This window comes from Neophocaena asiaeorientalis, unplaced genomic scaffold (genome assembly GCF_003031525.2).
Source record: "Neophocaena asiaeorientalis asiaeorientalis breed wild unplaced genomic scaffold, Neophocaena_asiaeorientalis_V1.1 scaffold134, whole genome shotgun sequence".
Lineage (NCBI taxonomy): Eukaryota > Metazoa > Chordata > Mammalia > Artiodactyla > Phocoenidae > Neophocaena > Neophocaena asiaeorientalis.
Window position 1 is genome coordinate 16007032 of NW_020185339.1, and position 125631 is coordinate 16132662.

At 40.2% G+C, this 125631-nt stretch overlaps 3 protein-coding genes and 1 pseudogene across 4 annotated transcripts; 2 read left to right on the plus strand and 2 right to left on the minus strand.

Moving 5' to 3' along the window:
* Positions 1-19421: 19421 nt before the first annotated feature.
* Positions 19422-81946, minus strand: IRAK3 (interleukin 1 receptor associated kinase 3). Its single transcript, XM_024736547.1, has 12 exons — positions 81897-81946; positions 52103-52285; positions 46790-46854; positions 45931-45985; positions 44532-44683; positions 40520-40584; positions 36783-36897; positions 35986-36104; positions 22935-23133; positions 22538-22600; positions 22279-22443; positions 19422-20379 (listed from the first exon to the last, which is right to left on the minus strand). The coding sequence occupies exons 2-12, from the start codon at positions 52140-52142 to the stop codon at positions 19858-19860; spliced, it is 1560 nt and encodes a 519-aa protein (XP_024592315.1). The 5' UTR covers positions 52143-52285; positions 81897-81946; the 3' UTR covers positions 19422-19857.
* A 155-nt stretch (positions 81947-82101) lies between these two features.
* On the plus strand, positions 82102-101855 carry TMBIM4 (transmembrane BAX inhibitor motif containing 4). Of its 2 annotated transcripts, XM_024736987.1 has the most exons (7): positions 82103-82277; positions 90188-90296; positions 91673-91778; positions 93030-93063; positions 95374-95491; positions 99523-99568; positions 100099-101855. In XM_024736987.1, exons 1-7 carry the CDS (start codon positions 82181-82183, stop codon positions 100303-100305), a joined length of 717 nt encoding a protein of 238 aa, XP_024592755.1. In that variant the 5' UTR covers positions 82103-82180; the 3' UTR covers positions 100306-101855. The 2 variants fall into 2 exon arrangements, with proteins under 2 accessions (XP_024592756.1, XP_024592755.1); XM_024736988.1 differs by lacking the exon at positions 99523-99568 and having other exon boundaries at positions 82102-82277; positions 100121-100311.
* A 3058-nt stretch (positions 101856-104913) lies between these two features.
* Positions 104914-110332, plus strand: LLPH (LLP homolog, long-term synaptic facilitation factor). The gene is made up of 3 exons (XM_024736384.1): positions 104914-104985; positions 106579-106798; positions 109704-110332. The coding sequence occupies exons 2-3, from the start codon at positions 106594-106596 to the stop codon at positions 109880-109882; spliced, it is 384 nt and encodes a 127-aa protein (XP_024592152.1). The 5' UTR covers positions 104914-104985; positions 106579-106593; the 3' UTR covers positions 109883-110332.
* A 10740-nt stretch (positions 110333-121072) lies between these two features.
* LOC112394232 (60S ribosomal protein L9-like) lies at positions 121073-121847 on the minus strand (annotated as a pseudogene).
* Between the last annotated feature and the right edge of the window lie 3784 nt (positions 121848-125631).

Sequence of the window (125631 nt, forward strand, 5' to 3'; positions counted from 1 at the left end):
CACTCACCGCATGGTATTTAATCATTTGTTGATGTTTCTGTGTCCTAGAAGGTTGACAGCCAGTATAAACTCATTGTTTGACCACTAGCTGTGCTACTACATTTGCAGTGTTGCTAAGAACAATATTTTCCCTTAAGAACAGAATCCTGATACCACGGCTCTTCTGGAGGCCGGTCAAGTCTATTATACTTGAGAGAGTAACCAAAATAGTAAAGCATTATATCTATGGTAAGTGTATTTGCACTGTTTTTAAGTGGCTATTAATTGCTAGTAAAGTCAGTTTCTCCCCCTTTCACTCCCCTTATTAAAAATCTCTGTGGTATGAGGCAGATCAAGATCATCAGTAGGAATATACCATTAATTTTGCAACTGAGGTCAAATGAGAATAAGTGTGGTAAAGAAATAAAGGGTTAGAAGAACAGGCCTTTGGGATAATCTATAAATAAACATATTTGAAATTAACTAAATATTAACCTTATCCAAGGATATTAACCTAAAAATATGGAAGAAACTTTCATATAAATTCAGTGATCTGAATTCTTAAAATGCAAAATTAAACGCTATGTTCAATTTTGTTTTTTACACAAACATGAGTATTGACATTATCCATACAACCAGAAAGAGCTGGCCATCGTACCGTGCTTCAAGGCTTGTACGACATGACAGCATTTCAGTTTCCATTAAATAAACAACAGATGACTTTAAAAATTTAAACACAAGCTGAATTTTTCATAAAGAATTGATTTACTACGTGCCTGCACTATTTCTTCCTAAAACGTACAGAAAGTGACCCCTAGTGGAATTTTGAGGAAGCATTTCTCCAGTATTTTTCATTGATCCCTTTAATCCCTGTATAGATGCTAAAGGTCTGTGGTGAGCCAGGCATCACGTTAGGCTCTGGAGACAAAACATGACTGAAAGTGAAGTTCAGTGTGGCTGAGAGGCAAACATTTATAGAAAAGACTGATCAGAGCTGTAGCACAGATACAGTGGAAATAGCTAATTTGGCAAGGGGCTGGGGAGAGGCACAGAGGAGGGGAGAAGTGGAGACAGGCCTTTATCCTGTTGGATAGTGTCTCCCACACTCTGTTCGAAGGCTATAAACAGAGTTGTAACAAATACTGCACAAAAACACGCTGAGAATGTCAGTATTAACTAGGCTTTACATAGTATGGGAGACTGTTCAAAAATGGGCTTAAGTTCGCAGCCCTCAGAAAGACTGAGTCAGATAGAAGATTATTTCAGTCAGGAAGTCAAGATAGAGCATCCCCCCGCTCTATGTGGGTTACACAGGAGAGTGGGTTAGACATGAGAGGAAGCAGAGAACATGCAAGAGCTCCAGATGTTGTGATTATGGATAGAAAGAGGTGCCAGTGGGTCAGAAGAGTGTCCACAGTTACAACTACTAACCGATGGGAGGGAGCATGTATGGGTGAGTCTTCCAAATACCCAGCAAGGGTTGAAGAGCATCTACCCGTAAACAGCACCAGCATCAGCAGCAGCAGCAGTGGCAGCACCACCACCATTTATTGGATCATTTATATGTGCCAGGAACTGTGCTGTTTCTGCATTATTTGAATCCTCACAATAAGCCCTTAAGATATATATATATATTACTCGTCTCACTGTACAAATGAGGAAGCTGACACTTACACGGTTTAACCGATTTGCTCCCAATCCGTTCAGCTGGCCGCGGAGTGGCTAATCAATGCTGAATCCACTGTGCCACTCTGGTCCAGTGGGCCTGGAGCCCGGCACTGTGGGCTCCTCAGAAAATCGAGGGCGGTTAAAGCCAGGAGACTAAATGAATTCATCAAGAGAGGCTGTGAGAGGGAGAAAAGAAGAGGGGTGGAGGTGGAAGCTCAGAGAATGGCAACACCTGAGGGAAAGGAGGGGGGAGGGGGAGAAACAGGAGAAGAAAGAAGAGAGGGAGGAATCAAAATGGTAGTAAAATAACCGAAAGAGAGTCATTTCTTGGAAGGGGAGAGAGAGACAGAGACAGGAGAGCGAGAGAGCGAGCCCTTCCAGAAGGAAGTAGAATTCAACAATGTCTGATGCTGCAGAGGAATCAGGGGTGGTGAAGTCTGAATGTTGATTACCAGAATTGGCCCTTAGGAGGCCACTGATAGTCTCAGAAAGACAAATCTTTCTGACATGGAGGGCAAAGCCTTCCTTCAAAGAACTGAGGAACAAACAGGAAGTAAAGGAAGGGAGCGAGCCAGTGCCATCTGCTCTATCAAAGAGTCTGGCTGAGGGGCTTCCCTGGTGGCGCAGTGGTTGGGGGTCCTCCTGCCGATGCGGGGAACGCGGGTTCGTGCCCCGGTCCGGGAAGATCCCACATGCCGCGGAGCGGCTGGGCCGGTGAGCCATGGCCGCTGGGCCTGCGCGTCCGGAGCCTGTGCTCCACAACGGGAGAGGCCACGACAGAGAGAGGCCCGCGTACCGCAAAAAAAAAAAAGAGTCTGGCTGAGAATAAGAAGTTAGATAAGATGTGATCAAAGAAGGGGTTTCCCCCTAAACATTGAAAAAATATATATAATCACGTATCTATGTTGAGGAGAAGCAGACATGGAAAATAAGAGGTTGACGGTAAAGTACAAAGGCTAAGTGACCGAATACAGGAGAGAAAGGAGGTCTAGAGCATAGAAGGAAAAGGCCAAGAAGACCGATGGAGAAAGACAGGGAAGGAGAGAAGAGCGCAGGATAGGCAGATCTGTCCACCAGCAGAAGCGGGGGGCGGGCAGAGGCAAGCCCGCTGCCGGTTTTTTCCCTCTGAAGCAGGGGAGGATGGCTCAGAGCCTGAGGAGAGAAAGGAAAGGAGGCTTGGAAGGAAGCCTTCTAACAAGGGCTGTTGGGTCTGGAGGTGACGGACCACCTGAGACCAGCTGAGGCCGGCGGTGCCGCGTGTGTGCAGGCCCGCGGCTGCGGGGTGCTGCAGTGGACTCCCCCCCGCTCACCTGGTACAGACGCAGAGAATGCACATCACAGGGAACTGGAGAGGCACTGGGAGTACGCCGGGGAGAGCCGGAGGGATAGGAAGGTGTGACCCGTGGGGAAAACGCTAGCCATTTCGCCAGAACACCTATGCCCCAGGCGCCATGCTAAGCGCAGCTTGTATATCATTTTATTTAACCTTACGGCAAACCTGTGAAGTTAATAATTACTCTCCTCATTTTACAGGTGAGGCCACGGAGTCTCAGAGTCAGCAGCTGACTTGTTCAATGTCACACAGCTGGTTGACCTTCCCCAGGGTTGATGGATTAAATTGGACCCTGAGGTTGAGAGGTGGAGCAGTTACATAATGCAAAGCAGGAGGACGGGCTCCAGGAGCGAATTCCTCTCCTAGACTGGATTTGAAGGCCAGTGAAGTAGAGAGCTAGGTGTAGATGGGTCCGTCACATTAGTAACGGATTACCACACCGTAATAGCTAGGAGTGTGGATAAAGATGCTAGCCAAGGAAGCAAATTGTATGTATAGAAGCAAGAGTATTGAGGAGAGAGGGTGAAAAAGCCAGATTGTATGAGCCCTGAAAGTGCTGACCTTTTTGCATGGGGCTCAGCAGGGCTAGCTATGTAATTTGTAGGGCCCAGTACAAAATGAAAATGTGCAGGCCTTTGTTCAAATATAGTGCTGTTAAAGGTACCGAAATATTAAAACTCTCTTTTTTCTGCAGTCACTCTCTCTTGACCTTGGACAAGGGGAATCCCTGTAGAGTGAGTGCGGACCCTCACAGGTGCCCAGTGGTGGCTCTGTCCCATGACTCAGGGCATGGTCCACCGGCTTAGCAGTTCTACCTTCCCTGAGATGCTGCACCCCAGCTGAAGGCAAAGAAATCAGTCTCCCCTTCCCTCAACCCACCACGCCACCCCAGAGCAGAAGGACAACCCCATGCCTGGTGCCTGGATTTGGTCAGGCAAGAGATTCAAGCACACACACTGTGACCCTGCCAGCCTGGAGAGGAGATGGTGCTTCCATGCTCTCCCTGAAGATGGCACAGGGCAGTGTTGCCCCAACTTCAAGCCCTGCCTGTGTCTGCATCCAGTCCCTCACCAGGGGCGGAGGGCAACAGGAGGAGCAAGCACCAGTAGGCTTGTTCTACTGACATGACCCAACCACTGTCCTGGGGAGGGTGCGGAAAGGGGAAGGCTGGATGGGACCCAGGGTGCTGGGGGTCAGGGAAAGGGAGAGTGAGACGCAAGAAGCTGACCAGGGAAGGTGGGGAGGCAGTGGAAGGTGGAGCCCCGTGTGAGCCAAGGCTCCAGGCCCCTGGTGCAGGCTCCATTGTTCCATCAGATTTCAGTTACAAAGTACAAATTAAAAGGTGAAACTGTTATGTTAGTTTGCTAAGGCTGCTGTAACAAAGAACTACAACTGAATGGCTTCAACAGCAGACATTTATATCACCATATTTCTGGAGGCTAGAAGTTTGAGATCAAGATAATGGCAGGTTTAGTTTATCTTGTGGCCTCTTTGCTTGGCTTGGAGATGGCCATTTTCTCCCTGTGTCTTTATGTAGTCTTTCCTGTCTGTGTCCTTATCTCCTCTTCTTATAATGAATCTTATAAGATTAGGAATCTCCTTTTCTTCCCAGTCATATTGGATTAGGGCCATCCCAATGACCTCAGTTAACCTTAAATAAAGGGTCTTTAAAGGACCCTATTTTCAAATACAGTCACATTGTGAGGTACTGAGGGTTAGGACTTCAAAATATGAATTTGGGGGGGACAAAACAATTCAGCCCATAACAATTGTTAAGAGTTTCAAGATGACCACTGCAAAGCATTAACCTCCAAGCCTGGGACAATTCTGTGCACGGGGGCCCGTGTGACTGCACTGGACACATGACCGTGAAGCCTCCCTGGACTGGGAGGTGAATGGCATAGGAGCAGCGGTGTGCAGCTGGAAGGATTGGACCTCCTCCTCCCTGCCCTAGAGGTGTCAGGTTCAAGGAAGAAGGAGCACCCTTCCCAGGACCGAATTGTAAAGGAAGCAAAGCAGCGTTCTTGGTGAGAGCCAGGCTTTGTTAAGATAATGGGAAGACATGGTCTTTGTTAACACAATATCTTGAGCAGGTTGAGAATGAAGAGACATTTCTGTGCAAGCAAGTGACCATTCCACCGGACTGAGCAGAGCTGTCTGGGAGGGAGGTGGGCAGTGAGCAAAGAAACCCTGGAGGGAAGACGAGTGTATGAGGATGAGAGAATACAATCAGAGGACTTTACATTTTATGACGTTCAATTATGCTGGTTTTAAATCCTCTGAATTCAGAAACGGAACTAAATTTCAATTGAGTTATAATGAAATATTAACATTCCTTGATCCAACTGCTGCTGCACTTCACCTACAGACATGGTATGACTGACCAGTGGAAGGATATTTCATGCTGGTCTACCGGTGTTCTCCTGCAGTCTCCATTCCAATGGAGCAACATTTGCAGGGGATAGACTATGAAGAAGTGCATTCTGCAGCTTTCATATACACTTTACTCTCCCACACTGCAAACAGAAGCGTAATTGGTATCACATCACTGTAGTATTCTAACAAATTCAGCTGCATCCCTTGAATATTTGCTTGGGGGTCATTACCCTCACTATCTTTTAACAGTCTCTCCCAGAGAACAACAATGAAAAAGACTTGTCTGCATTTATGTGGATAGAAATACAGGCGATTAATAAGTTTAAAGAGCTCCTCTAGTGGAATATCACTACAGGAAATTAATAACATGTGAAGTAGAAAGATAAAAGCAGCTTTCTTACACAGAAAGCTACATAATGAAAATACCGATATACTGTTGCATATGGTTTTTATTTTCTATTCAAATCCCATCAAATAAGATTATTAATTTTCAACTATTCTAATAATGGCAATCATTTTTAAAATTGAAGTAATACATGTTCATTGTAGAAAATTTTAAAAAAACAAATAAGCCAAAAGAAAAACATCATTATAATCCTAACCACTTTATTTTCTTCTAGTTCTTTTTCTATAATTATGTATCCATATACTTTCTTTTTGCAAAAAGTAGGACCCTATCTTACATAGTGTTTAGTAATCTGCCTTTTCCAACTTAACAATGTAAGGTGAACATTCTTTATAACATTATGTTAATAACTATAGCTATAATTTCACAAATTTCCTGTTGTTGAACATTTAGGTTCTTTTCAGCTATTTACTATTGTAAACCATGTAGCAATGAACATCCTTCTAGCTATAATTTTTATACCTCCATAGGATATGATTTCCATAGGACAGATTCATACATGTGCCAACAATGTGTCAAAGTTTTTAAGCCTTTTGAAAAAACATATGTTTAATCAGGTAAAAAAGGCTAAGAACTAGTCCTTCTTGAATAATTATTAGGGATTTCCACATGAAAATAATAATAGAAAGCATACCAGATTAGAGCAACAAGACCAGGGATGAATTTCTGCCTCTTCCACTGACAAGTTCTAAGACCTTGATTAGCCACTCAACCCTTTTAGGTCCTGTTGTCATCAAACAGGGTTGGCAATGAGGTGGAAATATAGTTGTCCTTGGAGTTAAGTTAGTTAAATCTATACACAGTAAATATGAACAGGAACAAACCAGGAGAGCGTCCATGATTATATAAATGGGAAGAATGGGAACTCAGATACAAACATAACTTTGTCACCAGACATTTAGTGAAATTTCTTTAAGTCCTGTCTGGGCCAAGAGATGTTGGTTGACCAAAGCTGCACAGGAAATGGAGAGTTAGCAGACATGTTGAAGGTGATCACCCAGGCCCTGCCCAGGCGTGGCAGTCTTGGTTAAGCACCAAGTTTCCTTGGAGAGACTACTTCTCTAGTGCATGAGACAGTCTCAAGCTTCCTTCACTGAGGAATACTTAAGATCAACGAATTCCCCTGGGCCATATCATATTGCTTCAAATATAACTTGCCTCCAGGGGGACAATGCACTAATAGGTTGACTTGAGGATTTCAGTTCTCTGGACAGTTGTATTTTTTCATTAGAAAGTAGAGAATTAGTACGCTGATTTTTATAAACCTCCATGAACCTGATCGATGCAGCTCTGCCACTGAGAGTTAAGTCCATTCCAAACAGACTGAGGAATTCAGGTCTCTGAGATGGCAAGGCTAAGATGGATCCCAAAAAACTCACCAATGTCAATGCCATCCTTGATGGAAGCCAGTCCTACTGGGCACGACCTGCTTTTTTAAAGCTGTAACAAGAAATGAACTAAATATTTCATTATGTTTTTCATTTATTCAGTAGATATCCATCAGTATCTAACTTCATACCTGGAGGAGGTCAGCATCTTAACACTGAAAAGAGACATAAATAATATGGTAAAGATTACAAACAATAAGCAAAATGCAAAAGTGGATAAACATCTAAATTACTGAGGGAGAACAGAGGAGTGGGTGATTAATCACCCAGGGAAGTTTGGGAAGGATTCATGGAGAAAGTGATATTTATGCTAGGTCGTGGATGGCGTATAAGGATGCACCTAGCTGAAGGTGGGGATGGGAGAAGAGGGTATTCCAGATAGCTGGAACCGCATGTGCTAAGGCATGGAGATGAGAAGGGACGTGGTATGCTTCAGGAATCATAACAAGTTTAGTGGGACTAGAATGAAAGATACAAAGTCTATGGAAAGGAGGCAGGAAGCAGGTAGAGATGGGATATAAATGACAGAAAAATTGTTTAGGACCAGCTTGTGAAGTCCCTCTTGCACTACTTAAAGAACTTGGATCATATCTTGCATTCAAGATAGAGAAGTATTTGGAAAATGAGATGAAACCAGAGTTCGTTGAATTTATTCCTAATTTTTAAAAATTATTGGAAAGACATTAACCTCAAAGAAAGTACTCTGTGGAGTGCCACATGGTTCTGAAACTGGCCTTATCCTGTAGAGCACTTTTTATCAACAATTTTGTGGATAGAGAAAGCAATCTCATCAAACCGGCCAATGATACAAGTCTGAGCAGAACTTAAAGGTTGGATAATAAAATTAAAAATTTTAAGAAAATATTATGATATCACTTATATGTGGAATCTAAAAAATAATACAAATGAATTTATTTACACAACAAAAACAGACTCACAGACATAGAAAACAAACTTATGATTACCAAAGGGGAAAGGGGAGAGGGATAACCCCATTAGGGGTATGGGGTTAGCAGATATAGACTACTGTATATAGAATAAACAACAAGGTCCTACTGTATAGCACAGTGAACTATATTCAATATCTTGTAATAACCTATAATGGAAAAGAACCTGAAAAAAATATATATATAACCGAATCACTTTGCTGTACACCTGAAACTAACACAACATTGTAAATCAACCATACTTCAATTAAAAATTTCTTTAAAGACTAGCTAGTTCATGTATTCAAAAAATGTTTATGGAGCATCTGTTATGTTTCAGGAAATTTTCTAAGTGTGGCAGGGATCCATCGGTGAACAAGTGAAAGTCCTTGACCTCATGGATTTGATATTCTAGAGAAGATTGATGATAAACAAATAAATATATAATGTCATGCACTGACAAATAAATTGAAGGATACAGTGTAAAAGGTGATAGAGAGTAATAGCAGAGGGAGAAATTATTGGGGAAGAGAGTTCCAGGCAGAGGAACAGTGAGTGTGAAAGTCCTGCATGGGAATGAGCTTGGCGTGCAAGAAGGCTAGCGAGGCTGGAGCTGACTGCTGAAAGGCAGCAAGATAAGCTCAAAAGGTGGGATCAATAAATCAAAACAAACAAGATGGCACTGAAGCACGAGGCATATTAAGTCATTTAAAAATGGTTGGATAGTGTTATAAAAACGCAAATGTAATATACTCTGGGTTTTATTTCATAAAAATCAATTACACAAGGAAAGGATGAAGGAGAGGTGTGCTATCAGCAGGTTATGTGAAAAAGACCTCAAGACCTTGGTAGATCCACAAGGTCAGTAAGAGCTAGTATAAAGTGATGAATTCGAGAGACACACACACATACACCACAGACAAGCACAAACACACATGCATATGTGCATGCATGTATCTCCACCCAGCACAACCTTAGACTAAATTAACAGTAACATACCCAAATTAAATGACAGAATAAGTAATATTCTTTTTACCTACCATATTGAAAGTATTACATTTGATTTGACTATATATTTTAAGAGAGTTATTGATGATTTAAATTTTTCCCCAGTTTTCAATGACCAGGATGCTGTGAAAAATAAAAATACCTGCTCACATATGTTGTTTTTTTTTGCTTCCCATCTCTTCTTCCCAGACTCAGAACTCTGCTAACTTAAAGGTCCTGGATCTCAAGTAAGAAATGATCCCTGTGGACACAGCCATAGTTTCACTGAACTGGAAGTTGAGGGACTGTCTTTCGGGGCTCTTTGTGCCACTGAACCAAGAAGAAAGAAGTAGGTTATTATACTGGCTCTGGGGATTGATTGCAGTTTTCAAGGGGAGACCAGATTGGTGAGCACAGCGAGGGCAGGAAGGACTAGGTTGGGAATCCAGGGAATTCTGCTTTGCTAATAGTTCCATACCCAGGGGTAAAAGTTAATGTGCAGTGATTACACACTAATAAAGGCAGGGTCACTGAGGAATAAGCCTTCAGGAATGAAGGTTCGGTGCACGCCATCAGGGAAGGAAACATAGACAACCAGGGTGCTGGCTGAGGGCAAAGGGAACATGGAAGGAGACTAAAAAAAAGCACATTGTAAATACAAATTAAAGCCTCGTGACAAATTATAGAAACAAAGACCACAGCAGCCATGCATATTTCCTTTGTTTTGTATTTGCGTATATTAACCAGTTTTTATGTTTCCCTCTCATTTCTTCTGTACAAGAAATGTTGGTGATGATTACCTTTATTCTTAGAAAATCCAGGTGGAAGATAAATTAAGATCACCTAGAGACGGAAATGATGACTGATGAGACCTTGTGTCTCTTCTTTTGGGAGAGTGACAGCATCTTGAATTATTTTAGGGTTATTTGTATGATACTATTATTGTTACTGCAAGGTTAAATATAGGGTACAAGGGTGAGGATAAATGCTGAAGAGCTGAAGAGTAGGATTTGGCTTTTGGCTTTTAGCTCCATGCTTGCCTGTCTGTGCTTTCCACTATAGTTCAGACAAAACTGTATTTCCAGGACTTCCCTGGTGGCGCAGTGACTAAGAATCCTCCTGCCGACTCAAGGGGCACGGGTTCGATCCCTGGTCCGGGAAGATCCCACATGCCGTGGAGCAACTAAGCCCATGCATCACAACCACTGAACCTGCGCTCTAGAGCTCATGAGCCACAACTACTGAGCCCACGTGCTGCAACTACTGAAGCCTGCACACTCTAGGGCCTGTGCTCTGCAACAAGAGAAGCCACCGCAATGAGAAGCCCGCGTAACTCAACGAAGAGTAGCCCCCGCTCGCCGCAACAAGAGAAAGCCCGCGCGCAGCAACGAAGACCCAAGGCAGCCGAAAGAAAGAAAAAAAAAAAACAACCCTGTATTTCCTAGATGCCCTTGGCAGCTAACTTCTCATAATGGGATGTGGAAGAAATAGAGGTTTTTCTTTCCCTGCTTCTTACTGGGCCCCTGGCAGTGACAGTGGCAGCAGCACAGGTGGTGGTTCCGTCCACATTCCGGCTTTTCTCCTTGGCAACACTATTCCGGAAGCATCGGCAGCAAGTTGTCAGCAGCCTCAGCAGTACAGTGGTCGTGGGCTCTTAGTTATACATTTTCCCTTTTTTCTCTTTCATCCGTAAGAGTGAGAATGGCTTCCTGTAGTTATTCATCTCTGGATAACTTCACATTTTCCTCTTTTCGCTCTTCTAGGCTTTCCAACCCTTTGATAGCCGATTCCCAATATTAAATTTCATCTGTTTGAAACACCTAGTAGGGGTTCTATTTCTCCATAAGCACAATCATTGATACAGATGAACGCATGGCCCAGCTTATGCAAAGGAAAAAACATGGAGCAGATGGGAGAGGATCACTGATAGGCCCGGACAAAATGGAGAGATCAGGGGCTTCCCTGGTGGCGCAGTGGTTGAGAGTCGGCCTGCCGATGCAGGGGACGCGGGTTAGTGCCCCGGTCCGGGAGGATCCCACATGCCGCGGAGCAGCTGGGCCCGTGAGCCGTGGCCGCTGGGCCTGCGCGTCCGGAGCCTGTGCTCCGCAACGGGAGAGGCCGCGACAGTGAGTGGCCCCCGCTCGCCACAACTAGAGGAAGCCCTCGCACAGAAAGGAAGACCCAACACAGCAAAAATAAATAAATAAATAAACTCCTACCCCCAACATCTTCTTTAAAAAAAAAAAAAAAATGGAGAGATCAGATAATGGGAGGTCTTTATAAAGTCAAGGACAACATACTGTGATTTCTGATGTGTAGCAGCTTCAGGTGGAGATAGGGTCCAGTGTGGCCATGGGAACAGTGGCTGAAGGGAAGTTTTAAGTGTGGCTTCACTGCAATCAATGAGATCTTTTAACTGTGATGCAGTAATGCTACTTGGTTCACTCACATGACTATTGAAATCAGGGGCGATGATGCCAGGATATGAGATGGGGAGAAAGAAGAAGACATGTCAGACTATGCCTTATAAAACTGGTGATAATTTTTTTATTAGGGAAATACATTTTAATGGCCAAGACAGATACTAGCAATCACATGAATTATTTCTCCTGCTTCAAACTGCCAGACAAACGCATAATGAAAATGTCAGAGATCGCTCTGCCTCCCATCACAAAGCAAATGGCCTTAGAGCTGCAGGCAGCGAGTTAACATAAACGTGCATATTTGGCTTTGTATGCATACTGGAAGGTAAGCACACCCTTTCCTCCAGGTATATAAAATAAAAACAATAAAAGGTCATTGATTAATATTTGCCCTTGGCTGAAGTCACTGCAGCCCTTTTTAAAAATCCTGTTACAAACATTTAAAAACATCACAAGATCCAGTGTTTAATGGTCCTGCAAGTACACCATAATTTGCCTGTACACTTTCAGAAGGACGTGAAATTATCATTAGTGAATAATGGGACTTGGAAGACCACCAGAAGTTATTTCTACCTCACTCCAACGTGCTGTTCAGAATGATTCCATTTTACACTGTATTTATGTATTTGATTCCTTAACTTCCCTTTTGTTGAAATCTTTGTAATGATGGTACCATTGGGATTACCTGGCATTTCCCTTCTAGGAAACACAAGAATAGCACCAACACATTAATTTAGTATAAAAGAACAAAATGTGTGGCTATGTTATGCTCTTAAGAAGCCAACATTCATTTATCTTTTAGCTGGATTTGCCTAGGAAGTGTTTTTATATTTACACACTCCATAACTTCGTTATGTCCACAACAGTCCCAGATAGAGCTCATCAGAATTGGTATTTTACCCTAGCGTATACTTTGCTTTTTCCCTTTATAATTCATGTGTTATTGTGGATCCCGTTAGCATTGTTATATAGCCTCCATCTCTACCTGCTGGAGAAAAGCACGGTAGTCAGCCATTCTTTCTCTGCACTGTTGCAAGTTTTATTTTCAGTCGATAATGATAACCAGAGTCTACTAAATTCAGCAAGTTAAAATTTTTGTGTAGGCTAGAAACGGATAGTGGGGCACAAGTCTGGGGTATGGATACTTAAGGGTGAAAAATGTATCTCCCCAAAGATCTTTAATTTAACTGTAGGTTGCTTCTTTTTTTGTTATTTTTTTTTTGTTTTTGGGTTTTTTTTTTTTCACGGTACGCAGGCCTCCTGGACTGGGGCACGAACCCGTGTCCCCTGCATCGGCAGGCGGACTGTCAACCACTGCGCCACCAGGGGAACCCTAATTTAACTGTAGGTTGCTTCTTGAAGTACTTGAAGCAAGTATAGATCTTAAGGGTAACTTTTAAAGATTTTACCAAAATCAACTAATATTTAATTACAGATATTCTCAGTTGTGTACTGTGATCTCTTCTCCATTCTTCTGTATTTCAGCTTGTCTGGTTTTTGCCTCTTGGACTTTTCTTTTATAAGCCCTCTCAAAACTTGTTACTCAGGGGATACCAGACAAATCTATGTGGGAGCGTCAGTCACTAGGGTTGGAAGACAGAAATAATAAAGGGCATTGCAATAAAAGCATTATTACCAGTTGCCAGTTGTTACCGAGGGCACAGCTGAGCAAAGAGTCAGGCAAATGTAGAAATCTAGAGAACATTTTTTTCCAAAATAAAAATAGCTTTATTGTTTTCTGATAATAAAAGTGATACATGCTTATTATAAAAACTTCAAATACATAAAAGTCTAAAGAAAGTAAAGAGCACCCAAACGCCACAGCCCAGAAAGAAACCATCATTAACTTTTTAGCGAAGATTTCTCTATGAAACACATATTACTTTAAAATATCTAATGTTATAAATGGGCCCATATTAAACATACTATTCGGTAGCCTGCTTTCTCATTCAATAATATTTCAGGGACAAATTCTCTATAGCAATAAACCCAGATCTAAACAATTTTTAATTAGTTGCATACAACTCAATTGTATATTTGTGCTGTAATTTATTTAACTCATCTTCTATGGAAGAATATTTAGGCTGTTTCCAATATTTCAATATGCAAACATTAAAAAGTACATCTTTGCCCTCATGTTTACCCACTTGTGAAATTTTTATTCATTACGATAAATTCCTAAGCAAACTGCTGGGTAAAAGTGTCTCACCATTTAAAATTTTGACATACTACCTTCTAGAAAGGCTGTACTAATCTCCACTCCTGACAATAGTGAATAAGAATACCCATTTGCCCATACTCCTGTCAAATGTTTTAATCTTTGCCCATCTGTGAGGACAAAATTAATAATAATTAAAAATAATAAAAACATATTAGCTGTTTTCATTTTCAAATAGGGGATACTTTTAATTTTTTAATTTACTCCTTTTCAGAGCAGATATTTCCTGGGCTTAAATAAAGAATTTTCGTTTTGTATCCCCATCAGTGTGACTCAGAATGAGAGTCAACTTCTTTGAACCTCATTTTCCTTGATCTTATAGTAACAGAACCCAGCTCAATAGCTTAGATGATGTGTGAATGCAGCTAGCATAGTACTAAACACACCAATATTAACTGCGTCTGAATCTCCTGCAAGTACACTCTTCCTACCTTCTTACCCTCTATCCCAATTAACATTCGTCTATAAGAAAGTTTTAAAACTAAGGAGCCACTGAAAAACATTGGAAATACTCTCTTGCTACTTATACAGATGACCATAAAAATTTGCAATTAGGCAGATGACATCAGTAAGAAGGCTCTTAGGTGAAAGTTTGGTGGGTAATGCAGGTTTGGTAGGCATCTTTGGAATAAAAATGCCTCCCAAGGAAATACCTGCAATAAAATCTAATGGACCATCAAATACACATAAATAATTTGGGACAGAAAGATGGAAGCAAAATACAACAAACATCAGTTTATTCCCTGTCAAAATGTTGGCTTATCATTGCGTAGACACGGTTTGCTTCACCGTGAAGCAAATTTATAAGCAACATATACAATTTCTAATTCCTCTTTTCAAAGATATCACAGATATTAATATTTGAAATTAATAACTTTCATCCAAGAATGGTGAAATGGAACCATTTAAGCCAATGATTGGTGACAGTCTGGATATTAGAAAGACAGACTTTGGGTGCAATCTAGATGACCGTGTTGAGACACTAGATACCAATGATTCTGAAGAGGTTTTGAAGGATTATTCAATTCATTCATTTTACAAATATTCGTTGGGCCGTAGTATGTGCAGGTACTGTGCTAGCTGTTAGGGGTACCAAAAGGAGCAAGATATAGCCTCTGCCCTCACGGAAGTTTCAGTTTTATGGAGGAGAGAGAAGTCAACAGGCAGTTCCAGCTTGGGGTGATGGTGCAGTGAGGCATGTGTAGATGCTTCAAATTTCTTAGCAGAAACCTGCTGAAGATGGCATCAGTAGCCCAATGAATGCCCTGAAGAAGTCATAGGTCAGTGGAAGAAGTGCTGTCATGACTGTCACAAAGTATGCCATAGACACTAACAGCGAAGCCACAGGCTAGCGTGGAGACATGAGCTACACCACAGGACAAGGAGAAAACCTGACAAAAGAGCTGGCAGGGAATAGAAGCCAGACATAGACCCTGGCTTCTCTGAACCCTGACAAAAGAGCTGGCAGAGAAGCCAGGGTCTATGTCTGGAGAATACTCTTTTTTGAGACGACTCCGTTTGGCTGGTCCCACAGAGATCTGCTGGTTAGTGATAGAACTGAGATTACAAACTCTCCCACAGTATTTCCTGTTCATCCACTCACTCACTTTTCACTCAAATGTAAGTTCCATGAAGGCAGGGGTTTTTGTTGGTTTTGATCTTCACTGTATCCCCAGCTCTTAGAACAGTGTCTGACACAAAGGAGGCCATCGGTAAATACTTATTCAATGAATGAATGAATTCACTGAACTCATATCAAATGACTGCAGAGGTGGGTGCCTGAAGCAGAGGAACAGAATAATGAAAAAGGCAGGAAACATGGTGAGGCTTCTGTCCCTACTGAAAAGTTTTAGAATCGACAAATGACCTTTGCATAGGGGCTTGAATCTGCAGTGGCTTCTTTGTGTCATGTCGAGTACAAGAAAGACCATGGGCTTTGAAGTCTGACAGATGTGGGTTCAAATCCTGGCTCCTCCAGAACTGGGATGACCTTAGGCAAGTTACATACCCACCCTGACTCAGTTTCCTCATCTATAAAATGGGATTCATACCTTCACGGTGGCTGTAAAGGTTAAATGGAAAAAAACAGCCACAGCTCTGGACCCGGTTCCCTTTGCCCCTCACCCCATCCTTCCAGCCCCAGAGATGGGGCTGTGCAGAGGTCCGGTAGAGCTGTGGACCCCTGGTTCCCTGGGTATCCATCCTGGAGTGCTTCTTGGGTGTTCTTTTCTATTTCTCTTAACCCCTTCTCTCTTTCCAGGAAGCTTCTCCAAGACGCCTTCCTCGCCCTCTCGAAAGTGCACAGTAAAAAGGGTAAGCCCTCTTCCTCACCCTTTCAGCCCTTACTTTCGGTTCCAATAGTTTATGGTTCAAATAACAGATGTCACTGAACAGTTAACTTGGGTAGATGCCTTTTCGTCCTTTCTAAAATGTTTGCTCCTTACTTGGTACATTAGTAGCTAACACAGTGCCTTGATTCTTCATAAATGCTACTCACGTAACCCTCACTTCCTAGACTCATCACACCTCAGGTCATAAAAGCTGTTTTACACAAGAGGATGTACCACCTTATGAAACTTCACAATTATGCAGTGGGTCACAGATCGTTATAACAATTCTCCGGAAGCCAATAAAATTGACTATGTCAGAAATCCCATACCTAATTTCAAAAACAACAAAATACTTTCTTCATGTTTTGGGGATTGTAAAATGGCACAAAAACCTATCAAGTAAATAGGATCTGCCTGGAGGATTGCCCATGGTGCGTTATAAGGATGAAGATGAGTGAAATTCTTTACTAATTCACATTTGCTGATCAGAGGAAACACTTGGGGGCTCATTATCGGTTTCTTCATGTGTCTTAGTCTCTACATCATGAAGCCACAAAGGTATCCTCTTATTGCCTGGAGCAGGATGCAAGATTTAATTCCTATCGGTTAACATTTATTAACGCACCCACTAGAAGGCAAATCTAGTAAGGACTGCATCACTCAATAGAAAATTCTGGTAATTTCTAGCCACAGTGGTACCTGCTTACCATATCATTAATTAGGTTATTGCCAGCTAATCTGACTTGGTCTTTAAGATGTCCAAAATAGTCACACCCTAGCAAGATGATCTAGTTAAAAAGATCATTGACTAATAGTATTTCTAGAGCTTCTACTCAGTGCTAAGCAAAATCCCATGTAATAGGTTGGGAGCTAGCAATCTGTGTTTTTAACAAGCCTTCCGTGTCATTTTGCTGCACGTTAAAGTTTGAGAAACTGGGTTTTTTTTTTTTGAGAAACACTGCTTTAAGTCAACTAAGCAAGTTCAAATCAACATCATACCAACGGATTACACATGTGATGAATAATGGTGTGGGCCTGCTGTCAATCAGAGCTTCCTTAATGATCTCTCTTTGAAGGTAGTGGGGGATTCAGATTCAAAGTGAAGAGCAGTTTAACAGAGTCAGTTCTTGATTATCTTGATTACCTCATTTGAATTATTAGTGGCAACTTCACACAATTCTAGGCTTATTTGCCCGATTCAGCCAAAATACTTTCAGACTACCTAAGACAAGCTGAATCGGCCTCAGAATGGTTGGCGATATATAAGGCCAAATGTTGAAGACTTTTACTGATTCCTTGATTAACGTGTATAATCAAGAGTTTTCAAACTGGACACAGGTCACAAGAGGTAAAATCACACGAGTCTAGTGCAACCCTTTCCCCTGAGAGTCTTGGCATATGGGCAGTTTGGGAGCACTGTGAACACATCCTACATGCTCAGATGGGGAAGACATCACCGGGCAGCCAGGTCCCCCCAGACCAGCCCTCAGGGATGGCCTCTCCCAACTGCTTGCCTGGGGCTTTTATTTGGCTTGTCAATCAGGCTAAGGCTTATTGTGTTTTGAACCTCACTTCCTGCCATGAGATCCTTTTTCCCAGAATTGTAGCTCCATGTTTCTGACCTTGGTCTGTTAACCTGACCCTGATTTCTGACGACTTCCTTCTTTGATTAATTGTTCTTGAATCTGGACTCCAATCTGACTATGATTAACTCAACCGTACTGACTTATCAAAAAAAAAAAAAACCTACAAAAAACAATCATAGGCCTATTCCTTTGATGCAGAGAAAACTAGAGGTCTGCCCTTTTATTATAAACATCCTGGAGAGGGAGATTCTGTAAATCCTCTGGAAATGGTTTTCGTGGAGTGTTTCTGTCCATCATCATAAAGACAGTCATTATCCCCACTTTGTTCATTTACTCCGGAATGTTTATTATAGCTGAATTTTTGATTATGTGGGTTCACAGAGATAATGTAACTCAATTTAACTTATAAGGAAACACCTGCTCTGTATAGGATAACATGCTAGGCCCTGAAGAGATGGATCCTACACAGTCAGGGAATGTGACAGACAGAGTAATGGCCCCAAAGATGTCCATGTCCTAATTCCAGAAACCTGTGAATATATGACTTTAGAGGAGAAAAGGGACATTGCAGGTGTGATTAAATTAAGGATCTTAAGATGGAGAGGTTTTCCTGTATTATCTGAGTGAGCCCCATGCAATCACAAGGATCCTTTGGAGGGCCAAAGAAAGAGGAAGTGGTGATGAAAAAGAGTTCAGAGAGAGATCTAGATTTAAAGATGTCCTGTTGCTGGCTTTGAGGATAGAGGAAGAAGCCATGAACCAAAGAACGCATACAGTGTCTAGAAGCTAGAAAAGGCAAGGGAACGAATTCTCCCCTAGAGCCTTCAGGAGGAATGCCAAGGACTTCTGACCTCTAGAACTGTAAAATAATTAATTTATGTTGTTTTAAGCCACTAAGCTTGTGATAATTTGTTACAGCGACAGTAGGAAACTAATACAGGGGTTTACCATCTAGGAAGAGAGAGATGATAGCACAGGCAACTTGGATATAATTCAGAAAGTGACAAATATAAAACAGAAATACAGAGACATTGCTACAGATGATACAAATGAACTTATTTACAAAACATAAACAGATCCACAGACACAGAAAACAAACTTATTGTTATCAAAGGGGAAAGGGGGGGTCAATTAGGAGTTTGGGATTAGCCGATACGAACTACTATATATAAAATAAACAACAAGGTCCTACTGAATAGCACAGGGAACTATATTCAATTTTCTGTAATAAACCATAATGGAAAAGAATATGAAAAAGAATATGTATATATGCGTCTAACTGAATCATTTTGCTGTACACCAGAAACTAACACAACACTGTAAATCAACTGTACTTCAATTAAAAATCTTTAAAAATGGAAAAAAAAAAGAAATTGCTATGGAAATGCTGATAAAGTGAGTACTATTGGCTGGAAAGATTAGGAAAGCTTCCTGGAGGATGGCAGTTATGGTGGGCCCTGAAAGATTGGGTAGGATTTCAAAAGGGGGAGATCTAGTAAACACCAGCAGTAAAGGCACAGAGTTGGAATCAAAGAAAAAACTGACCTAGGCCTTTATGACCAGCCATTTTCTTGGAACAAAAATGACTTGATTAAAATTTCATACATTCTATTCAGGATATAATAGTCTCTATGTAAAAGAAATTGTAATAATAGTCAATATTATATGAGATAAACTATCTTAAGAGTTTAAATACAGAAATACAGATCTTGGGCACGTCATGGCTCATGTTCAGATAGGCAGACTTGACAGAGATGAACAGAAATATACTAAGAGTTGATTGAAATAAGCAAAAAGGCAATTCTTTAAAAAGGTATGGTATCTATTAACATTTACAAGTTAGACATTTCTGACGACCTTCGCAAGCAAGCTAAACCAAAACAATGGAATCCAACTGAACTGAATGTACTTGGCAGACTGGAGGCTCTGAGGAGTCACGTGGATGCTGAGGGAGAAGACACTGGAATCCACTTCCATTTTGGTAGGTTTTGATTGTTTCGTTTGTCTGAAGTCAGAGTCTACAATCTTAAGTAATTCTGAATGGTTCTAATTTAGTCCAGGTTTGATCATGAGGCAATGATCGTGCTAAAACAAAACTTTAAGCCACTCTGTTCTACAAGTTGGAAGGAATGGAATAGAATTGTTCCGATCATTGATCTGCATTACCCAAATTCACCATCAATCGTCCTCTTGGCGCTACCGATAAAGACAATGTCTTCCCAAGATGAGACCTGTACTCAGGTGCCACAGCAATACTTGCTTTCTTTATCTTCTGGTGAAACTGAAGCCTTTTTGGACTGTTCACATTCATTCCAGGAAAATTCAGAGGAACAGCTAGCCTCCACTGGCATGCTCCTGTAGGAATGCCCTGGAACTTCCGCAGAAGGGTCCATATTCACACCAGAGGCCCCCAAATCCTGGGATGGAGCTGCATGCTTTGGAGACAAACTTTCTTCACAAGCGGAACTGGGCACATTGCTAGGGCCCTCAATCCTCCCGCTCCCTGTCTTTCTGTCAAAGCCCAGGAATGTAACCTCAGACTGGCTGCATTCAAAGGGAGTTTTCTGAGTCACTCTCCCTTTTCTCCAACCTTTATCAGGAGGCAGCGATGGATTATTCTGGTTTTCATCATCTTCCACTGGAATACTTGGTACATTATCGAAGAACAGAGGAGAAGGACTCCTGAAGGACTTCAAGGATGTGGGAGGATCTTCCGCAAAATACAAGCTGGCTTGAGTACTTTCAAGAACAGTTAGGACCTGATTAACCAAGAAGCCAACACACATTGGGTGAAGTCTGAATAACCTCTCCTTTTACCTTTTTTTTCTGTCTACCTATTAAGGAATATTCTCTTATTTTCATGAAATAAATTCAACTATAGAATTTGAAATGCAAAGAAATTAAAGATTAGCTAAACTCCTTCATGTTAATAAATTAAGTGACTTGAAGCAAAGTAGAAAAGAAATTGATTATCAAGAGACCTGACTTTATGCCTAGATTTGCCACCAACTACTTTGTGACCTTAGATGAATCTCTTATCATTTTTTACTTCAGCCTTAATATGTGGAGGATTGGAAGGGGTCAGGGGATGGTGAACCCAATCTATAGTTCTCAAATGCCAGACTACCTAGGGAAGCTTTCTTAAAAAACAGATCCCCTAGCCCCAACCTAAAGATGGTCATTCAAAAAATATGGACATGGGGGCCCAGGGATCTGTATTTTACAAGCTTTGCATATGCAGCTGAATTGAGAACCATTAACCTGATATAAAATAACATACATTTACACACACACGTAATTTAAAAAATACATATAGAGAGCTTTATAATTTACAAAGTGTTTTCACACACTTCACCTCATTTAACCTGCACAAACATTAATATCCTCACTTTATAGATGAAAAGGCTGAGGCTCAGAAAACGGAATCACTATCGCTAGCCAGTAAGGAGCAGACCTGTTGCCTGACCCCACGTCTTCTGGCTCCCAATTTCACGTTCCCTCCACTATGTATCTCAAAGCTCCTTTCCGGGCCCAAGATTGCAGGTCGCACAGCTCTTACTTGTGGTGTCAGGCCTAGAACACAGCTCTCCTGACTCCCAGGCCAATGGTCTTTATATTCTGATTATGTCAACTCCTTGTTTAAAATCCTTCCATGGCTCTACAATAGACTTAGGATGGAATCCAAATTCCTAAAATGGAATTCATGTCCCTCGATCACCTGGAACCTCCTATTATTTTAAACACGTCCAGCTTTTGCTCTCCACCATCCCACTTCCATGGTGCTAGACAATCTGCAGTCTTGGTGCCAAGGAATCCACTGTACCTCTGAGCCTTTGCAGGTGTAGATTCTCTCCCTGGAATGTCCTTCCATCTTTAATACCTAAATCCAACCTGTTCTTCAGATCATAGCTCAGCTATCGCCTCCATCAAGAAGCTTCCTTGACTTCATAGGCTGGGACGTATTCTGACTCTACGCTCCCATCTATCATTGCGCTTATCTTCTGGTACCGAAACTTCATGTTTATAGATCTGACTCTCCCTTTGAACTGTGAGCTGAAGGGCAGCAATTCAGTATCTTGATCACTGTTGTATCACCAGCACCTAGTCCAAAGTCTGGTACGTGCAAAGCAGGTACTAAATATTTGTTTATTGTAAACAAATAAATGTCTAGATGATTAAATTGATGGACAGATGAGTAAATTTAAAAATCAATAAGGGAAATACATGATGCATTTTTTAAAAAATTTGGCCACACCACGCAGCATGTGGAATCTTAGTTCCCCAACCAGGGTTTGAACCCAGGCCCTGGCAGTGAAAGCGCTGAGTCCTAACCACTGGACCACCAGGGAATTCCCGTATGCTTCATTCTTAATGGACCAGATCTCTTCACGAACGTTGAATAAAATATTCTCTCCAAATTAGTCACATGTCTTTTCATTAAATTTTTTGTGGTTGCCCTGGTCCCACCCAGTAATTCCCTCTTTCAGAGTACCAAACGATATGACTTTCTGATCTGGAAAAGCTATCTATTAGGTGAGAATTCTCTGTTGAGAGCTGCATTTGTCTCATTGATATTCACATAGATACACAATTTATCTAATTTAGATTTTCCATGGTTCCATGGACTCAGTTTTTAATAAAACCACGGGTATACGTACTTCATCCATCGAGGGTCTTAATTTTGCCCGTGTTGCCGCACACTGGCCTGCCAAAGAGAACAGCTTGGCAGAAAAATTCCGAGGACAGGGATGTACTTTCTTATCTAGAAATGAGATACATGAATCGAGGCCTCTCTTCTCCAGCAATTCTATAAGGAGATCCCTCTAGGAAGAAAAGGAGACAAACTCATCACTGAGAGCTCAGAATCTATCCGGAAAGTGACCAAGAAATGGGCACAGAGATGAAGACAATTCTTACCAGCTGGATATGCTTTGGCTCATCTAACACCACTTTACAACCTGTCAGAACTTCCATTATTACCTACAAGGAACATATAGAAAGTCAGCTACATAACATTAATATTATACACATAGTAATAATTACTAAATTATTATAAATATTATTAAAATATTACAAATATTAAATATATACACATAATTAGTTGTGACTATTAACCTCAATGCTGAATACAGTTCATTCTAATTAATGAATTTACATTTCATTACTTGATTGATTACACAAAATTAATGTATAAGACAATGAGTAACAGAAAATCAATAGGTCTAAAAGCTAAAGCCTTTAAAATAATTCTTGGAATTTAGTGTATTCTTGGCAACAAACTCTTCTACTTTGTTAACTGGTAGTTGGTACTTACAATTCCAAAGCTGTAGACGTCTGTTTTAACAGAAAGCTTGCCCTGTCTGATGTACTCTTCTGGCATGTACCACAAATGCTTACTGCTGCTGCTGGTCATGCTTAGGACAGAGCTCTGAGGTTCTAGGTGGGGTCGGATGTGTGCCATGGCAAAATCAGTTAGTTTGGGTTGAAACTGATCATCCAGAAGTATGTTCGCACTGAAATTGTGATCAAGGGCAAACAAGACAAACACATCATAAAGGTATTTCGAAAACAGGACACGCTCACCATTATATCTGATCAATTCCAAGTAAAGCCGTATGTTATTTTCCATGAACTTTTTAAAGGACATTTTCTCATTTTTCTTAAAGTATAAATCCAAGTGTTGTATAAAACCTAAACCAAAATCCTGACCTAGGAACAGCAGGCATTTCAAATTTACAGGCACGTATATGGAGTTGGTGGATAAGGCTGATGCTTTGTCAACAGGAGAAACTAAAGTTAACCAAAGCAGCTTTCCTTGTGTTCTTCTTACATGCATGTAATGAGACCATTAACTGAGTTTTAATCAGATTATAATTAAGTGTCTGATGTGCACAGGGCTGTGTTGTGGAATGCTCGGCTTAGAGCTGCTGCTTTGCAGTAATTTGAGGAATCTTTGGTAGCCCCTGCCTTCCTAATAACACTATTCCGTTGTTCCACCTCTATGGATTTTTTGTCTTTGAGTCTTTTTTAAAATATAAATATCTGCAGAGGCAAAGGCAAAGTGCTCAGAGTCAGTTTTAGCTGCTTGGCACATAAACACCTCAAAAGTCACTTAACATCTTAGCTGAGAATAAGCAGCAGATTCTTTTATCTCTGAAGGGTGGTCTTAGCAGGGGTGGGAAATGATAAGCTTTTCACAGGGCACACACCTGGGAGCAAGTCCCAGCTCTGCCTCTTCCTGGCTCTGTGACTGCCGGTGGGTTACATCACCCTGTAAGCCTCAATGTCATCTTTCCTCACATGTGAAATGAGGAAAAAAATAGAACTCACAGAACTGATATGAGGCAGATAAATAGCCTGGCGTACAGTAATGCTCAATACCGGTAGCTGAGATGAAGATTAGCAACCCCTCATAAGACAGCAGATGGATACTGATAAAAGAAGCGGGTGGATCGTGAGAAAGCCATCTACTTTTCCACTTTACTTAGGGCTTTCTAGAGCTTGCTTTTCATCCCCTGAAACCAAAGCTTCCACCAGTAGGCCTGCCCATCCAAAATGCCACATGGGATATTTGTAGTAAAAGTGATAATAGCTATAGGATACGAAGAAGAAATTCTTAGTCTAGAACAAATATTGGATCTTATGAAAGTTCTAGAAATTCTTGCTGTCCCTATACAAGTAGGCCCACAGGCAGACCCTAGTTCTAAGGTCTGAACTACAGGTCTTATTATGATTCAGAGTATTGAGTCCTAGTTCTATTTAGAGGACTTGATGCTAATGTCTTGAGAATTCTAGTCCAGACTTTGTCTAGGACTGAGTTGACAACAGACAAAATGATGGGACTCCCCAAGGCCCTTTAAGGATAGAGAAAGGTGTGCTCTAAACTTTATTTCACTCTCCCTCCTCTAAAGGTGGCAGGAGAGTTTCAAGGTCCAAAGAGCCCACCTTGTCCATAAGCTGAGGGCCTTTACCTGTTGCGTGATCCTTGTACCTACAAGGAGAAAGTCAGAGAAGGCCTGGCTCTCTAGACTTGTGTCAGTAAGCACAGTCCTCATTATTCTCCTTGCCTGGTCTTTTCTCCCCCAGATATTTCAAACCTGGCAGCTTCTGAGGTCAGATGGGGTCTCACACAGCACCATCTATGTTACTCCTTACCTGGTCTTCCACTTTCTCAGCTGGAGAACAGCGGTAGCTATCCTGAACCTCTGAATATGAGGAATACATTAGAGCCAGATCCTACCTTCAACCCAGCTCTAGATAAGAACAGACATTTAGCTCTTAATGACTTCTTCCATAGGTGTACACTTCACTTGTTCAGATCAAGGCAGGGGCTTCCAGAGATGCCCTGATCATTTCAGAGTCCCGGGGTATTTAATGCAGGAGTTTGCCAGGTGTGCCAGGAGGTGAGGTGGGCAGAGAGTTTCATTAACTCTCATTACCAGGACCCAAGCTTCTGCCCCCCTGCCCTACCACTGCCCCCCACCCCGCTTTATTTCAGCATAAGAGGAGGACAGCAAAGATCTGAATGCCAGATCTTCAAGGTCAAACATCTCACCCTCTTCTTCCTTCACCCTAGCCTTGAAGATGGTATAAAACCATAACTTAAAAGAGAATGCAAAAAGCTGAACTGGTGAAACAGAATCCCTGAAGAATAGGTCTTTTCTAAGTACAAAAGGAAGAAAAGAAACACCACCACTCATAATCTAATCCATTTATTTGATCCTCAGAAAAACTGGGGAAGTTTTCAGCAACTGGTGACTCATGCTTCTGTAAGAGTTAGGCAGAGGTGAGCTGGGTAACCACAGCATTACACAGCGTTACACAATAAAGGACTTTGGGTTACACAGAGGACTTTGGGTCAGTGAGAAGCCATCAATAAGAATGTGAAATTGTTCTAGGGCACTGCATTTACACTTTGAATAATGAAAGTGTAAAGACAAATCGTTTACCAGCAGACTTTAGTGTACAACATAAATTTTGAGTCCAGTGATTTACTCTGTTCTAAATAAAGGTTAATGGTAGCTGAGGAAGAAGGATGTTCTCTTTTAGGAAAGTGGGAACTGCAAAAGGCCCTTCAACAATCAATTGTACCTGAATTCTTTCCCCTCCTTCAACCTCAAATAGAATGTTCAAACATAAGGTGCCTTCAGCTACCTTGCAGGTCAACTGAATGCATTCACCCTACAGGAGTAAAAACAGACTAACAAAACAAAGACAACATAAAATAACTAAAATCATGTAACAACAGAATGCAACAAACAGATGAGAAACATCCAATGGCCCACGCCTTCAATTTAGTGCTTCTACCACCTATTTCTTCTCTTCTCTCCCACAAGGCTACTTACTGTAGCAGAGAGACCACCACCTCTCTAGATAACTCTTCTAGCAGAAGGACTAGTAGTGGTACATTAAGGTGATGGGGAAAATCCCACACAAAGTGGTGAATTTGTATTCTGATTCTGGGGATGTTACTTCATCTCTCTATTGCTAGGGGTCTCTAGGACAACTCTTTTTGGGTACCTTCGGCTCACGTTGTCTCCTAATTTAAAGCTGAAGCCCTTGGGCCTTAAATATAAAGCAAGATGATACACCTAGATTGTAACGCAGGATCTGAATTTAAGTGCAAATATGTTTGACATGTAAGCGCATGACTGGTTTTTAAAAATCTGTATCTATATTTTGATTTTAGGGGGAGTTGTTTGTGCTCTGTAGCCCAGTCCCTGGATACCTGGCAACTCTCAGGAAAAGTCTAGACTTCACTTAATTGGCCCCAGAGATAGAGAGCACCCAACTGGCTCTCCATGACAGCCTGAGGCAACAGGACAGCTTGCTGTCTGTGTCACTGCTGTTGCAACACTAAGACACCCCTCACCAGATGAGGGAAGACCCAGTTTCTCCGACAACCTGCAGATTACTGGAAAAAGGCATACACACCCTCTCCCACTTCAGCATGCAGTGTATCTGGCCTCAAATGATGCGAAGCTGAAACCCTTAATGCCCCTCTTGGATTATACAGCTTTCCCTTTCTTTCCCATTGACCTAGGCAGCACTCAGAGACAGTATTATGGCTTGTTCTTGCTTTATTGGTGTCTTGTGAGTCCTAGGCCCAGACGATAAGGGGTCTTCCTCCTTTAAATGTGAAATTTCGTCTCTGACCAAACTAGCACAACTTCCCTGAGCCTCAACTTCCTTGTAGGTAAAAAGATCTGATGATGCTTACCTCACAGGATTGTTACAAGGACTAAATGAGAAAACATAAGCAGAGTGCCTGATGCACAGGGAGAGCCTCGAAACATGCTTTCAAGGATGTAGTCTGGCCACTGTCCAGCCTATACCCACCACCTTACCTTAAAATCCTACAGAACTTGGTTAGGTGTCTCTAAAAGTTCAAGGACACCAATTTGATGTAACAAAGGTACAGAGGGTTGCAGGATAGCCCTGGAGATCTGAACACCCTTGGGTTAATCAGTTTCCAGGCATCAGTTGTGTTTCAAAATAGTTCCAGAGAACTTCTGGAAGAACCTGACTAAACTAATATTCCCAGATATTTTAAGACCATGGAGAGAAAAATATACATACTGTTTGGTATGTATGTGCACATGCATGTATGTATTCCTTATAAATAAATGAACACTGGGGTTTAGAGACAATATTGGTAAATAAAATAGGGAAAATTTTAATTTACGTAATATTTGTTTTGGCATTCCTTAGAAAAAACAAACATATTTGGATATTTTAGAAGAAGGCAGGCACCGGGGGGGAAATAGGAAAAATCTGAAGAAAATTGCTATATCTAAAATGTCTCTGAAAAACAAAAGTAGGTTTTTTTTTGGCGGGGGAGGGGGGGTGTCATCAGACTGGGAGGAGACTGGTTAATTAAACCATCAATCAAACAAACATTTGCATTCCCTGCATTTTCGGTCCCTGCGGAACGCTGAGCTGGAGTCCAGTGGCCTCGCCACACACATCAGGTCTTGCGGTAAAGGCAGGAGGAGCTTGGGCCCATGGGCAAGGGTGACACAGTCACAATGAAGGAGCCCATGTGTGGCTGCCCACCCTCCTTCCCAACTACTCAGTCTTTCTAGTCCCTCACAAAGGAAATTCCCTACGTACTTACTAGGCCATATATATTTGATCAATGTCCATTTTTTAAAAATTCATTTTTAAGCAGATGGCTTCTTCCTTCCTTTCTTTCCTAGACCACCTCCCTTGTATGAAAGACTGTTTCACTTGGCAGGAGACACACGGCCATACCATAAGAGAACATGATCTTGTAGGAAACATTAGAAATGTTCCCCAAGATTATCTCCTCACTTTGGCAACATTAACAAGAATGAATGTCTGGGATGAAAAATGCCAGGGGTAAAATGCATTTCAATTTAAAATCATTCATAAATGTGAAAACAGTTAAGCTCGCTAAGGAATAAGATGGAAATAACAAGAAGGTTTACTGCCTTCAGATGCTTTTATGTGATCCCGTAATTCAAACACTTCTTCGTTTTCCCCAATAAAAATGTGAGGGTCTTTCGCCAAGAACAGAGACTTCAACTCTTTAGGATTCTTTTCTTTCAATCCTTTTCCTCCTCAAATTCCACCATCTGGAAATGGATTTTGTTTTTATAACATTCTCTTTGCAGAGTTCAAATTACTAAGACATTTTGAGGGTAACTAAACCAGCAGACTTCTTGAAAATACCTTTGAAATGTGGTCTCGGCTTCATCCTTGGTATTCTGCAGCTGTGTCCTTGACAGTGTCTTCCTTCAAAGACCATTTCATTTACTCTCCCTCTCTGCTTGCACAAGGCAAAGATTCCGAATGCAGACCACCAGGCCTAATCTCCCCCCACAAAGTCGGCCGCCTGCTGCCGTTTTCACTAGGAGTCCAAGGTCAACATTTCCAAATTTGCACGTACTAATTATGTTCTCCTCTCCTGTCCCATCTCCCTGCCTCTGCTGATGAACCCGACATGCTCCCAGGAGTCCCAGCTAGAAAGGCTTAATTACCTAATAAGAGCATGACTGTTGGACCCACACAAGCGTGGAACCCACCTCCTCAACCCATCTACAGATATGTGACTGAGGCAGGTTACTAACCTCTGGAAGTCTCAGCTTTCTCCTCTGTCAAACCAACGAACTTGATAAGACCAAACGATGCGTAAACTCAGTCCCCTGGCTTTCACTGAGCTCCCTAATACGTCTGCAGCCTATCAGCCACGCTGAAGGTACTGACACTTAGCAGTGCAGTCAGGATAGACTGGGCTTACTGCTGTCTGGGGGCCTTCTTTATGCTGCTCCCCTTACCTGCAAAGTACTCCCTCCCACTTATTGTCATCCAAATCCACTATGCGGCTTGATTCACCTCCTCCATGGAGTTTCCACTCGACTGCTCTGAACTCCAGCGGCCCTCCTTTCTCCAAGTTCCTACTGTACACCCTGCCCTCTTCGATTTGGCACTCCCTCCGAGACCAGCGTCTGCTGTTTACAGAAGCATAATGCTGAATCTATAGAAGATACCAAGTAAACATCTGATCATCTAATCAGTTTGTAAATTAAGAGAATTTGAAACCGTAAGCAGCCTTAGACCACTGGGCATAGGGCAGGTATGTGGCCCAAATGTGGCCAAAACATCCTCCCACGTTCTTGGCAGACATCACTAACTGAGTTCAGAGCCACCCACCCCAGATTCCCTTTCGACAAGGCACACGGGAAGTCATTACCAACCAATCAAAGATGGAATGTGAGACGAAACAGATTTGTCAGCGCTGCTAAAAGTATAACCACTTGTTTTCAGATGAGGTAAATGAGGCCCAGCTGGTTGAAATGACTCATTCTATGCAAAACAGCTTACACTAAAGCCTAGCCCTCCTACTTCCCTGTCCGGTGTCCTCTCGATTCACTATAGTTAACTGAAAGAAACATCTCTTGATTCAGCTATTCGTAAAAGATCAAGAAACTGTTGATTACAAGGCAGAAAGGAAATTAATTTTATCCCTTCTTCTCTTTAGTTGTATATAGATCATTCCGGTGCCAAAATAACGGCTAATGGGCGAGTCACATTTTGGTGCAGCGCAGAGGAAGTTCTAATAATTAGAGCTGCACCCAAATAGAGGTCTAACAATGTGCTGTGCAGGGGTCCAAGGACAGGTCAGATGAGATACCTGAGTCTCCATTAGGTGGGAGGAACTAAACTCACTGCCAAACCCTGGGCTGTGCTTCACAGAGATAATCTTATTTCATCCTCACAACCCTGGGAAGAAGTACAGTGGCTCTAGTTCCACATAAGGAGACTGAGCCTCAAGGAATTGAGTCATTTACCCACGGTCCCACCGCTGGAAAGTAGTAAAGCTGGCGTTTGTACTGAGACCTGGGAGACCCCAAAGGCCACACCCTTAGGCAGTGACAAGAGACAGGGGCAGCAATGAGATCACTGGGGTGGGTGCTGGAAAGGGGGAGGGACAGGGAAAAGACTGGGGAGGGGCGTTTCTGGAAAACAGGCAAGTCAGAACTCTCCCTAACCTGCTCTAGGGTGAGCAGGTGTCTGGAGGTGCCTCCTGAAACATATCTGAGCTCACCCTCACTCGGAAACTGATCAGGGGAAAGCTTGGCCAAGATCTAAGAAAATGTGGTGTCATGTCATTCTCCAGCCACAACCCCTAGATTTGTAAGTACAGAGCACAGTACAAAAACAAGCAGGTGAAATGGCACAGAATTTGAAAGCAAGAAGAGGTCCAACTCGAGATTATCCCACTTGGCTCTGATGTACAAGTGAGAAAACTGTGGCCTGAGAGTGGGGGGCAGGGCCTGGACTCGAACCCAGACTTCCTGTGCTCTTTCCACGTCACCCCCGTGACAGCGTTTCATGTTTCCCAGACAGAAGGTGCTGCTCGTACTTTGGGCACCAGGCTGCTGAAGGATAACCTTACAATCTTCATTTTTTAAACTATTTTTAAAACAACGAAGGTGTGAGATGATCAAGCTTCTTTGCAGACAGAATTAATTACAGAGAATGAAAAGAAATTTTGGGATATCATTCAGCAACTAGAGACTCCTTCTTGAAATTTCTGATTCCCTGGTTTGAGATAGAACGGTCTGATGCTGAGTTATTATGTTTCTAATAAATTTTATTTTTATTATAAGAGTAGACATAATCCTTAAATAAGAATTTAATGTCCAGTAGAAGTAAAAAATAAGCCATTAAATGAAAAGCCATAGTCTCTCCATCTAATTAAAGCCTTATTGATATTTTGGTATGCTCCACTTTTAATCTTTTTTTTTAATTCCTGAAGTTGTAGTTCTACAAGGTTATAATTGTGTACTGCTTACTATTTCAATTTGGCTTTTTGCACTGTCTCTTTATGTACACTGTATGTTATCGCATACTATTAAAAACAATATTTAATAATGTCAAATGATGTACGATAAACCTTCGGTGAGTCATCAGTCTGAGGCCCAAGTGCAGAAAAGAAAAGAAAGGTTTTCCATTTCTCACTTCAACAAAAACAGAGCCCTGACTTACTCACAGAAAAGGTCACTGTTTTAACACATACTGAGATGTCCTTTTTTGAGCCAATTATCAGGGCTGTGCCATAAAATGACATCTCTTCAAGAAGCTGCCTTTCCTCGCAAAGAATAAGAAAATTAATATGACAAAGGCCGAATAGTAGGGATTTCAGACGTCCCTGAAAGCACAAGGCTGTACACAGTGGGACCAAGAATCGGGGAGGCCCAAGTTTAAAACGGAGTAAAGGATTCATTTAAAAGAGATTCAGCAAGCGGGAAGAGATACGGGAACATATGTATAAGTATAACTGATTCACTTTGTTATAAAGCAGAAACTAACACACCATTGTAAAGCAATTATATAACCCAATAAAGATGTTAAAAAAAATAAAAATAAAAGAGATTCAGGAGGGTGATCTAGGTCAGCCAATTCACGTTTGGTCAAGACTGCAGGGGACTGAATGTCATTACCATCTGACAGATGTTCAGTGCCCTGAATGAAATGAGCTGGTCTCATTCCAGTTCCTAGAGAACAGGTGTGCACATCACCAAAGGAACGGGGGAAAGTCTACTGTTATAGTTGGCACTAATTAACACCTTTGCCGGCAGCCTCAGCAGAAAGGCCAAGAGTTCCGTGGCCGTGGAGGGGGCTGAATTGCTCTGAACAGACGGGGACACACTGATGAACCCTTGTGAAACCACAATTCTCAAATCAATGCCCAGAGCCCCAGAATTCCACACCTTGACACATGACTGGGTGGGTGTAATCTATAGACGGTTATGGTTGAGCCCTTGAACCCTCTGGAAAACCCAGAAAGGCAACAATCTGCAGCAGCCCCTTCACCAACAAAAAATAAAATAAAATACGCTGCTAGCTTCACTTCCAGCTCAATCCTGCCTCTTCCATGAAATTCTACCTTTCTCCGATCAGATCTCTTTTGCTACTCGTATCAATATTACCTGCTGAGCACTCTGTGTTATTTAAGTGATTTTATAGCTCAGCACATCCAGACAAACACCTGGGATACTGGTCTGAAAGATATAGCCTCCTTTTAAATTGTGAGACCACCTAAGAGACTTCAGAACCTTTCTGTTCCCACCTATACCCCAGAGAGAAGAAGCCTCAGAGTCCCTTGTAAGAGCCTAGCTTATCAAACCCAGGTCCTCAGCCTAGGAAGTGTTCAAAGCTCCATCCAGCCCTCTCCCCACAGTTTTCCTTATTTTTCTCCAGTCTTAGCTTTCATTATTCTCCAATCTCATCCTTTCCTCTCCAATCAACCAACTTGTCTTTTTTTTTTTTAAGTGTTTATTTATTTATTTGGCTGTGCCGGTGTTAGTTGCGGCATGCGAGATCTTTAGTTGTGGCACGTGGGATCTAGTTCCCTGACCAGGGATCAAACCCAGGTCCCCTGCATTGGGAGTGCGGAGTCTTGGCCAATGGACCACCAGGGAAGTCCCTCAACTAACTTGTCTTGATTTCATTATACACCCAGCATTTCTTTACTCTGTTCCCTTGAATAAATTATGCCTCCACCAGGAATATTCTCTTCCCTTCTTTCAACCAATCCACTGACAATGACCATTTCCTCAAAGATTTGGCTTGGAACTACCTAATTAGAATTAGCCTTCTCAGACCAACCACACATTAGGCATATATAGTGTCACACCATATATTTTCTGTGTTTTCACTATCGATCTGATCACCAGGTTGAAGCTTCCAGGTCAAGACTACGATGGTCAATGTCTTCCCCCAACTGTGGTCTAAGACAATGCTCTGCACACAGCAGATGTTCCATAAATATTTGTGAACTAAAATGAATGTGATTTGCAAAATGTTCAATAAACATGTGCTAACACAGAAAAGATTTTTATTAAAAGAGAACTTAGTTTGTAGGTCCACTTTTCAAACGCAATAAATTGATGATAGAGGTAAGGGCTATGGACTGAATATTTGTGTCCCCCCTTAATTCCTATGTTGAAATCCTAACCCTCAATGTGACGGTATTAGGAGGTGGGGCCTTTGGGAGGTGATTAGGTCATAACGGCTCCCCTCATGAATGGGATTAGTGCCCTCATAAAAGAGACCCCAGAGAGACCCCTCACACCTTCCACCAGAGAAAAGACGGCCATCTGTGAGCTCTCACGGGACACAGAATCGGCCAGGGCCATGATCTTGGATTTCCCAGCCTCCAGAACTATGAGAAATAAATGTGTACTGTGTATAAGCCACTCAATTTACAGTATTTCTGTTACAGCAGCCCAAACGGACCAAGACAATAAGTAAAAGGGTGATAAGTAAAAAGGCTGACCGGCCAGAATATCTCTTAGCCTCTGCCTCTGCTACTCCTACCGCTTCTTGACCATTATAACAGGAGCCACCATTTAGTGAGTGCATCCTCTTTGCCAAGCACCGGAAAGACTTTCTGCCATTTAACCCTAAGGGGTAGAAGCTATTATTCTCTTATTAGCACTTCGCAGGAAAAAACCTGAGGCGTAGAGGAGTCAAGCAGTTGGCTCAGAATCGCATTTTAAAGCCAGCTTCTTAAACCAGAGCTCTCTGATTTAAACAATTGTGGATAATGAACTAAGAGGACAGGATGGCAAGAAGGTGGGGAGGAAAGTACAAGAAAAAGAAAATCATTTGGTCACATTTTGCAGAGTGCCATGCAGCCGACTTCCTCCCTAACTGTGGCGGCTGCAGTGGTGTGGCCCCATCCTTCCTTCCCGATCCAGGGAGGCACTCGGTCCCCAACAGGCAGGCGTGGCTGCTGAGGGCTCCCAGCTGAGCCCCAACCTGGGAATTGCTAGTGGGAGAAGGGAGCTGCCTCACCCCAATACAGCCCCACTCAGGGCTGGCTGGATGCAGGGATGACAAAACCCAAGCACCTTGCCTCATTTGGGGATAGTTTCTAAGGGCCACCCCAACTTCAGCAGTGCCCGTGGCATCTGCCGAGGCCTCTACTTCCATATCCCAGCGCAGCTTCTCCAACCGCCCAATTCTGTCTTCCTCCTCCTTCCCTTACTTTTGTTATTCCCGAGAGCATTCTCAAAAAATCCCCCTGCAGGCAAATCTCTGCCTCTGAGCCTACTTCCTGGGAACTTGCCTGAAGACACTTGCCAATCACGAGAAAGCAGAAATGAGGGTCACAGCCTGTGCTCCGACCTAAAAGCAGGAGAGGCGTGCTGGAGGGGCACATGCAAATCTCCCTGCCCAGTGTCAGCTGTGGGAAAGCCTTGTGACTCAGGCAGAGCCGGGATCCTGATGTTCCCTTTGCTCTGGTCGGTGGCCTTCCTTGTCCCCCTCTCCCATCAAGTACCAGGACCTCCACACTGTCTCCCTTCTCATCCCTCTTTCCTATCAAGCTCCGCTTTCAGGAAAGGAGGTAATGAATCAGTCACACAAAAGGAAAATGTTTAAAATTAATGGATTACTTCATGGGATTAAAAATAAGTTCAGGGCTTCCCTAGTGGCGCAGTGGTTGACAGTCCGCCTGCCGATGCACGGACACAGGTTCGTGCCCCGGTCCGGGAAGATCCCACATGCTGCGGAGCGGCTGGGCCCGTGAGCCATGGCCGCTGAGCCTGCGCGTCCGGAGCCTGTGCTCCGCAACGGGAGAGGCCGCAACAGTGAGAGGCTCGCCGCACACAAAAAAAAAAAAAAAAAAAAGTTCAAGCCACTTTAAACCAAAGAAAGAATATGTATAGCAAAATTCCAGGTATTTATTTATCTATCTACCCAGTTAGAACATATATTTAAGCACCTACAGTGCTGAGCTGGCTGAGAGCTGAGTGGAAGAGGGAGGTTCCACTAGGTGGAACCTAGTGGTTGGTTCCACCGACCGCTGAGACTTTCACTGTCCATCTCTGTCCCGGGCCCCATGAGGGCGCACAAATTTTACACTGATTCCACGGGCAGTTGATGAACTGCCACACTGAGACAGGAGCAGACGCCTACGGGTTGTGTCCCCTCCACCCCACCCCCACCACTCCCGCAGGACAAAACAAAATCTAGAGTCTTTTTATACGAAATTCACTGCACCAGAAAAACAAAGTAAGCAATCAGTTCCTCTTTGGTTCAACTTGAAGGCGCACTTAAAGCTTTTCCCAAGATACTAGGTGATGGTTCACAAGAGGCAGAGGCTTTTAAATTCAGTCTCCTCTGCTATTCAGCAAAGGTGTATTTACCTACTTTGAGACAGGTTCATGATGAAGGGCACACAGGAAAAATGCACAGCGGGGTGCGGTGGGGGGGTTTGCTACAGGGCATACTCTGTCTGAATCATCCTTTACGTCTGCTGAAGAAGAAAAAAGACGGAAGATGTTGCTTCTAATCTTCTCACGTGTCTCAAAAATGAACACTGGGATTGTCGCTCAGCTTGTCACAGGTGAGTACCTACAGCTAGGAGGCAGCGGGCTCAGCGGCATGGCAGGAGGCTGGAGACTCAAGGAGGAAGGATTTAAATTGCCCATCACTACTGTCATCTTGTGAGGAGTCCCTGTATAAGCTACTTAACCTTTCCTGAGACCTCAGTTTCTTTTTTTAAAGAAGTGAGATGAATACAGGTTCATTTCACAGTTTGCTGTGCGGTATAATTAATAAAATACACAAAACTGTCTATCCTACACTGTTCATTAATAATTCCCAAAGATAATACAAACTCTCCGATTGGCAATATAAGTGCAGCCTTTAAAATTAGGTAGACATGTTTTCGTTAAAAGGTAAGATTTTTAAATACTTCAGTGAGATTTCTTAACACGTTACACACACACCAGGGAAACTACAGACAGAAGATAGGGTGAAGTCCGACTCATCCATGATGATGAAAGGGGCCTTCAGCTGTAACCTACAGCTCTGGGATAATTTACCTTGATATACTGCCACAGATGACGGAGCACGGTTCCGTGTTGTGCAAGTACTGAACGGCTTTGGTTGTTCCTATTAATATACTGATTCGAATGTGCCAAGAGAGTGGGGCTGTGTCACCCTGAAAAGACAACAGTAGTTGGTTTGGTTGTATTTTCTGAGTAAAAACCAATGAACGCTAATGAGGAGGTGGCGAGAGGGGGTAAATGAACATTGTAGTTTACCGTAACTTATTTTTAATTCAAAATAGGTTTCCCTCTACTACCAACGCTGGTTCTAGGCCCCTTTATAGGCAATGGAAATACCCAATAATTTTAATATTATCTTAATTGAAATATGGCTAATAAGATGTTGAAGAGTTCACTAAACAAGATTTTAAAATTACTGCGGCACAACAGACAACAGTGTGGGTAACTGAAAATAATCCGTTTTTATTCTCATCTTAATTGAAATTTAATCAATTTGGAATCAGTTTTTAAAACGTATCTTTCAGAAACATCACAAAAGAGAAACCATGGCATTTATTCAACCTCGTTCCTTCTCTTTGAGGTGTCTATCACTTTTATGTCTATCCTTTGTACTGAATGGTACTTTGCGTAAAGTTATGCAAATAAAAATTATCTGAGAAATAAGGGTAGTTGATGTAAACTCATTTGAGACATGGTATCAATGAGGAGTAAGGACCCAGCAACTCTTCTGGCCACCATGTTGCACAACACACAATAGCTCAAGTATTTCAGCAGCTGCCTCAGGGCTTTAGAGGGTCAGAGTATCAGGCAGAGTAATAGATATAACTTACTACACACTGTAATCTGTCAAAAAGTGATCCATTTCTCATATACGGATAAACCAGGCAAAACTTCTCACTCTCTGTAAAATATGCAGCCAACTCCAATATGTTTGGATGTTGGAACCTTGAAACAAAAGATTTTTTAAATCCATCAAACTGTTTATTCAAATAGGAAATGAATAACACTGTTTTGGGGATGGTAGGGTGGGCTGGGGAATAGGTATAAAGCAGAATATAAATTTGGCCAAGAGAGAAGGAATTTCAATGGACACATGATACAGATTTGCCTTCCAAATTGGTCTAAAGCGTTCTGACAGATATTAGCCAATATCCAAATATAAGACAGACATCTTAAGAAAGTAAAGAGCTCTTAAGATTTGGGGTTTGGGGAACTTTACAACAAATAGAAAACAATATTTGATATTAACTTATTTTTATCAACATGAAACCCAATATAACTTATTTATTAAAGATAATACAACTGAAATTATCCATTTCATTGCTTCAGGTATACATGTGTAACTAAAATCTCCAAAATAGAAGAGTTCGGAAGACTGTTTTCATTCATCCATTTACTGAATGCTACCATGTCAAGTGCTGTACTAGGCCCCAGTCACACAGTTAAGAGACATCCAGTGCCTTCAGAAAGCTTGTATGGTTACCTGAAATCCATGTGACTAGTAAAGTTTGATGCTGAAAAACATATCACTGATTTTTAAATCCCAGAATTCTGTGTCAGTATCGTATATATTTTTCAGGTTCTTTTTTTAAAAAACTCTTATTTCTTGAGGGCATGTGTCATCACTGTGAAAACCAATGGAACCCAGTAACAGCTATGAAATATAAAACATGTGAAATTCACCACACATACCGTGAACTCAGCTCAATTCAACAATTATTTATGGCACACCTCCTATGTCTTAGGCATGCCCGGTGATATTAAAATAAATAAAGCTATTTTTCCATAAATGGTGTTATATATAAAACCCTATTATAGGGCTGCCCTGGTGGCGCAGTGGTTGAGAGTCCGCCTGCCGATGCAGGGGACACGGGTTCCTGCCCCGGTCCGGGAGGATCCCACATGCCGCGGAGCGGCTGGGCGCCCGTGAGCCATGGCCGCTGAGCCTGCGCGTCCGGAGCCTGTGCTCCGCAACGGGAGAGGCCACAGCAGTACACATTTCTTCAGTAGCAAAACTTACCTATAAAACACACGTGTGTGTGTGCATGTGTGTGTGTGTGTGTATATATATATATATATATATATATATATATATATATATATATACCTTCTGCCTCCCTCTATTCCTTCTTCCTCAAGAAAGGCAATGTGTGTGTGTGCGTAAGTATACATACATAAACACATAATACAATCCCTTAAGTAGTTCCCTTAATATTAAACAAAAAAAACTCATCCTCAGGTCTCAGCTTAGACGTTACTTTTTCCAAGACACCTACTCTGCCGCCCACCCGCCTCCCCAAATTAGCATTTCCTCCTCCCTCAGTGCTCTGTACTTGCTTGTCTTATTATTTAACTTACTGAAATGGCCTGTTTGCCTGTGCACTTCTCCCCTAAACCCACTCCAGACAGTATGTTCTATGAGGAGAAGCCTGCCTCTGACCTATTTACTAGCAAATGTCTGAGAAGAGGGAGATTGAGTATGATTCAGGAAATAAACTGGATCTTGTTAAAAAAAAAAAAAAGTATGCTCTGCCTCAGTTTCCTCATCTACAAAATGGGGATAATAGCAGGACTCACCTCACAGGATTGTTGTGAGGATTACAGAATTAATACATGTGAAGTACCTGGTATAGGGCCTAAAACTAAAGAAATATTAGCAATATAAATGATAATGATGGCACACCAGGAATATTCAATGTCATAGAGTTGTTAATTCTCTCTAAAGTAATACATAAATGCGTCAGCAGAATAAATCCAAATGGATCAGATATACAAATGTAAAAAATGAAAATATAAAAGCACTTGGAAAAAATTGCATAATTATTTTAAAACCTCTCAGTGGGGAAGGCCTTTTAAACGATAATATAAAACCCAGAATCCATAAGAGAAAGTATAGATTAAATTCAACTACATGAAAACTGTTTTCACATGGCCAAAACTAGAATAAGCAAAGACAAATGAAAATGTGGTAAAAAATTATTTGTATCTTGTAACATAAAAATAGGGCTAATTTTCTCTAATATATAAAATGCTCTTACAAACCATTAAGAAAAAACCCAACAGCCTAATAAAAAAATGGGCAAAAAACATTAACAGATATTTCATGGAAAAGGAAATACATCTCAATATATGAAAAGATTCATTCATCATAGAAAAAGAAATTTAAACTACACTGAGAAACCATTTCCACTTAGCACATCAGAAAAAACTAAAAGAATAAACGCTATGTTATCAAGAATATGGGGAACCAGGCACTCTAACATATGACTGGTATAAGTGTAAATCCATACAGCTTCTACTGGAGGGCAATGTGGTAACATGTAACACATACAACCATTTGACCCTATAATTTTATTTATGTGAAGCTTTCTTAGTTTTCTAAGCGATATTAAAACTTAGATAAGTTTTCCAACAGGTCTGAAATAACATATATAAAAGGTTTCTTGTTGCAGCATTTTTTTCTTAAGTAAAAGATTAGGAGAAATCTAAACATCCATCAGTAGGAAACCGGTTGATTACATTACAGCACGGCACACAGTGGAATACTAAAATGAGCAAAGTGAACAATGTATGCATGCTACCTCTTGTGTGAGAAGAGGAAAGTAAGAAAATAAAATACATATATGCTTGCACATAAAATATCTCTGAAAAGATATACAGGAAACTGATAATTCTGTTGCCTTTGGGAAAATCAGCTGGGTGGCTGGATGAGAACAGTGGAAGAAAATCTCTTGGCTTACCCTTTTGCCCTTTTGGAATTTTGAAGTGTCTGAACTTATTATTTATTCATAAGCAAAGAAATAAAGTTTAAATATAAAAACCTTATTACAATTTTGGTTTTAGTTTTTTGTTGACTAAATGATATATTAAGTGTTTATACTTAGCCTCTAACATTTTGATTTCTGGTCCTGGGTATAAACGGAGAAGGATTTAGGAGAATACCTCTCTCCCCCCAATTCATGTATTGGTTTAGAAAACATCTGAGAAGAACATTTTCTGTTTGTAAAGGGTGATGACTGAACTCTATAGGGTTAGGGGCCTTCAGTGAGACAGGTTGCACAGCTGCAGATATGAATATATATGAAAACGAAGTCATTTTAGTTTGTCTCCAAGGACTTTCAAGTTCATGAATGAATTCCCAGAAAATAATGTGCACATCGAAAGCACTTGATTTCTTTGCCTAAAACTCTCTTCCAGAAGAGGTTTATATTGATGAAACAGTTTCTTGACTGGAATGTCTCTAAGAAAGGGGGGAAATGGTAAAATATATACAATTCTAAAGTTCTAAGAATTAGTTTACATTCAGTCATGTTAGTCACACATGATTTAACCCATTTCCTTGTGACAGTTTCTTGTTAAAATATGTTCAAGTGAATTATGTAAATGGTCTACTTTAAAATGTATTCCAAGGAATATACTAAAGCAGATGTCAAAATTCTACCCGATGTTCTAACATCCAACCCACATTTATTACATGCCAACCATGCCAAGCTCTGTGCTGTAGAATCAAAGATGAACAGAGATGAAAACCAGGCACAAGTGGAGAAATCCAAAGCAATATACTCACAGCAGTAAAACTTCAAGCTCAGATAAAAAGCTCTTCCATTGTTTCTTCCATTGCATTTTTTTCTCCTAAATATCATACAGAAACACAAGAAAACAAATAATGAAAGGATCTCTCTATTTCTGGGATTCTTACCTAGGGTCTATAGTCTCCCTGAAATTAGACACTTTATGGCATAAATGCATATGAACATTTTTCTGGGGAGAGGATCCTTAGCTTGCATCAGACTTTCAAAAATCCATTAACCCCAAAACAGATTTCGAACCACTGCTTTTGAATTAGCAGTTTTTCATGAAATGTATCATACTGCTCTATTTTATATTCAAACCCTTTCACCATATTTTGTACACATTTACATGAATTCAAAAATATGTATTCAAAGAAAATCCCATGACAGAAACTCCCCACTTGATCTCAAAGAAACCTGGTTGTGATAGCTGTATTCTGATTAGAATTGATTTCAATAATTTGGCATTTATGACTTGGGTCATTTGGCTGTTGGTTCAAGTTTACCTTTGTACTAATTTTGAAAAAATGGGCCCACTAGGAAAATGAAACATATAACTCCTTACTTCAGAGAAGATTCAGAAGCTAGCAGAGCGCCTGACATATGAATAAATTAATGAATTCAGTAATATTGTATGGAGCACCTCCACTGTTCTTGATGACTTCATACACCTGACATCGTTGCATGTCTCTGAATCTCAAATTCCTAACTTCTACCATGAAAGGGTTAAAGTAAGTGTGCTCCAGTTATCGTTTGCAAATTGCTAGACAGGGCAGAGTTCTTTTTTGTTTTTGTTTTCTTTTTAAATATTTATTTATTTATTTAATTTATTTTTTGGCTGCACTGGGTCTTCGTTGCTGTGCGCGCGCTTTCTCTAGTTGCTGCGAGCAGGGGCTACTCTCCGTTGTGGTGCGCGGCCTTCTCATTGCAGTGGCTTCTCTTGTTGCGGAGCACGGGCTCTAGAGCGCAGGCTCAGTAGTTGTAGTGCACGGGCTTAGTTGCTCCGCGGCGTGTGGGATCTTCCTGGACCAGCGGTCGAACCCGTGTCCCCTGCATTGGCAGGCGGATTCTTAACCACTGCGCCACCAGGGAGTCCCATGGCAGAGTTTTTAGAGCTCTCTGTCCTCAGGAACAAAAGGAGAGAAATCCAACAGGAATCCTGGAAACTATTTTCCAAGTTAACCGAAGAAGTCAGAAACAATAAACTAGTCTAACAAATCATTTGCCAGGACCACATTATGAGAATTTACATTTTAAAAAACCACTGCCCTGGGAGCGAGTGGACTGGGTGTCAGGCCCACCTCTAACACTCATTATTTGTGACTTATTGTCACCAAACCTCCCTGGGATCCTCGTTTTCTTAATCTGAAAAAAGTGAAGGGGTTAGTTTTTGTGTTCATGCTACCCTAGCACTCTTGCTGCTCAAAGTGTGTCCTGTGCTTCTCTGGGAGCTGGTGGTAAATGCTGAGTCTCAGGTCCCTACCCAAATGTGCTGAATCAGAATCTGCACTGTTAAGATCCCCAGGTGAGCTGGATACACTAATCTAACACACCTAAGTACAGTTCCCAGCCTCAGTCCCTCTGAGAAAGGTTACCGAAATGAAGGTCTCAATGTTACAAAACTACATTTCTAGTAAAAAATGTTCTGTGGTTAAGGCTTCATTAAATTATCTCATTTTTCCTGATGTGTATGTGTATGTGTGTGTAGGAGTTTGTACAATCTCTAGGTCTTGGGTAACTTTGTTACCTCCTGCCTTTTTACTAATACTGAATAGCAACTAAATTCATGAGAACAGCCTATGTGCTTCATTCAATTCACCTAACAAACATTTATTGAGCAACTACTATAGGCCAGGCTCTGTAATACAGCATTGGGATACAAAGATAAATAAAAGCTCCTTAAAGAAAACCATCCAGTCCACTGGGAGAGGCAGATGAAGAAATCAATACTATGAGACAGTGGTATTTTCCTGCGACTGTACAGAGGAGGGTCACCAAAACCATCCTGGAGGGGTCGGAGGCAATCAAGGAAATGATCATTGTCTTTGGGACAGAAAGGGCAAAGACATCCCATTCTGAAGCCAAACCCCTGGAAAGAACACTCCCAAGAGAGAGTGTGAGTTGGTGGCAGCTGCAGAGAGAAGAGGAAAGTAGACGCATGGAGTCTTTGGGGAGGTGGTCCTGGGGCTCAACCAGAAGAGAATGTACAAATGGGGCCAGGGACACACCGGCCCTAAGAAGCAGCCTTCAGTTAGGACACCTCTAGAGTAACCACATTCTTCCTGTTGAATGGTTATAACAATAGATTGTTTCATTTCTTCATTAGACATTCATCTTCTCAGGAATCTTGAGATGTCTATACAGAATTAGTGGGGCAAATGCAGTTTGAGGAAATGGACAAATTGGGTTAATAATTTTTTTAAAGAGGCCCCGTAATCTAAGCTGCAAAACTGGAACCACCTCAGATCCCTCCTTCTCCCCTATTTCCCCAGCCCTGTCTAACAGATCACCAGATTTGCTCCATTTCACCTCATCTTTCAGACATAGTACCCTCCCTTGCCATCCCCACTGCCTCTGCCCTGGCTTAGAGCGGTTACCAACACTGGTCACACATCTGAACCACCTGGGGACGCCTACCACCACCACTACTCTGACCCAACCAGATGCTGCAGAGCTCAGTTTTTAAAACGCTTCCTGGGTGATTCTAATATTAAACTGGAGAATACAGGTTTCAGCCCTATCCACTTCAGTTTACACATCTGAAATATCCCTCTGCCAGGTCTTTCTACCTCTACTCTAATTCCTGCCGTCTTTCCTCCAGTGCCCCTGCCAACTTCCAGTCCATCATCTGACCGGTAATCAAAGTGATACTTCAAAACACAAATCTCGTCCTTTCACTCTCCTACTTAGAAACCATCCATGGACTTCACCTATCTTTCCAGTATCATCTGATGCCACTACGTTCCCACCCTCTCACGCTAAACTCTACTCCACCAAACGAACTGGTCTTCGTGAGTGAGACACAGGCGTTCATGCATGTGCCTCTAGGCCTGGGCACCTGCTATCTCTTCCATCTAGAAAGTACTTCCCTCGCTGCCTGAGAAATTCTCCTTATCCTTCAAAATCCACTTGAAAGGTCACCGCCTTTCATCCACTTTTCCATTTGTTTACTGAGGAAATGTTTACTGCGTGGTTACTCTGTGCCAGCCCCTCCTCTGCCTATCTTCTATGTGCTCCCATCACCTTTGGGGCAAATCTCTGCTAAAGTGCTTATCACACTGCAATTTAACCGTTTCTTTACCTGGTTTCCCCATAAGACTGGGAACTCTTGCAGAATGTAACTATGCTTTATTCATCTCCACCCAACACGCAGCCCGTAAAAGAAGTTTAGTAAATGTTTATTGGCTGTTGACCAACAATGAAGAACAGCTCTTTGGGTATGCGTGTGCAGACCTATCTCCTCCTGACTCCTGCGTCGGACCCCCAGTAGCCTTTCTGCTTCCCTGGCTGTACTCAGCTGTATTCTAACCTCCTGCACCGATCACTGTCATGCTGCTCCTACCAAAGCCTCCTCTTTCCCCCTCTCCTGAACTGTGATTGAAGACGACGATTCATAAAGTAGCACCGAATTTCAGTCTGTGGCTTAGCCTGTGAAGCTGCCTGGAGAGGGCGCTGCCCATCCTAGAAAGCCAGGAAAACTGGAGCAGACCAGCACAATCCGACCATCTTAAGCAAAGTCCCAATGGTCCTAACAATGCTTTTCAGAAAAGTCTTTCTCAGGCCATACATCTGGGGAGGGGAAGGATTTAACTTCCACATTCCTGCAAGACAGGCATTCATTTCTCAGTCATTTCTCCAGTCACCAGAGGTCATATATCTTATTTCCATTTATGAAATTTTATTTTCAAGTATACCTCCTTTCAATGTTGATGAAAAATGACACATTTTAATGTGAAATATGAGCCAGTAAATGGAATGGATATCCTGTGATAGTAATTCTTTCCATACCTGTTTAAATAATTTAACGGCATATGTTCGGTTTTGGATTTCCACTCTGTATACCTCAAAAATTTCCCCTTCTCCGATTAAAAAGTCTTTGTGGAAATTTCTGGTTCCTTCTATGACATTGTGAAAGCTGATGGAGGATTTAAACAATATTCCTTAGGAAGGAAAGTAGGGAGAAGATAAGTTACTTTTTCTCTTTGTAAGAATCAACCATCATTATAAAGAATCAAGACTTCCCTACTAGAAACAAATCAGGGCCCAGTGAAAAGTCAACAGAGAAAGGCCCAGCAGCAAAAACTGAAGCCCACCATGTGCTCTCTGTACATTTACTTGGGCCTGGCTCCCACCATCCCACAGAGCCAATGGCTTTTTAGATATTCAAACAAAAGCACTGTGATTCTATCACCTTTCCAAAGAGATCAGCCAGACAACTTAGTTGGGGAAACTTTTCCAAGACTGTTTCCCTGTCATTAAATCAACAGATTGCTGTTGACCCACTATGAACCTAAAACCAGTAAAAAAAAAAATTATAGAAGTGGAAATTTCGATATGACTAAATAATATTATTCTCCAAGCATGACTGGGAGAAACGTTTTTCATAAGCCAAATCCTCCAAATGGCTAACTAACTGGCTCAGAGTAAATCAGGAAGATGCTTCAGCTTTTAAAAAAAATCATCTAAAGCAGAGATTGGGAGGAAACATTTCAAAGGTAATCAAATACAAATTCAAATGGAAAAGCCTGGCTAAATGCTTCAGAGACCAATTTTGGCTATATTTACACACTTAGTCTGTTTGATTTAAACCTTTTTTGCTAAACATTAAAGGACCACAACCTTATCTAACTATCCTAATTCTCTTTTGAACCAAAGAAGCATCGGATCTAGTGGCAAAGATTAGGCTAGGCAGCCTTAAATAGCCACAAAAGTTTATCAGAATGATTCCCAGATAGAAGTAAATTATTCTCCCTGCTGATAAAGTAGGAAAGTTGGTGTGGAAAATAACTGATTTTCATAGTGACCTTCAGCACTGCTCTACAATCACCTCTAAAGATTTCTCTATAAGTGCTATGAAAATTTCTAAAACTGTATAAAACCCAACATAATTTTTAAATGTCTTCCTATGACACATAAAAATAGCAAATGTCATGAAATTCTCCTGAGACCACAATTATGCTCTTTACTGGCCAACAATTTTCAATATAACAATAATGTATCACCCATCAGAACTATGTGTCAGTCAAAATTGAGAATATTTTGATATCTATGAAAAATTTATCCTAAATCTGCATATTAATGAATAGTTATTATGTTTATTGGATCTTTCTAAATTTCACTTAAAAGAATTCATGAATTCACTTAAAGGAAAACATGATTCAAAGAAAAGTTGTTTTGTTTTTCTTACCTTTTTCATTATGTTCAGGAATAAGAACATTATCCACTGTGACACTAGCTGTTTCCTAGGAGAAGAAATACGTATTAAAGTATAATTCAATTTCATAAAGTCTAGAAAGAACAGAACCCCAACAGAAATCCAAAGCTCCCCCTGGGACTGTACAGTGCAACAGGGTGGAATCTAATTTAGAAGAAAGCTAGTAGAATGCAAAGTTATTCTATTTTATTCAATAGTATTCACTGCTATATATATTCCATACCAACGGTAAAAACTCAAGTATCAAAGTCATAGTTATAGTCAATTTTTTTTTTTTTTTTTTTTTTGGTACGAGCACAGGCTCCGGACGCGCAGGCCCGGCAGCCATGGCTCACGGGCCCAGCCGCTCCGCGAGACCTGTGGGATCCTCCCGGACTGGGGCACGAACCCGCGTCCCCTGCATCGGCAGGCGGACTCCCAACCACCGCGCCATCAGGGAAGCCCTATAGTCAATATTAAATGACTTCTATTGCTATAAAAATGATCACCGCTAATTTGCTTTAATAAAAACTAACAGTAACATGCAAAACACTAGAACAGGAAAACTAAAAGCTGAGTTAAGACAAATGCGTAACTTACAGTACTCTTAAAAGTTCTAAGACTCATCTCTGACAGATCACTGAGAGGACAAAGCTCTTAACTCTTCAAACATTTACAAATCTCCAATTTCCTGAATCCCCAAATAAATGAACAAGAATGAGAGCTCAAGCTCTCCAGAATTTAAAAAAGTACCTGCAAATACAGCATTTTTCTGCCTGATAACTTCATTCCTTACACTCAATTATATATGCAACAGGGTTCAAGGGTCATTCCCCACGCGCACACGCTGTACCTCGGATAACATGATCGGAAATCCTTTTCCCTGATGACTCTGCTCTGAAGGATTCAAGGCTGCCCCTGAAAGAGAAATAAGGGAATATAGATACAAAAAATGTTATGTTCTGGGGCTTCCCTGGTGGTGCAGTGGTTGAGAGTCCGCCTGCCGATGCAGGGGACACGGGTTCGTGCCCCGGTCCGGGAAGATCCCACATGCCGCGGAGCGGCTGGGCCCGTGAGCCATGGCCGCTGAGCCTGCGCATCCGGAGCCTGTGCTCCGCAACGGGAGAGGCCACAACAGTGAAAGGCCCGCGTACCACAAAAATAAATAAAAATTAAAAAAAAAAAAAAAAATGTTATGTTCTTAACAAACTTTATTTTCTTTTTTTACACTGAAAATAAATACCTTGCTAGTAAGGTTCATTTCTAAAGCTCAGTTTCATTCCCATTGAATGGTTTCAAATTTCCATATGTGAAAGAGCTTTCTAATGATGAAATATACAAACATACCTTTGTTCACTTAAAACATGAGCACCAATCTGTTTTTCTTGTTTGTTCGTTTGTATTTTTGTTTTTTTAATTTTTGGCTGTGAGGCGCGGCACGTGGGATCTTAGTTGCCTGACCAGGGATCAAACCCGTGCCCCCTGCAGTGGAAGCTCGGAGTCTTAACCACTGGACCGCCAGGGAAGTCCATGAGCACCTATCTTAAATTATTGTTAGACATCATTAAAAATATTGAAGTATGAAGGAGAGAACTGACAGGAAAAAAGCAATGTTGTTGTCAGTTTTTTGTACATGTATTTAAAATTTTTACAATTATGGGATTATACCTCTCTCGGTTAGTTCACTTTTTATCCCATCTTGTGCCATAAGGTATTAGAGGGGTGAGTGAGTGTGAGTGTGTGTGTGTGTGCACACGTGCAGTCAATCACAAATGCCCACAAATGTTGCCCAATTGAAGACTATTACTTCTGTCTGAACTAAGGAAGTCTATGAGCTTCCTACAAAAAATTAAAACTCTGCAATATTTTGCTGTTACTTCTGACATTTTGATTCAGACTTCAGAAGTTTTATTTCATCTTCTAGATTTTCTTAGATTGTATTCTAATGTTTCCTAGATTATTTTGCTTAGAAGACTAGCAACAAAATACAATCAATTAATAATAAGCCTCCTTGAACAAAACTATAAATCAGTTAGACCGAACAGACATCTATAGAACATTCCATCCAAAACAGAAGAATATACTCATACTTTGCAAGTGTACGTTGAACATTCTCCAGAACAGATCACATGTTAGGCAATAAAATGAGCCTCAATAAATTTGGAAGGATGAAATCATACAAAGCATATTCTTTGACTACATGGAATTAAAGTAGAAATCAAGGGCTTCCCTGGTGGCACAGTGGTTAAGAATCTGCCTGCCAATGCAGGTGACACGGGTTCAAGCCCTGGTCTGGGAGGATCCCACATGCCATGGAGCAACTAAGCCCATGTGCCACAACTACTGAGCCCGTGCTCTAGAGCCTGCAAGCCACAACTGTTGAGCCCACGTGCCACAACTACTGAGCCCACGCATCTAGAGCCCCTGCTCTGCAACAAGAGAAGCCACTGCAGTGAGAAGCCTGCACACCGCAATGAAGAGTAGTCCCCACTCACTGCAACTACAGAAAGCCCGCGTGCAGCAATGAAGACCCAATGCAGCCAAAAATAAATAAAAATAAATACATTTTTTTTAAAATGCAAAAATAAATAAAGTAGAAATCAATAACAAAAGGAAAATTTTTTTTTGGAAATTGACAAATACATGGAAATTAAACACCAAACTCATAAATAACCAATGAGTCAAAGAAGAAATCACAAGGGAAATTAGAAAATACTTTGTGATGGATGAAAACAAAAACACAACATGCCAAAACATATGGCATGCAGCAAAAGCAGCGCTTAAAGGGAAATTTATTGCTGTTAATGCCCACCTTTAAAAAGAAGAAAAATATCAAATAAATAGCCTAAACTTTTGCCTTGAGGAACTAAAAAAGAAGAAACAACTAAACCACAGGAAGCAGAAGGAAGGAAGAATTAAGACTGGAGTGGAAATTAATGAAACAGAAGAACAGAATAGAAAAACAGAGGAGAAATATCAATGAAACTGAAGATGGTTCTTTGAAAATATAAACAAAGTTGACAATCTTTTAGTTAGACTGACCAAGAAAGAAAGAAGACTCAAAATTACTAAAATTAAGAACAAAAGACATAACTACTGACCTTACAGAAATAAAAAGAATTATAAGGGAATGCTGTGAACAACTATTTGTCAAAAAACTAGATAAATGACATGGACAGATTCCTAGAAAGACACAAACTACCAAAACTAATTCAAGAAGAAATAAACAACCTGAATGGGTCTGTAACAAGGGAAGAGATTTAATTAATATTTTAAGACTTCCCATAAAGAAAAGCCCAGCCCCAAGTGGTTTCACAGGTAAATTTTACCAAACATTTAAAGAAGATTTAAGACCAGTTCTTCACACATTCTTCCAAAATAGAAGAGGAGGAAACAACTCCCAAATCTTTCTTTGAGGCCAATATTGTCCTAATATCAATGCCACACAAAATAGCACAATAAAACTACAGATCTATATCCCTTATGAATATAGATGCAAAAATCCTCACCAAAATACTAAATCCAGAAACATATAACAAAGATGAGTTACCATGACCAAGTGGGATCATCCCAGGAATCCAAGGTTAGCTTAATATCTGAAAATATACCACATTAATAAAATGAGCAAACTCATAAAATCCAATAATCTATCATGATGAAGCTCTAGGGAGAGAAAAAAAATTTCCTTAATTTGGTAAAGGGCATCTGTGAAAAACTTAGAGTGAACATCATACATAATGGTGAAAGACTGAATGTTTTCTCCTTAGATCAGGAACAAGAAAAGAATGTGCTGGTCTTGCCACTTCTATTCAACATTATACTAGAGGTTCCAGCGAGGGCAATTAGGCAAGAAATAGCAAACATCCTGAATAAGGTATTGTTGTGTAGAACAAAATTTGAAGTTTGGGGGCTGCAAGGGCACTAAAAGCCATTGTCCTTTTGCTGCACATAAAAAGAGAGACAATACTTCACTGTCATATAAAATGGGAGATCCAAAATGGCTTGACTAAGGTGATTAACGTGAAACCATCCCACCAATTGGAACAATTTTAAGGAAAGCGAGGCAAAAACAGATTATTTAGATAAGTGATAACTCTGTTCATGGTAGCAACAAAGAAAGGCTAAATCTTTATGCATTTCAATTAGGAGCTCCAACTCCTGACTTCAGTGAGCTGCTCTCATAGGAAACACCTGTGCAGCAGGCTACATTTAGATGTTTCCAACGAACCATCACGTGGCTGCTTTCAACAAGCTATACAATTAATGTTTTTAAGATCATAATTTAAAGCATTAACTCAATAAACTGCAAATAAATAATGCTATTTTCCTTAGCAAAGGATTCAGAACAAAGCAGTAACCTCCTTTTCATCTCAGATGTATCTACCTCCTGGTATTAGGGCAGTAATTGATTGCCTTTCCACAAATCAACTAATCCCACATTGTAAAAAATAAATTAATTTTCCATGTGCAACAGACTAGGAGTCAACCAAGGATGTGGAATTTTTGTCCATATAATTCCCCGCTGCATAAATAAACAACATAGAGTGTGAAAAGACACCCTGAAATCTATTCCAGAACACTGAAGTATAAAATATACCCGTGTCCTATCAAATTGGTGTGAGTTTATACCGTGAACAACAAGTCACGTGGGTGGTTTCAGTGGCTGGAAAAGGCTCAGACAATGAAAAGGCATTACATTTACAGCTCCCAGAGACTCACTGCATTTCACCTGATCAGTCAGCTTCAGAGTGAAGCATTCTGCTGTATAAAACTAAGTGAAGGGACTTCCCTGGTGGTCCAGTGGGTAAGACTCTGCACTCCCAATGCAGGGGGCCGGGGTTCGATCCCTGGTTGGGGAACTAGATCCTGCATACATGTTGCAACTATGAGCTCGCATGCCGCAAGTAAGAGTTCGCATGCCACAACTAAGAGTCCAAATGCTGCAACTAAGAAGTCCACATGCCACAACTAAAGAGCCACATGCTGCAGTGACAAACTCACGTGCTACAACTAAGACCTGGAGTGGACAAAATAAATAAATAAATAAACATTAAGAAAAAAAAAAACCTAAGTGAAGAAATAGTGTGCAACAGAAAAAAGGGATTAGCCAAGTTATACAGATAATATCATGGTGGAAGCCTATTGGGAACTGTCTAATACCTTATTAATGTGAAAAACCTATAAAATAAAAGTCATTCTGAAGCTACAGTTTTCTGGTACAAACCTCTTGGGATTTCTTCTTGTGTGTGCAAAGCTTCTTTAGGTGATGAGGCAGTGGCTTGAGTGGACAAAATATATTATCAAAGAGCATGTGTGCAAATACACAGAACTAAAAATATGCCTGGATGAAAAAGCCAAAGAATAAGCCTGCTGATTTAGAGGAGTTTCCAACCTAAGAGCCCTGAATCTATAACATAAGACCCAAGATCACTCAAGATCATTCTTGTTGAAGTCAATGAATCTAAAGTGGAATAAACAGAACAGGTGACATTGGGAGATTATCTTATTGACAAAGAGTGAACAGAGAAAACTTCATGAGCTTTATTTATCAGGTTACTATAAATGTAATGCATGACACGGCATCAGAAAGAGAAGACAAAGAGAGGGAAGAATCAAGCCACTGTGAAACGGACAGTAAACAGGTTAGAAGTTAGAAAGCCATGGCATGAAAACAGCAGTGAAGACAACAGAGAAATCCCAGGGTTATTTTGGAGGTATCATCTGCACTAAACTACGACGGGGAAACCCAATTATTTTTAACTTCTAATCATACGGTAAAACAAATTATAGCATTATTTGTATTTTACTCATATTGTGGTTCTGGTCATGTTTATGACTCAGAGAGTCAGAGTTTTAGACAGAGAGCTGATTCTCTTAACTAAGTGAGAATGAAACATTTTAAGAAGCGTAGCTTGTAAATAAATATTTTTTAAAAACCAAACTATAAAGTGGTAGAAGGGAATGTGTTGTATAAGTTAGGCAATAAGAAAAGAAAGTGTCAGACACAAAAGTGTGAAGCTGCAAACCCTGCTTCAGATAAAAGTCACAGGTAAGGAATCACTGACATACAGCATGACCAGTCAATGTCTTAGATAAAATACAATATTTACAAGTTACAATTCATATAAAATTGAGTAAGAGCCATATCGTTAGAATCAATGCTTACCATAAGTTGCAATTAAATGGATAGCTCGATGATGCCCCATCTCCTGGAGAATCTGTAAAAGGTCACCAATAGTCTTGTTTTTCTGTGCCCAGGACCAAAGTAATTCTCTTGTTCCGCTTTTACCCTGGTCTACATATTTTTCAATGTGACGAACATCCAGCCAGCTGCTTGAAAGTCGCTCCGCTGTGGAAATTGTAATAGGAAGAACCAAAGAATAGTTTACTTCTATTGGAATCCCTGTTTTTTTGTGTGTACCTTATATGTTCTGTTGCATTTTATTTATATTTTTATTTTGAACTAATTTTAGCATGTATTTCTCACCCAACTTCCCCTAATGTTAACATCTTATGTAACCATGGTACAAAGATCAGACCCAGAGATTACTAAACTGAAGACCTTATTCTAATTTCACCTGTTTTTCTACTGATGTCTTTTTTCTGTTCTAAGAGCCTATCCAGTTTCTCACATTGCAATTACTTGTTCCTTCTCCTTAATCTCCACTAATCTGATGTTCCTCAGTTTTTCCTTATCTTTAAGGACAGTGAAATGCTGTTGTATCCTTCTCAGTGCATAGTATCAAGAGGTTCATGATGTCCATGTCTTATCACTGGTGATGTTAACCTTGATCCCTCGGTTAAGGTGATATCTGCAGGTTTCCCCACTATAAAATTATTATTAATTATTTTTAACTAATAACTATGTTGGGGGAGATACTCTGAGACTATGGAAGCAACCTGCTTCTCAGATTTTGCCTAAAAATATCTGCATCTATCTATGGTTCTTGTTTATCATAATTATTACTGTGGGGTTTGCTTACTGGTATTTTTCAATTTTCCCTCTATGTTCATTAACTACAATTCTTCTGTAAAAAAGTATTATGTCTTCTTCCCCATTTATTTAGGTAATTAATTTATTTATATCAGTGTGGACTCATGGATATTTATTTTACTCTACAGGTTAAAATCCAATAGCATCATTATTTATTTTGTTGCTAAAATTGCTCCAGCTTTGTCCCTTCAGGCTGCTCCTGTATTCTTTTGGCAAGCCCTATCATTTTGGGAACACTTTCTTATTGTTCTGGTTTTACAAGATGCTCTAGGCTCATTTTGTATTCCCCCTGCCCCAGCCCTTGATATAATTACTTTTCCAAGGAGTCCTGATTCCTTTTATTGGATAATGGTGTTTAAAAAGCAAGAACTTAGATGTTAGATGTGCTCACTGCTGCCAGGTCTTTCAAGCAGACAGAGGTGGGAAATATATGTATGTGCTCTCACCCATGCATCTGTATTTCTGTCTGTACACACGTTAAAAACCATGATTTTTAACTGATCCAAGTCAATACCATATGGCACATTTTAGACCTTTCTCACTTATATAACTTCATTCTCACACGGTGAGAAACTTTGCTCTCATTATCCACAATATATTTGCTTGTTTGTTCAGTTCTACTACGTACATAACGTACGTTCAGAATGGCTAACCCATATCCCTGTGAGGAACACATTAACTAATCAAATTACAGCATTTGTGCACACGTGTTTTTGTCCTCAGGCTAAGGGTATTCTGGGAAGAGCCTGTTTTCCAAGGTTACTTAGTTCTTTTCCCTCTCATTCTCTTCAGTGTGCTTACTCATTGATAATACAGTTAGGTTCATTTGTTGAAGCTTTTATGAAACGCTGTTTAAAATTTTTGTTCTACGTAAAATAGATAGCTGGTGGGAAGCAGCCGCATAGCACAGGGAGATCAGCTTGGTGCTTTGTGACCACCTAGAGGGGTGGGATAGGGAGGGTGGGAGGGAGGGAGATGCAAGAGGGAAGAGATACGGGACATATGTATATGTATAACTGATTCACTTTGTTATAAAGCAGAAACTAACACACCATTGTAAAGCAATTGTACTACAATAAGGATGTTAAAAAAATTTTTTTTGTGTTCTGGACTGTCTTTGCTGATCATTTTTGAGCAATTAAAAGTTATTATCTGGGTAGGGTCAGGGAAATGTTCTACTGGGATAACAGGATTTTAATTACTCGAAAACAGTGTATATGACTTATTTAGGGTCCTGTATAAATACCTTAAAGCTGTACTGAAAGTATATGACTTTTTAAACAATTTTTATTGGAGTATAGTTGATTTAGTATATGACTTTTTATGGCACCCTGAGATAATAGGATTCTTCAGGTAAGATATTACACGGCCTTTCTGCATAACTCCCAAATTTTAAAGTGTATTTTAAGGCAAAGGGGAAGAAAGCAAGCAAACGACAGATGGAAAGAATAGCTTTCTTGTCCCTGGGACAGTACTCCCGGATTAGGCCAGCCATCCTGAGTACTGAAATTAGCAACGTGTTTTAGGGCTGGTGATGGTGATGGCAGCATCCCCTCATACCTTTATCCTCCAGAGTCTTAAAAATTCAGGCAGCCAGATACAGATCTATAGATAAAATCCAACTGTCACCTGAGAGTGGTTGTGGGGACCTGCAACACATCACTGTCACTGGTTGTGGGAATCGGCCCCTCTCCCTCTACCACACACAAATATGGAAGCTGACCTCCAAGAGGAATCAAGGTAACCTCATGGAAGGGCTCACTTTTCCAACAATGATGTGCTCCAAAGGCTGATGTCCTTTTGTAAGACAAACAGGTTCTCAGCTCTGAGAAGAGCAATAAGCCCTAGGGAACTATCTTTTGTTCAGTCTGTTTCAGACTCCACAGGTTTTAAAAATTTCTTAAGGTTACAGTCTTTGAACAAGTTACAGTCTTTGAACAAAGACATCAGAAAGGCAAATGTCTTTTGTTTAATATGGCAGCCCTTGCCCCCATAGTTTCAGTCCTACAAGGGTTTGCTGGACTATTCAATTTCCTTCAGTTTTATGTTCCTGCTGAGACTGTAAGTAAATCCTAAAAGCTGAAAGAGATCACAATATGATACCATTATTGCCCCTATTTCGGAGCAAAAAAATGGACTTGGTAGACATTGTTAGTGCCCACCAATATTTCTAGTCCTCTACTCCATCAGAGAGGATGATATTTTCTTGCTCTAGGTTGGTTACGCCTATGTGTCTCTTCCAGCCAGAAACGCTGAAGAGCCAGGGTGCAATTCACCAGGCTCCCATCCCTGTCACAGCAATGGTAGAAGCACATGTCAAGATGGGGGTGCCCCAAGATGCTGGACCATCACACGGAGATCAGCTGCCCTGGAGTCTCAGTGCTCTTCCCATGAGCCAAAAGTAAGCTTCTGTTATGCTAACCACTGAGATTTAGGTGGTGGTGTTTTTTTTTTTCGTTTTGTTTTTTACTGCAGTATAACTTAGTCTAACCTAACAAATACAAAGTTTTTTATCTTGAATGTTTTATTTTTTTAAATTAATTAATTAATTTATTTTTGGCTATGTTGGGTCTTCATTGCTGCGCGTGGGCTTTATCTAGCTGCAGCGAACGGGGGGGCTACTCTTCGTTGCAGTGCACGGGATTCTTATTGCGGTAGCTTCTCTTGTTAGGGAGCACAGGCTCTAGAGCACAGGCTTCAGCAGTTGTGACACACGGGCTCAGTAGTTGTGGCTCGCGGGCTCTAGAGTGCAGGCTCAGTAGTCGTGGCGCACGGGCTTAGTTGCTCCGTGGCATGTGGGATCTTCCTGGACCAGGGCTTGAACCCGTGTCCCCTGCATTGGCAGGTGGATTCTTAACCACTGTGTCACCAGGGAAGTCAGAGTGTTTTGTTATTTCAGTCACATCTTATACCCGAAAAGAGTGAAAGGAAGTGGCTGCTCTGGTAAGTACATGTCAAACAAGGGAAGATAAAATTGAAACATTCAATCGGAATGCCTGCTTAGGCTGTAGGGGGAAAACAGTTACTACAAAATATATGATATCATTCATTAAGTTGGAATGTTTTTGCCCTTCTTCCATATTTTAAGTTCTGGCAAGACTATCTTCCTTTTACATCTCTTTGTAGAGATGATGTCTCATGAAGAGGCAAGGACTGTCCAAATGCCAATATGTTTTAGATAGAGTAGCACTAAAAAAAAACCAGAAGGGAACCTTCAAAGCAAAAATAGTTGGCAAGACATGCTAACTCTATTTTAAAGTATTTTTGGATGATGTCATCTGCCTATTTGGTTGAGGCACATTTTTATGAACACTTTAACTGTTTCTAAAAGCTCTTGGAGGAAATACTGTATATCAGTGTAATTCAAACGTTTGTTGAGCATCTACTGTGTGCAACAGTGCAGTAACTGCACACAGCATGTGTGAGTGGAGCACGAAGAAGGGTCCCTAACTAAAGATGGGGTATCATGGAAGGCTTACTAGAGGGGTGGTTTCTGGAGCCTGAGCCAAGTTTAAAACTATGAGTATTTCTAAAGAGAGGCCAATTCTTAAGGAATAACTGGATAGGGTATACTACCCTGGGGAGAAAAAAAAAACACTCAAGATTAGAAAACAAGACAAAAGAATGAACTCTGAGCCCCATAGACTATGCTGACTTCTAATGAGAAAAGTCACCAGTCCAGACATCACCGTGGCCCCCTGGATATATGCAGGAACATGTGGGTTTAGTGGTGGATCTGTCACCAACCTATAGTACAACTCCAGACAAGTCACAGCCTCACTGAGCAATCTCAAACTTCCCATCAGTGAATGTCCTTCGACAAACAGTCCCTCCTAAAACAGACACTAAATTTAGTTGCCCTTCGCTGGCCTGCTGATTACATAAGCACTGACTTTAAAACACCTCCAGTCTTTAAAACACTTCCCAGTCTCCAAATGAACGTTCCAATAAGGGAATGCTAAATATCAAATTTCAGCAGAGAGAAAATTTGGATTTCTACTTTGTTAGTAAATCAACTGGCTAACATTTATAGAGGCATAATGTACCATATAAATTAACAATTTATGTAACACACAGCAGGACTTTTTTTTTTTCTTATTAAAACAGTTCCCTTTCCACGTTGACTCTGTGAGATAAGACATGCACATCATTTAACAGGGGTGAAGAAAGAAGATGTCCGTGTGGGCTACCACAGCCCGGGAAGGAGCATGAGGTGGTGGGACATCAGCTGACTCTGCAACAGCAGGGGCCTGGGGTTTCAGTCAGATGAAGGAAGAGGGAAGAGCCTGTCAGATGGAGAGTTGTTCCAGAAATGAAGAAAAGGGCATGAGGGGGCAAAGAGGAGACCACTATGCTTAGAGCAGAGGGTTCAACTTAAAGAAAAGGTGAACAAGCTCCATGAAGTCTCCGTGTTACCTGCATAGGAATGTGCTTAGCACATAGCAGATGTTCCATACGTATCTGCTGAATGACCGACAGAGGCCCTGAGTGTCAGTGTAACTTAAAATTTTTCCCTGAAAGTAAATGGGGCCAATCTAAGATTTCTGAGGAGGTGATGCAAAGATGGAAGCTTTAGTTTTTCGAAGATCCATCTGGCAGCAATAGCAGCAGGAGTCTCATATATAGTATTTGCACATAAAAAGGTATAAACATTTCATGGCTCACAATTCTCTTAGTAGGAAAGGAACAGTTTAAAACTATTAAGGAAATGTGGAGTTAACCTTTCAAGTTCCAGGGGATGTCAGCTTTCCCACATAATTCTATTCCCCATTTTTCTTTTTATTAATTTCTGAATTCCCTTTTTAAAAGTGTAACAGCCTCAACAAAATACTAGCAAACAGAATCCAACAGCACATTAAACGGATCATACACCATGACCAAGTGGGGTTTATTCCAGGAATGCAAGGATTCTTCAATATACGCAAATCAATCAACATGATATTCCATATTAACAAATTGAAGGAGAAAAACCATATGATCATCTCAATAGATGCAGAGAAAGCTTTTGACAAAATCCAACACCATTTATGATAAAAACCCTGCAGAAAGTAAGCATAGAGGGAACATTCCTCAACATAATAAACGCCATATATGACAAAGCCACAGCCAACATCGTACAGGAAGGGTAAGCTGTGACAAGGCGAGAGAGAGGCATGGATATATATACACTACCAAACGTAAGGTAGATAGCTAGTGGGAAGCAGCCGCATAGCACAGGGAGATCAGCTCAGTGGTTTGTGACCACCTGGAGGGGCGGGATGGGGAGGGTGAGCGGAAGGGAGACGCAAGAGGGAAGAGATATGGCAACATATGTATATGTATAACTGATTCACTTTGTTATAAAGCAGAAACTAACACACCATTGTAAAGCAATTATACTCCAATAAAGATGTAAAAAATAAAAAAACTAAAAATAAATCCACTACGTATTTTAAAAAAAAGTGCAACAGGCCATGATTCCCTTGAGCACATCTCTTAGATTTAGCTGGAGGGTGAATGAACAGATGCCAAATGAGCTGAGGTTTTTACAGTTCCGTAACACTGACCCCGGTGGGCAAAGGTTTCTGAGTTTGCACTAAGTCTAAGGAAAGCTAGATTAGACAAAGGCGTTTTCCAAGAGTACATAGTTGACAGTGCTGAAACTGACCCAGCTCAGTGAAAATGGATCCTGAAAGCATGGGTTGCTTCCAGGACTGGAAATGAAATGTTTTCTCTTTCCCTAACTGGTGATTCACCGTACAATCTTAATAGCTTTTCTCCAATGATGATGCATTGGGAATAGAAACACCACTAAAAGAGTATTCTTAGCATCCATAAAATGTATAATTCATTTAGATCAAATTCTGTAAAACAATAGCTTCAATATGATGTGACAGGAATGCAAACTCTTAATTCCTGTTATATTCTTCAACATGCAAAGTTTTCTCTAGTCCTTCCTTACTTGTTCCTTCCGGAATGTAGATCTTTATTTATTAATAGTCCTAAACAAAGAGTGAACTTCCCAATGACTGTTGTGTTGTAAAAGTGAAGAGCCTTCTACATGAAAAGATAAATCAGGAAAAATACGCTGTACTTAAACACAGTTTAAAATCATTTTTTGGAAGGCAAATTTTTTGTGTGAAAGACATCTTGGCATAATATAAGCCAAAAAAGTTGACCTGAGAAGTCCAGAAATAAATTGATCTGAAAATAGTGACAGCTTAATAATCATTCAATGCTCAAAGGTTCTCAGGGCTCTGTTTTGAGAGGGCAGGACTATCTAGGAGTGCTAACGCTGGGGAATTCAGCTGTAGAAATCACTCATCACATGCAAATATGTCTCTGAAGGGGTTTTTTAGAATAACGCAACATACCCTATTTGGAATCTTTGTATTTGCATATAACCACATGCCAAAACCCCTAGGAAACTGTCTGCGCTCTTGCAAAGTTTGTTTTGAGATAACAAAATGGGAAGAGGAAAAGATGGCTTTTTTTTCCCCCCACAAAGCACACAAACAAATTAGGCAATTAAAAAAAAAAAAAAAAACTTGAGGATTTAAAAGATATTTGTAATTCCTAAAAAAGTAAAACAAAACTCAAAAGCATAATTTAGCTCAACTCCTCTTACAGACCATAGCATTAACACCCACTAGGTCATACATTTTACAAGAAATAATACTTGTCCATACTTAAGCTTATGTGTACTTTTTACCCCCTACGTGAGTAGGACTCCTATTTGATAAACAGGAAGGCCTGCGCATGATTTTTCAGGGATCTTTCCATCTGTCCTGCTCTCTCAATCCCAGACCCAGGGAAGGATCAAACTTTAATGACTTCTGGGAGACAAGTGAAGAACAGTCCACCATCAACACCAGTGTTTCAGTCTGGAACTCAGAAGCTGTACAATTCCACACTCAGGGAATCATCAGTACTATTTTCCCATACTTCCTTCCCTTGTTAAACTTTATAGCACCTCTATTGTTCTGTTGCCTATGTTAAATTGGAAAATCCTTACACGCAGGGGCCACGACATTGTATCTAGTATAATACTTTGTCTAAGATTCTGTCCAAAAAGAATGTTTAACAGACATCTGTTCATTCATTAATTCATTCAGTCAACAGATATTTAGTGCATACCTTCTCTGTACCAGGTACCATATTAGATCCTAGAGGAATAAGCAGAAAACAAGCAAACAAAAATCCTTGCCCTCATGAAGCTTATTTCTAGATGGACAATAAACAAAGAAATATAGACGTATGTATATATATATAAAGTATATGAGGAATGATAAGTGACACAGAGAAAAATAAAGCAGTGAAAGAGCATAAGGGAGCACAGAGGTATCAATTTTAAAAGCATAGTTAGGGTGTGTAATAGTTAATCAAAATCAGGAAGGATGTGCAGAAGTAAGCCTCAAGGTTACCTACAGGAAAAACATTCCTTGAATGTCCACGGAGGCCAATTTATCTGGAGTTGAACAAAGAAGAAGAAAGAAGTGAGAAATGCAATGTAGGGCTTTGGTGTTTACTGTGAGATGGGAAGCTACTGGATGGTTCTGAACAGGATAATGGTATAAGATGTTTCATATGTTAAACAGGCTCACTGGCTGCCGTGTTGAAAAGAAACTTGAGGTGGGCAGATGCAGTAGCAAGGACCCCAGTTAGGACACTGCTGAAATTAACCAGGTGGAATCTGATGGTGGTTTGGACAAGGATGGCTGTGGTGACAGTGATAAGAAGTGGTCAGATTGTTAGATAGATCCTGAAGGCAGGGTGAACAGCATTTGCTGAGACACAGGATGTGGTTTGTGAGAGAAAGCAAGAAGTCGCAGAAGACTAATAATTTTGGCCTGAAAAAATGAAGGATGGGGTTGCCATTAACTAAGATGGGGAAAAACTCTGGGGGAGGGCAGTACTTCTGGACTGTTAAGTTGGAGATGGCTGTCAAGTAGGCCAATAGGTGGACTAGGTAGATGGTGCTGACGTTCAAGAGAGAGACCCTGGCAAGAAATCTGGGAGTTATTAGCACACAGACGGCAATGACAAGATAGTGGGTACAGTAGATAAACAGAAGAGAAGAGGTCCATGGACTAATCCCAGGGGCATTCTAAGAGATGAGAGAGAGAACGAGGAACCTGTAAGAACAGAATAGAATAAAGAGTGTAATGTTCTAGAAGGGAAGTAAAGCTTTCAGGAGAAAGGAGTGATCAGCTGTGTCAAATAAGATGAAGACTGAGAACTGACTGTCGGATTTAGCCATGGTGACTCTGGACAAGAGGAATTTCAATGGAGCAGTGCAGTGGGGGGTGAAGGCCTGACTGGAGCAGGTTCAAGGGAGAATGGAGAAAATGGAGAGTGAACAGCCCTTCTGAGGAATTTTACCATAAAGCGGAACAGAAAAAGGGGTGGTAACTGAAGAGTAGAAGTTTGATCTAGATAGAACATTGTAAGATGTGAAAAATGACATGGTGGTCAGAAGAACATGGGTTCTACTCCACTTTCAGGGAGGGGAGGCATAACTCTCTATTCCTTAAGTGTGGGCCACACATAGTGACTTCCCTCCAAAGAGCATAATATGGAAAGGGGTGGGAGGGGGCGCAGAGGAAGACCGCTTTTACAGTGTGGAAACCTGACAGGCACTACTCCAGCCATGGTTAACGTCAACAGCGATCAGTCATGTAAACAGTGTGTTCCCCTTCTAGGATGTAACGAAAATGGCACTCTACCTCTTGTGGTCTGCCTTCCCCAAATCCACAACCTCAGTCTAGGTTGAGAAAAACAACAGACAAATCTCAATTGAGGGACATTCTACACAACAGTAGATCAGCACTGATCAGTAGTGACCAGTACCCCTCAAAACTGTAAAGGTCACCGAAAACTAGAAAAGTCTGAGAAATTATCACAGCCAAAGGCAGCCAAAGGATACATGATAACTAAATGAAATGTGTGAAATGTGATATCCTAGATGGGATCCTGGAAGACAAAAGGGACTTGAGGTAAAAATGAAGGAAATCTGAATAAAGTATGAACTGTATTTAATAATAATGTATCAATATTGTAACAAATGTACCATACTAATGTAAGATGTTAAAAATGGGAAACTGGGTACAGAGTATATGGGAAGGACAGAATATATGAGGACGCTTTGTACAATCTTCTAAATTTTTCTGTCACTTTAAAACTGTTCTAAGAAATAAAGTCTATTTAAAATTAAAGAAAGACAACAACATAGACTCTGGAGTCTGACAATCTGGTTAGAATCCTAGTCTGCAACATACTAGACTATGATTTGAGGTAGGTTACCTAAATTCTCTGAGAGTCAGTTTTCCTATCTATAAAATGGAAATAGGTAGAGTACCTGTCTCAGAGTTTTTGTGATAAATAATGAGATAATCCATGTAAAGTGCTTAGCACAGAGTGTCTAGCAAATAGTATGCACTCAAAAGATGGTGGCGATTATTATTGTTTTAAATCTTTACTAAATATTCAAATGCATATTTAATATGATTTTACATTTAATTTGTTTTAAAGTGATTAATAATAATTTCTATGATAATTTTCTTTCCCTTTTTGAGAGGAAGAAAATTGAATACAACCTATTACATAGTATCTGTAAGCAGGGTTCCTCTCTCATTGAAGTGTTGAGAGGTTTTACAGTGTGAGCTGCTCCAAACAATTTAAACACTAGTTCAAGGTAATGTAGTGAAATCAGTTGTCACCAGAGGCTCTGCATATACGTTATGTCTTTGAGGTAGTATAAGATAATGGCATTTTCTACAGTGGTCCTACTTTCATTATAAAGCCATAAAATCATCAACATCAACCAGAGAATATATTACCTTGTATTACACCATTTTGAATAACAATAAAATATAAGTGATTTAATGATTAATATGTAGAATGTGTTTAAAGATAGAATTAGGTACAGTCACTACAGTTAAGTAACTGCTACAATAAGATGTTATTAAAGAAGAGAATTTGGCCTAAGCAAATGGCTCCCAAACCAGGCTGTATCAGATTCAACCGTGGGGCTTGGCAAAAAACAGAAAGATGCTGGACCCTTGACCCAGACCTACTGAATCAACAGCTCCAGGGGTGGGGCCTGGGCATTTGTAGCTTTTAAAGACTGCACAGGTGATTCCTGTTTGTTAACATCCTGTCTACCTTATCCTGTATACACTGATTATACCATATAGGCCACCATATGAACTGCCTTTGTAAACATAGCTTGTTATTCACCATCATCAAGAATCATGATAAGCTCGAGAACCAACACTTAGTTTGGTTAATCTCTTCCACTGCTTTTCTCTTCTCTTGCCCATTACTATGACAGTTGCTTTCTATATCGAATTTTGGAGCCTCTGTACCCTCAGGCTTTCAGCTGTCCTGAGCATAAAAGAAACTCTCTTCTTGATTCAGTCCTCCAATATTCCCCCTTCTGACCTCTAAGGTCAAGTTTTCCCTCCCAGCACCTCTTTCCCCCCTTTTTCCTTTCACTGTGCCAAAGGAGAAACTCAGCCTATTTAACCACGGGCAGTTGCCCTCAACCACCTGGAACGGAGCCAGCCTTCCCTTTCTGCTGAGCCAACAATTCATGAAGCAGCTGGTCCGTTCCAGGTCTCCTTCTAGAGCTCTGGTCCAGACAGCAGGGGCACAACCCCCTACACAATGAATTATAGCTGGAGTATGAAGGAGTAAACAGTTTAGATTCTTCCCCTATAAGAGAACAAATATACAAAGGAACAATGGCCAGATAGATATACAAACAGAACTCTCACCCACAACATGCATCAACCAGCCCAGGAAGCCAATGTTCTATCTAGAGTAACCAGTCTGGGAAGTCAAACTACTATCTGTAGCAACTAGTCCAGAAAGCCAAACAATAACCCTTATAGCAATTGGCCCAAAATAACCAAGGCTTCATTAATAGCTGATAGCTTTCCTAATTTTTGCCCCAATTCCAATTTAGGGCCAACTGGAGAAAGCCAAATATGTACTCTCAATTAAATAGAATTCCCCACTCCTAGTTGGCCTGCATACATCTTCCCCATGCCAACAGCCTCCAATCAGGGCATACCTGAAGCTTCTTTTTCAGCTATAAAGCTTTTCCAATCCTCTGCTTGCCTTTGCATCTCAGTCAAATACAAGCCATGGGAGCTGACTCCTGACAAGCCTTTGCTTGTTCTCATTTTGGTGATCTTCAGTTATTTCTACTAGGAAAATGGGGCTGCATGTTTGAAATGGTTCACTGAATGGTTCTTTCATGGCAGAAGTGGCTGTACTTTAGGGAGTCTGTGAGATGCAGCTGAAAGAACACAGCAGTACTTGTGACCCTGAGGAAGTCATAGAGGGAAATGTAGACAGACTCCAGAGTCTATGTGTTTTCTGTTTTAATTTTAAATAGACTTTATTGTTTAGAGCAGGGTTTTTTTTTAAGATTTAATTTTTTGGGCTACACTGGGTCTTCATTGCTGCATGCAGGCTTTCTCTAGTTGCGGCGAGAGGGGGCTACTCTTTGTTGTGGTACACGGGCTTCTCATTTCTGTGGCTTCTCTTGTTGCAGAGCACGGGCTCTAGGTGCATGGGCTTCAGTAGTTGTGGCCCGTGGGCTCAGTAGTTGTGGCTCTCGGGCTCTAGAGCACAGGATCAGTAGTTGTGGCGCACGGGCTTAGTTGCTCTGTGGCGTGTGGGATCTTCCCGGACCAGTGCTTGAACCTGTGTTCCCTGCATTGGCAGGCGGACTCTTATCCACTGCACCACCAGGGAAGTCCCAGAACAGATTTAAATATACAGAAAAATTTAGAATATAGTCCAAAGAGTCCTCATATGCTTCATCCTTCCTGTATAATGTGCTTCAAGTCCTCCCTTTGCACTTCCCAGCTGTTGACTTGGGCCAGTTACTAAACCAATGTGCACCACAGTTTTCTCACCTGTTCAAACACTGATGATGTTAATAGCGCCTGCCTGACAGGGGCATTGGAAGGGTTTATGAAACAACGCAGGTAATGAATGAATATCTGAATTTCAATGCTGAGTAAGAGGGGGGAGGGAGGGAGTGAGGGAGAGAGGGGGGTTGGAGAGAAAAGATTCAGCAACACTGAGCTGAACTTCCTGAAAAGGAGCAGTGACCTGGGGCTGAGTACTCACTGTTTCAGATGAGACATATGTTCTTATATTTTCACAGTCTACACCAACCTACTTCACACATTTATGATATCTACTCAGTCCATTCACTAACCATGGACTGGACTAAAAACATTTTTCACTTACAAATTCAGTACCTCTAGGAAACCAACGGGTGCAAAAACTGCCATGCCATCAACCATTTCAAAAAGATCTAGTGTGGGAGGGTTATGTCTCAAATGCATACTAGAAATGCCCATGCTTTCCAGAAATCAGAGTTTCCTGATTTTTACTGAAGGGCTACAATATAAATTACAGAGCCTATAATGAACAATCTTTATACAACTAGAAACCCAATGCCACATTCCATAAAGTGTGACCATACTGTTCATCAACAACAAATTAAACTTTCTTCCTCCTTGGTCTTCTGCTATTTTGGGTAAGAATAATAGCCATTTCCGAGAATTAAGGCTAAGCTGCTTTGACATATTTGTGCTTATTTTCAACTAACACTAATTGCGACATCATGGGGTATCAAATCTAACCATGAACGCACGTACTTACAGATTTTTGCCTGAATTACTTCTGATCACACTCAACATTTCCAACAGGCCGTTGCTCAACTTTCCAAAGTCTGCAGAAAATGAAGTCTTGGAGCCAACTTGCTAGACTAAATTAAAAAGCCACTCTCTAGCCTAAAACTTCATTCCACCAGATTGGGTAAATAAGGTATATTTAATTAAGCAAACTGGGAGCCACGTTAATTACAAATAATGTTTTACTTTAGCATTTCACCTGAAGTGTAATTAAGGGGAGTGCATTGAAAACACCACAGGATAAATATTTTAAAGGTATAAACATGTCTTCATACGAAAATTATATTCTGGGGGTCATTTTGAAAGGACAGGAAGACATCCCACAGGCATTTCTTATTGAAAATATTCCGAATCAAGCAAGGCAGGAATCGTGGAGAAACATCAGATGGTTTCACTGGGGGAGCTGGTTTCCCCAAGGCTCCGGTCACTTAAATCTTACCCGAAGTTTCAGTGACGAAGGGGGAGCTCGGGGGTGGGCCTGGGGAGTCGCTCCCAGTGCGAGCGAGAAAAGCGCGGGTTCGCAGCAAGGACCCCCGGAGGCCGCGCAGTTCTGGACCTTGCGGGCCGCACGATTTTAAACAGTCCTTTCGCTCCTCCGGCTTTGGGACGTGAGTGATGAGACCAAGCAGAGAGTGAGAGGTGGAGAAAGACCAGAAGCTCAGAACTGATGGAGAGTCCGCCACCCCCTCGACCTGGCCTGGATGGATATGAGATGACCTGTCATGACTTCTTTTTACAAAGTTATTTCGGTTTGTCCTGTTTCTTGAGGAGCACTTGGAAAACCCAGAAAAACTGAAAGAAGAAAATAATCACTCATAGCCCCCCCTCCCCAGCTGAAGACAGCCACTCTAAACGTTTGGCACATTTTCCTCCCAACTTTTACCGAAGTTAAACAGGTAAATGTGTATGTCTGAAATAATAATTGGAAAAAGATGAACCTAGATACCAAGAACAGAAAAACATAAGAGAGAACGAAATGAAATAAGAGTGTGGTCGTTTTCTTCTCGAGGCTGTCCTTTGTCCAAACTGCTATTTGGTTTTACTACCTTCTCTTGTCCATGGGCTTTCCTGATGAAGCATTTTTCGACCACTTTTTCCTTCCTCAAAGTGCTTCACAGAATCTTCCTCTTGCTTTCAACAGGGAGTTTAAGTAAAATTGGCTATTGTTTTGAAATCTTCTACCGTTTATGCTGTAATATCCCACCGCAGGCATGATACGAATGCCACTGCCAAAAAAGAGGGGATGCTTCGAAAGTGGTGAGAAAAATCCCAGCCTGAAGGACTGAAGAGTGGACGATGGCTCTCCGCTGAAAAATATCAACACCTGTTTGCAACCTTTCAGATTTGTACTTTTGGGGAATGACGCCCTCTAGAGATCAGCAGTGATGATGCACCATCATTTCGTAGCTACCTGAATTTCCAGGTAAAATATTCCACAAAATGTACTTGAAAATTGGTAAAACCAACATCGTTTGGCCAAGAGTTTCTGTATCCCTGTTTTCAATGTTCACATGGCTTTGTTCAAATGGCTAAAATTTTACAGCCAATCTGTACACGCTTTAGAAGCCCTATACCCCTCAAAGGGACTACCTGAATAAGCTGAATAATGGAGGCTAATCTAGTAGCTCTTGAATTGCTGGAACAGGGGAGCCAAACTCAAATACGCCAGGAAGCCAGGAAATCACTGTCGCTGAGTGAAGCAGTCAGCACGGATTGCTTTGCCAGATCTTCTGATTTACAGAGAAGGAAGAATTTTATGTGAAAGCCAGACTATGCGAAATCTATGTATAGATTATGTGAAATTTCTTGCATTTTCAATGTTGGCAGTATCAGACCATGCTTCTTCCCTGTTCCCTAAAACTGTCTTTGACTTTTGAACTTTATATCATCAGGCTGTATCACTCACTACTCTTCACTGTTGCCATCATCCACTGCTCTCCCCCACCTCAATTTCTCCTCCTCATTTTTAGACTATGTAGCTCCTGCTTACTGTAATTCTTTCCAGTGCTAATTTCTTCTTAATCCTTGGTGATTTAGAATATATGTAGAATAGATGATGATCTTTCTCATACCCTGGACTCTCAGTTCCTTGATATGTCTTCTCCAGTGATTTTCCCCTCCCCACTATTTCAGTCACTTACTCATCCCCTAGAACTTCTTATTATCAATAACTGCACCCCCGTCTGTAAATTCTATTTCATTAATCTGCTCGAGATTCATTAATAGTACATCCCCTATCCTCTAGTACTCTGACCCCAACAACACCTACCCCCGTCTGGATACCAAGTCCAAAATCTTGCCACGTCCTCTCTGGCCCCAACCTCTTGACGTTCTCACTTTTCTCTTTATCCATAAAGTCCACACTCAATTATTATAATCCCTCCCTTGCACATTCTGTCCATTCTCTTGCTCCCCTCTCACTTTGTTGAACTCCCTTGGCAAGTCTACCATACTGATGAAATCCAGTTTTCCAATTCTGAGCTCCACCCATACACCTGAATGTAGCTGGAAGGGGGAGGGGGAATAAAAACCCTGTTAATTGGACTCAGTTTACAATCAAAGTCATGGCTCTCAAGTGGGCCCTTTATGCTGCCAGGCAGTCACACCTGTGCCTTTAGTCCATTTACTCTGCTGGTCTCCTTGACAACTAGTATATGGCGTCTCTTTTCTCCTCAATCCCATCACATTCTCCCCCATCCTCATGCTCAGCTGATGATCTTGAGAGTACTGATGCACCAGAAGAAAACTTCCACAGAATCTCATTACCATATCGACGGTACCTACCTGCATTTGTACTAATATGCACTCCCCCTCCCACCACCTTTTCCATGGATCAATTATCTAGGCTCCTAAATCTAATCTCTTCACTTGGGCACTAGATCCCACCTCCTGTCCCCTACTCAAAGACATTAAGGGCAGCTGTTCGCACGCTCTGCAAAATCAACAATTTCTCACTGTTTACTGGATCGGTTCTATCAGCATACAAATATGAAGTTATTTCTTCCATCTTAAAACAAACCAAAAAACTTTTATGATGCCATTGTCCCCTTTTTTTTTTTTTTGCTGTACGCGGGCCTCTCACTGTTGTGGCCTCTCCCGTTGCGGAGCGCAGGCTCAGCGGCCATGGCTCACGGGCCCAGCCGCTCCGCGGCATGTGGGATCTTCCCGGACCGGGGCACGAACCCGTGTCCCCTGCATCGGCAGGCGGACTCTCAACCACTGCGCCACCAGGGAAGCCCCCATTGTCCCCTTTGATGCCACAATCATCCCATTACCTTGCTCCTTTTTGTAGTAAAGAGTTGACTATTTCATCTCTAATTTTTCTCCTAAATTTTTCTCTTAAATCCACTGTAACTAGGGCCATCTGTCCCACCTTACTCCATTAAAACTGCTCTCTTCAGGGTCACCTATGTCCATATCACTGCCGAAGATAATAGACAAGTTTCAGTCCCCATCTTACTTGACCGACTAGTAGTTTTTGACGCGGTTGATCACCCCCTCCTTGTACACTTTCTTCATTTATCTTCCACATTCTCTTACATTTTCCCTGACTTAATTGGTCACCCTTCAGCTTCCCTTGCTGTTCCTCCACTTCTCCCTTAACTCAATGTCAGAGTGCGACAGGGCTCAGTCCATAGTCCTCTCCATTGACACCTACTCCCTTGGTGATCTCAGGTGATTTCGAGGCTTTAAATACCAGCTATCTACCCAGCACTGCCAAGTGTACATGTTTAGCCCAGACCTCTCTCTTGAACTTCAGACTCATGTCCAAAACTGAACGTTTGATCATGCCTCCTGAACCTGCCCTTCAACATTCTTCCTTATCTAGGTTACTGAATTCTTCCAGTAGCTTGAACCCAAAACTATAGAGTCATCCTTGGCTCCTCCTTTTCTTCACAGCCCATGTTCAATCCACCAGCAAATCCCGCTGACTCTATTCAGAATATATTTAGAACCTGACACTTTTCTCCACCTCCACAGCCGCCATCCTGGTTTGAGTCATCACTATGTCTTGTCCAGATCACTGTAGTTTGTCTCTTAACTAAAAGTAGCTTTCACTATTGCTTCCTACAGGCTTTTCTCAACACTGCAGCCAGATTGATCTTTTTAAATCAAATCTGATTAGGCCTCTCTTCTGTTCAGAAACCAGGAATGGCTTCTAATTTCAGTCAGAAGAAAAATCCGATTCTTCATACGTGCTGCATTCTCTCTCCCACTCCCCCTCCACTCTGTTACCGTCTGATCATGGTTCCTGGTTCATTCTGCATAGCCACACTGACTCCTTGCTGGTCCTTGAACACAGCAGGCAGAATCCCTCATTAGAGCCTTTGTACTTGCTATTCCCTTGCCTGGTATGCTCTTCCATGTGGCTAAGGTCTACCCTTGACCTCCATATTTAAAATTGCTATGGTCCATGTACTCAGATTCACACTGGCATGTGACTGGAATTGGCAATAATTCATGGCCGCAGGAACCAAATCTCATTCAGATTTCTCTCTTTCTTGATCTGAATAAGAACAGGCGGCAGCTCTGGCCATCTCTGGAACCACTTTGCAACCACACAGAGATCAATATTAGAATAAGTGAGTCTTAGGGATGGTCTAGTGAGAGAAAGAACCAGATGCTTGATAAGGTCATTAAGTTGCTCATTTGTTTTATGCCTGGAGAATGTCCTGCTTGTGGACTTATAATTATATGACATAAATTCCCTTATTAAATCAGTTTTTAAACCAAGGATCTTGTCATTTGCAGCTAAATGCATCCTGATTCACTGAACAGACATTTGGTATTACTCCCTGATTTTGCTGAGGGCCTGAAACCTATGGGAGGGAAACCAACCCCTGTCCAAAACTGGAGTTCAAATGTACATTTACAGCTATATCTGTGGGATGTGAGATAGGCATGGAAACTGGATTGCAGAGAGAGACAACTGGGTCCCTGAGAGAAAATGAATGTTAGTAGAGAATGATTCTGGCAGTGTGGGTGGAAGCAATGTGAAGTTCATGAGACGTGCCTGAGACTGCGCTAGACGTGCATGAGACTGCACCAGAATCCATGAAGACTCAGACCCCCTGCCAGCATACATGCTTTCTAGTGAAGAGAGGGCTGTGGTGAAACCGCAAAACTGCTTCACACTATGACCTAGCCCTTTGCCACGGAATGCTCTCTAGAGCCACCCCTCCCCCTCAAGTTTTGGACACTAGAAGAAGAAAGTGTTTCCACCCCAGCTGGAGGTAAGAGAGTAATGAACTGCCAAGATTACAAACGGAGATGCTGAGGAAACCCTGAAGGCCAAAGTGACAATGGCACAGATACATGGTATTATCAGTGGTGAAGCTCCAGCTAAGCACGGGCATCAAAGCCTCAGAAATCGAGAAACAGGTGAGAGAAAGCAGGTGAGGCAGATAACAGCTCTTAATATGTATGAGACAACTATCTTGGTGGCAGCTATCTACCCAGTATCCCTAAGGATGAATGTTCAAAGGACACACAGGCTTGTGGGTCGTAGGGAATTTTCTGGTTTCAGAAATAATTTTTGAAACAAAGATCACTAACCTATATCGTCTTTGAGTTTCATCTCATCCTTGAGCCTTATTCTAGAGGGTCATAGGTGCCCTGGGGCTCAGGAATAGGGTAAAGATCAATAATGGGGTGAGAACATTTGTAGTGTGCATTACTTGGTAATTTTAAAAAGTGAAAGTTCAATGGTTTCTTGGGCTTTCATCAAAATGACCTCACAAAAATAACATGCAATAATTATTCCCCCAGTTCCTTCTCTCTTTCTCCCTCTCTTCCTCTCTCTCTCTCTCTCTGTACTTTTAAAGAACATTAGGGTTGCATTGTCTTGTAACTCAGCCTTTTCCCATTTAAGTTATCAAAACATTTTTCTAAAAATCTATTATTTCACAACATAATAAATACTAAAATTTTAACAATTATCCTTTTAGGGTTGATAGGAAGGATTTGGGGGATTTTATTTTCTTACTTTGTGTTTTCTAAACTTACTAAAGTTAACGTATTATCTCTATAATTAGAAAACCTTCAACTATAGAAAATAATTTTTTCCAGCACTTTTATGGTTCATCCCATTTCACTATTTCCTTTTCAAATTATTTTCACAGTATTTTTCATCCCAGAATGTATTTCTAGAATAAGTTTTGCCTAACTTGCATGCACACAAACAGAGAGAGGGAGAGGGAGAGAGAGAGAGGGAGGGAGGCAACACTCTGGTGTCTCTTCTTAGAAAGACACTAATCCTATCTGATCAGGGCCCCACCCTGCATGGCTGTTAGCATAACTGGGCCATCTTGGGCCTGTTCAGTTCCTCCTGTCCTTCCACTGACCCTATCTAGGGCTGTACTGTGTAGTGAATCTCTTTTCTGTCATCAAGGGCTTTGTAGTTATTAGATAGTGTTTAGTGATCATTAGGTCCAGGTAGCCTCTATGCTCTGTTAGTCCCCAAATGATGAAAAATGTTGCTGACTTATTCCCTGTGCCCTCGAGACTAGTAACCCCTTCATAAATCTAGGAGTACACATCCTGTTTCCAAGCACCTACCCCCATAACCCTATAAAATTGTCCCAATGGCCCCTCAGCTGTGTGGAGTGAAGCTTTGAATGCTTCCAGATTGTTGTCCAACTAATCACCCCCTGTGAGTAAGTTACCCTATAATAAACTGATCCATCGAGTGTATGGAGCTGCCTGCCTCATTTTTCAGTCTTAAAATGCATTCTTAGTTCAGTGGATACGTTTTGTCCCTTCCGTTCTCCAGCACACCCTATGACCTCATTAACCTTAATTGCCTCCTTAGAAGCCCCTTCTCTGAATTCACCCATACTGGGGGTTAGGGCTTCAATATATGAATTGGGGTGGGGGGAATGACACAGATTTCAGTTCATAGGAAACCCTCTGCACGTAAATTCAAGAAACAATGCCACATCATCAGGTTTCAGAGTACACATCCTAACAACACTTGGTAATTAGTTATCTACATCATGTAGCCTTTCATAGTGGTCATAGTTCCTCTTGTTCTTGTACTGAATTTATTTCATTGTTCTTAACTTTTTAAGATTTTAATCTGGTGTCTTGATAATGAAAGCAGTAACAAGTCTGTATATGAAAATATCCAGCATGTTTGGGTCTAAAGGTACTAGTAATTTTTCAGATCAAATGGCCTCAGGGCTTATTCTGAGCATTAGTCTCTCATCACATCATCTTTCTTGAATTTTTGCCTTTTTTTCCTCTATGATGATGCTTGGTATTTTCTTCCTATATTCGTGATTGTTTCTTCTGTTTTCCGAGCTGACTCTTACTCTGGCCTGTACTATGCACCCACAGGCAGAATTCTTGGATCTTTTTATTCCAGATGTTGGAGATTTCATATAATCTCATTTTCATCTATTATCTCTATGTGGACTACACTTACATATATATATAATCTGTGTCTCAATTTCTGCCCTGAAAACCGCACACTAATATTTGTGTCTTCAGCCCTAGCCCGCCCTGCAGACTCCCTTCTCACTCCTGTCTCCAGTCTTTATTTATTTCATTTAAGTTTTTTGCTTTCATCTCAAATCAACATGCCCCAAACTGATAATTTTCTGAAAAATCAACTCCTTGTTTCTGGTGACATGGCCAAGGGAACTCTTAGTAATTTTCATTAATAGATTGATATATTCAAAAGAATTTCTGAGCAACTGCTGTGTCAGACATTGTGCTAGGTGCTATATTCGATAAGTCACAAAATTTTTTCTTCTGTAATGTCTCTCATAAGTGTCTGAGTCTTTTCCAATTTGTCTTTACTAGTTATTTCATGTTTGTGTTTTTTTTTGTTGTTGTTTTGCGGTGTGTGGGCCCCTCACTGTTGTGGCCTCTCCCGTTGCGAAGCACAGGCTCCGGACGCACAGGCTCAGCGGCCATGGCTCACGGGCCCAGCCGTTCCGCGGCATGTGGGATCTTCCCAGACCGGGGCAGGAACCCGTGTCCCCTGAATCGGCAGGCAGACTCTCAACCACTGCGCCACCAGGGAGGCCAATGTTTGTGTTTTTTGAGTATGTCTTGCCTGGTGAACCCATACTTATCCACTGAGACCAGTTGAGAAGTCACCACCTCTGTGTTGTAAATTGACTTGTGTAATACCAAAATATGTGCTTAAATCCTAACCCTCGGTACCTCTAAATGTGACCATAATTGGAAACAAATTCTTTGCAGATGCAATCAAATTAAGATGGGGTCATACTGGATGAGGGTGGGCCTTAATCCAGTGACTGGTGTCCTTATAAGAAGAGGGAGATTTAGACATAGAGACACAGAAGGTAGAAGGCCTAGTGCCACTGGAGAGACATAGAACAGATTCTAAGAGCTTCTAGAAGGAACTGACCCCGCTGACACCTGGATTTCTGACTTGTGGCCTCCAGAGTTTTGAGAAAAGAAACATCTATTGTTTTAAACCCCAGTTTGTGGTAATTTGTTACAGCAGCCCTAGCAAACTAAAACACTCTGTGAGGCCGTTTATAACCTCCGCAAAGTTAATCATTCCTTTTTTGGTTCTATAACACTCAGTACTTATTTCCATCATCACTTTTTGTTGTTGTTTTTATTTCCCCGTGGGCTTGTTGAGGGTTGGAGTGTAGTGGGACAGCCCTAGTCATCTTTGGGTACCTTGCATACTGCTTGGCACAGGGTAATTTCTCGACAAATGTTTAACAAATGAAAAAAGTGATGATTTTGCCTCTAGCCAATAATAATTACAGCTATCATTTACTGAGCACTTCCTCTGTACTGGGCTCTGTGTCAGTACTTTACATACTGTGTTCCAACTACAATATGCTGATACCAACTGAGTGTATTACAGGTGAATCTAATTCTAATACTCACTGCTGGAGTTAGCATGGACCCCACAAGTTAAGGTCAAAGGCCTTCATTTCTGACACTAACTACCCAGAGTTAATACAGGTCCTTCAAGTTAAGGGCTCACTCCCACATGACTAACTCCACTTCAGATGCCAGCTGCGAGTCTTAGGTAACCCAAATCTACCTGTATTTCTGCCTATTTGACTACAGAGTTCCCGGAATCCAGCCCCCACCAATTTGATAATTCACTAGAACAACTCACAGAACTCAGGAAAACACTATACTTATGATGACCATTTTATTATGAAGGACGCAAATGAATAGCAAGATGAAGAGGTAAACAGCACAACAAGGTCTAGAAGGGTCCTGAGCTTCCTTGTCCCCTCCAGGTGTACCATCCTCCCAGGACACGGATGCTTTCCTCAACCAACAAGCTCCCAGAGCCTCACTATTTCAGAGATTTTATCTAGGATTTTGTTACATAAGCATGATCGATTAAATCATCCACCACTTGATTGAGTTCAAGATCTAGGAGGGTGTGGCTGAAAGTTCCAACCCTCTAATCACAAGCTTGGTCTTTCTGGCTTGGCCAGTCCCTTCCTTGTAACTATCTCAAGGCCCACCTAAGTCACCTCATGAATTAGCATAAATTCAGATATGGAGGAAAGGGGTTCTTTGTGAATAACAGAAGATACTCTGATCACTCCAGAAATTCCAAGGTTTTTTGAAGCTCTGTGCCAGGAACCGAGAACAAAAACAAAATACATTTTTTATTATACCACACATATGTATTCACATGAGGGCTCCTTGAAGTAGGTATCTGTGCCATCTGCATCTTACAGACGAGGAAATTGAGGCTTAACCTCAAAACTGTGTTGCCTGTCTAGCCTAGCTTTCTCCCAATCCATTTTATTTCCAAGTTAAGCTACATTAAACAGAGATTTCATCACATTACTTCCTTAGTGACTCTCTATTACATAATAAAGGCCTACTATTCAAGTTTCTCTAAAGTCTGTTTCATGGTGGTTGTGTCCATTTCTACCTCTGGCCATGCTTAATGCCTGCTTTTCCTCCCTCCTTCTAACATTCTCCCCATTCCTTAATAACTCTCAAATCCTACCTATTTAGATTCAGTGAGGGTGAGATAGTAGAGCACCTGCTATCACAGAGTTAAGTGCTTTACACATGTTGTCTCCAACGTTACAGATGTTAATACTCCAGTAAACCCACAGTTTAGGTGTTCTGATTCTTAGTTTACAGTAGAAAAAAATCCAGGCCTGGAGATATAAGCTTGGGTGCTTGAAAGTCAGTGAGTGATTGAGCTAGGATTCAGACTCAAATTTATTTAGCTCTAAAAGCCCATGCTCTTTTTTGGTAATTCATGAGATTTGTAAACCTCTACTGCTCTGGTCCCTAAACTTGAGCTGTAGATAAAACTCTAAAGATAAAAAAAATTTCAAGATAGTAGCAGCTTAAGTCTCTACTTCCTTCAATGTTGAACACAGATTATTATCTAAAAGCCAAAAAAAAAAAAAGGTTTTCAAGTCAATCTAGGAATAGGATAGAATTATTATAGTCTGGGAATAATCTAGAAGAGATTTTAGCCTGTAGTTGGTAGAACAAACATATTAAATGAAAAGGAGGGGAGAAAGAAGAAGAAACAGTAAGAAAGAAGAGGAAAGATGCAGGAAGAGGAGAGATGCAGATAGGTCTTTAAAACCACTGAAATTTGTTTAGATTAGTGACTTTATTTACAGAGCACTCTGTATGAAATTTCAGCTTTAAAGGAATAGAGGAGGGAATTCCCTGGTGATAACGGTGGTTAGAGCTCTGTGCTCTCACTGCTGAAGGCTGGTGTTCAATCCCTGGTCGGGGAACTAGATCTCACAAGCCGTGTGGCCAAAAAAAAACAAAAACAAAAACAAAAACAAAACAAAACAAAACGCAATGACAACAAATAAACTTGTTCTTGAAAATATAAGCTTAAAAAAAATAGAGGATACTGAGTTATTGGATTCCATATCTGCAATTAAGTGCTTTATTGTCATAAGGTAACTTTCTTATCTAAACTGAGGGGGAGCAAATAACTTTTGTCACTTTTAAAAACACAATTTAAAAATTTTAGTACAATACACAAAACAGTACACAAACCCTCAGTATAAACAGCTTGCTACATTATCACAAGTAAACATATGTAATCAGCCATCCCAGAAGTCCTTCTAAGTGCCTTCTCCCAGTTCTTATCCCTTCTTACTCCCCAAAGATAATTTCCTGATGTCTAAGACCACAGGTTAATTTTGCTTGCTTTTTAAAAATTAATTAATGTTTGGCTGCATTGGGTCTTTGTTGCTGCGTGTGGGCTTCTCACTGTGGTGGCTTCTCTTGTTGCGGAGCACAGGCTCTAGGCGTGCTTGCTCAGCAGTTGTGGTTCGTGGGCTCTAGAGTTCATGCTCCCTAGTTGTGGTGCACAGGCCTAGTTGCTCCATGGCATGTGGGATCTTCCCGGACCAGGGCTCGAACCCGTGTTCCCTGCATTGACAGGTGGATTCTTAACCACTGCACCACCAGGGAAGTCCCCTTTTGCTTGCTTTTTAACTTTACACAGAATCTCATAGTGCATATTCTTTGTATTTGGTTTCTTTTGCTTAACATAAGGTTTGTGAAGTTCATTCATGTTGTATATAGTAGTAATTTGTTCATTTTCGTTGTAGAAACTATGCAAGTATATGAATATACCACAATTTTTTAGTCCATTTTACCAACAGTGGTCAGTTAGGTTGTTTCTAGTTTTTGGCTATTATGAATAAGGCTGCTATGTGTATTCTTGGTCATCTTTTACAAATATATGCATGCATTTCTGTTGAGCATATACTCCATGTAGGAGTGGAATTGCTGAGTCATAGGCCTTGTTGTGTATGTTCAGCTTTGGTGGATATTGGCAAACAATTTTCCAAAGGGCTTTCTCCATATACAGTCACACTAGCTGAGCCAGCTACATGTGTGGAACCCGGTGCAAAATAAACATGCAGGGCCCCTTGTTTAAAAGGCAGGGAGAAGTCCCATTAAATGTACTAAAACACAAAGCTTTTTTGTTTCTTTTGCAGTCTCTTGACTTGCCACGATTTTTTTTTCTTATAAATTTATTTATTTATTTTTGGCTGTGTTGGGTCTTCGTTGCTGCATGCGGGCTTCTCACTGCGGTGGCTTCTCTTGCTGCGGTGCACAGCCCCTAGGCGCGCGGGCTCAGTAGTTGTGGCGCACGGGCTTAGTTGCTCCGTGGCATGTGGGATCTTCCCTGACCGGGGATCGAACCCGTGTCCCCTGCATTGGCAGGTGGATTCTCAACCACTGTGCCACCAGGGAAGCCTGCCATGATTTTTTAACTTGCTATTTAATATCATTTTAAGTAAAGAAAAAAATATCATTTAAAGTTATTAGCACAGATTTTACCATTGATCTTTATATTGTGCAATGCCAGTTTTAAATGCAAACTCATGTGTGGAATCATCAAAATTACATAATTTGTATTTCATAGCTTGTACATGCTTATGTATTTCATTCTTACTTCAACTGTGGAAAAGTTGCATGAAATTAACTCAAAATGTTTTTATTTCATTTCCTGATATGTTCACAATCTACCAACACTCTCTACCTTCAGCTTCTGGATAAGGATGGACTAAAGGGAAAACAAACTATAGTTGTGCTATCTCTCTTTCCTTCTATATCTTCATTTATAGTGTAAGTGGTTGGCTAATGCTGGGAAGTAACACAAATTTTAAAAGTTATGATAGGATTCCTTGGTCATTCACGTTTCTTAGAACACGATTCTTTCTGCAAAGTAAGTTCTGGTTGGTAAGGAAAGCTTGGCCTCTTTCAGCTGCCTGCACCCTCCCTCCCTTTCTCTTTACTAAGCTGCAGATGTAACGCATTTATCTTGTACTGTTTTGTTTTGCTTTTGCTTTTTTCTTTTTTTTGGCCATGCCGTGAGGCTTGTGGGGTCTTAGTTCCCCTACCAGGGATTGAACCGGGACCTCGGCAGTGAGAGCACAGAGTCCTAACCACTGGACCGCCAGGGAATTTCATCTTGTACTGGTTTCAATCTAGCCTAACTCCCATGCATTACAGGTCTAAAAGAATTCTGCACTAATGGGGCTGCCTGAATGCTAAATGCAAATGGTTGGCATGGAAGAGTGTACACACTTATATATCGTGTGTAACTCTTCTGCTCATGCTCCATTGTGCTTTCACTTATAAAACACAAGTTCAAGGGAAAAATTATGAAGAATTGCAAAATGGCGACAGTTGAACATTAAGTCAACTGCAAGGTCCTTCTGAAAGCAGGGCCCTATGCAACTGTACAGGTTACATGCCTATGAAGCCAGTTCTAGTTTAAGAGTTCCAGTTAATCCACAACCTTTTCAACACTTGGTATTGTCAACCTCTTAACTTTAGTCATTTGGTGAATGTGTAGAGATATCTCACTGTGGCACTGATCTGCATTTCTTTGAACATTGAGGGTCAGCATCTTTTTATATGTTTATTAGTCATTTAGTGTGTGTGTGTGTGTGTCTGTGTGTGTGTGTGTGTGATGCCTGTTTGCCTTTTTTCTGTTGGCTGCCTGTCTCTCTACTTTTCTTGATTTGTAACAATTGTTTTTATATTCTGGAAAGAAGCATTATGTACATTACATGGGTAGCAAATATCTTCCTCTGTTCTGTGACTTGCTTTTACTCTCTTATAGTGTATTTTGATTACTAGAAGTTCCTCATTTTAATATAGTTTAGTTTGTCAATCTTCTCCTTTGGGGTTAACTGCTAGTTTGTATCTGGTTTCAGAAATCTTTTCTTTCCTCCAAATCATATTTTTCTATATATCATCTTCTCAAAGTTTTATTGTTTTGTCTTTCACATTTATATCCACAATCCATCTGAAATTTACTTTTTGTAAATGGTAAGAGGTAGGAGATCAAACTTTGCTGATGGTGCTTTTAGTCAATAAGACAATGGGTTTGGACTTCCCTGGTGGTACAGTGGTTAAGAATCCGCCTGCCAATTCAGGGGACACGGGTTTGAGCCCTGGTCCAGGAAGAACCCACATGCTGCAGAGCAGCTAAGCTCCTCAGCCACAACTACTGAGCCTGTGCTCTAGAGCCCGTGAGCCACAATTATGGAGCCCACAAGCTACAACTACTGAAGCCCGCGTGCCTAGAACCCATGCTCTGCAACAGGAGAAGCCACCGCAATAAGCCTGTGCACCGCAACGAAAAGTAGCCCCCGCTCACCGCAACTAGAGAAAAGCCGGAGCACAGCGACAAAGACCCAACACAGCCAAAAAAATAATAATAATAAAATAAAATATATAAAATTTTTTTAAAAAGCAAAAGAGTATGACCTTAAAAAAAAAAAAAAAAGATGGTGGGTTCCCAGGACAACTCTGGTTAGTTCTATATAATAAATCCTATTATGACTTTATATTAAAATGAGTAATGTGTTTTTGAAATGCCTGTAAAATCATAAAAGGTAAGGTTTTTTTGCTTGTCTTTATGGAAATGAGGTTAGTTCTTTTTTTTGTTTTTATTTATTTTATTTAATTAATTTATTTTTGGCTGCATTGCTGTGCGTGGGCTTTCTTCTAGTTGTGGTGAGTGGGGGCTACTCTTCTCTGAGGTGCGCGGGCTTCTCATTGCAGTGGCTTCTCTTGTGGAGCACAGGCTCTAGGCACGTGGGCTTCAGTAGTTGTGGCACGCGGGCTCAGTAGTTGTGGCGCATGGGCTTAGTTGCTCTGCGGCATGTGGGATCTTCCCAGAGCAGGGCTGGAACCTGTGTCCCCTGCATTGGCAGGCGGATTCTTAACCACTGCACCACCAGGGAAGCCCTGGGGAAGCCCTGAGTTTAGTTCTTTAGACAAAAGCTTCCAATAACATCAAGTTTAAGGATTTGGTTTCAGAATAGACTGTTCCACAGCTATTCCGAGTTCTACTTGCTAAGTCTTTTGAGTGCTTTGGTTAAAGTGAGGATGGCAAATGTGGGTGTATCAAAGTAAATGCGTCATAAAAATTCTAAGGGATCCTGGGATGATATTACTCTGTGTATATCTACACCTCATCTTTGTACTGAAATGACAGCAATACCATGAATATTCACTCTGATCCATCGTGTTTGCCACCATCATTTCTTTTATTAGTACAGCAACATCCCTTCTTCCCTGGCTGTGGTCATGACTCTACAATGTATTCTACATTTGGCAGACAGTGATCTGGCCTTTATCTATTCAGCCTCATACTTTGCCATCTGTGCCCTACTCATACTGAGCTTCGCTCTCTGCTCCCCGCCGCTTTGCAGATGTTGGTCCCTTGAGAACCTACCTACATCACTCCACTTTCCTGGTTGGCTCCGACTTGTCTTCCAGGATTAAACATTATCTCATTAAGAAAGCCTGGTTTATAGAAAGTGCTCAATAATTTTAGGGATTGTTATTATTAAAAATAGTGCAAATAAAATCAACTATACTTCAATAAAAATAATGTAATTAAAAGTGTCTCCCTAATGTGATTATTGACAGAGTATATGAATGAGATGGGTATTTGTTGAAAGGAAGGATGAATGGAACTTCGCTTTAGCGGATTCTTAACCACTGCACCACCAGGGAAGCCCTGGGGAAGCCCTGAGTTTAGTTCTTTAGACAAAAGCTTCCAATAACATCAAGTTTAAGGATTTGGTTTCAGAATAGACTGTTCCACAGCTATTCCGAGTTCTACTTGCTAAGTCTTTTGAGTGCTTTGGTTAAAGTGAGGATGGCAAATGTGGGTGTATCAAAGTAAATGCGTCATAAAAATTCTAAGGGATCCTGGGATGATATTACTCTGTGTATATCTACACCTCATCTTTGTACTGAAATGACAGCAATACCATGAATATTCACTCTGATCCATCGTGTTTGCCACCATCATTTCTTTTATTAGTACAGCAACATCCCTTCTTCCCTGGCTGTGGTCATGACTCTACAATGTATTCTACATTTGGCAGACAGTGATCTGGCCTTTATCTATTCAGCCTCATACTTTGCCATCTGTGCCCTACTCATACTGAGCTTCGCTCTCTGCTCCCCGCCGCTTTGCAGATGTTGGTCCCTTGAGAACCTACCTACATCACTCCACTTTCCTGGTTGGCTCCGACTTGTCTTCCAGGATTAAACATTATCTCATTAAGAAAGCCTGGTTTATAGAAAGTGCTCAATAATTTTAGGGATTGTTATTATTAAAAATAGTGCAAATAAAATCAACTATACTTCAATAAAAATAATGTAATTAAAAGTGTCTCCCTAATGTGATTATTGACAGAGTATATGAATGAGATGGGTATTTGTTGAAAGGAAGGATGAATGGAACTTCGCTTTTATCACTTTTAGCAACTCACCAGGTCAGAAGATTGAAGAAGCTTGTGGGGGAAAATCTGAGAAAACCTTCGCTTCAGATGACGCCGAGAATGTAACTCGTTTTCTCTCCCACCTTCATCTGAAGCCATCTCCTTTTTCTCAGCCTAACTGAAGTTTTGAGGCGAGATCATCGATTAGTTGGGGCTTGGCTCGGCCGCAGCCGCTCGGCTAGTTGGGGCTGGACCGCTTCCTCCGGAAGTGGCTTGGAGGCCGTTGTGCCGGTGTTGTCTCTCCTCGGAAAGGTACTTGGGTGTGCCGTTCTGACATGGCGGACCCTGATCCCCGCTACCCCTGCTCCTCCATCGAGGACGACTTCAACTATGGCAGCTGCGTGGCCTCCGCCAGCGTGCACATCCGAATGGGTACGTCGCCGGGCCCGTCTCGGCCGCCCCTAGTCGGTCCCGCCGCGCCGCCGGCCTCTGAGGCGAGCATTCTCACCGGCCGGGCTTGGGGGAGAGCGCGGGTGTCCTGGGGTTCAGAGGGCAGCCTTCCCTTCTCCTGCCAGCCCCGCCGGCTCGGAGGAAGAGCGTTCTCCCTCCGCAGGGGCTCAGCGGGAGAGGAGGTGGTTCCCCAGCTGTGCGCTCAGAAACCTGAACCCATCGTGCCTTAAACCCTGTCTTCGGTGGGGAAGGGGACAGTTGAAAACCTCAGTAGCCTGAATTTGGCATCTTTCAGTTAAGAGAAACCTGGGGTTATTTTTTCGGTTAAAATAAGTTTATTATATTATCATCGTGACATATACGTGAATGGAGTTATCTGCTTGGATGTTTTTGGTTTAGGGGGTGTGAACTTGTTTCCAGGTTCCAATGTTCTTGTCTTCTTTGCTGGATTGTAAGAACTGTGAGGGCAGGGACCGTATCTATCTCGTTTATTGTTTTCTCTCTGCAGGACCTAAAACTCAACATAGGTGTGAGGATTATTGAGGCATTTGCTGGAAATGGAAGTTTCCTAGGTCAATCAAAATGCCATGTTAGTTATAAGTTATTATGCAATATCCCGCGGGTAGAAATTATTTTGAATTTGAAATGCTCAGCTTCATGTAAGTGGAATTCATTGTCCGCTCTAGTTCAGCCAATTGATAACAGAAGCTGCAGCAGATTTTCATCCTATCCGGCAGCTGGAACTTGTTCTGGGAGAGGACTTAGGAAGCGCTCCTGCGCTAAGAATCTTGATCTGTATTTCTGGAAGTGAATTTTGGATCTATTTTGGCAATAGAACTCAGTTTTTTCAATAAAAAATTTTTTTAATTGTGATACATACTACATTAAAAATTTATCATCTTAACCATTTTTAAGTGTACAGTTCAGTGTGTAGTGTTAAATATATTCACGTTGTTATGCAACAAATCACCAGAACTTTTTCATCTTGCAAAACTGAAACTCTGTACCCATCAAACAACTTGCCACTTTCCCCTCTCCCAAGCCCCACCACTCTACTTTTTTGTTTTATGAATTTGACCACTCTCTCTAGATAACTTCATATAAGTGGAATCATCAGTATTCGTCTTTTTGTGACTAGTATATTTCAATTAGCATATTTTCAGGGTGTGTTCATTTTATAGCATGCGTCAGAGTTTCCTTTTCAAGGCTGAATAATTTTCCATTGTATTATTTGTATATCAGGAAAACACAATTTTCCATTGTATTACTTCTATTATTGCACCCTCACCAACACTGAGATCATCAAACTTTTTAGTATCTGGCAATCTGGTAGATCAGGGGTTGGCAAACATTTTCTACAAAGGGCCAAATGGTAAATATTTTCAGCTTTGTGGGTTCTAAGGACACTGTGTCACAGCTCTGCCATCGTGGTGCAAGAGCCCCCATAGAGGACACACACATGACAGTGTGACTGTGCCCAGTAACGCCTACAAGGTCAGGTGATGTGCTGGGTTTCGCCCTTAGCTGTAGTTTACTGACTCTTGTTGTGTTACTGACTCTGTAGTTTACTGACTCTTGTTATCTTGTTTTAATCTACATTTCTTTAGCTAGGTGAGCGAAGGTGAGCGTTTTTCTTTGTTTACGCAACTTTATTGGGCTCCCTACCAATATTAGGGATATAGCAGTAACCAGATAATATTTCAGTTCTCTAGAGCTGTTATTTGGGTGGAGGAGTAGGGGAGATAGACCCTAAAGAGTCAAGCAAACAAATAGACTACTAACAGTGATAAGTTCTCTGAAGAAAAGAAACAGTGATGGAGTAGACTCCAGGGTCTAGAATAGCAGCAATTTTAGTTCAGGAATGGCCAGGAAAAGAACTTGTAAAGGAGATGGCCGTTGTGTTGTACTGGAAGGAGCTAGCCAGGTGTATTAGTTGTCTATTGCTTTATTAAAAATTACCCCAAATTTTAGACGCTTAAAACAACACATAGTTATTACCTCACACAGTTTCTGAGAGTCAGGAATCTGGGAGAGGTTTAGCTAGGTGGCTGTGGCGCAGGGTGTCTCATGAGAGTCCACTCAAGGTGTGGGCTGGGACTGCAATCAGCTAAGGCTTGACTGGTCTGGAGGATCCGCTTCCTGGAAACCTCATTCATGCAGATATTGACAGAGGCCTTAGTTCTTTGCCACGTGACATTTCCATAGGCTGCATGAGTGTCATGGGCATGGTGGCTGGCTTCCTCGAGAGCAAGCAATCCGTGAGAGACCATCGAGGAAGCTACAGTGTCTTTTATGACCTAGTCAGGGCAGTCCCACACACCATCACATCTTCCTTATTGTATTTATTAGAAGCAAGTTCCTAAGTCCAGTCCACATTCAAGGGGAGGGTATTTAGGCTCCACCTTTTGAAGACGTGTCAAAGAACTTACAGGCATATTTATTTCCCTCTGGCTACAAATTATTTTTCTTTCTTCCACATGCAAGCTAAGACCCTCTAAAAGTCTTATCCTATTATAACATCAGCTCAAAGTTCAGAATCTTGTTATCTAAAGGTATGGATGAGGCTCCTTGGCTATGATTCCTTAAGTATAGCTCGTATGAGTACATTTCCTCTCAGACTCTGTGGAACTAAAGAATTTTTTAATTACCTGTATCCACACACCCAACATCCAAAGGTAAGACAAGCATAATTTGGTGGTATTTTTGCCAATAAAATTCTTCAGAAAACTTTGTGGGTCTCCTGTGATTCTTACTGAGGTTCACTCCATTAGATAAAAGCCACACCCAAATGTCTTAGAGTGAGTTTTGGCTGAGATGATGAATGACTGTTTCCTCAAGCCTCTCAGAAGCCCTATTGTTTGAATGATTTTTTTCTGAGGTACAATGTTGGATATTTGTGAGGTTCGTCTTGTTTTGTTTTCTTTTTGGCCGCACCATGCGGCGTGCGGGATCTTAGTTCCCTGACCAGGGCTGGAACTCATGCCCCCTGCAGTGGAAGCGCAGAGTCTTAACCACTGGACCTCCACGTAAGTCCCTTTGTGAGGTTCTAACAAAGGATTTTATCATCACATGCTGTGTCATCTCTTGCATTTAGTATGAGCGGCAAGAAGGCAGCAAGTGCATGCTCTGTCTGGAAATCTCCTTACTTTGATCACCACTTCATTAGGCACATCTTCTACTTTCCATGTTCTCACAGGTGACAGTGTTGCTAAATTTTTTGCCAGTACATAACAAGGATTCTGTTTCCTCCAGTTTCCATAAGATTTTCCTCTCTTTACGTCCTTACCCACAGCCTCTGTAAAGGCGTCATCCTTCTATAGTTTCTTCAAGGCTCTTTGAGCTTTTACCTCAAAGACCTACCCACTTCTACCCACTACCCAGTTCCAAAGCCTCTTCCATATTTTAGGTTTTTGGTACAGCAGCATTCCACTTCCAGGTACCAAAATCTGTATTAGTCTTTATTGCTGTGTAACAAATTACCACAAAATTTAGTGGCTTGAATAAATGTTTATTATCAGTTTCTAAGAGCCAGGTAGCTGAGCGATTCTAGCTCAGGATTTGTCATAGGTGTAGTCAGGATGCTGGCTGAGGCTGCAGTCATCTGAAGTCCTGACTGGTGGTGAAGGATACGCTTGCAGGAAGGCACACTCACATCACTATTAGCAGAAGGCTTCAGTTTCTCACTGGCTGTTGGCAAGAGACCTCACTTTCTCATGGATCTTTCCAGAGGGCTGCTTGAGGTTTCTCACAGCATTGGCAGCTGGCTTCTCCTACAGTGTTCATTCTCAGTGGGGACAGCCTCCAGGAGGGTGAAAATTGGTTCCTGAGGTGGAGAGCAAAAAAATCTCAGGTATTTCAATGGTTTGTAGCCTTCCAAAGAGTTGTGATACATAAACATATGTACAGTATATTTGTGGCATTAAATTTTTTTTTTAATTTGGCCATGCCACGTGGCTTTGGGGATCCTAGTTCCCTGACCAGGGATTGAACCTGGGCCCTCAGCAGTGAAAGTGTGGAGTCCTCACCACTGGACCGCCAGGGAAGTCCCTGTGGCATTAAAATTTTATTGGAGGGCTATTAGGATAAAAACGTTCAGAAGGCTTCTTAGATAGGCAATTTAAAAAAAAGGTTGATAAACACTGCTCTAGAGCAAGTGATCTAAGAAAGAGCAAGTAGGTAGCCATATTGCCTTAAAAATTTTTTTATTGAGGTATAGTTGAGAGGTGTTGCCTTTTATGACTTAGAAATAATACACACTGCCACTTCTGCCTTACTCTTTTTGTTAGAAGTGAGTGACTTGAAGGGAGTGTCAAAAGTTAAACCATCATTTCATGTAAAGAATGATAAGGGCATTTCAGGCAGAGGAAACAGCAAGGGCAAAGGCCCAGAAACAGGAAGGATTTGGCATGTTTGGGGAGCAGAAAGGTGGCTAGTGAGGGTAATGCATGGTGAGGAAAAGGAAGAGTAGTATATGAGATGAGTTTAGAGAGGTTCCATATCATGTAGGGCCTGTAGGCCCCATAAAATCTTCAAAGTTTTATTCTAAGTTTAAGGGAAGCCATTAAAAGTAGTTAAGCAGGGAGTCACGTGGTATGGATTACTTTACAAAAAGATTGCTGACAGTTGTGGAGAATGGGTTGGGACTACAGGTGGGACCAGTGAAAGCACAGAGACCAATTAGAAGGCTGCTTTAATAGTCCACGTGAGAGATCATAACACTGACTGGAGAGGCTGCAGAGGAGACCAGAGGTGGTCGACTTTGCAGGTGGAAGCTATGGTAGTTGTTGATGGATTGGGAAAAGGGAGGGGAATGAGAGATGACTCCTACATTTTTGGCTTGGGGGATGTTGGTGCTGGTTACAGATTGGGTAGAAATGAAGAGTTCCTGGTTTAGCCTGTTAAGTTTGAGTAGAAAGGGGAGAAGTAGAAGGGGAGAAATTAGGACTCAAAAAAAAAAAAGAAATTGAAAGATTGTTGTTTGGCTTGTTTTCTTTTTATATCAGATCTTTTATTTTTCCCTGTGAGCTGCGTATGTATATCTTTTGCCACTTTTTATGTTAGTTATTCAAAATGGGTATCAGGTGTTTCTTTTTGTGAGATTTGATTTACGTTCTCATTTTTAAAGTATAGAAAAGCTGTGATTTAGAGTATCTGCATAAGGATTATTTTTATGATGAATTTATTGGCTTAGCATAGGTTTCCTTTTTTTTTTGATTTATTTTATTTTTGGCTGCGTTGGGTCTTCGTTGCTGCGTGTGGGCTTTCTCTAGTTGCGGCGAGTGGGGGCTACTCTTCGTTGCGGCGCGCGGGCTTCTCGTTGCGGTGGCTTCTCTTGTTGCGGAGCACGGGCTCTAGGTGCATGGGATTCAGTAGTTGTGGCTCGCGGGCCCTAGAGCGCAGGCTCAGTAGTTGTGGCTCCCGGGCCCTAGAGCGTGAGCTCAGTAGTCGTGGCACACGGGCTTAGTTGCTCCGCGGCATGTGGGATCTTCCTGGACCAAGGCTTGAACCCGTGTCCCCTGCATTGGCAGGCGGATTCTTAACCACTGTGCCACCAGCGAAGCCCCCTGCATAGGTTTCTTTAAAATGTTTTTCTATTACAAAAGTAATAAATATTTATTGGTGATATATTAAAAAAACACAGATTAGCAAAGAACTGAACATGGAAATCACCCTCAGTCATACTGCCGGGAGAAAACCATTATTAACACCTTCACTTGTATTCTTCCAGTCTTTTATCACATACGCACTTGTGCACACGCACATATACAAATAAACATTAAACACACTGTTTTGACTGTAGAACAGGTCCATAAAATGTTAAGGATTAACATTGACTTTCACTGCTTAACTGAGAATATGTATTATGTGCAATGGGTTTGAGTTACATAAGGTACATTGTAGGGTATCAGAAGTAAAGAATATGATCTTTTAACAGTCCAGAAAATCCCTTGGGGGAATAATGGTTTGACCTTTGGTTTAGAATTAAATTTGTGGAAACATAGCCCAAATAACATTGTCTATGGCACATTCTTTGCTTTTGTGAAAAAGGCAGAAACGACTTCCCAAAGCTTGCAGACATCAGGGCCTTTTTAAGAAAGTAAGTTGTAGATCGGTTGTGGAGATGAACACTATCTCCTTTTTGTTCAAGATTACCTCTGCCTAGGCCAAAGTAGGACTGATTCTCACTGTGATTGTGAGTCACTGGTTACGATATACGTTCATTAAAACCTGTTTAAGACATGAGGAAAAACTCACTATGTTTTGGAAAGGGTGCCAGAAGGAAACACTGATTAAGATTTAATTGTGGGGTCTTTAAGAATTAAATCTTTAGTATTTATGAAAATTCCCTTATTCTTATGAAATATTTATTTTATTATTCGATATTTGGCAGACATGCCATCAAAGCACTTCATCATTCCTTGAGGAACCAGGTCTTTGGGAGGAATTTTTTTCAAAGAGAACATTTATCATATTCGCCTTGTCATGAGAGTCAAGATACAATATCACATCTTTTGTTTTGTAAAAGTCATTCAATAGTGTTTTTCTTGCCTAAGAACAATGCTCTATAGAAGTTATGTGGCTCCATTATTGTTTCAGAATAAGACCTTTTCCCTGACTGGCAAGATTCACTTTTCATTAATTCAATATAAGTTTATTTAAAAGCATATAAAATTCAATGAGTATTTATTCTGTGCCAACTCCTTGGCTGGGTGCTAAGAGTATAAAAATTAATATTATTATCCTATTATTAGGGAGCTTTTTAGTCTTTACAGTCTAATAGTGAAAGACAATTAGACTTATCACTATAAAATAAAGTGACTAGAAGTATATTTAGGGTCCCTTGGGAACATGAGGAGGAACATTTAATTCAGACTGGGGAACTGAGAAAGGCTGAATTTTTTTTTTTTTAACATTTATTTATTTATTTGTTTGGCTGCATCGGGTCTTAGTTGCGGCCTGCGGGATCTTTTAGTTGCGGCATGCAGGCTCTTTTTTTTTTTTTTTTTGGCATGCAGGCTCTTAAATGTGGCATGCCAGATCTAGTTCCCTTACCAGGGATCGAACACAGGCCCCCTGCAGTGGGAGTGCCGAGTCTTAACCAATGGACCACTAGGGAAGTCCCGAGAAAGGGTGAATCTTGAAAGATGATTAGCAGTTTGTTAAGGAGAGGTGAGAACTGTTGTTAATGTTTTATTTCTGAAGCTGGTGGTGAGTTGGATGCTCACTGTATCATTTATGTCATCTGTAGCTCAGAAGACGTTAATAAGTATTTTTAGATCATTAGGCCTTGGAGTTGATGTTTGGAGTTGATATGTGGATGTCGGTAATATTTTGAAAGTAAGAATTTCTTATATAGAAACTAGAGGTAAAGGTACTAGAAGTGAGAAATAAAAATAGGTGAGTGAAAGTAAGTTTAAATATTGTTTACCTTTTATGGAGAAATTCATTTTGGGGAAACATTTGTATTGCTTGGAAATTAAGATTTCTTTTTTAATTTTATATCTAACCATATGCTTTCTATTCCTGCTTTTCAGTTTCAACATAGCTTCGTTCTTTAAAATGTTCTGTTTTTAATCTTTTGCTTTGTTGTATGTTTTACAAATATGCATTTAATGTTTTCTTTTTATTTTGATGAAAACATTTGTATTCTGGCCCATTAACTTAATTTTTTTCAAGCTCATGCTTCCTGGAGGATAGTTATCACTTAAAATTTTTGATTTTTTGGGGAGGCGTTTTTTTGTTTTTAGTTTTAGTTACAGATTGCATTATTTGGATTAAGATTTAAAAAAGAATTCATATAACAAGTTAATGTTTCTAAGAAGAAATTTGATCTTGCTGTTCTCTGATAAATGCTTAAGAAAATAGTCATGTGTAACTTTTTTCTCTTTCAGGCTTTCTAAGAAAAGTCTACAGCATCCTTTCTCTGCAAGTTCTCTTAACTACAGTGACATCCACGTTTTTTTTATACTTTGATTCTATACGGACATTTGTTCATGAAAGGTAAGGTAATGACATGGTTCTGAATCATTTTCAGCCGTTGCATATCACTGAAAGGGCATAATATGAGCAAAGTTAGTTTTTTTTTTTCTATTAACTTTTAAGGTTAGAACGTAAAAACGGTTCATTATTAGCTCTTGTAAATAAGTTTTGATAAGGAAAATGTTCTACAATATGGTATTTACCTCTAAACTTTTTAGCTTAATTTCATAGGGTTAAGTCCTCATTTCCTGGAATAGTGTTAAGAATTTTTAACTGTGTATGCAGTTTTTCTAAGTCTTATTTTTTTGTGTGTTTATTAGACTTATGCCCTGTCCCCAAAGCCCAAGACAGTGCTTGAAAAGTAAAGGTACTTAAAAAACGTTTAACTTACCTTAGTGTTGGTTCACAATTAGGAAGATTTCACTGAAAAGTTTTCAAAGGAGTTCCGTATGATTCATCCCTAATTTGTTTAAGATCTGACCTCCAAAATAATTATTTCCACGGCTAAAAGTAATATAGATTCTTTATATTAAAGGAAAGGAAAAGTAGAGAATGAATATTTTCTTAGAAGTAGATAATTTCTATTCTCCCTTTACGAAAGGGGAATCTTGAACTATTAGTTTGCTATTTGGAGTAAAGTTCTTTAATTTAAATTACAGCTATATAGTAAATACCCTAAAAAAAGTAGTTAGGTATAAAATTGGTTTATTATTTAATAGTTTTTATGTATTGTATTTTAGTTTAAAAAAGCAGTATGCTAATTGCAAAAATTATTCAAGTATGTTAGAAGTTCATGAAGTAAAAAGGCTAAGTCTTCCCCATTCATTGTGGGGAAGATTCTTCTTTTTTTTTTAATTAATTTATTTTTATTTATTTATTTTTGGCTGCATTGGGTCTTTGTTGCTGCTCACGGACTTTCTCTAGTTGCGACGCATGGGGGCTACTCTTTGTTGCAGTGTGTGGGCCTCTCTTTTGAGTGGCTCCTCTTGCGGAGCGTGCGGGATTCAGTAATTGTGGCACGTGGGCTCAGTAGTTGTGGCTCACAGGCTCTAGAGCGCAGGCTCAGTAGTTGTGGTACATGGGCTTATTGCTCTGAGGCATGTGGGATCTTTCCGGACCAGGGCTCAAACCTGTGTCCCCTGCATTGAAAGGCAGATTCTTAACCACTGCGCCACCAGGGAAGTCCCTGTGGGGAAGATTCTTTGTCTTCCTGCTCCTCCCCATCTCACAGTCCTCAAATTTTCCCCATGGAAAAATAATTTCTTTTGACAGTTTGGTGTAGATCCTTTCAGATTTTTTTTTCCTGTACTTTCACAAATACATAGACAAATTTTATTAAATTGGATAAAACTATAGTATTTTTAAACTTGAGAATGATTTAATTTTTTGTCTTTCAGTCCTGCCTTAATTTTGGTGTGTGCCCTTGGATCTTTGGGTTTGATTTTAGCCTTGACTTTAAACAGACATAAGCATCCCCTTAACCTGTACCTGCTTTTTGGATTTGTGAGTACTTTGACAATATCTGTTCCTTTAACATTTATTCCTGAGTTTTACGTTTATTTATTTAATTGAATGCATATACATGTGTTACAGTAACAGAACAAAATTAATGAGTTTTTTAAAAAAATTCAAGGCTTTACCTTTATGATAATCTTCTATCAGATAAAATCTAACTAGAGTAAGCATATAAAACAAAGATATGTAATTAAGGGGAAAGAGAAGCTAGAGGATGAAGTTCAATATCCCTAACTCTTATTTAGGATATGAGTTTAGCTACTTCTGACATGGCTTAAACAATGACAAAATAACAATGGCTTAAACAAGATGGTTTACTTCTCTTTCATATAAAAATCTGAGTGACTGTTTAGGGAAGTTCTCAGGGGCCCATTCATCTGCTGTGGTTCAGACATTTCTAAAGTGTTGCATGGTATAAGATAGCTCACCACCATATCTACATTCTATCCATTTATTTAAAAAAATGAAAAGAGAAAGGAGAGAGCAAGCCTTTTTGCTTTTTGAAGTTGTATGCCTCTCTGCTCACATTCTGTTGACTAGAATATAGTCTTGTGACCAGATCTAGTTGCAAGGGAGGCTAAAAAATGTAATGATTAATCTGAACAGTTGTGTGTTGAGGCAAAAATTCTGTTACTAAGGAAGAAAGAAAAAAAGAATATTCAGAGACAGTTTAAGATTCTGCCACACCAAAGTACTACTTAAATATTTTATTCTTCCTGTGTTTATTTGTGTGAGGTAGTGAGGTTTTTATAAATGTGCATGTGATTTGCAGTTTCATTTTTATTTACATTATAGTGAGTGAGAAAAATAGAATTTTCCATATTACTTTTAGAATCTTCCTGTTACAGATATGAAAAATCTAGTTGAGTTCAAGGAGTAATGGGATCACAGTTAGAATCTAAATATTCTCACAGGAGTTCCCTGGCGATCCAGTTGTTAGGATGTGGCGCTTTCACTGCTGTGGCCTGGGTTCAGTCCCTGGTCAGGGAACTAAGATCCTGCAAGTTGTGCTGCACAGCCAAAAAAAAAAGGAATTCTGAATATTCTCACTTAATATATTGAGGTCTCATTTTCATTATGGTGGGCTTATTATCTGTCCCATATACTTCACAAGGCTGCTCTGAAGCTAAAATGAGATCGTGCATATGGAATCACATTGAACTCCTAGAAATTAGAACATGTACATAACATAGTATAAATTTTACATGCATCTATGTAATTTCAATTTCTTTTTCTTAGACACTGTTGGAAGCTCTGACTGTGGCCTTCGTTGGTAAGCCATAATTATGCTTCCATATGTTACAGTAACTTTTTAATGTTGGTAAATGTTTTGGATAAAAATGTGTTTGGGGCTAAAGCTTACCATCATGGAATGTCATATTTAAAAATATGGCATAGGATGAAGAATTCCTAAAATATAAGCAAAAATTAAATGTTTATATAGTTAACTGAGTTTAGAGGAAGTGGAAAAGAATTAGGAAGACAATAGGAATAAGAACAGTATTCATTTTATTTATCCATTTGTGAAAATAAGACAACCATAGCTAATCTTTTCCCTTATTTAAAGGGAGCTTAGAAGAATTGATAACATGTTTGGAGCCATGTACTTTCATCACATAAGCTCAGTATCTCAAATTGTCTGCATTGAACTGTACTTTATTATTATATCCTCATATTTCATCAAATGGCACTACAAGAAACAGTGTTCATTTCTGTTTTGTATTTTGTGTTAAATATATATTTAAAAGGAAGTATCTGTTATAGTTACTTGATGTACTCTATGTAATGCCTCAAGTAAAAAGTTTTGTGATTTATTAACAATAAAAATTCTGATTAACTCAGAATGATTAATCTGGCATACTAAAAAGATTAGAATTGACTATTACTCTCAATAACAGTAAATTGTTGATCCTTATTGTTAATATATTTATCTCTTCCTATTTTGTCATTACTATTTTTAACTTTTTTATGCCAGTTTTATTGAATCTATTTTTTGGTAATTCATCTCTTCCTTTTATAAAAGAATCAGAATATAAATAAATAATAACAACTAAAAAAAATAGGGTTGAAATTTCTCAGCATAGAAAGGAAGTATTAATATTTACTTATTATTAGTGTTATTATCTATTAATGTTACTATTAATGTTATTATCAAGTCCATCTCTGTCTTCTCTGGCTCCCACCATTTGTAGGAGAGAGATTTATTTCAGGGTTATTGGAATCCACCTAATCTTACACTGAAATTTCTAATGAGAAGCAAAAGTGATTTCATGGTTTACCTTTTCTTTGTTCATCCTCCTAACCCTGTAATGGCATAAGTAGAGAAAGTCCAATTAGTTAGCATTTAGGAATAGAAAGAACTGAATAATTAATCCCCCTCAAATTAAAAATTACTTAAATGGTTTTGGGTTCAAAGTACGTAATTTCCTTTAAAGAGGTTATAATTTACTATTCTGTTAAAATGTTAAGCAGTTGTATTACAGTAGCCATAGTCAATCCAGATGGTCATTCTAAAACTTCAGAAGGGAATTCGTTATATATTCAGTAAACCCCCAATAATGTACTCCAAGATAATGCAGATTTGGATATAAAGCATTAGTGGTTGGTTTCTGTTCCCTGTGGTGTTGGTAAACAGCAGACAGCCCCAGACAGCCCCAATATTTTTCTTGCCTAGGAATTCCCAGCCAGCCACAGGACCCAGAACCATCCCTACTGATATATATACATATTTTTTTTAACTTTTTATTTTATATTGGAGTATAGTTGATTAACAATGTTGTGTTAGTTTCAGGTGTACAACAAAGTGATTCAATTATACATATACATGTATCTATTCTTTTTCAAATTCTTTTCCCAATTAGGTTGTTATAGAATATCCTATTGATATTTAAGCCAGAGTTGACAGTCACCACTGTCAACTATGGTGATAAACTGCAGTGGGGACAGAAATGGGTGAGAACCATTTCACCATATCCCCCAAACTCCTAAACCAACTAGCTGTGTAATATCTCTCTAGTCATTTCTTTAACTTCATAATAACATGACCCCTTATGTTGTATATTTTGGAGCCTGTTTATTGCACTATGGGTGTGGTTTTACTGTACCAGTATTGAAGACTAAATAAGGAATCTTTCCATAATTGTTTTTATTAGCAAGTAGTACAGGACAAAATAAGGCATTTCTGTTATATGACAGAAAAAAAACTTTTTTTTTTACATCCTCCCATACACTAATATTTCTTTTTTTAAAAAAATTGAAGTATAGTTGATTTATAATATTTTATTAGTTTCAAGTGTACAAAGAAACCAATACTTTTTTTTTAACATCTTTATTGGGGTATAATTGCTTTACAATGGTGTGTTAGTTTCTGCTTTATAACAGAGTGAATCAGCTATACATATACATATATCCCCATATCTCCTCCCTCTTGTGTCTCCCTCCCCCCTTCCCTATTCCCCCCCTCTGGGTGGTCACAAAGCACGAGCTGATCTCCCTGTGCTATGTGGCTGCTTCCCACTAGAAAAAAACTTTTATATTGAGTATGTTTGTATGTATTTTAAATCAGTGTTTTGTAATTTTACAGTTACTTTCTATGATGTGTATATTGTTCTGCAAGCTTTTATACTGACTACTGCAGTATTTCTTGGCTTGACTGTATGTACTCTACAATCTAAGAGAGATTTCAGCAAATTTGGAGCAGGGTAAGTTATATTATCATGGTTATGATAGATAAGTATATTTAGTGTTACCTAGTTTTGAGAGAAGTTCTATACTGTTAGCTTTGGATACTTTAAAAATGGAGGGTAATGAGAGGTCATCCCTTTGAGTACTAGGGCCAGGCCCTACTCTCCCAGAGCATGCTAGGAGATGGAAAGGGGCTTTGAGTCTTTTGCTTCCCCCGTATTGAAAGGGAAGTGAATGCGAAAAAATTTAAGCCTTCTAGAGAGGCTAGGCTTGCATGCTTTATAAATGGTATGAAATTTACCTAAATTATTTAGATCTTTGTCTTAGCATAACTGTTACCAAACGTTACCTCTACATCTTTGTGGCAAAAGCAAGGTAATTGTGATCCAGGAGTCTGCATGAACTTTAAAATCTTTTTGATCCATCTAAATTAACCTGTATCATTCTTCAAACTAATTAATATAGGGAATGATCCTTTTTATACTAGGATAATGGTACTGTATCGCCCTCACCTTGGTAAGAATGCATAGACTCTTTCCTAAGTTCACAATGGCCTTCTGTTGGCACATAATCACTCAAACATTTTCTGTTCTTTTTCCGGTTACAACACTAAAAATTTACAAGTGGTCTAGTTTTACAAAACTTTCTTTCCTCCCCCTTTTTTTCTGGTAATCCAGATTACCAGAAGTCTCTTGGGGGTAAAATAGAGTTGGTCAGCCAACACTGACAATTGTGCAGGATGCTTATAGTTGTATTAGAATGGAGTTTGATTTAGGGAGAGGCAACATGTTTTTTTTTCCTTTCGTGTCTTATATGTATGTTGGGGGTTTTTTTTTTATATATTTGTATGTTATATATGATTTATGATGTATATGTGGTTTCTCTCTCTGCTTCTTCCCATCCCAATCTCCATATGTACCCCTTCCTCCCATCCACTCTACTATAGACTCTAGAACTCCTTATATATCTTCCTTATATTTAGCCTCTTCAGAATAAATTCTTTCTTCTTCCTTATCTCAGCTGAAACTCAATTCCTCCCTGAGAACACTGTTCTCTAGCTGCTCATTCCCCCACACCCTATGTTGTTTGGGATGGGGGGTTAGTATTGAAAACTGCTTCAGTCCCCTAATGCTCCTTTCATTGTTCCTCAGCATGCTGGACATTCATTGCTTTAAGGTTTATGCTGTCTGGCTATATGCTTCATACTCTTGCTTATTACTGTTACTCATTCCCTTTTTGGTCAAGCCTCCCTCATGCTTTAAAGACGTTAGCATCAAACTGCATTTTAGGCCCATCCATCACCTTAGCTTCTTGATATCTCTGGACCTCTATCTACTTTGGCAGCTTTCATCTTCCTGCCGTGTCCACATCGTAGACGTCACATCATAGTGATTGTCATCACTAGGGGTTGTTTCATTGCTGAAATCTTAAATATCAGTGTCTCATTTTCTTTCTTCACCTTCTGTCCTCTATTTCTTTCATTTCTTTACTCCCACAACACCTGTCTCCTGTGCCTGTTCTTCAGCTACTGCTACTGCTGTTATAAACCACTCTTCATCTCAGACCTAAGAGTCGCATGTCTTCTACTTAACATCCATGAAATTCTGCCAGACTAACTTACTAGCTTACAAGTAGGTAAAATTTCAGTTGCTTTGCAGTTCTTAATACCACCTTCCCCATACTCCTTGGTGCAGAAGCTTTGGAGTTTCCCTAGGGTTTAAGTATGAAAAAGCAGGTCCTGAGTCCGTTTCAATCCTGAAGGATCTATATGGTGAGGTGGCAAGATACATCAGTCTAACTTAAGTATACCAGATGTATCCAAGAAATTCTGTGGCCATTCCAGCAAGAAAACTGAGAGCTGGAATCTCACCATCCCTTGATTCACCAAAGTGGATTATAATACTATGTATGTTTAATTTCTGATTTAATTCTGTTGTTAAAGAACATATTTTATATGATTTCAGTCTTTTGGCATTTATTGAGATTCATTTTATGATATCTTGGTAAATGTTCTTTGCGTACTAGAGGAGAATGTATATTTTGCTGTTGTTAGATGAGTGTTTAATAAATGTCAATTAGGTCAAGTTGCTTGATAGCATTATTCAAGTCTTCTGCAGGCTTACTAATTTTCTGCCTGCTTATTCTATCAGTTAAGGCGAAAGTGGTGTTGAAATCTCCAACTACAAGTATGGCTTGGTTTGTTTCTCCTATTAATTCTGTAAGTTTTGCTTCATGTTATTTGAAGCTCTGTTTTTATATGCATAAATATTCAGGATTGTATGTCCTCTTGATGATCCCCTTATCATCATGAAGGGGTTATCTCTGGTAATATTCTTGCCCTAAAATCTACTTTGTTAAGATAGCCACCCCAGCTTTCTATTGATTGTGTTAGCATGGTATATCTTTTTCCATCCTTTTATATTTAGCTTATTTGTGTCTTTAGAGTTAAAATTGTTTTCTCGCAGGCAGCATATGGTTGGATCTTACTTTTTGTCCAATCTGATCATCTCTGCTATTAATTGGCTTGTTTAGACCATTTATATTTAATGTGATTTTTGATATGGTTGGACTTAAGCCTACTCTGTTGCCACTTGTTTTCTTTCTGTTTGTCCTATCTATTCTTTGTTACTTTGTTTCTTCTCTTTTTCTTTTGGATTGTTTAATTCCATTTATCTCTTTTATTAGTTATTAGCTGTAGTTCTTTTAAATAGAGGTTGCTTTAGGTTTTACAGTATACATCTTTAAATTATAGTCTGCCTTCAAGAATATACCATTTCATGCGCAGTATACTTAGGTTGCTTCTCTTCTACCTTTGTGCTGTTGTTGCCATAACTTTGTTCCACATATGTTATAAACCTCATGATACATTATTATTATTTTTGCTCTTTTATTTTTAACTCTTTAAGAGATTTAAAATATAGACAAAGCCTTTTATGTTCACCCACATATTTACTGTTTCTGTTGTTCTCCATTTCTTTGTGTAGATCCAAATTTCCGTCTAATATTTTTCTGTCTGAGGGATTTCCTTTTAACATTTCTTATAGTGCTGGTCTGTTAGTGTCAGCTTTTGTGTGTCTGCAAAAAAATCTTCATTTTACTTTTGTTTTTGAGAGTAATTTTTGCTGGTGCAGAATTCTAGGTTTGGGCTTTTTCTTACTTTCAGTACTCTAAAGATGTCACTCCACTGTATTCTGGCTTGTGTAGTTCTGACAAGAAGTCTGCTTTTTTATCTGTGCCTCTACATAATATGTCTTTTATCCCCTAGCTACCTTTAACATTTTCTTCGTAATTTTCAGTAATATGATTAACATTTTCAGTAATCTGATTATGATATTCCTTGGTGTGTTTTTCTCACATTTCTTCTGCTTCTTGGATCTGTCAGTGTAAAGTTTTAATCAAATTTGGAACATTTTTGGCCATTATTCTTTCAAACATTTTTAAGTTCCCCTTCTTTCTCCTCTCTGTTGAGACTCCAACTACATATTTGCTAACCTTCTTGATGTTGTCCCACAGTTCACTGGCACTCTGTTCATTTTTTTTTTTCTAGTCTTTTTTTCTCTGATTCATTCTGGTTAGTGTCTGTTGCTGTTTTCAAGTTCAATAATCTTCGTCAGTGTCTAAACTGTTGTTAATCCCAATCACTCTAATGGATATGCATGTTCACAGAATAATTTGTTATTGTTATTTGGTTAAAAAATGCAATTCTGTTTCATTTGTTCATTTATAGATTTTCTAGAAGTTTTATAGCTCTAGAAGAATTAAAATACTTCTGATTTTTAGCTTATGTCAATATTTATGTTCCAATTGAAAACTTTAAAAATAAAACTCTTAACTAGTTTTGTACACCATAAAAACAAATGTTGAATAGATAGCTGTTCTTTCCATTCCTGGGTGTTCTACAGTATTCATTGCACAGTAAAGAATTCTTACATTTCAATTATCAGGCAAATATCAGGATGGATTTATTTCTTCAGAAAATGTTGAATGGGTTTACAAAGTTTTTTGGTTAGGAACAATATTCTAAATTATTAATATTTTGTTTTTATAGACTATTTGCTACTTTGTGGATTTTGTGCTTGTCAGGAATCTTGAAGGTAGGTTGTTTTAGGATGGTAACTTGAAATATAAATAATCTCAAAAAGCTATAAGAAGCATCTTATGGTCAGACACTTGGTTATAATTATCTGGGAACATGTAGAATAAATTTTAAATGATATTTTAAAAAATCAAGGTCTTATGCCAATATTATTGATGGAAAGGAAGATGAATGAACAAATGAGTTAAATTACATAGAAAGAGGCCCTCACTTGTAACTGCTAACCTTCAAGTGGCACATGTAATTCTGAATAAGAAATATATTTTAAATTATTTGTATTTGGAATGCTACTGTTCAAAGTCAGGTGGTTAATTTAATAAAAGGAGGATATCCATTGGTTCATCCATTCACCCTTTCATACAACAGTAGTGGACCTGCCTTGCTTTTTTCTACTTTTAACATTTGTATTCAAAGCTGTACAGAATTATTAAATACATAGGTAGAATATATAACTTAAGAGCAAGTAATTTAAGTATTCTTAATGCTGTTTTTAAATATAAAATTATTATTTTAATCTCTTGCCTATAGGTATTTTTTTACAGTGAGACAGTGGAGTTGGTCTTGGCTGCTGTAGGAGCCCTTCTTTTCTGTGGATTCATCATCTATGACACACACTCCTTGATGCATAGGCTGTCACCTGAAGAGTATGTATTAGCTGCCATCAGCCTCTACTTGGATATCATCAATCTATTCTTGCACCTGTTGCGGGTTTTGGAAGCAGTTAATAAAAAGTGATTGAAAGCAGTGTATAGAAACTGATTCATTAAGTAATAAAGTTTGAGATATAACTAACTATTAAATACTTTTAAGATTTTATTTGTATGCCATGTACTATATTATAAAGTATAAATCTCCTTTTACTAGGAGATTTTAATCTCATTTAGAAAGGAAAAAATATAAAAGATAAATTCCAGAGAATTATTCAGTATTAAAATTATATTAATATGTTAATGACATTTCATTATTAAATGATATATTAAAAATTAAAATTCTGCTTGACAGATATTTTGACATAAAATATTATTAGTTTTTTAAAGTATAGGTTTCATTTAAAACTTATAGCAATATACCAGTGACCAGTGAAACTTCGGCAAATTCCTGACTGCATTAGTTTGCTAGGGTGTCATAACAAAGTACCAAAGCACCAAAGAGTGCGTGGCTTAAACAGAAATTTATTTTATTACAGCTTTTGAGGTTAGAAGTCTGAGGTCAGGGTTGTCAGCAGGGTTGGTTTCTTCTGAGCCCTCTCTCTTGGCCGGTAGATGGTCATCTCCGTCTTCACGTGGACTTCTCTCTGTACTTGTTTGTGTCCAAATTTCCTCTTCTTATAAGGACACCAGTCATATTGGATTAGGGCCCATCATAATGACCTCATTTTACTTTAATTACCTCTTGATAAAGATTCTATCTCCAAATACAGTCACATTCTGAGGTACCAGGAGTTAGGACTTTGCAGTGCTCCTAATGTTTGTGTCCCCCCACATCATTTGTTGAAACCTGATGCCCACTTGTGATGGTATGAGGAGGTAGGGCTTTTGGGATGTGCTTGTTAGGTCATGAGGATGGAGTTTTCATGAATGGGATTAGTGCTCTTATAAAAGAGACCCCACAGAGATCCCTTACTCTTTCTGCCACATGAGGTGACGGCGAAAAGACACAGTCTATGAACCAGGAAGAGGGCCTTTAAACTAGACACCGAATATGCCTGCTAAACTTCCCAGCCTCTAGAAGTGAGAAATAAATTTCTGTTGTTTATAAACCACCCAGTCTCTAGTGTTTTGCTTTGGCTGCCCGAATAGACTGAGACAGACTTCATCATATGAATTTTCAGGGGATGCAACTCAGCACATAACACTAAGCATTAAACTATTAAACTGAAATAAATTAGTAGTATATAGCTTTAGCCTTTGGTGAGTTTCAGATGTAAATTTGACTCCATCACTATCAATTAATTTTTGAATACCCAGTTGCATAACGCTATACTCAAGTTTAACATAGCATCATAGGTAAGAGAATTTAAATTGGAATCCTTACTAGGCAACTTACTGGTGATGTGACCTTTGGCAAGTTACTTACTCTTCCTTACTTACGTCTTTTACCTTATCTTTATAATGGGAATAATAACACCTACTTTATTGGCTGTTATAAGGATTAAATGAGATGGATATATCATATAAACTAAGTGCTTATTAATGTCAGCTGCTGTTATTAATTAATGTTATTGTTGGTCCAAAGGGAGAATGTACTGAATTGTGACTAGAGACCATAAATAAGCAAATGGAGATTTGACATTTAAAAAATATAAAACAATACCATTTTTCATCCAGTAAATTATTGTTTGGTTTGCGAAATGTAGTTTCTTTAATAAAAATCGTATAGACATGTAATTAATTTTTTTTAATGACAGGTAAACTTTTAAAAATTTATCTTTCTGATATGACAAATGTTGTAATTTCTAAGAGTGTAAAAAGATCACAAGACCAAGAAGTTTGACAACCACTGGTGTATTTATTATGTTTTGTAAATCGACCATAGTTATTCATACATTCTTCTGTTAATGAATTTTATATGGTTCCTCCTTTTTTACTGTCACAATCAGTACTGCCATGTGTACATCCCTGTGTGTGTCCCAGTGTGCATAGATATGAGAGTTTGCATAGGTAGGGAATATACCTAGGAGCAGAATTGCTGAATACAAGGGCATATGCAACCTCAATTTTTTACAGCAAGTAAAGGTGAAAATACCTGGACTCCACAAATAATAAAAAAGGGGAATTAGCAGGGCTTGGACAGAGTGACAGGTAACTGTAAAATGTACCAAGTGCAGCCAGGGAGGTAGGAGGAAAACAGGGAAGAGCAGTATCTGACAACTGTTTTTATTGAATATAATTTGGGGAAAGAAGTGCAGTGGGCCCTGTCTGCCTGCCTTCATTTCTTTTCTGCAGACCTCACACCTGGCTTTTATCCACTTGATCCACTTCTGGGGATTAGTGGTGTCAGCAGCCAGTTGTGGGCCTTTTTGGAGCAGCTGGGAAGTTCTTGTTGTTAGTTCATCTTTAAAGCTTTTTTTTTTTTTAAAGCTTTGTTTTGAAGTCCCTGTCACCTAGTGCCTGGGCAGCTTGGAGTCACCATCTGAATCCCATTCATCTTCCTAACCCTTACTAAGGGATTATTCAAATCAGGAATTCCATGGGCGAGGCCTAACTGTAGAGGCTCCATTAGCTGGTGCCAGTAGTGTAGCGTGGCTTTGAGATGGGAAACCATTCTGCTTCCTATCAGGTATTCAGTGCGACCCACTGTGCCTCCTGTCCCACAGGCTCCTCCTAGTTCTGTGATGGAGCTGAAGCAATGTCCAGTTTGACCCTTAAGCTTTATCCTACCATCAGGGGTTAAAGTTTCTTGAAGACAGTAGTTTAATTCCCATCATCTTTGTATACCCAGCATAGTGCCTATCACAGAATGCATACTCAAGTGTGTGAATGAGGGAATGAATTAAGGATATTTAAATATAGCAAGGCCATTTAACTATTCTGTTAGAACTGCTTTTATATAAACTGGTGAGGAACATGTTCAAAAAGGTTTTTTTCTCAATAATGCAATCTAGGATTCAGCCTTTTAAAACATCAGTAATGCAGAATTATGGCATATATTTAACACTATGACATTTTCATAATAGATAAACTTTTTTCTCTTTTTCGGTGCCAAGTATCTATTCAAAAGTCTTGGCCTGGTATGTTAAGCAAGATGCAGTCAATTTGGACTATCTGAAAGTGAGCTTTCTCTGATTTAAAATGCAATGTAAACATGTATTTTTGGGAAAAGTGGCCAGATCTAACATATAGTTAACTTTAAAATAGAAATTCACTTGCTGTATAGGAACTTCTTAATCTCTAAAGAAAGCAGGTTTTTCAACCATGTTTTTTTTTTTTTTAAATATACCGCATGTTATGAGCTTTTTCCAGCCTCTGTTTAAAAAAACAAAAAACAGGGCTTCCCTGGTGGCGCAGTGGTTGGGAGTCCAACTGCCGATGCAGGGGACACGGATTCGTGCCCCGGTCCGGGAAGATCCCACATGCCGTGGAGCGGCTGCGCCTGTGAGCCATGGCCGCTGAGTCTGCGCTCCGCGACGGGAGGGGCCACAGCAGTGAGAGGCCCGCGTACCGCAAAAAAAAAAAACAAAAAACAAAAAACAAAAACAACTTGCTGTAGTCTGAGTTTATTAATTTCCACATGATGCATGGTTTCTTCAAGGACACAAATTTAAAGAAAAAAGGGACCCATAAATTGTCTCAGAATGAACTCTTTTACTAGTAACCAGACAGGAGTTTACTAGGCCATGATTAAAGACAATTCATTTACTGGTTTTTGGTGTATGTTGTAAATCTCTAGAAAATATTGCTTACAAATAGTCCCGTGCATGCTTGAATTTATTATGTGAAAATGATGTGAGCGGCCATTTGTTGAGCTCTTATATCCCCTACCTAGGATTATTAGGTTGTATTAGCTTCATTCTATAGATAAGGAAATCTAGGCTCTGAGATAGTACTCATATCACTCACAAGGAAGTGTTAGAACCATAAATACCACAGACCTGTACGGTTCCAAAGACAGTGATGTTAGGAGCATATGGAAAATAATAACAAAAAGAACTGGTGTTGTTTGTGATCAGCGTGACCGTCACCGAAGCCGAGTGTCCTAGGCTAAGTATTGTGTCTGGTGTACATTAGTGATTAGCCAGTAAACACTGATTGAACTGAATTAGTTCGATCATTTTACCCTTTGAACTTGTCTTCGGATGAGAAAGGGGTTTTTGTTTCTGGTAACAGCTTTGAGGTATAACGGATATACAATGAATTGCACATAAAGGATACAGTTTGACAAGTTTTGATATATGTGTACAACGGTGAGACCACCACCGGGGATGGGGAAATTTAAGGGCTGCAAATAAAGATCTTAATTCGGCTTCTAGAGGAACACGCGACGTGGTGAATGTGTGCGAATGGGGAGGTCTGACGTGAATCTAGAGGTCGGCTCTGAGCTCCCTACCTGACGGCAGGGTCATCTGGCGGTTCTCCCTCCTTGGGTTAGTCTCGGGGCTACCCCGCTCACGCTCGGGACGCAGGCCTAGCTGGTGTACGACCCTCGACCCGGCTTCTCCTCCGCATTTCCCTAATCCGACTTCAGAACCTATCTGGGAGGAGCCCAGCTCCCAGCTCAGCACTCGCACCCAAGGCAAGAAGCGCGTCAGCCCGGGACCCCGCCTCTCGAGGCCGTCCGGGGCGTTTCGGCGAGCAGCGAGCAGCGCGCCGCCCGGGGGGCGGGGTCAGTAGAGCGGGTTGCCGGGAAGGCGGAAGTGCGGGGTCTTCCGGTCGGCGTGAGCAGCGTGCGGTGTTTTGAGTTCCTGGGTCTTCTCAGGTGAGTTCTTTTTACCAACCGGCTCCAGTGGGGCGTGGGACTTGGGACTCGATTCCGCCGCCCGTGGAAAGATCTCAAGCCTCGTCCCTCTCTGGCAAGCTTGAGCCCGGGCCAGAGACGCAGGCCTCCTCTAGAACGAGGGTCTCCCGTTGTCTTGGTGCTCCTGGTGGGGCTTCCCGGTGCTCTGTGGGAAGTGGAGTCCTCCTTAGTGGTTCAGCCCCGCTGAGGGCTGTGTACCGCAACCCTTCTCTCCCAGCCCCTCGCAGGGCTTGCGTTGTTGTACACACGGGACAGAGTGAGTTTGTGATTGCTGCCGTCCAGAAATGTTACTCCACCAGTCGTCCGTTTAACAAATGTTTGCTTAAACTTTACTGTGTGCACAGTGCTACGCACTGGGGGATCCAGTAGCGAACAAGACCTATTTATCCCTTGCCTTCGTGGAGCCCACGGGCCACCGGGAATGACGGAAAATAAACTTAAGAATTTTAGATTGTAACACGTATTAAACAGGAAAGAAAAGGATGAGGTGGTAGAGAATAAAAGGTGAGCTTACAGGAGTCAGAAAAGCTGTCTCTGAGGTACTGAAGTGAAGGATCAGTTCCCAGGCAAAGGGACGGCAAATGTAAAGATACTGAAGTCAACGTCATTTTGACATTTTTCTTTTTCTTTTTTTTTTTCAAAATAATGTCTTAGTGACTAACTGCCTATTGATGTGTAATTAACACAACAAACTGCACATATTTAAAGTGTGTAAGATATATCAATGTATACTCACACACAAACATAAATCTGTCAGCACAGTCAAGATGATGTTATAAGTCATTCCCACGAGCTTCCCTCTAAACTTTTTATAATCCCTATAAACTGTCCCTCGGTTGTCATTGATTGGACTTTCTTCAGATGTAATTGGTGCTTGAGGATGGAGTGAAGCATGAGATAAGAGTTAAAGGAGGCAGGGGCCAGGTGACAAATACCCTTGTAGATCTTGAATATATGAGTTGGAAAATCATTAATTCCAAGAAAGACAGTGTCTGCTCTTTAAGTTTTTAAAAGCTCACGTTGACCACCTTCTAGGGGGTGGGCTGGGACTGAGGGGTTGAGGGAAAGCAAGAGTAGAAATAGACAAGTTTAAAATAGCTAGATTGATTTGAGGGGGTGGATAATGAGGAAAATTGGGGTGGGTGGAGTCGCCTGTAGGTTTGGGGGAAATCAGGATTCAGTTAAAAGATAAAATATTTTGTGATTTTTAAGTTGTTGCATAAATGTAAGGTGATGGCACTCTGCATTTTGGGGGAAATTAAATTTCTGCATCTTGTATGAAAACTACAGGAGCTTTCACAATTGGCTTGACTCACAGTGTGCCAGTGGCCACGGGGAGTTTGGTTTGGTGTTCTTAATTGTTATTTAGTGGCTGTGTATGCCACGTTGATCCTCACATAATTTGCACATTATGCCATCATAAATCATGAACAGAGTGAAGAGTTTACTTTCCAGTTGTTCATGTTCTGCAGAGATGCCTTTTGACCTGGTTTTCCAAGGATTTGTTTTTTTGTTTGATGGTAAATAGTTGCTTTTGAAAATGTAATTTTTTAGCATTCCAGCTAAAATATGGCTAAAAGTTTACGGAGTAAGTGGAAAAGGAAGATGCGTGCTGAAAAGAGAAAAAAGAATGCCCCAAAGGAGCTCAGCAGACTTAAAAGTATTCTTAAAGTAGATGGTGATGTTTTAATGAAAGACGTTCAAGAGATAGCAACTGTGGTAGAACCCAAACATTGTCAAGAGAAAACACAATGTGTGGTGAAAGATGAAACAGGTGAGTTTATGTGTTTCATTTAAAAAAAAGTTACATCAACTTCCTTTTGTGACTTTTTCCCTTTTTCACTGTTTTCGATTCTTTCTCACACTTGCTTCCCTACAAACGTCCTGCCATGCCCACATAATTCTTTGGAGGTGCTGCTAGAGATTCTATGCTAAGCTATTTTAAAGCCACCTCATGTGAGTAGGTATGTTTTGGATTATTCAGAGTAAGCCTTCTGTGCTTATACAGTAGCCTAAGTGACTCAGAAATAGACAGTACTACAGGGGTAGACAAACCTAGACACGCTCTCGTTGGAAGGGTACACAGGAGTCAAGAACTAGGCAGGATAGAAGGAGGTCTTTCTTCATTTTACCCTTTGCAAGATCTAGGTTCCATTCTGAGAGTCCTCTGCCCTTATATTATTATCCTAAAGATTAGTTTCCCTGTATTTGATTTTGACAGATTCTAGGTATGTCTGTTTTAATATAGTCTAAAGTTGGAAGCTGTATATAATGTGTATAATAGTCATTATCCTCAATCCCTCTTCCGTTTATCCCCCACCTGTAAACCATTAGCACATCATCTTGACTATCTCCAAAATACATTAGGAATCTACCCATTTTTCTCCTACTTTCATGCTTTCACTTTAATGACAATTATCTCTTGCCTGAACCACAGTGGTAGCCATTTTACCTCTCTCTTCAGCTTTTGCTCATTTCTGATTCATTTTTGACATATCACCCAGTATGATCTTTTAGGATATAAATCAATTATGTCATTCCCATGCTTAAATCACCTCATTATATTTCCATGTGCTTACCACAGCCTGCCTGGTCCTACTTAATCTCATTCCAGTACTTCTCTTTAAAAAGGCTGTAACCACAAGCTGAAGTTTGCTTTGTCCTTCTCCCCTCAACAGAACATTGAGAACTCCATGAGAGCAAGGAGCTTATTTGGACCACTGTATCCCCAGAACCTAGAACAGCACCTAAAATAATCATTCAGTGACCAGTTATTGAAGGGCTAATGTATATCAGGCACTATTCTAGGAACTGAGGCAACAATGATGAATAACAGAAATGGCCTCCATCCTAGTGGGATTTACATCACATTGGAGGAGACAGAAAGTAAACCAGATAAATGAGCTAATACAATATAATGTCAGGTAGCAGAGTCCACAGAAAACCTGTATACCCTGGTAAGTTCCCAGAGAGGGACATTATGGACATGTCCTTCACAATAGATAAGGTTGGTGATAGATGGACCACAGCATAGCTATGCTGAGCTTCCTGCTAAGTCTTCTGTTAGAAGAGCTGGATACCTGAGTGTGACCTGGATAAAAAAGTGTGGCAGCCCCAGGATATCCAGGTCTGTTCTGTCACGAAGCTTGCTGCTTACTGCTGTTCCTCTTCCAAGTACTCTTCATTGGAAGTGGCCAGTCATTCCTAATAGTTTATTTTCTTCTAAGGCCTGTCCATTAGAAGCGTGGGTGCACTTTTTATTGACACAACCATTTTATTTAGCTCAAGAAAGCACCTAATCCGAGGAGTGTTCTCATAACTCGCGTGTTTTCAGAAGCATAAACTTACCCCTAGTGAGGTAATTCAAACCCATATCTCCTAAATGTTTCCTGTTTAACTTTCACTGTTGCAAAGGACAATCATAACAATGTTCTCTTCTTTAAAAAATTTATTTCTGATTGAAGTGTAGTTGAATTACACTGTTGTGTTAATTTCTGCTGTGCAGCAGAGTGACTCAGTTATACATATGTATGCATTCTTTTTCATATTCTTTTCCATTATGGTTTATCACAGGATATTGAATATAGTTCCCTGTGCTGTACAGTAGGCCCTTGTTGTTTATCCATTCTATATATACCAGTTTGCATCTGCTAATCCTAAACTCTGACTCCTACCCTCTCCCACTCCCCTCCCCCTTGGCAACCACCAGTCTTTGTCCCTGATTCTGTTTCTGTTTCATAGATAGGTTCATTTGTGTCATATTTTAGATTCCACATATAAGTGATATCATATGGTATTTGTCTTTCTCTTTCTGACGTACTTCACTTAATATGATAATCTATGGTTGCATCCGTGTTGCCACAAATGGCATTATTTCATTCTGAGTAGTAGTCTATATACGTACCACATCTTCTTTATCCGTTCATCTGTCGATGGACATTTACGTTGTTTCCATGTCTTGGCTATTGTGAATAGTGCTGCTGCAAGCATAGTGGTGCCTATATCTTTTTGAGTTACAGTTTTGTCTGGGTGTATGCCCAGGAGTGGGATTGCTGGATCAAATGGTAATTCTATTTTTAGTTTTCTGAGGAACCTCCATACTGTTTTCCATAGTGGCCGCACCAACTTACATTCCCACCAGCAGTGTAGGAGGGTTCCCTTTTCTTTATACCCTCTCCAGCATTTGTTATTTGTAGACTTTTTAATGATGGCCATTCTGACTGGTGTGAGGTGATACCTCATTGTAGTTTTCATTTGCATTTCTCTAATAATTAGCGACATTGAGCATCTTTGCATGTGCCTATCGGCCATCTGTATGTCTTCTTTGGAGAAATGTCTCTTTAGGTCTTCTGCCCATTTTTTGACTGGGTTGCATAACAACATTCTTTAGAAAGTTTCTTAGTGACTAAATAGATGATGTCCCTACTTGCTCACAGATACTTTTTATGTCTTTCATGGTTGTGGGAACACATGGCGTCATGTGTATGATTCTATTGAATGTGCTGTAAGGAGTTTTTTGAGTGTTAGTCAAAGAACATTGCACAAATAAAGGAGTTTTTTTTTTTTTTTGCTTTTGTAGTTTCATGCCACTTTTAAGTTCAGTGTCCTCATTGCATTAATTTGCTTCTTCATGGGGTTGCATTCATGAGTATTAATAGTTCTTCCATTTTTTAATTCAGATGACATGAAAATGGAGACTGATATTAAAAGAAACAAAAAGACTCTTCTAGACCAGCATGGGCAGTACCCCGTATGGATGAACCAGAGGCAAAGAAAAAGGCTGAAAGCAAAGCGAGAGAAAAAGAAAGGAAAAAGCAAAGCAAAAGCCATCAAGGCAGCGAAGGGTTTGGCTTGGTAGACCCTTAAAAACTTGAAAAATGCCGCATGGAACAGGTCTTTGATTAGAATGTATACATTGATTTCAGCTTCCACCAAATGGAAACTTTGTTTCCATTTTTTAACTTGGCCTTTTTCTTCAGTTCAAGCCCAACTGTAACCCCTCAAATTTGTCTTGGTAACTTGAATAAAATATTTTCTTTGATGAATGAAAGCTACACTGATATTTTAATTGAATGCTATCCAATATGCAGGGATTATCAGACATCAGAATTCTCTCGAGTATTAATGTGGTTGTAATCATTCAGTCTTAGGAAAGATGAAACATAATATTATACTGACAAATTTGAGCTAACTCAAATTTAAAGTAAATTATATATCATGTGAAAATATGTCAGTGGATCATATAAGCAGTACTTGTTTGGAGTTGTGATTTTGTATAATTCAGAATAAAAGATACTCTGTCTAGATCTTGAAGATCTGTTCTTCCATATATCCTTAAGGTTTCCTAGTAGTAGAGAAGACCAGATTCTTCAGTTAAATTTTTTAAAAATTTAAAATTTTTAGGTGGAATATTGACATGTGAAAATTATATATGCTCCATCTTTTTAGGAGATTAGAACATCCTGGGAACTAATTTAATGTGCTTCAGTTTTTATATTATTCTCAGAGTATGATTCTCAGAATTAGCTTTTCTGGATGTGTGGTGAAAAAAATATATTACATGGTCATTAAGTTTGGGAAATGCTACATACTTGAAGATTCAAAAACAATATTAGCTTAATACAGGCATATCTCGGAGATACTGCACATTCAGTTCCAGACCACTGCAATAAAGTGGACTACATGAGTTTTTGGTTTCCTAGTGCATGTAAAATTTACATTTACACTATTCTGTAGTCTGTTTTACAATAGCATTGCATGTAAAAAAACGATATACATACCTTAATTAAAAAATAATGCTGTTGGAAAAATGTGATGATAGACGTATTTGACAGAATGTTGCCACAAACCTTCAAGTTGTAAAAAAAAAAAAAATGCAGTATGTGCAAAGCACAATAAAATGAAGTATGCCTATATAGTCATATAGAGATCTAGCAGACTTTTCCAGGTGCTAGGGACCCAGCGAACAAGACGAGGTGTCTGCCCTCACGGGTATGTACTCAGAAGGGGCTGCTGGCTTCAGAGAAAACCAAGTGAAAAATGAGACCTAGGCCTTTCTCACCTTCTGAGATGGCCCACACTCTGTGGAGTGTGTTTCTCTCTAAATAAATCCACTTCTTACCTAAAAAAAAAAAAACAACAAAAAATGAGAGCTAGTGGAATACGGTCACTTAGGCATCAGGTCACAAATTTTATACTGGGCACACAGCTATGCTGGGACACAGTATAGAGATAGATAGGACAGGACCCAAATCGTTTAGGAGATTTGAAGCTGAAATTTAATGCTAGTAAAATCTTAGGATTATTTTATATAATAGGCTTTTGTCAATCTATTCAGTGGTTAGTTCACCAAAAAGTTAGTGGATTATTTTTAAATACTTAAGGAAGCTAACAGAAGATGTGAGTTGGAAAGTTCAAGAAAGTTCATGGCCTTTTTTTGCCTTTGGGTATAATTTTGAACAGAGTTTGTGAGGAAAAGGCAAATACATAAATGTTTATTCATGAAATAAAAATTTGCTAACATTATCTAATTAAGCCATGATGATATCAGCCTAAATATACCAGCTGTTTCCTTTTTTTTTTCCCCATCATAGGAATTGTCTACATCAGTGATGTTACACACTTAGTGCATATTTAAAATTTGGCAGCATTGTTACGTATGTTTTTCCTGGATTTTTGAGGTCAGAAGCCAGTACCAGGGATATCATGTTTTCTGAGGCTGATAATCTCCAATTTGACTCCAATGGTAGATAGTAGCTTTGAGCTTTCATCCAGGGCCTTTCAGTGATGTTAGTCTGGTCACTTAAGGTTGTCTAGTCATGAAGTTTGTACAGTCAGGATTTAACTTAAAAGTTAACAAAATCAGAGTATCACTATCAAAAAACGTATTTGAGAAACATGTTCTCAAGTGTCCTATGTCCTCTGGCAAGTTGGCTGTGAAAGAGAAATTGTCTTGCATAGCTTGTGATGGGGACCTCCACGGTCACTGAGTTCCTGAATTGTGTGGCCAGCAGGATTCTTCCTACCTCCAAATTTTAGCGGGAAATTTAGACTAGCATTCCAGAATGAGTGCAACGTACGATCACCTCTTTGTTGCTTTTTTCCTGGAGGTTATAAATTGAGAAGTATAGCATAGTCCTTTAATCTCTTAAATGATTAGCTTCATAAAATTTGTCATCTCTTTATTTGACTGATATTTTCCAGAGAATTCTGTAAAACCACCAGATGGAGCTCAAGCTAAGCACCAGATCATTTTTTGGAATTATATTGAGTGGGCTGAATCACATTAGGGATTGAATGTGACATTTTATTTTTGTTTTTTAAGAAATTAAATTTAAAATATCATCTAAGGATAATCAAAACTGCTTTCATTTATTGGTTGCTTTGCATATCAGGCTTTGTTCTAAATTATTTAATCCTAAACTCTTCAATCGAAGTATTAACTCATTTAATCCTCCCAGCAATCCTTTGAGTTTGGTATTGATATTATCTCTCTATACACCAGGAGAAACTGAGGCACACAGGCCATATAGCTGGGATTCAAAGTCAGACAGTCAGGCTCCAGAGCCTATGCTCTTGCAGTGCCATTCTGCCTCTCAAGGGTGTGCAAACTCTTGCTAAGTAAAAAAGGTAGTTTTAGGGTAGAATACTTATTTTTGGTTCAATCTGTTTGGGGGGCTCAGGATCAGGTGAAGAGCTGGTTTCAGTAGAGAAATGATTTATTGACCCCTTCTCAAATCTCTAGGCCTAAACCAGACTGGAGTTCCTTTGGTAGCATGCCCTTAGAATGGGCTGATCCCACCCTAAAGGTATAGCCCAGATTCAGTGGTACCAAGCTACTAATCAGAGAAGGAATGCGAACTGCCATTGACACTCTAAAGTAGAATCTAGTGGTTTTGACTACATGTTTTTTTCTAATGTCACGTTTTAGATACATTTTCCCCCTACTAGTTCACATGCTGCATACATATGCAGCAGAATATACTTGCTTATGAGGAAATCTGAATATTTTCAAAATTTGGATCAATATATCTGGGATATGATTTTTAGGAGTTGGAGAAAAAAAAGTGGCTATAAATGACTTGATTTAAATATCTGAAATGGACTGGTGTTGATGGTGAGGGTAGTGGTGTGCAGGAGTAGTGAAGTGCTAGCCACGAAATAGAATAAATAGGAGAAATCTAAAGAGACCTCAGGGAATTCCCGAATTTATAAATACTACAATTGAGATGCAGATGGTGGGCTGTTGACTAAGATTACTAGCTAAGCAACTAACTTCTGATGCCACTTGGCAGAGTGATTCACATTTATGCTATAGTCAAAAAATACAAAGCTTTTCCCCTGTATTTGCCGGAATGTAAAAACACCATTGCAGCAGGCACATGCCAGTTTAACAAGGAAATGTTCGGGGGGAAATAGGGAACTGTTAAATACTCATGCCAGGTTAAGGCCACTCTGTTGTTCCCAGGACCCCATCAGGCAGCAGGAGGGCCAGGGCGAGGTTTGTGCCTGCTTACAAAAACCCTTAAACTTTATACAGTTGAATGCCAAGAGTCTTTCGCACCTATTCTAGAATAGGAGAAGAATAGGATGCGGTGTCAAATAGGACTCATTTGCTAGAATACTAGTGATAACACCGACAGTTAGAGAATGCTTACTGTGTTAAATGCTTTACCTGTATTATTTCATTTAATCCCTAAAGCAATACTGTGGGGCCAGTACTCTTATTATCTCTATTTGCAGAGGAGGAAACAGCTTTGAAGAGGTAAGTAAAGTTGCCTAAAGCTGTGCAATTATTAAGTAGTGGGCAAAGCTGTCCCAGAGTGTAGACTGAATGTCTCTGAAGGGTTTGATTGAATCTAAGGAAGAAACTTCTAACTAAGATGTTCGTTGGGAGGTGGAACAAGCAGCTTGGGAGGATATCCTGTCAAGCTAAGACTGGCCAGCCACTTGTTTGGAATGTGGCAGAATGGACTCAAATATTGTACTTGGAATTTCAGTAGAAAGCTGGTGAAGTACTTTCCAGCTTAGAAGGGCCTTGCAGGAAGTTGTCACTTTGAAATGTGTTGTGCTTACTTTGCCCTTAGATAGTTTTTTGGCACCCCACGATTGCAGACTTAAGTATCGTTTTGGTGGAAGTAACAAAATCTGAAATCTTAAATTTGTTAATGTCGTTAAGTCTGGTATTCATTCCACGAAGTTCCACTTTAAAGTATGGAAAAACGTTATGAACATCTGCTTTAAACAATGAATGGGGTGAAGTCCTTTGCATTTTAATTTAAAAACGGCATAGTTTTATAATACATTAAGTTTATAATATGCAGAGTGTGTTTAATTTTCTAAAGCAATGACTTGTCTTGGCATTATGCTGTCTTACGAAACACTTTCTCATTCTCACATTGTCTTTATAGTTTTCAATATCAGCAAAGCCTTTAAATAGTCTTAGTTGGGTGTTGTGTATCACTGTACAGTAACTGCTAGTACATATGGTATTTCTGATCCGTGTAATAAAGTACATTTGTCATGTATCTTGTGATCTACATACCTTTCAGCTGTTACTTCATAAATCTGTTCCATCAGAGAACTGCTTTGTACAGCAGTGGTTCAAGCTGCTTCTAATAAACTAATATTTTGTGTCTTTTATATGTAATCAACAGGGAGTATTATAGACTTGTGCCTCTGTGGAGAAACATTCCACTAAACTTCTTTTCTCTTGACAATAATGGGGGGAAAAAAATAGCTTGGGAAGATCACAGATGTTCAAGAAAATATGTTGTTTGCTCCTAAAAGTCAACTGAAGATCTTTTGTATTGCTCCAGGTTTTTTGTTTGTTTGTTTGTTTTTATTTATTTTTTTAATGCTTTAGAGAAGAAACAGTTTGAGATATGTGATGGGAGTACGGGGAGATAGGATTACAAATTTCAGTGGAGACCCACATTGGGTGCTGTTTTTCAGAATTCTAAAAAGCTTCTTCTTGCTCACACAAAGGGGTGATATTCTGAGCAGAGTGGTAGGTAGTTGGCCAAAGACTGGTCATTCCTACGTGCTTTCCTACTCAGACATAAGCATTCTGCTCTAGGTTTAGTTTTTGTTCTGTCCCAAACTTCAAACTAATACTGTCTTCACAAGAGCATAGGTATTTACTAACGCAGGCAGTCCCTTGAGTAATTGGATAGGGGCTATTGTCTTTCTCCAGCTGTAGAAATTTGCTCAGTGGGTAAGCCCTCCACAGACTAGGCAATGGGTTATTGATAACTGTGTAGTAAAATATTCATGGAAAATGCTTAAGGAAGCTGTATGCCATGGGTGAAATTGGTATGGTTGTCCTTTATAAGCCTGTGAATCTTTAAGAAGAGTTGCCATAAAGAGAATGGGAATCGGCTGTTCCGAATCTCCACTGACGAAATGGGTTTTAACTGTAGCAGAAGGGATTTGAGTTAAATGTAAAGAAGAACTTCTTGAATGTGAGTGTTATTTGAAGCCAGGTATGGGTTGAGAAGAGGCTGTTGAATTGTCTCTGGAAGAGAGAGAGAGCGCTAGAGAAAGAAATGAAAGGGGGCGGAGAGTGGGAGACCCCCACTTGAGATGATTTAAATGTAATTCTGCCCAATGGTTATGAGTCCTTTATTCTCTTTTCTCACACTCACATCTCAGGTTTTGAGGTTTAAAAGGTCAGACCTAAAGAGTATACTTTAGTCATTAGAACTAAAGTGCCAGAGGACCCCTAGGTCCGGAGGTTCTTTTGGTGTAATTCTTAATTGAAATGAAATGCTAAGTTGTGACCAGTGGATGAGAAAATTGACTCAGGGTTGATTTTCCACCCTTGTCATTAAAGACCAGTGTACACACTGAGCTCACAGTGCCAGAGAGGAATTTGACATTGAGCAATTTCTGGAAAGGCAAGTGGTTGGTAGGCTGTGACCACTTAGGCTTGGGATGGGTTAGAGGGCTGGGGGAAGGGTACAGCTGCCACGTTGCTGCTTGGGCATGTGCCTACTAAGTATTTTTTCCAGGAATACTCCAGCAGGACCAGAGGGTTGCAGATCAAACTTGGCGCTTTAAATTCCAGAGAGCAGAGGCTGAGAGGACAGGGTAAGTTTACCCTTTCCTTTTTTTTTTTTTCCTGCCTGTCACCACCCTGTCCTGTCCCCATTTGGTACTCTTTTGCACCTCCCTCTTCTTTGCTTTCCTTCAGTCTGTTTTTCTTGCATATAACTGAAAGAAAAAAAAATTTTTTTAAATAAAAACTTAAAGCTGCGAGTTAAACATTATTTACTTCTTAGGGAAAAAAAAAATCCCACCAAGTTTAGTTGTAAGTGCTTTTGTTTATAAATGACCCCTGGAATTTTTCTTTGTGGTCCAGTGACAATAGCTCACATAGATTTCCCACTTCTGTGCTGTTTTTCCTCACCAGTTTGTCTTTCTCTCTTCCTCTGCATTTTCCTCTTTTTTTTTTTTTTTTTTACTTATTTTATTTATTTATTTTTTGGCTGCATTGGGTCTTCATTGCTGCACGTGGGCTTTCTCTAGTTGCTGTGAGCGGGAGCTACTCTCCGTTGCGGTGCACGGGCTTCTCACTGTGGTGGCTTCTCTAGTTGTGGAGCACAGGTTCTGGAGCGCAGGCTCAGTAGTTGTGGCGCATGGGCTTAGTTGCTCCGTGGCATGTGGGATCTTCCTGGACCAGGGCTCGAACCTGTGTCCCCTGCATTGGCAGGTGGATTCTTAACCACTGCACCACCGAGGAAGTCCCTCTTGTTGTTCTTAATAGTTTTACCACCTATGCATGAATCCCTAAATACCATAACTTTGTTTTGTCTATTATTGTTTTTATTATTTAAAAAATTTTTTTTAATTTATTTTTGGCTGCGTTGGGTCTTTGCTGCTGCTCATGGGCTTCCTCTAGTTGCGGTGAGCAGGGGCTACTCTTCGTCGCAGCGCGTGGGCTTCTCATTGCGGTGGCTTCTCTTGTTGCGGAAGACAGGCTCTAGGCCCGCGGGCTTCAGTAGTTGTGGCACATGGGCTCAGTAGTTGTGGTTTGCAGGCTCTAGAGTGCAGGCTCAGTAGCTGTGGCGCACGTGCTTAATTGCTCTGAGGCATGTGGGATCTTCCCAGACCAGGGACGGAACCTGTGACCCATGCATTGGCAGGCAGATTCTTAACCACTTCGACACCAGGGAAGTCCTGCATTTTCCTCTTTTAAAAAAATTTTTTTCTTCACTGGCCTCTTTTTCTGTGTGGATATTACTTCAATTTCCTCCTTAGGCTCAAATCACTACCCTTGCATTCTCTCTCTCCCCTCTCATCTCAGTCTTTCCACTTACTATGTTTTTCTTCCTCTTCGTTTTCACCCTCATCTTCTAACTGGATGCATAAATAGAAGATACGCTTTACAACAGGGGCAGGCCAATTGGCTGGTCATCTGGTTTTGCAAATAAAGTTTTATTGGAACGTAGCCAGGCCCACTCATTCATGTATTTTCTATGACTGCTTTTGTGCAACAGAGGCAGAGTTGAATACTTATGAGTGAGACCCTCCTCTGGCCTGAAAATCCCAAAATATTTACTATCTGGCCTTTTAATATATTTAAAAAAAATTTTTTTTGGCCTTTTAAGAAAGAGTTTGCTGAATCCTGCTTTAAAATATTTTCTGTATTTATTAATGAAGGCTTTTTTGTTCCTTATTTGGAAATTCAGGTGAGTTGGATCTGTTTTATGTCTCCCTACTTAGTGAAATTGAGTTGCATTTTATATTTGCAAATTTCCCCAAATTTCTCACTTAAAGGCAGTGGTATCCAAAAGAAAAAAGACAAGCTTACCGTCCTGACTATCAAAGCTAAGTGAGTAATGGTGGTCATTTGTGGTGTGTGTGTCTGTGTGTTTAGAGGTCTTCCCCACCTTCCACCTCCTACTGGGCTCTTTTTAGTCTTTGGGGGGGAAAAAAGATAATTCCATTGTAAAGCTCTTCAAAAATCTCGCAGCCAACTTTTCCTTTAAGTCTATGAACCATTTTTGGAAATGTTAAATGCTGGAGAAAGGACTCTTAATTTAATATGGCACCTAGAATACTGACACATAAAAGCATTTCAGTGTAGTTTTATTTGGTGGATGGTCTATTTGAAGATGTTTCACACGAATACCCTTACAGATTGGTTTCATTAACATGAAATTAATATGAACTAAAATAATCATAAGACTTAAGGCTGAAAAATGTTTTAGAGATGACCTATTTTAACCCTGCGCTTTTCAACAGATGAGGAAACTGTTGACGTCCCACCTTTGCCGAGATATTAGGAGTTCATGACCCAGTTCAGAGACCATGTCTCTTTACTCTCAGGCCAATCTTTTTCTAAACCATAAGGCAGTGACAACTGGCCACACAAATGTAACATTCTGACTAATGTCAAGATTAATTCTATTCTTTTCCTTTCTATAAAAAGAGGGGCTGCTAAATGCTGTGGTTAATAACCAAACCTTTCCCATTGGTGGCTGTGCCTCTTTACCTCACAGGCAGTGTAATATCTTTTAGTTAAAATGAAACAACACAGTAACAAACTTCTCCTCTTGCCCTGTGCCCCCATAAAAGGCTAGATTTTTGTTTGTTTGTTTCTACTCTCTTCTAATTCACCCTGTGTAGTTATCGATTTCTTTTTATATTTTATTATTTTTTCTCATAAAAGTAATACGTGTAATGTTGTAGAAAACCTAGGAAAGTCTAAATGAAATACAATCATTCATAATCCAGCCACCCAGAGAATATGTATATGTGTCTATATTTTCATAACTGTCTCAACACTGTACAGTTTTATATTCTGTTTTCTTAACTTTACATCATGAGGATTTTCCCCACACCACTGAAAATCTTTTGAAACATTCCCTCATATTCTGTCTCGTGGGTAAACTACATTTTCTTGTTTGCCTGTGTTTGGACATTTAAATTTTTTACAAAATATTTTTGTGTGTGTGATTAAAATACTTCCCTGTAATATTAATGGCCTTACTAATCCTTATCTGATATATTCTTGTAGAAGAGTTTTAGAAGAGAATGAACTTTTCTTAAAAAGACTCCTGATCCATATTGCCAACTCACTTTCCTGAAAGGCTGAAACAATTAATAATCCTTCCCTGGAGCATGTGACTGCCTGTCTGGGGCACACTGGAGGGGCTGTAAATTAAGCTTTTAAAACATTCCTTTCAATATGTCACTCTCCAGCTAGGAAACTTCCCATGGCTGCAAGATCAGATCTAAGCTTCTTAGTGTGTATGCTCTTCCATTTCTTCACTTCCAGCTAATTTCTCAACAACCGCAATCTGGCATCTGCCCCCATCTGCCTAGAGGCATCGAGGAAACAGCCCTAGACTAGACTAAGTGTCAGGAAACTAGGGTTCAAATCCCAGCCCTGCCACTTAGTAGTATGTGACCTTGGGCAAGTAACTTAATTTCTTTAAGCCTGTTTCCTCAGGCTTTAAAATGGAAATAAAAAAACAGACCTTGATTTTGGGGGCTCCCATGAGATAATAGAGGTAAGAAATATTTTTAATCTGTGGAACACTGTCAACGTTAGGGGGTGTATTGTTATTGAGACTGCTCCTGGGGTAGTGTGGTATCCACCAAATATTTCTGATCCTCGTAGGCTCGTGGGAGAATTTTACTTCCACACCCCTTGCATTGGAATGTGGCCACATGACTGACTTCCGCCAATGAGATAGGAGTGGAAGTGACACATGCATTTGCATGCAAAATCTTTTACAAGCTAGGCCTTAGTCAGCTACTCTCCCATTCTCTCTCCTGTGCTAAGGGCAATGCTGCAGGTGGTTGCTGCCCAGGTCCTGAAGGAAGAACATCAGTGTGGAGAGGAATTCCCTGCCACCCAGTGATGGGCATGTATCTTGAGCAAGACTTTGTTTTCTAAAGCCTAAGGTTTGGGGTGGTTTGTTACTGTACTCTCACCTAGTGGTACAAGCCTACTCTTGGTGTGTCTTTCTGTGTAGTCCTTGGTATGACTGAAATTTTTTTTTTTTTTTTTTTTTTTGCGGTATGCGGGCCTCTCATTGTTGTGGCCTCTCCCGTTGCGGAGCACAGGCTCCGGACGCGCAGGCTCAGCGGCCATGGCTCACAGGCCCAGCCGCTCCGCGGCATGTGGGATCTTCCCGGACCGGGGCACGAACCCGTGTCCCCTGCATCGGCAGGTGGACTCTCAACCACTGCGCCACCAGGGAAGCCCTGACTGAAATTTTTGAAACCCTCTTTTCCTTTGACTTGGTGCCACTCACACTCTTGATATTTTCCTCCATCTCTGACAAATCCTCAGTCTCCATTGTATTCTCTTCCTTTTCCATCAAATATGCACATAAGATGAGTATCTGACTTCCTCTCCTTTCGTTATATGCTTACCTTCGTCAACTTAGTTTACTCTGACAGCTTTAAATATTATGTCTTTCTTAGCCCTGTATGTTTGAAAAAGGTTTCCAGTTTGAGGATTACTGGTCTACCCTTTTTCTTATGCCTTGAGGGCAGGGACCCTAAACTGGAATCAGATGGCCAGCTGGCTCTTCCACTTGTCTACCTGCCAGAGACCTAACCTCTCTATGCCTCTGTTTCTGCATATGTAACATGGGGTTAATTGTAGTTCCTACTTCACAGGTGGTTGTGAGAATTAAATAAGAAAATATATGTAAAACACTTCCTGCCTACCTAGGACACAGTAAGTTTACTATAAATGGTGGTGGTTGTTTGGTTGTTACACATCTTTTCTCTCCTTCACTCCCCAAGTTCTATCTCCAGTTTCTGGTAAGATATACTTAGAAGTAGAAGACCCATAAGAAGTGTTTGTTTTAGTTCTAACATCACATTGATGGCTGATAATAGGAGTGAAAAATTGGTACCCTTGCCCTGAAGATGCTTTGAGCAGTGTTTACTTTTTTTTTTTTAAGGAAAAGTCCCAAATCAAAAGAGCTTTTATTGAATCTTTAATATATCACAAATGAGTCTGAAGAATCATCTGGTATCTTTCTGTTTCTGTAGCCAGACCACTCGGATCTTGTTCATCAGCCTACTGGACTGTTCCTTTTTCAGAAACATAGATACCATCCAAAAATTTTCTGATGTCCTTGTTTTTAACTGTTGTGGCTTGCTAAATCAAAGCAGCTGAATTTTTTTTTAAACATCTTTATTGGAGGATAATTGCTTTACAATGTTGTTTTAGTTTCTGCCGTATAACAAAGTGAATCAGCTATATGTATACATATATCCCCATATCCCCTCCCTCTTGCGTCTCCCTCCCACCCTCCCTACCCCACCCCTCTAGGTGGTCACAAAACACTGAGCTGATCTCCCCGTGCGATGCAGCAAGCAGCTGAATTTGACACAAGTTTAATATCATTTCCTTCAAGAATCAACTCATCTTTCTGGGCTTGAGATACTGAACAAGCAACGCCTGGCCTCATCTGAACCCTGTGGGTGTATTTTTCACCCCGAAAATTTCAGATTTCAACAAGAGAACCATTCTCCTTGAATAACAACGTTGATGGGGAAGTGCGCATACACAGACCTCATCTGAAACGGAAGCCCATTGTAACACCCTTGATCATGTTCTATACATGACTACAGATAGTGTCAACAGTTGCCAGTTCCTTTCTATTTCCCTACCGTTTGTCAGCTTGGAGCCTCTTCTTTTTCTTTCCAAGGAGACTGAGTTCTACACTGATGTGATTGAAGCCCCATTGCAGGGTGCCTCTGGGGCCCTTCACAATAATCGTGTGTCCCTTTGGAGTAACGTGGACATTTTTTGGAATGTCGACAGTCTGATTGTTGAGAATGGTCTTCATTCTTGCAGCAGATGTGGCAAAGAGCTCTTTTTTTTAAATTGAATATTGCCTTTAGGTGGGTCAGGCACTTCTAAGTTCTCACAGTAATCCCTACACTCTGTCGTTTTCTACACAGTTACCTGACTGACCCTGGGAGGAAATCAGCTTTCCGCAAGCCTGCTCTACCTACACTCACTCATCTTTCCCTTATGTACTCCAGGCCTATCACTGCCAGGCACCCTGGCTTCCACTGGCTTTTCCCCTGAGAACATCTTTTTTTATGATAAAATACACATAGTATAAAATTTACCATTTAATCTGTTTTTAAGTGTACAATTCAGTGGTATTAAGTACATCCACAATGTGGTGCAACCATCACCATTATCCATTTCCAGAAATTTTCCATTACCTGAAACAGAAACTCTGTCCCAGTTAAACAATAACTCCCCATTCCACCCTCCTCTCAGCCTCCAGTAACCACTGTTTGACTTTCTGTCTCTATGAATTTGCCTATTCTAAGTATACCTCGTACAAGTGGAATTATACAGTGTTCATCCTTCTGTGTCTGGCTTCTTTCACTTAGCATAATCTTTTCAAGGTTGTGGCATGCGTCAGGATTTCATTCATTTTAATGGCTGAATAATATTCTATTGTATGGATATACCACGTATTGTTTATCCATTCATCTATTGATGGACATTTAGGTTGTTCTGCTGAGAATATCTTGAAGCTCACGGTGCTGGCTCATCCAAGTTCTTCAATCTCAGATAAACTTCCCTTCTTGAAACTCCTTTGTACTCTGTCTGCCTCAAAGTCATATACTGAGTGATGAAAATATTGGGGAAGGAGGTCGGGAAGGAGCAGAGGAAGAGGTCCCAGACCATGTAAATGTGATGGTGATAGATCTTTAATTTCTTTTTGCAAACAAATGTATGATTTTAAAAAATATTCTTAGTTAACAATTATAATGCTGTAGGTTTCACATGTTTTTTTTTTGGTAGCTGATTTCTTGTGTTTTTCAATGCGTTTTGACTGCTACAGATAGCTTTTGTTGTTGTTGTTTGGAAAGTTGGTGGTAGGAGATACCCAGAGCCCCTCAAAACTGTACTTATGCTGACTTGTGACACCTATTATTTTGTTTGGGATATAACTCCTGAATTTGGGAGGGTTGCATATCTCATGTCTTTGGCACAGTATATTAAGTTTCTCCAGGGAAGAGACCATTCTATGTTTGGTGTATCCAGATAAAAAAGCTTATATTTCTTAAAGAACTTGATGCATACTTGACACTCCTTAAATCGTTTCCTTTTACTTTCTGTTTCTTTTCGCAACATCAACACAATATCATGCAGCTAGTAGGCATGTTGTAGTTTACTATTTACTCCATAGCTTGATTCAGCTATGGAGTCTAGCTTTCCAGAGTGCCTGCTTTTTTAAATAAAAATTGACACTAGAATATTTGAAATATTCATCTTCCCTCATAACCACAAACATTCTAATTAGAATACATTCAGTACTGATCTTGAGCTATAATACAAAGTTATCCATTTATATCAGCACTGAGTAGAGAAAAAAAATTTCAGGGGCAGAGGATGAAGTTTTTCCTTGCCTTCTCTGTGAGCTGTGCTAGTTTGCATCCCTGGTTTATATAGTAAAATATTTTAGTGCTTATTATAGCATCTTAACTCCCTGAGATTTACCAAGGACAAATGTGATCTTAATATTGTATTATATTTCATTTCACAGGTTTGTTTCATAACCTCAATAGTTATTGCTATTTGCAATTCTGTTTCCTTTCTAAATGTGTTAATAAAATGCTTGCACTAGGATTGGCTTGATGCCAGAATTCAATATGGTCATTCTTCAAGTAAGTGATAAAACTCGTGACAGTGTAGCACTTGGAGATCTTTGGATGCATCCTAACTATACAAGTGGGGAAACTCTTAGTTCCTTATAGAGTTAAATTAAGGTCAGACCTGGTTTCCGACATGAAGTTCAGATGTATTGGCAGATCCCCATGCTTGCATTTATTATACTGTAATTTGGGGCTTAAAGAGTTATATCCAGTCCATCCCCAACATCTGGATAGTGTTTATAACGATCACATTTGATCCTAATGTAATTTTGTTGGGGAATTCACTAGAATTCCTCTGTTGGCTACATTACAACTGAACATGAGATCTGCTAAAATATTACCCCAAACTAGTGTATATCTACAGAGAATATAAATATAGATAGATTTCATCCCCCATCCAACCCCCCTGCCACTAAGGCATCATGATCAGCTCGCGGGGCTTCCTTGTCTCCATTGATAAAAATGGGGGTGATGCTTTAACAGCAGCCAACATTCATCAAGCGTTTTGAACCTTGAAAAGCAGAGCAAGCACAAAAATCTTTCGAGGGTGATTACTGTACATGTGCAACCACAATGGCAGCATCATAGACTCAACAGACAGGGATGACATGAGCTTGTTGGTGATTTTTTCCTTTCATTTTCATTTTGATTTAGATGCAATTCCTTACTGTTAGGAAAACATCACTTGGAAAGTAGAGCCAAAGGATTGGTTTTAACCACCCTCCCCCATCAATGGAAGCCCCAAATGAATCAAGTTGAACCTTTTAAAGGCTATTAAGGGAGCCTTTAATTATGTGAGGTGGACACGGGGGAGGGCACAGGGGAAGTTTGGCAATGCAGTTTTAGGACCTCCCAGCCCTGCCAGCAGGGAGATTATTAGCACATTTCACGTAATTTGCGGACAACCATATACTCTTCCCATGAAATAATTTTAACACTCAAAAAGAGGTAGATGAGAAAAGAAAAAGACAGATAGGGAAGGACAGAGGCTGCAGCAATCTTTAGAGAGGGAAAATTATTTCATTAAATCTAAATAGCATATGCTTTTCTGATGCATAGCATATGCAAGTCAATGCAAATTATTTAATAGCAGTGCACTCAGAGTAATTTCCATTTCCTCCCTTGCTTGTGACGGGAATATTCCTTTTAATCAGATTAGATGACATCCTCTGCAAACTTTTGGGGGTTTCAACTTAATTTACCATGCTAAGTAGTTAGGGTAATTTGAAGTAAAGCAATCAGTGGGCTGAAATGAAGCCAAACCTCATTTCTGTCTTTGCGATGCGGAGCCGGCCAGCTGCGTGAGCCCCACAGGGCTTCTTTCCCCTCCTCTCCTCGCCCTGCTCCGCAGCACCCGAGACCTCAGCAGAGTTACTAGTGGCCAGTTCCTTGTTTTGATGGCACCTAGTCAGATCTGTTTTGCATCCACAGAGCTTGCATACGATGCTGTATTCCATTGGCTCTCGATGACTGTCACAACTTATGGTGCTGCCTCAAGCAATGATGGAAAGATGAATTCACACTCTTTAAAAACTTTTTCACCTGGGGAGGTCATGGACCCCTGAAGGGGTCTTTAAAATGATCTGAAGGGGCCCTGCAGATATTCCCAGTCTAGAGGTTCTGGAAAAAGGGAGCAACATTCAGTCCAGTACCATGGATGGGCAAGAAAAGTCTTTGCAGGGAAGAATTCATGCGAACCCACACCTAAAGGTGACAGCCACTTATCAGTGGTGCCTGTGCTGCATGAGTAGTGCCTTGGCAAAACTATGAAGCTTGTTTTGAGCTGTTGCTCACAGTTGTGTGGGCTTTGTGTCTCACGATTCCAGGGGGTGCCATTGTCTTGTAGTCAATGGGAGAATCTGGACAGTTGATACCTACACTTGTCCAGCAGATGGCAGTAAAGGGTCTTTTTTTAATTTTTTTTTTTTTTTTTTTTTTTTTTTTTTTTTT

Bases quoted from the DNA above. Each gene is read 5' to 3' on its own strand.
- IRAK3 (XM_024736547.1), bottom strand. From the start codon at position 52,142: ATGGGGCATCATCGAGCTATCCATTTAATTGCAACTTATG. The intron at 46,855-52,102 runs GTAAGCATTGAT...TTTCTCTTTCAG, and splicing joins CCATTTAATTGCAACTTATG to GGGCAGCCTTGAATCCTTCA. The intron at 40,585-44,531 runs GTATGGAAAGAA...TATGATATTTAG, and splicing joins CCGTTAAATTATTTAAACAG to GAGAAAAAAATGCAATGGAA.
- TMBIM4 (XM_024736987.1), top strand. From the start codon at position 82,181: ATGGCGGACCCTGATCCCCGCTACCCCTGCTCCTCCATCGAGGACGAC. The intron at 90,297-91,672 runs GTAAGGTAATGA...TTTGTCTTTCAG, and splicing joins CGGACATTTGTTCATGAAAG to TCCTGCCTTAATTTTGGTGT. The intron at 95,492-99,522 runs GTAAGTTATATT...TTGTTTTTATAG, and splicing joins TTCAGCAAATTTGGAGCAGG to ACTATTTGCTACTTTGTGGA.
- LLPH (XM_024736384.1), top strand. From the start codon at position 106,594: ATGGCTAAAAGTTTACGGAGTAAGTGGAAAAGGAAGATGCGTGCTGAA. The intron at 106,799-109,703 runs GTGAGTTTATGT...TTTTTAATTCAG, and splicing joins TGTGGTGAAAGATGAAACAG to ATGACATGAAAATGGAGACT.